The sequence below is a fragment of the Chelonia mydas genome, chromosome 24 (genome assembly GCF_015237465.2).
Source record: "Chelonia mydas isolate rCheMyd1 chromosome 24, rCheMyd1.pri.v2, whole genome shotgun sequence".
Lineage (NCBI taxonomy): Eukaryota > Metazoa > Chordata > Testudines > Cheloniidae > Chelonia > Chelonia mydas.
In genome coordinates this window covers 10,270,244-10,394,879 of record NC_051264.2, presented here as the reverse complement: position 1 = coordinate 10,394,879, position 124,636 = coordinate 10,270,244, and the positions used below count along the sequence as shown (strand labels likewise).

Sequence of the window (124,636 nt, the reverse complement as noted above, 5' to 3'; positions counted from 1 at the left end):
GATGAGTTGTCCCATGGCCTGCCAGCATCACGCTCATTACTACTCTTGTGACATCATATACAAAGCTGGTAATCAATACCACTGAACCGTGTTGTTGCTTTTTGCCGATGATGGCAAATCAACTTTAGCACTCCTTCCACTTATAGTAATCTGTACCATTACAAAAATTATGCTGGTGTCATGTTCAGAGCATTAACTGGTAACACGATGTTGTCAGGCAAGGGCCGCAATTTACCTTTGGGAGGGTGGCAGGTTTGACACACGTTAAGGTATAATTTAAAAAACTCTTGATTTCTAAACATTTTCTTGGATGTGTTTTTGCATAGTTGTTCTAGGTTTCTCATGTTTGGTACCACTGTGTTCATGGGAGAAAGGGGTTTCGAATGATTCCCAACTCGACCCATTTCCAGCGACAGTGCATTATCAAAATTTCCCCTTACCTGGGGTCCTGGAGCTAAGAATAGGGGCAGAGTGGGCAGTGAGTGCCCCGGCCATGCCACAGAGGGTGACACTGTGAAATTATGATTGTGTAGAGTTTTATGAATCAACTGACACCCTCCTTCCCTTCCGATCATTAACTTGCCCACGGAATTACACATGCTGCCATGACATGACCACCAGCAGTCAGGACAAAAGATTCTACCTCTGGCAACACAGTGCCCCCTAGAGATGCTCTGGGGCATGCATTGGCCTGAAAATGGGCTGTTCGATACTCTCCCCTCCAGGTTCGGACCATGCCAAGGTTGTGAAATCAGATAGAATTGCCAGCTCTGCCTGGCCTCTTCTGCTGCAAGAGAGGCCGTGTTTTCCACCATTGTTGGCCCAGCCACCTTTTTGAGTCAGCCTGTAAAGCACCTCAGCACTGACCTCTCTTGGTGAGCAGCACGAGCCAGGCAGCACGGTTACTGCAGGGAGCAGGGGATGAGAGAGCCAGGTTCCACTTGTTCCACCACCTGAGAGGCCAAGCCCCCACAGCTGCTGCTGAAGTGGATGGGAGCAGCAGGTGCCTCACTCCCCTTACTCTCTCTTCCCTCAGTAACAGTAGAGCTAATAAGCTTCACATCCTGCCTGGGAGGGAGGGAATTAATTCACAAATGACTGGAAATCATTTTGGGTAAAGAACTTCTCCCAAGTGGTGCCAAGTATCAGCAAAATGCTTAAAGAATCTCATAAATATCCTTTAAGTGAGTGCCAACATCCTGGTTGGGTTTTTCAGAACAGCTGAAGGGTTATACAGGTGGTCAGTCTGATGATTGCAACGATCCCTTTTGGCCTTGGAATCTATAAAGGTGAATTTCCTTTAAAGGCACCACTTCATTGTTCCCTGCCTTTATGAACATTACCCTGGCCCTGCCACAGCCTGGGAGTGGAGCTTTCACGCCGGCTGGAGGCTTGGCCAAAATGTGCAGCGTGCGAAGGCAAAGGGCTTTCAAAACCATTGTGAGCCAGAAGCACACCTCCCCAGCTTCCCTTCTTGCAACTTGGGAAAGTCTTCCCACTCTCTGTCTGGCCATGCTATTGACACTCAGTCCCTGGAAAAATCATGGAGCAGGTCCTCAAGGAATCAATTCTGAAGCACTTAGAGGAGAGGAAAGTGATCAGGAACAGTCAGCATGGATTCAGCAAGGGCAAGTCATGCCTCACTAATCTAATTGCCTTCTATGACGAGATAACTGGCTCTGTGGATGAGGGGAAAGCAGTGGACGTGTTGTTCCTTGACTTTAGTAAAGCTTTTGACACGGTCTCCCACAGTATTCTTGCCAGCAAGTTAAAGAAGTATGGGCTGGATGAATGGATGATAAGGTGGATAGAGAGTTGGCTAGATTGTCGGGCTCAACGGGTAGTGATCAATGGCTCCATGTCTAGTTGGCAGCCGGTATCAAGTAGAGTGCCCCAAGGGTTGGTCCTTGGGCCGGTTTCGTTCAATATCTTCATAAATGATCTGGAGGATGGTGTGGATTGCACCCTCAGCAAGTTTGCAGATGATACTAACCTGGGAGGAGAGGTAGATACGCTGGAGGGTAGGGATAGGATACAGAGGGACCTAGACAAATTGGAGGATGGGGCCAAAAGAAATCTGATGAGGTTCAACAAGGACAAGTGCAGAGTCCTGCACTTCGGACGAAGAATCCCATGCACCGCTACAGACTAGGGACCGAATGGCTCGGCAGCAGTTCTGCAGAACCTAGGGGTTACAGTGGACGGGAAGCTGGATATGAGTCAACAGTGTGCCCTTGTTGCCAAGAAGGCCAATGGTATTTTGGGATGTATAAGTAGGGGCATTGCCAGCAGAGGGACGTGATCGTTCCCCTCTGTTCGACATTGGTGAGGCCTTATCTGAAGTACTGTGTCCAGTTTTGGGCCCCACACTACAAGAAGGATGTGGAAAAATTGGAAAGAGTCCAGCAGAGGGCAACAAAAATGATTAGGGGACTGGAACACATGACATATGAGGAGACGCTGAGGGAACTGGGATTGTTTAGTCTGCGGAAGAGAAGAATGAGGGGGGATTTGATAGCTGCTTTCAACAACCTGAAAGGGGGTTCCAAAGAGGATGGATCTAGACTGTTCTCAGTGGTAGCAGATGACAGAACAAGGAGTAATGGTCTCAAGTTGCAGTGGATTTAGGTTGCATATTAGGAAAAACTTTTTCACTAGGAGGGTGGTGAAACACTGGAATGCGTTACCTAGGGAGGTGGTGGAATCTCCTTCCTTAGAAGTTTTTAAGGTCAGGCTTGACAAAACCCTGGCTGGGATGATTTAGTTGGGGATTGGTCCTGCTTTGAGCAGGGGGTTGGACTAGATGACCTGCTGAGGACCCTTCCAACCCTGATATTCTATGATTCTATGATTCTATGACACTGGAACAGGACGCCAATGACTCTAACTAAATGAGCAATGCTTTATACTGTTGGGATTCCCTGTGAGATCTTTTCATGCACGACACATCCTCCATATACAAGGTGATTTTACTCTTTGGGATGAGAGGCAGGAATTAGATGGTCACACCCTCACCACGGGAGTGTTCTTGAGAGCATAAACCTGGAATAACAAGAGGGTGACTGTTTCCTAGCACGCAGTGGAGAAGCATTGTCTAACCCCCTCGCCTGCACTGACAGTGAAGAGGTGAAAGAACAGGCAGTGAGGGATGCTGCTGCACTCCAAGGGTAAGGCACAGCAGAGCCAAAAGTGAGCCATCTGTGCTGCTCTTGACCCATGCGCATGCTAGGCCAATCTGCCCTGAAATCTATACACTTCTCTTGTGCTGTTTGCAGTTGACCACTCGCCAGCGGTGCAAATGGCACTGGGAAGTGGTGTCACAGGCAAAGCAGGCAGGACTCTCGGCACTTCCCTGCTGAATGGGTGAAATGGCCCATATCCACAGGGCACGGCTAGTCTCATGGCTCATCATTTGTTATTTGTTAAAAATCCTCCTTGGAAACAGCTTTATTTCCTAGTACATTTAACAATCACAACCGGAAGTGAAAAGCAAACTCTGTGTGCGTTCGACTAAAACCTGCCCTGCTGCTGGGTTGTGTCTGTGAAGTCTTTCAGTGATTGAAAGAGTCTATTTGCCCAGCCTCCCGGCAAAGGGTCATATGCTTAGCAATTGTAACTCTATTGAACTGAGCAGAGCAGGGCTAGTTTTTGACCAGCTGAGGATCTAGCCTAACGTCTTCACTGCTGTTTTATCGCTGTCCCTAAAATCAAAGTCGTTTCAGGACTTGCAGGGATTTAAAAGCCAAACCCTCTTGTGCCAGACTCCGGGGTTACTGGTGTCATGCCCTTTTCAAAAAGGAAAAGAGTGCCCATGCACCTTGCAAGTGTCGCAGCACGTGGACCAGCAGCAAAGTGGAAGATCATAGAATCATAGAATATTAGGGTTGGACGAGACCTCAGGAGTCATCTTGTCCAATCCCCGGCTCAAAGCAGGACCAACACCAACACCAAGGCTTTGTCAAGCTGGGACTTAAAAACCTCTAAGGATGGAGATTCCACCACCTCCCTAGGTAACCCATTCCAGTGCTTCACCACCCTCCTAGTGAAATAGTGTTTTTGAATATCCAACCTAGACCTCCCCCACTGCAACTTGAGACCATTGCTCCTTGTTCTGTCATCTGCCACCACTCAGAACAGCCGAGCTCCATCCTCTTTGGAACCCTCCTTCAGGTAGTTGAAGGTTGCTATCAAATCCCCCCTCACTTTTCTCTTCTGCAGACTAAATAACCCCAGTTCCCTCAGCCTCTCCTCGTCAGTCATGTGCCCCAGCCCCCAAATAATGTTCATTGCCTTCCATTGGACTCTCTCCAATTTGTCCACATCCCTTCTGTAGCGGGGGGACCAAAACTGGACACAATACTCCAGGTGTGGCCTCACCAGTGCCGAACAGATCCAAAGTTTAGATCTGGATTGCAAATGTATGTGGCCCAGTGCATGTTAATATTTGTCAAATCAGGTTAAGGGGTTGAAAGAGGGTACCACATAATGAGTGTGTGTTCTTGGAAAGATGTTATGACTTATTTACATGACTTTTCCCCTGCTTGACTTTTCCTTGAAGGACATCGAGTCTGTTCTTCCCTGTGTATTTGTAGGAGGAGGTTTCCTTAGAGCAGCAAAAGAGCTTTCTCTGCCCCTCAGTGAAAGGCGAGATATGTTGGAATACCGATTTCGAAGTCCTAGCGTTTGGGGGAGAGGGAGCAGGCATTGTGTTGCAGAGGTCAAAGCCATGGGGAGATCTCTCTGATCACAAGACTCCTGAGACTACAGTTGGCGCTAGGCCCCATTGGGCACGGCCACTTGAAGATCACAGCCATGGAAGCAGCAGAGGCCACAGCCCAACAAGTGACTGAATCAAATTAAAACACGTTATTATTTGGTGATAACACCTAGCTCTTATCTAGCACTTTTCACCAGGAGATCTCAAAGTGCTTTAGAGAGGAGGTCAGTCTCACTATCCCCATTTTCCAGAGGAGGCAGCTGAGTCACAGAGAGGAGAAGTGATGTGCCCAGCATTACCCAGCAGCATCAGTGGCAGAGTGGGGAACAGAACACAGGTTTCCTGAGTCCCAGCCCAGTGCTCTAGCCCCTAGATCACACTACCTCCCCAAGAATCTCTTGTTCTTGGCTCCAAGATTGTGGCCCTGTGGCGGAGTGGGAATTTTTCATAATATTTTGGATGAGTATTGTGTGCCTCAGTTTCCCCGATGAGCTACATGTTTAACTAGATGGGGGGGGGGAAAGATTGTTTACTCATTGCAGAGATACAGGTGTGACTGACACCCAGCTATCTGGGGCCCAGGACCATGGAGAGTCCCGGAAGACAATTGTCTGGACGTTTGGTACCCTAGCAACTGATGACCGTGGATGGCCCATCCTCTGCAGGAAGCCACTCGATTGTGACTAGCTGGAGAACAAAGGGCTTGGAGGAGGTTCAGGTGGAGTGGTTAAGTGTGGGCTGCTGAAAGCAGGAAGCTTCTGAACAGAGACTAAGAAAGGTTCAGAGGAGAGCTCTGGGTTGTGAACTAACCCAGATGGACTATGCTGTAACTTTCTGTTCTCTGTGCTAACCAAGGGCTTTCTACACTGTGTTCCAGACATCTAATAAATCCTTCTGCTTTTACAATGCTGGATAAGAGTCACTCCATATTAAGGAAACTGGGAGGGGTGGGGGATTGCTCCCTTTAAGTGTGTAAATCTCCCTCTGGGGTCCAGTGCAGGTGGACTTGCTGCAGGGAGCTCACAGCAGTGAAGCAGGGGTGCTGAAGTCTCTGATGTTCATTCCCAGGAAGCAGTGAAACCAAGGGGCTTACTCCAGTGAGAGAGTGTGACCCTAAGGGGGCTGACGCCCTGAAGGCGTTCTCCCAGGACTGTTCCAGAGCCGTATGAGAGCATTGGACCTGTGGATCCATGACAGGCGCCTCCCCTCTAGCCCACCAGCCAAGACCGCCCCAAGCTCCTTCCAGATGGGGCTGTCATGCGGGGAAGTCCGACGCTAGAGGGTCAGGGATCCCATCCTGGGGAAAAGAGAGTAGAAAGGGAAAGGATCAGGTCGAAGGGGCTGATCCATCCCTTCTGGGATCCCAGTGCAGACGGTGCAGCCCTATGGCGTGTACCTGGCTTCCTGGTGGGAGTCTGTTTGGGGGAGGCCTGGCCTGTGATTGACCCAATCAGCAGCTGTTTGGGGCCAAAGCACGGGAGGCGGCAGGGAGGGCAGCCACCCTGCTGCTTACCGCATTGGCCATGCCAGGGGTGGAGGGAGTCAGTGAAAACACAGGCCCTGCTCCCCGCACCAACATACAGAAATAGAAACTCTGGTGGCGTGAGAAATGACTGCCCTGCCCTCGCGTGAGGCACTTCCCAGTCCCAAAGCAGCGCGGGCAGCCCCAGGGCTTACGGGCAGCCCCATAACAAAGCAGCAGGCCTAGCCCAGCGCTTCAGTCCAAGGCGGAAAGGGGGGTGGCCGACCACCCGTGGGATGGATGGGGACAGGGTGCTGGGTGGCTTGAGCTCCCAAGGGAGCACAGCTGAGGGGGTCTCCCCAGGGAAGAGGCTGAAGTCAGGGAGAGGAGCAATCCCGCCCTGGCCCCGCGGGGTGGGGGGGTATATCCCGGGTTGCAGGGACCCTACAATAACAGAGCGGGGCTCCCCGAGGCAGGCTGCACTGGAAACCTGGGGCTGAGGAGGGAGCGGCCCTACAATGACACTGCAGGCGGAGGTGATGAGACGGGGCAGCTAACGGGAGGGGGGGTCTTTGATACGGGGGGGGGGGGGGGAACGGGACCCGCCAATAGCACAGGGGTCTAATGGGGGAGGGGATTTTACAATCACGGCGGATCTGGCGCGGGCAGACCCTTCCCTCACACGGGCCCCCGCCGGGCCCCACCCCTCGGCCGCGACCCTACAATAACAATCCCCAGGCCCTGAGGGGAGCGGGTGTCGCGAAGCCGCCGCTGCCGTAAAGCGCGGGCGGGAGCCGCAAAGCGTCCCCGGCGGAGGGAGGCGGCGCAGTAAGATGGCGGCTGGGCCCGGAGCCGGTGGCGGGGGAGCGGCCCGGGGAAGCAGGATCCCGGCCTGAGCGGGCCCGGGGCCACCGGGAGTAGGGTCCGTCCACGTCCCCCGGAGCCGCGGCCTGAGCGGGCCCCGCTCCTGGGCCCCCCGGGACAGGCCCGGCCCCGCTCCCCTCCCCTCCCCTCCCCCAGCCCATAACCAGGCCCCGGCCCCGCTCCCCTCCCCCAACCCATAGCCAGGCCCCGCTCCCCTCCCCCAACCGGGCCCCGGCCCCGCTCCCCTCCCCCAGCCCATAGCCAGGCCCCGCTCCCCACCCGGGACAGGCCCGGTCCCCCCTCCCCTCCCCCAACCGGGCCCCGGCCCCGCTCTCCTCCCCCAGCCCATAGCCAGGCCCCGCTCCCCACCCGGGACAGGCCCGGTCCCCCTCCCCTCCCCCAACCGGGCCCCGGCCCGGCCCCCCTCCCCCAACCCATAGCCAGGCCCCGCTCCCCTCCCCCAACCGGGCCCCGGCCCCGCTCTCCTCCCCCAGCCCATAGCCAGGCCCCGCTCCCCACCCGGGACAGGCCCGGTCCCCCTCCCCTCCCCCAACCGGGCCCCGGCCTGGCCCCCCTCCCCCAACCCATAGCCAGGCCCCGATCCCCTCCTGGGACTGGCCCGCTCCCCCTCCCTTCCCCCAACCCATAGCCCGGCCCTGCTCCCCTAACCCTTTGCCAGAGCCCGGTCCCGCTCCTCTCCCCCTCCCAGGACAGGTCCTGCTCCTGCCCTGAACCCACTTCTCCCCTCTCCCGTGCAGGCCCAGGGTTCCCGGCCATTAGAACCAAGGCCTCCCTTACCCCCTGCTCGGGCTCGTCCTCTGTGGTTAGGGGATTGCTCCTAGATCTTCCATCCCCAGTGCAGGTGCCTGGCGATCCAGCCCAGCCTGCACCTGCCCAGCTCTCCTTTCCTGGCCCTTTAGGGTCATGGCCATGCTCTCTCTCCCTCCCCGCTGTCTGAGAAAGGCTGAACCTGCCTGATCCTCCAGGTTTAGCTTTAATGGTGCTTGGCATATGGGGAGACTTGTGAGCTGTATTTGGGGGGCAGGGAGCAGGTGTCTTTTCTGGGGTTCACCCAGGGTGTCTGTGTCAGGCTCTCGCCAACCCACACTCTAGGCTTGCATGAAATACTCTTGCTACATTTAATCTTTAATTAAAACAAACATACATGTACTGGGAGGAATGGGGTGAAAGAAGTCTGGTCTGAGCTATCTTTAGTTCAGAGTAATAAGGTGCAAGAGGGTGAGATCAGTTATAAATGGCACCTCTTGAATTTAAACTTTAATTTTTCTCAGTCTCTCAGCAAATCTACAGAGCCAGTTTCCCAGGTGCTGCTGGGCCTGTGTGGTGGATAGAAGTAGGAAAGGTGAGTGCTTCTAAAACTGTCTTGTGTTCAGTCTAATGTATCCCAGCCTGGAGCCAGCAACTTTCTTTTCTTTTCTTCTCTGGTTTTGTTTGTTTTTTGGACTGGTGAGTAAAATATATGGGGTTTGTTGTTTTTCTAAGGTGAGTGACTAGATAAGCTTGGGCTAGTAAACTGCTGCTCATTTGCTTGAGACAGTGTTCTCTAGGAGTTAAAGGAGCAGACTGGGAATCAGGACCCCTGGATTCTGTTTCTTTTTCTGCCACTGATTCTTCATAAGAACACGGGAATTGCCATACAGACTCATGCCAATGGGCAGGTTAGTTCAGTATCCTGTTTCCAGCATCACCTGTAATAGATGCTTTAGAGAAAGGTGCAAGAAACCTTTTAACGGACAGCCTGGAAGAAACACCCAATGAATGGGTTATACCATAACCCCAGTAATTTGGCTTATGTTCTGCAGCAGCAGGGCTTATATATATATATCCTTTTCTTATCCTGTGTAATGTAACTGGATGTTATCCATGTAAGTGTTTAATCCTATTTATTATCCTACTGAGCTTTTGTCCTCAGTGATTTCTTGTGGCAATGAATTCCGTGTGTTAATTGTGCTGTTTGTTTTTAAGTTTTAAACGTGTTGCCTTTTATCCGAATTGGATATCCCTTTCTTGTAATGACTCTAGAAATGAGAAATAGTATTACCTTATCTCTTTCTGTGCTATTTCTTAGTTTGTGTCTCTGTCGTGTCTCTTCTTATTTATCTTCCTTAAAGTAAGGAGTTGTCAACTTTAGAAAGCTGTACTGCTATAACCATACCGGTAGAGTTAAATAGGTACAACTGCCCTCCTCCTCCAAATGGGCACAGTTATAGCAATAAAGGTACTAATACTAGTATAACTCTCCTTGTATGAGAACAGGGAGTAACATACCGGTATATGCCACCTTTATAGGTGCATATACTGCATTTATGCTAGGTCTTCTACCTGAATAACTAGCTAATAAAAAATCACATCCCTAAGTGACGTAGTTCTGCTAGTAAAGCTTACAAGTATAGACAGACTAGGCTTATGAGTCCCAGTCTTTTCATTCTCCCTTCATATGGAAATCTTTCCATGCCTCTGATCACTCTCACCTATCTTAGAACTTCCTGAAATAAGGTGGCCAGAAATGAGCACAGTAACCCAGGTGAAGGGGGTCCCATTGACTTCTCAATAGCTTTATAATATTTGCTGTCTTGTTGCCTGTACATCAGAACACACTAGGGTTTTTTTTTTTTTTTTTTTTTGACAACATTGCATGTTGAAGTGTCCAAAAATGATGCCCAAGTCTCTTTCCTGAGTGGCTAATTAATTAAGGCCTAGTCTGCACTTGACAGTTTGACCGATCTTTATTTTGGTTAGAGGGGTGAATTTTTTTTTTACTGAAATCACTGTAACCACGCGAGCTCTTTTGCAGGTATAAAAGTGATTTATACAGGTACAAATATATCTCTATGAGAAGGAGAATAGCCATACTGAGGCTATAGCTACATTACTGAGCCTATGCTGACATAGTCCCCTAGTGTAGATGCAGTATACAATGACAGAAGGAGGCGGTCTGCCGGCATAGGAACACCACCTCCCATTAGCTGGGCTGACAGGAGTACACGCTGTTGGCATAGCTTTCCCTACACTGAGGGTTTTGTCACCATTGTTCTGTCGCTATGGTGTGTAGTTTTTTTTCTCTCCCCCCCGACCTAGCTATGCTGGTATAAGTTTTAAGTGTAGACCAGGTGTGGGATAAAGCATCTTTATACTGTGGTTTCAGAGTAACAGCTGTGTTAGTCTGTATTCGCCAAAAGAAAAGGAGGACTTGTGGCACCTTAGAGACTAACCAATTTATTTGAGCATAAGCTTTCGTGAGCTACAGCTCACTTCATCGGATGCTTTATACTGTGATAACTGTGCTCTCGCTTAAGGGGTTGAACTGCTTTGACTATACATGTACAGATAAAGGGGTACAAGCCTTGTTTGTAGATAACCCATAGTATGTGTGAGTAACTCAAGGATTGTTCTTTCCAGTGTACGCTACCTTGTGTTTCACACTGAATTTCATTAGCCATCATGCTGCCCAGTTGCGTGATGTCAGGCAAATCACATCTTCTCTTCTCCTTCCAAATGGAGTCCCTGATCTCTCCAAACAGGGTGTGGGTGAACCTGAATGTGAGGGGTTCTGATTCTCTCTGACAAATGGGGGATCTCTCTTACAGTTTGGCAACACTTGAGACGTTGGTTGTGTCAAAACCTCATTGGGTTGAATTGGGTGCCTTGGATATGGCATGTAAAGTGTTGTTGTTCATTGACCAAGGCTGTTCCATTGTGCTTCAGAACTAGCATATTGTGCAGTAATTTAAAGGTGTCCGGTGTGTGGTGGTTTTATGAGGTGCTTTATCTCTAAAAGGAAAACCTTCATTTAATGGGTTATGTTTCACCCCCCCCTACGATTTTTAAGGAAAAAGATAGCCAAGAGCTGATTTGTGTGCCCCCCAAGAGAGGGTGAATCGAAATTAAAGTGTGTATTTATTACTCGGGACGCTGCCAGGTTTTAAAAAAAAATCATACAGTTTTCCCAATTAAGTGCATCCCAATTAATGGAGATCTGCATGTTTTGTGTGATCTTCAGGACCTGTGTTAGCCTCATAGCTTCCCTAGTATAGGGAGGGCCTTTCTAAAAACATGCCCACTGTTGATACAACTGGTTCTGCTCTCTTGATATTAACTGCATTTGGGGCCCTAAGAGGCAGACCGCTGGTGTTTCTAACACCATCTTGATTCGATCTGCTTGTAGTGTGCTTGTATGATATGCTGTTAAAAATGCTGGCAACCTGTCTACAGGAGAACCTGGTCCTGCACAGAGCACCATGCAAGAGGACATCTGGGCTCCTGCAGTTCTCTCTGCAGAATCGTGTCTTAAGGCTTCCAGCATTGCTAACATTTGGAGATCTTTAGAAAATGTTCCTGTTGTAAATAGGATATTGATAGTGAATGGCAATGACTGATGACTAATCAGTACAGGATTGGCATAACCTTTGCTTAACAGTGAGCTCATTTAGCTAGTGCCACTAGGGTAAGTGGCCTTTATCCAGGTTTTCCATGGGTATGACTTTCTATTGAACCTCTGGCTAGTTAATATAGAGAATGCCAAATAAAGATGTATGTTTGGGAAGGGTGGGGGAAAAGAGGAGATTTGCATAGTGGTAGCACTTAGGGTCCCCAGTCGTAGATCAGGATCCTGTTGTGCTAGGTGCTGGACAAACACATCAAAAAGGTGGTTCCTGCCTTGAAGAGCTGACAAGCTTAAGTAATGTGTATTACTGATGTGTATCAACACAATAACTGATTTCCAGTCTCTTCAGGCTTTTTGATAAAGTCTCATCACTTAACTGAGATCAGACTCTACTGGGAAGGCTCAACTAAGAGAGGTCTTCTGTAGTTTACTGAATTGCTTCTTTTTATGTGTCGGAGGCAGCATTTGTCTAGTGGAAGAGGCCCCAAACTGGTAGTTGGAGGACTTTGTTTCTACTCCCAGTTCTGCCACTGACTTGCTCTGACGTTGGGCAAGTCACTTCCCCTCTCTGTGCGTCTGGTTCCCCGTCTTACAAATGGGCGTAATGATACTCATCCGTCTCTGCAACACACTGACATCTGTGGATGGAAGGTGCCATGGAAGTACGGTTTTTAAAACTAAAAGGATTTCCTAAGCATCAAATGTGCTCTCTCCTCTGGGTAGGCAGTAAAACTAAAATAAACAGCATCCATGGAAGTATTAAGTCTGGTCAGTTTCACTGTCAGGTTCTCATGCACTAGGACAGTATAAATCCCCATCAGTCTAAGGCAAGGCTTAAGACCAATCAAATTATTTTCATTGAAATTAAAATAAAATCATGTAAATATCAGTTGACATCCCCATCCCTCTCATTTCTGAATTATTTTTGTAATACTGAGGGACAGTGTTGTATGAGTTGTAGCTGGGAGAACTTGGGAAAGAGAATGAACAGTAGCTGTCTGGCTGGAATGCCATTAGCTGCTCTGCTGGCTGGCCTAGGAGCTATACCCTAAAAGGAGTGATGGTGGAGAGTTATGGCAGAGAGCTGGCATGGGGTTGGGGCTCCAGCCCTGTGCCTTAACCACAAGACTAATTTTCTCCACGATCCATTTATTAGCATTTGGTAACATGGAAACCCCTCTTCTGGTGAGCATAGCAGTATTCCTTCTGCATGGTGTAAGTGCAGGATGTGGGGAATCCTCGAGTTTTTAATGGATTCACCCTAAACCTGTGGTTTTCATACTATGTTATTGGGCTTCGCATATTTCACGCATCTGAAATGTAACTGAGTGCTCAATAGTAGAATGTGTCCTTTGGAAGGTGGGGGCCCCCGCGGGGCTAGCTGCAGCTATCTACTGAGAGTCCGAGTGCTGCCTTTTTTGACATACTCCTAGAGTGGCATGTTGGGATGAAAGGGTTATTAGGCTGTGTAAGATCTTGATCAAGTTACATTTTGGGCCTAAATCACCTGACAGCCTCTCTTGTGCTTAAAGGAGCACTGTCTTAGGTTGCCATACTCCAGTACTTAGGAGAAAACCCTGCTTAAATATAGGAGCCTCAAGTGAACAAATACAAGGTGGTGAGAGTGTACAGGAGATCCAGTGTATGCCAATACGTAGGGTTGTGTTCACAACAGTGATCTGTCTGCAAAGACGCATGGGGTTTTCGCTGTCTGGTAAAGCAGACTAAAATCAGGATGACCCTGAAGGTAGGGAGTCTTTAGTAGACTAGAGAAATGCCTGACATTTTTCATACTGCTGCCCTATCTCCACAGCCATCGTGCCTGTGCAGCTTGGTCCAAATGTGGCTGCAATACTGTGTGTTCTGGCAAAGCTAGTCCATTAGTGTGTTTATAGCTACATATCCATTATAATAATGGATTGTTCAGTAACTAAGGAGCTATAAATATCAATTCAACACTCTTAAAATGGGTTGGTGTGCAGTATTTTAATCCTGTTGTTGGACTTTGTATTGCGTACAACTGAAGTGTAATTGAGTGACAATCGTCACTTGCAAGGTGGGGGCAGGGGCTAACTGGCTTCCTACTGATGGACACTACTAGACTGTAGACTTCAGAAGAGTGCAAGTATGTCTGATATAAAACAGAACACACGCCAACTTGCACACAATGTCATTTGATTGGAGCTAGGAATCTGTCTTCTGGAAAGAGCTTACAACGTGCCTTGCATCCTGTTTTCTCAATTTTAAAAATATCGGGTAGATGTTGTTCATAGTGGTACTGGGGCCTTCGCCCCACAACTTCTATTCTAGTTAATGGAGCTTGTGGCTAATGCCACTGCACTACTTCAAAAATCTCAACCATCACCTTTCAATGGGGTGATCTCAAAGTGCTTAAGCCTCAACCCTGTGGACTAGGCATCATCCCTGTTTGACACCTGGGGCGCTCAAGGCACAGGGCCAGGAGGTGACTGCAGCAGAGCTAGGAATAAAATCCAGTTCTCACCTCCCAGTCTTGTGCCTTAACCACAAGACTAATTTTCTTTTCCACGATCCATTTATTAGCATTTGGTAACATGGAAACCCCTCTTCTGGTGAGCATAGCAGTATTCCTTCTGCATGGTGTAAGTGCAGGATGTGGGGAATCCTCGAGTTTTTAATGGATTCACCCTAAACTTACAACACTTGACATAGATCTTCTAGAAGCTATCCAATGGTAATGGTTCACTTACTGGGAGCTGGGCTGGAATTGAGGGCATCCCAGAAGTGAAAGACTCCTGCCCATCTTTAACAAGCAGTAGGTTAAGGGAGGAAAGATGATCTCTTGTCTAAAACACAAGTGCTAGATATTCCATGCTCTGGGTCTTTTACTGAGTTTGGGCCGTGTCCCTTCAGCTCTCTTTGCCTCTTTCTCCACCTGTGTACAATGGGGCTAATATGTGCCACACAGGGCAGTTGGGGGGCTAAATTCAGTGACCCTTGTAGAGTGCGTACGCATCTTTGGATGGCAGGTATTGGAGGGTGAATGCTCTTTCACTGAGGGCCTGGTGTGGGAGGGATGTCTAAAAGAGTTTCCCATGTGTTGCAGCATCATGTGCTTTGTTACCTGCCTGTGTAATTACTGTTCCTTCAGCATCAGAGATCTGCATGGGGCTCACCCAGCCAGAGGCTGTTCTAAAGCTGGCAGTGTTTAGGGGAACAAGGTGTGGCACATTAACGTCTTCCTGCACATTGTGGTTTGACCCTTGGCTTCCTTGCATTGGGAGGCTTACTGGCTTTGAATAGAATCTAGGTATTGTGCTGGGCAGCGCCCTGGCATTGCTGCCTGGTAGTGGAATCTAGTGTATGGCAATATATGTGGTATTGGAGCCTGTTGGGGAGACGGCATCTCTTCAGCTTAACAGGAAGAGGAGATTGTCTGTCTGTAATTAAAAGGTAGGTGGTTCAGGTTTAATTGAGGATCCTGGTGTCTGTACATGGGGGCCCAGAGTGTAAGCTCTTTCGGGCAGGAGTTGCATCTTTCTATGCGTTTGTAGGACACCAACTCTGATCTGATGCTCTGGGCACTACTGGAATGCAAATAATACATAGTGGATCTACTGAGACAGTACGCTTAGTCCCTGGCAGGTCAGGGAACAAGTGAGTGCTTTCCCTTAATTACAGTTTCCCCCACCTAATTTCTGGTCTAGCCATGTAATCTGCGGGATCCCAAGCTGTTAGAAGTGTGTGTGCTGGGGTGGGAGGGAGGAGTGGGAGCAGAACAGGAGTTGCTTTCCCTTCTGGCTCCACTAATAGAGAGCAAGACTTGTTTGGGATGCTGGGCCCCAGGTGCCCGCTTACACTCCTGCCTCTAGAGCTGATTTTAGAGTGTTGCATTGGTTGGTTTCCTCGTGTCCAGCCAGTACTCAGCTGGAAGGATCGTGCTGTGTTGCAGGGATCTAGAAGGCTTTGCACGCTGGTGTGAAGGGATATCTTCAAGTCTCTGACAGGGCGATGGGGACATCAGCCCTTGGGCATTTGAAAGCTAGTGTAATTACCACCTTCAGATGTTTAGAATACAAAGTTTTGAGTAGCCTAACGTTTCGGTTCCCCCGACTCTCTAAAGACTGAAGAGTTCCTTAGATCTATAGGTTTCAGAGTAGCAGCCGTGTTAGTCTGTATCCACAAAAAGAAAAGGAGACTTGTGGCACCTTAGAGACTAACAAATTTATTTGAGCATAAGCTTTTGTGAACTACAGCTCACTTCATCGGATGCATTCAGTGGAAAATACAGTGGGGAGATTTATATACATAGAGAACGTGAAACAATGGGTGTTAGCATACACACTGTAATGAGAGTGATCAGGTAAGGTGAGCTATTACCAGCAGGAGAGCCAGCGGGCAGGGGAGGAACCTTTTTGCAGTGATGATCAAGGTGGGCCATTTCCAGCAGTTGACAAGAACATCTGAAACGCCCATTGTTTCATGTTCTCTATGTATATAAATCTCCCCACTGTATTTTCCACTGAATGCATCCGATGAAGTGAGCTGTAGCTCACAAAAGCTTATGCTCAGATAAATTTGTTAGATCTATACTTTACTCCATTGGCCGAGTGAGCATTCTGGGTGTAAGGAGCTGTTGCCGTCATTCCAGTGAGACCTGAGTTGGTGGATAACAAAGATCCCATGATGCTTTTTTCTACAGTCAGGATATTTTCCCAGATTCATGGCCAGTTTCATCACTTAAATTTTTCTAATCCCAGTGTGGCGTTTAAACACCAGAGCCACTAATTGTATTCTCCCTGCAGTTTCAGGTGAATATGACTGCCTCCTTCCCTCAAGCTGTTCTACGGTGTTGCTGTAGATTGGTAAACAGCTGCCGTGTTTTACCCCAGAGGTGGTTCCCATTAGGTAGGGAAGTAATTTCTTTCTCCCCTGGAGGCTTGTTTTCTCTGGATGCCAGTTAACTCAGGGGAGTGAACACCTTTGTAAAGGCCAGTTTGGACATTTCCAAATGTTTGTTCTAGGATACACGGGTGCCTACCCTAAGCCAGTGGTTCTCAACCTGTGGCCCACAGATCCTTGGGGGTCCACGGACTCTGTCTAAGGGATCAGAAGAAGCTTGTCATTACTCCAGAACAGTGGTTTTCAACCTCTAGTCTGTGGACTAATATTTCCAAAGGGGTCTGCACCTCCATTTGAAAATTTTTAGGGGTCCACAGATGAAAAAAGGTTGAGATCCACTGCCCTAAGCTGATCCCTGTGGGCAAACTACAAACGCTGATAGCTGGGGAATATCCAGACTAGCCTTTAGAAATGTTAGCTACCCGGTGGTGTTAATAAAAAGTCTCATGTAGACACACTCTGGATGAAAGAGGCTATTAAATAGGACTAATGGGGAAAAATGGGTTAAAATACCCACCTCCCTCCCAGCTTTTTACTCTGTGCTGCTCCTCTTTTGTATATGGAGAGTTTACAACTTCTTGCCCAATGTGGGAGAACCCCCTGAGGATTAGGGCAGGTCTACACTTAAAATGCTGCTGTAGCACTTAAGTGAAGATGCTCCTACGCTGGCAGGAGAGCTTCTCCTGTCAGCATAGTTAATCCACCTCTCCGAAAGGTGATAGCTATGTTGATGGTAGAAGTTCTCGTGTTGACATTGTACTGTCTACATGGGGGGGTTAGGTCGATATAAATCCATACCTATGAGCGATATAGTTATACCAATATAGGTCTGTAGTGTAGACCTGGCCTTAGTCCTTGGCTGTCTTCTCTCAGGGCCATCTCATTGCATTTATCCCAACTCTCTTCCCCCTGCTGGCTTCTGCTCATCTAGGCCCACACTCTTTCCTCCTGAACCCCTGAGAGGCTACAGCTGTCCTTTGGTGGAGTCAGAGGTAGGAAACAGTGCTCTCTCTAACTGCTTTGTTAGGCCAGGGATCCTGGTAGTCACCTTTGACCTGAGCAGCTTTCCTCCTCTGTCAAGGTTCCTTCCCCACTCTGAACTCTAGGGTACAGATATGGGGACCTGCATGAAAAACCCCCTAAGCTTATTCTTACCAGCTTAGGTTAAAAACTTCCCCAAGGTACAAACTTTGCCTTGGCCTTGAACCCTATGCTGCCACCACCAAGCGTTTTGAACAAAGAACAGGGAAAGAGACCACTTGGAGATGTCTTCCCCCAAGCCCTACACCCCATTTCCTGGGGAAGGCTTGGTAAGAATCCTCACCAATTTGTACAGGTGAACACAGACCCAAACCCTTGGATCTTAAGAACAATGAAAAATCAATCAGGTTCTTAAAAGAGAATTTTAATTAAAGAAAAGGTAAAAGAATCACCTCTGTAAAATCAGGATGGTAAATACCTTACAGGCTAATCAGATTCAAAACATATAGAATCCCTCTAGGCAAAACCTTAAGTTACAAAAAGACACAAAAGCAGGAATCTACATTCCATTCAGCACAGCTTATTTTACCAGCCATTAAACAAAAGGAAATCTAGCTTATTTTCTAGCTAGATTACTTACTAACCTAGCAGGAGTTGTAAGGCTTGCATTTCTGATCAGTTCCTGGCAAAAGCATCCCACAGACAGCCAAATCCTTTGTTACCCCGCTGCCCCCTCCAGATTTGAAAGTATCTTGTTCCCTCATTGGTCATTTTGGGTCAGGTGCCAGCGAGGTTATCTTAGCTTCTTAACCCTGTACAGGTGAAAGGGTTTTGCCTCTGGCCAGGAGGGATTTTATAGCACTGTATGCAGAAAGGTGGTTACCCTTCCCTTTTATATTTGACATCCTCTATCATCCTTCTCTCCATATGGTCACTGGAGCAGGGTCAGGACTTGTTACCTTGGCTGTGTGTCTGCAGAGCTACACTTCGGAACAATCTGTTTCCCTTTCCTGGGAAAAGGCACTTGAATGCTGCACCTTCCCGCTGCTCCGTGGGATTAGTTTGAGGGCGGATTGGCTAGAACAGCGTGAGCATGTAGTATTGGGGCCTTTGGGAACCGGATGGAGCGTCAGAGTGCAAAGGTTCTGCTGTGGTTGGAATGTGCCAGTTGATCGGAGAAGGTGGGAGTAACGGCTCCATAGGGTAATAAAGAGGGGGTTGTGCCTCCAGCCAGGGGCAGCTGGGGTAGGAGACCCCAAGAGAAACCATGAGTCCTGTGAACTGAGGAAGAGCAAGCTTGGGGAGTGCAGGCCGGGCTAGTGCTGTGAGCTTGCAGCTCTAATGACCCACTTGAAGTATGATTCCAAAAAGGGGTCTTACATCAGCCCAGTGCACCCCATGAAACTAGGGAGAGGGAGCCCCATGGCAGATCCTCTGCCCATTGCCTCAGCACAGATATGTCTGAGCCACCAGCTTGCATATGTGAGGGGAGGGATTGTTCTCTAGTAGTTGGAACATAGAAATCCTCCTGATGCCTGACTGGGTTTTATTCCAGCTCTGCTGTCTGGGTGTTGTGGCCTTGAGAGTGATGCCCCCTCTTTATGGGAGGGCACGCGGGAGCTCAGGTGTGAGTGAAGACTGCTTTTTGTAAATTGCTTTCAGGGCCTTGAGTGGAAGGGGCTATACGTGGCCCAGGTGCAACTAACAGAGCTTTGAGTAAAACTTGATTGGTCACCTGGAAGTGACAGTGGAGATTATACCATGTATTGGGACTTAAAAGTGCTTATACCACATATGGAGACAAGAACCATGTGGTAAACTATATTGACCATGCACCGTCAACCGTTTCACCTGTCTGTTTGCCCATCCCCACTGACTCAAGCCACTGATGGGTAGCATTCAGTCCTAAACCTTGAATCTGTCTCTGGTCCTGTATTTCATGAACAGTTATGTCTACTAATGGCCACTTCCCCTTCCTTGCAGTGGTGTAAGGCACTGGTTTATGCCCTCTTCAGGCTGGACTGCACAACGTTACACTGCATACTAAAAAGCTCTTTCAGAGGCTGTTAGAGCTAGAGTGACTGTCTTCTCCCACGAATGCCTCTGGAGCTGGACTCGTGGTCCAAAGGCATCCCTCTCTAGCTTTACAGAGGGGATGTGAAAATGAGTGCTAGTAAAAACTTCCTATAGAATGTGTGGCTTAAATAGAATACATGATAGCATGTGTCTAAGGGTCTGACACTCATTTGGGGTGACCTATGTAGCGCCGTTGTGTCCATCTCAATGTCCGTAGAGCAAACCTTTATTCCACACAATTGTGTACTACAGAGAAGTAAGTAAAGTAGCTGCCATCACTAAATCTTGTCTGTTATGGACAGGTAGCCATCACATTGGAAAAAGTGCCAGCATGTTAAATGAAGAGTAGCAGCCCCCTGATGCTGACAGATGATGTCTTTAGGCATCTGTTAAAGCCATTCCTTTCTGCAGGCTCCACCAAAAATGTGTCCCTGCTAATGATCTACTTTCTGGAATAACTTGGAGTAAAGTCCCTTGTAGACCTGAGAAGACTTTAATCTGCGCTCTTTGTTTATAAGATGTTCACATCTACATATTAAGCACAAGATGTCCGTCCTTCCCAACATGAGCCCAAACTTACCTTCACACCATAAGCAAAAGACCTCTCCTCTCCTCTTTTTGCCATGTCAAAAGATGCAGCAAGCCCTGGCTTTGTCAGACCTGGGGGGAAGGTAGGCTGACATCCAGTGCCCTCCACTGACACTGCCCTGCCACGAGCCCTCAGAGAGTGCCCTATGCTTTAAGCAGCTCACATCTAGTACAGCAGCTCAGGGAAGGAGAAGCATAATTTGGGCAGATAGGGTTCATGCCAGGTGCCTAGGGGTCAGTCGGCCCAGAAGAGGATAGGGATTGCTTCCAAGGAGGACAGTCAAGGAACACGCTAGTGAGGGGATTTGGTAGAACTGGCAAAAGATCTTTAGTTGCCCTTCTCGAGGATTGCAGACTAGGCCCTCTTCTGCAAAAGTTATAGTTTGCTTTCCTACTTGATCTTTGAGTGCTACTATTTAATCTCCATTATTATTATTACTGAGTTGTATATTCAGCTCTGTACACCCAGACCCTGCCCCAAGGAGTTCCTAGTCTAAGTACATTGTAATCTCATTGTCAAGTTAAACTGTGTTTAACTGTGTATGAATCAGATAGCTAATAGCCCATTTTAGACAGGCTGACACAAAGTCTTTCTAGCTGGAGAGAATCCAGCCTGTCTTAAATACAAATCAGTTTAGAGAGCCCTCGCTTTGAACGCCTTCAACTACCTAAATGTAAAAGAGGTGGCTAACAGATACAATCTGTTTTCATCTTCACAGCAGCTGAGTTAATACTGCCAGAGGAAGCGGGAGAGGCAAGAGGGAGCAAATCTTTCCTCCTCAGAAGTTCCTTGCTAGGCAGCAGAGTGTTTTCCGTTTGTGTCCTTATTTCTTAGCTAGGTTTATAATTAGAGCAGATACAAAATAAAACAAAAAACAAAGTTTTAAGTACCCCGCAGTGGCAGCTACTGTGGCTCTAGTCCCATGGGACTAGGCCTGCCTCAGTGCGGTGGGTGTTGTGACCTGGCACACTGGGTTGCAGCACCGCCCAAATTTGGCCCAGCTGCCCCTCCATTGTCTTGCTAAAATTGAGCTGTGATATGCCCTGGTGTGCCAGGTTGCAATGACGGAAGTGGGGAGCTGTCACTACGGGATGAATGCAGGATGGGCTTGTCCCCATTCCCTCTCTCCCCTCTTCCCAGTATGGATAAAACAAAATAACATGAAATTCCTGAAAAATAAAATGAAAATTTATTTAAAAAAATAGAATTTCAATTATAATCCCCTGGGGTGGGTGAGTGAGAGGGAGTCAGATTAATTACCCAGTAATGATTGCCTTTCCTCTTGAAGTAACTTTAACTGCCAGGTTCCATAGTAATGTTCACCAAGTGGAATTGGAGATAAGCTATTAACTGGCTTTCCAATCTGCTCATTGCTTGAGAAATATCATTAACTGTTTCAATGTCGAGTCCCACTCCAAAAAAACTTCTAGCTAAGATTGTTCTGGTAGTTTAACGTAATCCTTGTATGTATCATATATCCAGAAAGTTACAATAAAAGCGACACCGTCAGCTTGAAATCTGGTCAGATTAAAAGTAGTTGTCATACACCTGCCCTGCCAGTTGCTGTCCTCGTGTGTTTGTGTGGTTTTTCTTTTAGTGTGCTTTTCTCCTGCCTGTCCTGTGTGGAACCACCCCATGCAAACAAGGAAAATGGATTAGAAAAAACAGCTGAAACTTTTTGAAAGTGACTAATTTTTTTATGCCCAAATTGAGACTTTTAAAAGGGCCCGATTTTTTTTACAAAGTGCTGAGCACCCACTTCTGAAAATCTGGAGTCTCAAGTTGCGCTACCCAAAATCGAAAGTCACCATTCAGAATGCATAGACAGAAGTGACTTCTAAATTTACTACTCTTTAAAGAGCACATGGGGAAGAAACAGAGCATTGTCTCTCTTTATTTAAAATGACCAGAATCTGTTTATTTTGTTGACATCAGTTTGAAATATTGCCCTTGTGATTCAATCTCATTGAGAGTAATCTGGGTAATACTTCACTGCCATAAAAATCCACTGAGCCAAATTCTGTCCCTTCCTGGCACTCTCTGAAATCTCACTGACTTCATTAAGCTGCAGGGGTATAAATCGGGGCAGAATTTACTGTGGTATAAGAACGGCCACACTAGGTCAGACCAATGGTCCATCTCGCCCAGTATCCTGTCTTCTGACTGTGGCCAATGCCAGGTGCCTCAGAAGGAATGAACAGAACAGGAAATTCTCAAGTGATCCATCCTGTCACCCATTCCCAGCTTCTGGCAAACAGAGGCTAGGGACACCATCCCTGCCCATCCTGGCTAATAACCTTTGATGGACCTATCTTCCATGAATTTATCTAGTTCTTTTTTGAACCCTGTTATAGTCATGGCCTTCACAGCATCCCCTGTCAATGAGTTCCTCAGGTTGACTCTGCATTGTGTGAAGAAACACTTCCTTTTGTTTTTTTAAACGTGCTGCCTATTAATTTCATTTGGTGGCCCCTAGTTCTTGTCTTATGAGAAGGAGTAAATAACACTTCCTTATTTACTTTCTCCACCCCAGTCGTGATTTTACAGACCTCTATCATATCCCCCCTTAGTCGTCTCTTTTCCAAGCTGAAAAGTCAGTGTCATTAATCTCTCCTCGTAGGGAAGCGGCTCCATGCTCCTAATCATTTTTATTGCCCTTTTCCAATTCCAGTATATTTTTTGAGATGGGGCGACCATATGCAGTATTCAAGGTGTGGGCGTACCATGAATTTATATATATAGAGGCAATATGATATTTTCTGTCTTTTCTGTCCCCTTCTTAATGATTCCCAACATTCTGTTAGCTTTTTTGACTGCCGCTGCACATTGAGTGGATGTTTTCAGAGAACTGTCCACAAGGACTCCAAGATTTCTCTTTTGAATGGTAACAGCTAATTTAGACCCCGTCATTTAATATGTACAGTTGGGATTGTTTTCCAGTGTGCATTACTTTGCATATATCAACATTAAATTTCATCTGCCATTTTGTTGCCCAGTCACCCAGTAGTTTAATGAGATCCCTTTGTAGCTCTTCGCAGTCTGCCTGCGACTTAACTGTCTTGAGTAGTTTTGTATCATCTGCAGATTTTTCCACCTCACTGTTTACTTCCTTTTCCAGATCATTTATGAATGTTAAATAGTATTGGTCCCAGTACAGACCCCTGGGGGACACCACCGTTTACCTCTCCCAATTCTGAAAACTGACCATTTATATGTGTATTGATGACATCTAGTAAATGCTTTCACATAGATTAGTCCCAGAATTTGGTACAATGTGTGTTTTGCACTAGTATAAGAAATAATCTGAAGGCCCTAGGGGTGTCTAGTGAAATTCATGCTTGTGAAGGATAATTTATGGAAACTGATGTTGTATGTTTGTTCCAGTGCATGCTGCCCTGACCCTACCCTATCAGTGTGTCTGAGCACTGACCTAGAGGTGTGACCTCGTGGATGTAGGCTGGATGGGGTGGGAGTTTGTTCTCTCTAATCCATCTAATCTTTGCCTTTTCTGCTGAGACTACAGATCAGGCCAACTGAAAACTGATAGCGTGCAAAGATCCACTTGTGTTCCCAAGATCTGGATTGAGATCCATTCACTTTATGTGGGCCACAGAGCCGCCAGCAGGTGGGGGCAATACCCAGGGTGGAACAATTTAAATCCAGGCCATTGAAATCGATGATCCACCTTGGCAATAACATTTGTCACTTCTGACTTTGATTGGAATTGTGACCTAGATCGTTTTTTGTTGGTGGTTGTGGGGGAGTTTATAAACTGAGCAAATAGTGCCACTGTTTTTGCAGGGTGTCCCATTGAACTATATCTGAGCTGCTGCGGAGGAGGAAGCAGGGGCTAACTGACATGATTCCCACGGCATTGTGAAACCATTGCCGAAGCAGAAAATGTGCAATATTTTTTGTGGTGACATATTCAGGCATCGTTGATGCTGATGGACAAAGTAGAGAAGTGCACAGAGCTGCATTAATTACAGGTTCCGTTAACAGCCCTGGAAATGGCCGATAGTAAAGAGAATACTGCCTTTTCTCGATACTTCAGAAAATAAGAGACTCCATGCTATTTTTAAAAAAGTCACTAAAATCCAGTAGGAGGGGGATATCCCTGTGGTGTAGACCAATATGATACAGTCCGCTTTGAAGTTAATGCCTAAAAGCAGTTTTACTAATTGTGGCTCGATGGAAAGATTAATATTGAATAGCTCCTTTGCCTCTAGCAGGCTGCAAACTGAAAATTCTCTGCCATGGGAAGAGCTCTGGGAGCTAGACAAAGTTTTTTTTTGTTTTGTTTTTGTTTTGTTAACGATTTTCCCCTCAGGGAATTAACACTAAAACACTTGGCCGAGACCAGGAGGCTGGAATATTTAATTCAGGAATTGGGGGGGGAGAACCCTGTAGAGTACCTGACAGGATAGCATAGCTACTACCTTGGTAACTTTCCTGTTGGGTTTTGAAGGGATTCTGGAGGTGACTGGGCTTAAGATTTGCTTTAAGGAAACTAAAAGTAGCCGTTGCCAGCATGAGATCCCATGGAATGTCACTGTGGGGCAACTAAAGATCTATTCCACAATGCCCTTGGAATGGAGGGAGCTGGAAACGCTAGAGCACTATTTCTCTTTTGTTTTGGATTGATCATGTGCTCATGTAAAATTAAAATGTTCAATTAATTGAGCAATGGCAGCAAGTGTGAGGGAGCTTCCAACCTCACAGATAAGCTTCCAGTGCACTGGAGTTCCCCTGTGCTCTGGGAAAAGCATGGGAGGATAAATGAGTCCTGAAGGTCAAGTCTTGGATTCCAGACTAGTGAGGGGGCTAAATTCCAGAGCAGTGGGCCTTCCAGTGGGAATACCCAGTCCTCCCACTACATCACTGAGAGCGTTTGAGGTTTGGAAGCACCTCCGTGCATAGGAAGGTGTTTAGAAATCTGTGATTTGAGGTGAAAAAGCTTCTTGACTAGCTTTTGATGCTACAATCTGTGATGTCAGCACTTACTGCACCTCAAAGCTACCCTTCCTCAGCTGTATTTCAGATCTAACATGCTTAATTTTGTGATATGGGCATGTGAAACTGGTCTTTTCAGTTATGGATGGATTTTGTGTAGCTGTTGTTGCAGAGCTAATGTCAATAACTCCTCATTCCTTTGAGTGTAGCTGGGGATCAGGAGTTGGATGGAAAGAGTTTGCCTTGTGACAAGATACAAATGAAAGGGGAGTCAGAGGACCAAGGTGGAGAGACTGGGGAGGGTTCACATAGGGAAATATGGTGGAAGGCTTTAAGAAATTAAGTAGGTGCATTGGGTCATGGGGCCTTCGCTTCCCTGTTGGGTCAAGGCAGTCTTCATGGAAGAATGCAGCTGGAGGACTGTACAGACGTGGAAATGGTTGGATGGGGGCAGAGGGGAAGAATTGTCCCCTGAGAACCAGAGCATTGCAGAAGTTATGCTTGTTAGTTTTGGACTGCAATGGTAGCAGCCATAACTGTACTATGATGTATTTTCCACTGATCTTGTGCACTAAACAGGGTCAGTATTCGAGTGGGAGACATCCCAAGGAATATTTAGGTCATCTAGAAGTAAGTGTAGGTATTCTGAACCCATATCCCGACGTGGTGTAAAGGGCACACTGTGATGCTCCAGTTATCACACATCAGAGGAGAGAGAAAGCTGAGCTCCTGACCACTTGTGGATATTAACAAGTTGTGATAGGACTACCAAAGAGTTTGTATGATGGCCCCAATGTCGTGGCCAAATGCCACCTTGACTGATGGCATTACGTTTCTGAAGTGTCCTCTGTAGACAGTAAACTGCTATCCAATGTTGCCGTTTTTAATAATGCACAGTCACCTTCCATCCCAGAAGTGGCCAGCAAAGTTGTCCCCCTGGATAGCTTGGAGATGAGTTTGGGATTCTTTGAGGTAAAAGGAGCTATGGAATTTGGAGGCATTTACTGGGGAAATGTGGCTTCCTTCCCCCCCCCCCCCCCCCCCCCCCCCCCCCCCCCCCCACTTCCTAGTGTATTTGAAACTAGCACATTGGGTATAGATTCATAGATACTAAGGTCAGAAGGGACCATTATGATCATCTAGTCCGACCTCCTGCACAACGCAGGCCACAGCATCTCACCCACCCACTCCTGCGAAAAACCTCTCACCTATGTCTGAGCCATTGAAGTCCTCAGATCGTGGCTTAAAGACTTCAAGGAGCAGAGAATCCTCCAGCAAGTGACCCGTGCTTCATGCTACAGATGAAGGCGAAAAACATCCAGGGCCTCTTCCAATCTGCCCTGGAGGGAAAATTCCTTCCCGACCCCAAATACGGTGATCAGCTGAACCCTGAGCATATGGGCAAGATTCACCAGCCATATCTTGATCTCTGCTAATCCAACTCTAGCAGCCTTAGAGAAAATGTTAGGGTTCTAGCTGTTTTATGATGGATTTGATAGTACATGTCCTGTGGTAAACAGTCCAGTGTCGTTAAAGCAGCTCTTCCCTGTTTGGGAGGTGGGTACTATTTCTCAGTACACGGGGCCAAGCCGTTGCAGTTTGCTGCGAAGGGGGGCGCTCTTCCTGGACCAAGTCTGTGTTAGAAAGCCGGGGCTTTTACGAAACGGTCTCACGGGATCTCTCCTCTTGCTGTTGCCAACTCTCATTTTTTTTAATCTCTCAATTGCAGGTTCACCCTGAACAAAAACAAGATGTCGGATAAGGGGAGTAGCACGGAGGGAAAAACAGACATAGCCAATGGTAAGGGTAGGGGGTGAAGACCCGTCTGAGTTGTCTGCGCTTAAGGCTAGCGCTCAGTGAACAACAAGAGATTTGGGATCATTTAGTGATTGCTCTGAGCACGTTCACAACCCTCTAAATTTGCCGGTTGTGACCCCTTCTTCAGATGAAGAGCTCTTAGTGTCAATTCTGGTACAAAGCAAATATTGGCTGTGGCACCAAAATGCATTTCATTAAATGAAATGAACACTGTGACCAAACAAATTCCTCTCTGAAGCGTTCCACAATGTGATTCGAGTGCTCACCAGCCCTCCGTTGGCGGGTTTGGTTGTGCAAGATATTGAATAGCTTTGGTTAGTGAACACCACAAAGATGGTCGTCTGCTTATGAGCAGCAGAAGAGGCCACATTTGCCAAACAAATCACTTACCCTGTGAATTGTTCACTTAGCTCTGCATAAGCTGTCTAAAGTGATATGGGGGAAACAAATGTCCTATCTAAGCATCCTGCAGCGGGGGTGGGGGGGACCCTCATTCTGTCCCTATATCCGTGTTTTCTCTTCCATCACTTCACTAACAAAGTTGCATTAGAATAGGATCTCTGGACCAATTCCTGGTTCCACTGAAGTCCGTGACACAACTTCCATTGACTTCTGGAGACCCAGCATTAGGCCCTCTGTTCCTAATATCTGCTCCACTGTTGTCTCCTCCTTCAAAATCCCTGGAATCAGATGATGGCTGGATCATCTTCAGGTGGAGGAGGATCGGCAGAGAAACCCTTAAAAAGCAGAACTGGCCTTCAGATAGCCTTTGTCATGAAGAAGAGGAGTATGTCTGTGTAAGCAGGATTGTTGCCTAATACTGTAGAGAACCCCCCCTCCCCCAGAAGCATGGCAAAGCTAGCTGTTGATTCAAATGCCAGGTAACATCCTACATCTGCCTAAACCCTGCTCCTCTGTACATGGGAGTAGAGATTTGTTAAAACCCTTGTGCAAGGTATTGCAACGTGGGGCAGATTTCATTTGTTGCTAAATGAGTGGAGGTTACAGAATCCTGACCTTGTTTATAGCAGTCTGTGAGCCTGTTAATAAATGGAAGAGGGTTAATTGTATGCTCTGGGGGAGATGGGATCCCTGAATGAAGCTGCAATTAAAAATGTAATGCATGGGAGCGAAACAATTGGCCAGAGGCTTGTTCCTGAGCTAGTGTTGCCCAGAGGGATGTCCCAGTGATTTAAACATCAGGTGTAAAATACAGGGGTTTCCTAGAATAGAACCACTGCTTTGAAAGTTCCATCTTTCAGGGAGCTAGATGCGACATAAATGGTTCTGGGTCTGTGGACCAGACTGTAACTCCACGTCTTGGTCACTCTATGTATACGCTGGCGATCCCATGGCCCTTTGTAAGAGTAGGGATTTGGCTGGAATTTTCTCCCCATTCTGTTGTGCTGGCCTCTACCCTGGAAGTGACTGCATTTCAGCGGTGCTTTTGGGTACATGAGAATCCTTTGATGCTATAGAGATGTGAAGTTATTTACCCTAGAATAAATCACATGGTCTGTCCTGTGCAGGGAGCTTATCCAGCAGCCCCGAAGAAATGTCTGGAGCAGAGGAGGGGCGAGAGACTTCCTCAGGCATCGAAGTAGAGGCCTCTGACCTCAGCCTGAGCCTCACTGGGGACGACGTAGGGCCCAACCGCACCAGCACAGAGAGCCGGGACACGGACACGGAGAGCTCGGGAGAGGAAAAGGACTCTGACAGTATGGATGACACAGGCCACTACTCGATCAATGAGGAGAACCAGGCCCACGACCGGTCCCACTCAGATGAGGAGGAAGAGGAGGAGGAGGAGGAGCAGCGGTCCCGGCGGCGTGCCCAGCGCAAACGTGCCAACCACGATCAAGACTCCTCGGATGATGAGCGGGCGCTGGAGGACTGGGTGTCCTCAGAGACGACTGCTCTTCCTCCGCCCCGCTGGCAGGCTGTGCGTGCCCTCCGGGAGAGGGAGCTGGGCTTCAGCTCACGCTTTGTCTACGAGGCCTGCGGGGCCAGGGTCTTTGTGCAACGTTTCCACCTCCAGCACGGCCTAGAGGGGCATGGCGGCTGTGTCAATACCTTGCACTTTAACCAGCGTGGCACATGGCTGGCCAGCGGCAGCGATGACCTTAAGGTGGTGGTTTGGGACTGGGTCAGGAGGCAGCCGGTGCTGGAGTTTGAGAGCGGCCACAAGAGCAACGTCTTCCAGGTGAGGGGGGTGGGGCTGAGTGTTGGGAGAAGCGGGTAGCTGAAGGGGCTGGTAGGGGCGTCTCCCGCTCCGCTTAGAAAGATGGCAAGAGCTGAGTTATTCTGCTACGTTTGTAAAGGGGTGAAAGTAACTGACCATGTTTGTGTGCTGCGAGAGCAGGTGTCTCGGTGCCAGGACTCCAGGGTCCTATTGCACCTCTGCCATTGATGTGCTGGAAGACTCTACATTAATCGCTGTACCTCAGCTTCTCCCAGATGTTAACTGGGGAGAATGCTAACTTCCCTGCTGTGTTACGAGCCCTCTTGCTCCTCTTTGTAAAGGGTGTAGCTGCTGGAGACTGCAGTAGATACGTTGCATTTTTTTTTTTTTTCTTTTCAAAGCCCCGGCAAGTCAGCCGAGCTTTCCCTGGCGAGTGGGAGAGCCAGTGGCAGCCCAGCTGAGCTTTCATAGCGTCTTGGGCCTGTACAGCTATGAAGAGCCTCCCAAAGGCAAAGCCGGCCAATAGCACCTCAACTGAGTCTGCTCTGAGCTGCTTCCCAGAGGGTTCTGAATGGTAGCAGATACTCTGGCAGTCCAGTCTGCTGCTGCTCCTTAGGGGAAGCTGGGAGCAGTGATGGAGGCCGGAGCTGTTTGTGGAGAAGGGCCTTAGGGGAGCAGCCTCCACGCTTGCAGGAGGCTCTGGAGTGCCAGGGAGAGCAGAGAACTTTGGCTTTCTAGCAGCCAGAGGTTGCTGTGGGGAAGGGACTTCATGTTTTATCCCACCTGCTCACCAGAGGCTAATAGGAAAGACCAAGTCCAGGCGCAAACCTGTGGGCATCCCTGCATCTCCACCTCTCCATACCTGCTTGAGATGGAGGTAATGCTGGGCTTCTCAGCCAGGCCATTGCCACTGCACTGTGCAGGGCATCTCTCTGGCTAGGATAGAATTGCTGGTAGAATTGTTCAAACCCTGTTCAAAGTACTGTATAGACTCCAAGCCAGCCTTTGCAGCCCCCCTTCCCAGGAAGGACGACAGTCCTACTAGTCCTTATCCTACTTGCACATGGAGAAACTGAGGCATGGAACGCCAGTGACCTGCTATCAGAGGTGGCATTACAGCTTGGGCCTCCCTGTTTTTTTGCCTATATGCTCAGTCCATGGATCATGCTGCTGTGTTTGTGGTGGAGGGTGGGTGGGATTCCAGCCCCAAGGAATGTGGGAGGGCAGCTGTTCTCACCCCCAGTGGAACGCAGCATCTCCTTTTGCTCTCCTCCAGGCCAAGTTCCTCCCCAACAGTGGCGACTCGACTCTAGCCATGTGCGCTCGGGATGGCCAAGTCCGGGTAGCCGAACTCTCCGCCACCCAGTGCTGCAGAAACACCAAGCGCGTGGCACAGCACAAGGGAGCCTCACATAAGGTGAGCAAACTAGCTACTGTTTCTGTCTGGTGCCAGGGTGTAGGGACGGCTAGGGCCCGTAGCAGCCAGGCTTCCCATACATTAGGTGTCAAAAGGAATTGCTTATCCCTGTGTGACCATGGAACCAGCCAGTACCCTTCTCCATCCCCTATTTTCAGTGTATATAAACCTCCATCTAAAATAAAGCATGATTTGAAAGGCCTTTGCCTTCTCCTCCTCCCTCGGTATGTAGGTTTCCTCTGAAGCTGATGTGTTCCTTTAACTCAGTTGCGTGTCTCTGAGAACTGGCCCGTCCCTTCTCCAGTCACTGCTAAGGGAACGCCTGCCCAAGGAGATGGGTCTCACGTTGCACTTCAAAGGTGGTAAGATTTGGACTCCCTCATTGTCCAGGGCTTTCCTCTGAAGACGCCTGGCGCTGAGGATTGCCTCTTGGGCTCTCTGTGGAGCACACTATGGCACAGGGTCACAGGTCCTCCCTTTTCACCTACTCTGGCCCCTCCTAAATGCACCTCGAGCATCTTTCTGTCTTGATGGCTCCTGCATGCAAAGTAGATAAGTCCCTGGTGCCGGCTAGGACTCCTAGCTTTAAGGTCAGAACAATGCGGGAAGTACAGGTTGTCCTGGAGCCTTTCAGTTTGCGTTGCCACGCGTTTACCTACATTGAATTTAATCTGTGATTGTACTGCGCAGCATCTAATCTCCTGTGGAGTGCTTCTGAAGTCCTTTGCAATCCTAATTAAAGAGTTGTGCCTTTTCTTTGGTTTCCTCCCCTGCCAGAGGCTGCTCAGTAACAATTCTCTTCTGGATTTTATGAGGCTTCTTGCTACATCGGTTTTTATGGTCCTTGTAGCAGGAGTGTGTTTATCCTGGGGGGGCTGTCAAAGTGTAGGCCAAATGCAGCATTTGGAGTTCTATAGCATGGCCTGCGGCCCATGAAAACTGCATATCCCAGCATGCTCTGTCTCAATCCAAGTTGGGGCTGCTCAGTCACGTGCAGGATATTGACTAATGAGCTATGTCATCGGCACTGAAGGCCGGATGGGCTGCAATCTGCTTGGTCTATAGCACAGGCACCTGTACATTTACCACTGTGTCCTGCAATTGGGCAAGATGTGGAAATGCTGACAGGACGGACCTCAGTGGCTCTTTCAAGAAGCATTTTCATCAAACGTAAAGTGCTGATTACATTTGCACAACTGGTCACAGAGGAGCAAGCAAGCGACTGAGACCTAATCTCAAGTTGTGAACTCCTGAGGACAGCGACGGTGCCTCTGTCTGTGCAGCACCAAGCATATCAATCTGAGCCTCTGGGCACTACTGAAATAACCACCAGCGGCCTCTTAATACAGGAGGGGCAGGCAGTGAAGGGTGTGCATCGTCTTATCGCAGACCCATCGAAGTGATGTGCTAAGAATAAACCTACCCAGCGTGTCTAACTGCGGTAGGAAATTGAAACTGACCTCCTTCCACCTCTCTTCCCTTACAGATATCAAAATGTGACTTAACTGCCCTAACAACCTGATCGAATCCCCCCGCTCTGGCTCTGCTCAGCCTACTGTGTCCCAGAACGCACTGCAGAGTGGGTCCAAGTGGCCAGCTCTGCTTTCTTTGAAGCAGGGGGTGCAGCCTCAGAGCCCTTTTTCCCCCTCTTCAGTCTCAAGGCAGATGCACCTGTCCCAGTCCTACTGACAGACTAAAAATCATACATCAGCCTGTCCCAGGTTTTGTGAGGCTTAGTCATTGAAGTGCTTTCCAATCTCAGGAGGAAGGGAGGGGGGTATACAGAGGGAAGGAGTCTTGTCCCACTTGTTGGTTAAAAAGGGAGCCAATCCCAAAGCATTTATCTTCCAGTTGGCCCTAGAGCCGGATTCTCCATGCACTTTCTTATCAGCTGGCGAAGATGCTGTGGTCTTCACCATTGACCTGAGACAAGACCGCCCTGCTTCGTAAGTATCTTTCCTTGACGCTTGCTGTTGATTGCTATGAGATCCTGGTGAATCAATGAGGTTTTGAACCTCCTAATGGTTCCTGAGGCCTCGGACGTTCTGCTGTATGCCAGAACATTACCTCGGTGAAATGTGTAGTGGATCATTTTAAATTGGCCTGTATGTTTTGCTAGTTGTCTGATGTGCAAGGGTTTTATCAGGCTGACCTAGAGACAGCCAACTTTATTGCTCTCAAGTAAGCCTAAGCAAACTGTTTACTCTGCTGTAGAGAATCTTTTAATGACTAAATCAGTGTGTCCCCTTTGGACTGGAGGGCTCAAGGTGTTTGTTAATGGCCAGGATAGACAGTGTTTACACGAGTGGTCTGAGTCCTCCCTGCTGCTTTCTGATTCTCTGGCAGATGTTTGGTGGCCCACATGACATGAATTTGGCACTTTGTCTGCATTTGTCAGCCTCGCTGAATTTAGGCCACTGGGACTGACCTCCCTTCCCCCCTCAAGGGGCTCCCTCCGTCTGTCATGATAGCTGCAGAAGCACAAACTCACACTGCAGTGTCTTTGCACCTGTACTGTGGCTGCTGTCAAGGCTCAGTCAAGGGCTGAACTGCATGTTTTTGTTTTGTTCAAGACCTACCAATGTGATTGAATATGAAAGAGGCTTCTACGGGTGCGAGATACTCCGTTACCCAGTCTGTTTAGTGAAGGGTCTGAAGTGCAGTAATTAATCAGTCTTGCACTTGAAGCTTTTAGTGTGAGCCTCTTGCTACACTCTGTTGTAGTTAATTGAAAAATCATAATTGAACTAGCAGGTTGTTTAAGGTTTTAACCTCGTATCACATGTTGCACTGTCATTTTTTGACAAATTTCCAAAATACGCAGGTTGCTTTTAAAGCAGGCTTCTAGTTTAGTAATAGTCCTTTTCTGAAGCACTAGAATCTCTTTTTGAAGATCTGATTTAAAATGAAGGGTTTCAAAGTCAACAGCATCTGAGCGTGTCTTCTTACATAGACTGTTCTTAGTTTGTATACGCCACATCTAGATTGCCTACAATTTTAAAACCATCTTCTTTGGTTATGGAGCAAAGATTAAAGGGACATTGTTTAAAACAAAAATCTTAGATCTTAAACCTTTAAAACCTTCTGCTTATTACAACTGAAATAATACTAAAATGGAGCTGCATGGTCAGTGAAGCTAGGTATGGTCAGTTTCACGTTTTGTCTAGTTTTCCTGAAATAGTGTCTATGCTGCTGTTTGGATTTAATATGCCAGGAGATGATTTGAAGTGTCATCACTTAAATATCATGAAAACATTTCCATTCATACTAGCTTCTACAAAACCTAAATATTGGGCCTGTACTTGTGTAGCTTTTTAAAAAAGTTTGAGTCTTATCCTTCTGGCTAGAATAACCTTAGCACAAGTGTTTCAGCTTTTGGATAAAGTCTGGTGCCCTTTAGCTTGCAGTACGTTATTACCAATTGTACAGATGCATCAGCCTCTGGTACAAGTAGCAAAACACTTCACATCCCCTCTGTTAAATTCTGTTTCGAAGGAAAAAAATCAGAAAATGACTTCACTCCACTGTGTGTTGACTAGGAACAGCAGCATAAAATCATAGTCATGTGCTTTCTTCAGTTTGAGCCAGAAATGACTTGTTTCTTACTCACTTTAAGAGTAAAAAAAAAAAAAAGAGAAATCTGTCTGATGAGTGAGCTTAGAGATATGCCTGCAGTTCCCATCTGGACATTGTTAACACATGGATCTTATTTTCCTCCTCTTTAAAGGAAACTGGTTGTGACAAAGGAGAAAGAAAAGAAAGTGGGTCTCTACACCATTTATGTGAATCCCTCTAATACGCACCACTTTGCTGTGGGCGGCAGGGATCAGTTTGTCAGGTAAGTCCATCTCCAGAAGATATGAGAGAGGCAGAGTCACTGCTCCATATTGGGCTAGAGCATTTGGCTTAGGTGTGTGATCAGCGCCCTGGAGAAAGCCGAGCAGCTCTGAAGACTCCTGTAACTACATCCTTTCCATAGTCTTCCAACACACTGTGTGGTGTTTCATGGGCATTGCTGCTTCCACAGGGCATCACTGGGGCCAAGGAGGAGTCAGAAAGGGATTAGAGTCTTTTTTATCTGGATGATATCTACAGTTGTATCTAGGTTATACACCCATGTGCTATGGTGCATAAACCAACCTCTCCTGATGGGTTGAAAGCAAGCTGCCATTACAGGCTGGTTCTTCTATTATTAGTCTGCTGGTGCCTTCCTCGGAAGCATCTGTTTCTAGTCGCTGTCCAACAAGGTGCTGGACTAGGAGGATCACTGATTAGGTCTGGCAGTTCCTATGTTCTTACGCTCAAGTATTTTGAATCTGCTGTATTTAAAACACGAGTTCCTGCCTGTATGACTATTACTCCCTTCATCTAAATCTCTCCAAGAGCTTTCACTGCACATGAGCACAAATCAACCCACCTCCCGCCTCAGCTCAGAACTCCCATTTGCTTTTGTGTGCAACTTCGGTGTCACACTTGAAGCTGCCTGTTTTACATGCAGCCTCACCCTAAGAGCATCAGAACGGCTAAACTGGGTCAGACCAGTGGTCCGTCTAGCCCAGAATCCCATATTCTGATAGTGGCCGGTGCCAGATGCTTCCGAGGGAGTCAACAGAACAGGACATTTTATTGAGTGATCCGTCCCGCGTTGTTCAGTCCCAGTTTCTAGCTGTCAGAGGTTTAGGGACACTCAGAGTACGGGGCTGCATCCCTGACCATCTTGGCTAATAGCTCGTGATGAACCTATCCCCATGAACTTACCTGTTTGTGTGGTGTGTGTGTGTGGTGTGTTTTTTTTTTTTTTTTTTTTTTTTTTGAACCCAGTTATACTTTTTGGCCTTCGCCTCATCCCCCGGCAACAAGTTTTACAGGTTGACTGTGCACTGTGTGAAGAAGTACTTCCTTTTTGTTTTAAATCTTCCATCAATTTCATTGGGTGATCTCTGGTTTGTGTTATGGGATGGAGTAAATAACATTTCCATATTCATTTTTTCTCCGCACCCTTCGTGATTGTATAGACCTCTCTCATATTCCCCCTTCAGTTGTCTTTTCTTAGCTGTATAGTCCTGTCTTTTTAATCTTTGTATGGAAGCTGTTCTGTACTCCTAGTTTTTGTTGCCCTTCTTTGTACTTTTTTGTATTCTAATGTTTCTTTTTTTTGAGATGGGGCATGTAGAACTGCACAGAGTATTCAAGGTGTGGGCATACCATGGATTTATTTAGTGGCACAATATTTTCTGTCTTATCTATCCCTTTCCTATTCATTCATAACACTCTGTTAGGGTTTTTTTGTCTGCTGCTGCACGTTGTTCTCTGAAAACATCTGCTCAGTCTGCAATGACTCCCAGATCTTGCATGGTAACAGCTAGTTTAGATCCCATCTTTTTGTATGTAGAGCTGTGATTGTTTTCTAATGTGCATTGCTTTCATCTGCAAATCTGAATTTAATTTGCCATTTTGTTTCCAGTCTCCCAGTTTTGGGAGATCCCTTTGTAACTCCTCACAGTCTGCTTTGGACTTACCTTGAGTAATTTTATATCGACTGCAAACTTTGCCACCTCACTGTCTACCCCTTTTTCTAGATCATTTATGAATGTCTTGAACTGCACTGGTCCAGTACAGATCCTTGGGGGACCCCACTATTTACCTCTTTCCACTGCAAAATGACCATTTCTTCCTACCTTTTTGTTTAGTATCTTTTAACTAGTTAATGATCCATGAAAGGACCTTCCCCCTTATCCCATGACACCTTACTTTGCATAAGAGCCTTTGGTGAGGGACCTTGTCAAAGCTTTCTGAAAGTCCAAGTACACTGTAAGGATCACCCTTATTCAAATTTGTTGACTCCTCAAAGAATTCTAACAGATTGGTGAGGCATGATTTCCCTTTACAAAAGCTGTGCCTCTTCAACTAATCATGTTCATGTGTGTCTGATTCTGTTCTTCGTATAGTTTCAATCAGTTTGCCTGGTACTTAAGTTAGGCTTGCCAGACTCGCCTCTGGAGCTTTTTTAAAATTCGGCATCACATTAGCTATTCTCCAGTCATCTGGTACAGGTTTCAGAGTAGCAGCCGTGTTAGTCTGTATTCGCAAAAAGAAAAGGAGTACTTGTGGCATCTTAGAGACTAACCAATTTATTTGAGCATAAGCCTTCGTAAGCTACAGCTCACTTCATCGGATGCATTCATCGGAAAGCTTATGCTCAAATAAATTGGTTAGTCTCTAAGATGCCACAAGTACTCCTTTTCTTTCATCTGGTCTAGAGGCTGATGTAAATGACAGGTTACAAACAACAGTTAGTAGTTCTACATTTTCATAGGAGTTCCTTCAGAACTCTTGTGTGATACCAACTGGCCCTGGTGACTTTGTGCTGGTGGTTTTATTAGTGGGTTGGTTGGTTGGTTGGTTGTAAACCTTGTTCCACAATTATACACAGCCTCATCCTGTCCTCCACAGGCTCCCCACTCCTGCTTGCCCCAGACCTACTCCACAACCCAGGGTTTTTCCCTGTTGAATTCCCTTCACCTGCTCAGCTAGCACTAGCCACCTCTGTCCCCCTTTTTTGGGGTAAGAACCGTTTCCCTTTCTGCCAGCTGGCAGGAGACACAATCTTGTCTCTTGCCACATGGTGTCTCTGAGTTGCATCAAATCTCAGCTGAAAACCTATTTTCTCTCTTGCCTATCTTCTCCCTACATTCTCCCTTATCTTGTTGTTTAGCTAAAACTCTCTGGGGTGTAGTTGGTACAAATGTAACTGCTCCAGCATGATGTAAGGAGACAGTAAGCTGCAGGTGTTGCCTTCTATCAGATGAGACTCAGATTTAAGGCCCCAACCTCTCATTGTCATTAAAGATCACGTGGCTGTGCTCACAAGAGCTGGTGTGTCAGCCTCTATCATGGCCAAATCCCAGTTCTAATACTTGCATTTTATCTGCGTTCCCTCTAGAGTTTCAGTTGACTGCAGTCTTAAACAGCTGCCACATTCCATCTCGGAGGTGGTGCATTTAATTCAGGGTGAAGTGACTTGGATACGTCTAATCTGCATAGTTAGAAGCTGTAGGGCACTTGAAAACTCATTTGCAGAAAAGCACTTAATTCGTGCAAGAGTTTTATGTGTGTTTGAATTTGGCATTAATCTTACCGGCTTTCTGTCTTCACCTAGGATTTATGATCAGCGGAAAATAGATGAAAATGAAAACAATGGCGTGCTTAAGAAGTTCTGTCCTCACCACCTGGTAGGAAGCTGCTTTCATGGTGTATTGGAATTCCTTCCCCCAGTTTACGGGGGTGAGGGTTAGAGGGTTATTCCTCAACCATGGCCTGCAGTATCCCGTACACCCTATATGCTGCAGGTGTGGCCTGGGAAGGTGGGTCAGGAGAGGGTATGTACTGTTGGTGTCTAACTCTTCATTTCCTTGTTCTTGTGGGTTTGCCAGGCTTGGGGTGAGTGGGCGTGTAGCAACCCTAATTGCTTTACAGCAAAGCAGCTTGTATATACTGGTCGCCTAGGTTTTTAATGATTGGGGGTTGGGCTTGGAGGGGGCGTGAACATCTGTAGTGGGTAGAGGTGCAGCTGCTGGTGGCTAAAATGTTTTCCACTAGCTGTGCACGAACCCAACTCTGTAGGAGAAAATTGACAGAAAAACACAGCTCCGATGGAGTAGGTATTGTGTGCCAAGCCCTTATCAATGAAGCTTGCATGTTCCCCACCCCAACCAATCAGGTTTGCATGCACAGCACATAACCATTCAGTTATGAGAAGAGCAGCAGAAAAGGGCCCCTAAATCTGACACTTAAATCTATGAAGTGTTGATCCAGATCTACTCAGGATACGCTGTACTGTGGAGTCTTGTGGGGAAAAGTAGGGTTGCCAAGAAAAAGTTACACCCAGAGCCCAGTTTCAGAGACCTCCTATCTGAAAATTATGGAGCAAAACCCAACAAACTGCCTGGCGTGTTTCACCCTTCGAATGTTCTAATGCTGTATGAAATGTTACAAAGATGGGCTGCCTAGGTCTGGAGAGAAACAGGCCCCATTTTGAAATCTGTTGTCGAACACAGCCAGTCACTGTCAGGCACCACCCTAATAGAGTATGGTCAGCATAACTGCATCACTGAATTAGCATTTTGGGAGCAAAGGAAGTCTGACTAGAGCTGTCTGGTCCCTCCCCCTTGCTTTTAGGTAAACAGCGAGTCCAAAGCTAACATCACCTGTCTCGTGTACAGCCATGATGGATCAGGTATGTAGAGCCCTATGTCTTTAGGGCCAGCACTGCCACCACCTCCCTCTGCTCCCGTGGGCTCCTGCTCAGTAAGGCGCTGAGCAGTGGGAATATCATGTCCTTGAGTTGAAGCCTTCCTGTTGGGACTTCTTGTGTGTAGTCCTAAAGGAACAAATGTTGGGAGGGGAGAAACATACCCCACAGCTAGGACTGCACAGCCACAGACGTCTGCTGCATAGGGGCAGGCCCTGTATGCTAGTGACCGCAGTAAGGACCTGGGACTTCTGGGATCTAGGGATCTGTGTGCAGCTGAGTCAGATTCTCTGTGCTCTAGGATGAGTCACTTAACTCTGCCTCATCCCTGAATGTCAAATGGGAAGGACACTGGCCTACCTTCTTTACAAGGCTCTGAGATCAGCCCTGGCTCTTGGGCTGTAGTGGAGTCTGCTTTGGGGGGTCCTGGGAGGTCTGCTGGCATAAGCTGCTGTATCGCTTGCCCATCCTAGCCTTTGTTTCAGGGCAGACTGTCTAGCATGTTAAAATCCGCAGACAGAGGCTAATGATCCTGTGTGCACGTCTCTTGTTCTGTGGCAGACCTCTTGGCTAGCTACAACGATGAAGACATCTATCTTTTCAACTCCTCTCACAGCGACGGAGCAGAGTACATCAAGAGATACAAGGGACATCGCAATAATGCCACAGGTAAGAACAAGCCATTAATGGGCACCCCTGTCTCCTTCCTCCCTGATATTGTTCACTAATGAGCATGCACAAACCCCTTGGCCTCTAAAGTGGCAGGGATGCTTATGCCATTAAAAACCTCTGAGGCTTTTAAACTGAGATCTTTCATGATCACTAAATCTGCAATCTCCACTCTGAAGAGGTTCAGTGGATAGTGCAGTTCAAAACTGCACGGCATCAGTAGAGCTGCGTGAGGAATAAGGTCAGTGCCTGTTACTGCCTTGTTCTTAGTCCCTTATTTCACAAGCACCAAATTCACATGTTAAAATCAACTCTTGGGCTTGTACAGCGTGAGCGTGTATGTTGGGGGGGGGGTGAACAGATCCATGCTGGTAACCTTGGAAACTTGTTGTCAGCCGGGTATAAAGTAAACAAAATCTCACAGGGAGAGCTGTGTGGACTTCGGAGCTGTCCTTGAGCTCTCTGCTTGCAATCTCTCTCTCCTTTCAGTGAAGGGTGTTAATTTCTACGGCCCGAAGAGTGAGTTCGTGGTGAGTGGCAGTGACTGTGGACACATCTTCCTGTGGGAGAAGTCATCCTGCCAGATTGTGCAGTTCATGGAGGGTGATAAAGGAGGAGTGGTGAGTGCCCTCTTCTGTTGTATGTGCCAGACTCCACAGCCGTGCTGCAAAGCCATCTCTTGTCCAAAATCCTTTGAGCTCCCACTGCATTAGATAGAGTTTTTAGATAGCGAGTTGGGAGTTGTGACTCATGGATTCTCTTCTTAGTGGTGAGGGCCGAATGGAAATTAGGAGATCTAGGTTTTATAACTAATTCTGCCACTGATGTACAAGGCATTCCCCTGGGCCCGCAATGGGGTATTTGTCCACTTCTGTGAAGCACTCTAAGATATTTGTAAAAATGCTAATTTTAACAGTAAATGCAGCTTCTTGACCCTCTACATAAGAGTGGCCATACTGGGCAGACTAATGGTCCATCTAGCCCCATATCCTGTCTTCCAACAGAGGCCAATGCCATGTGCCTCAGAAGGAATGAACAGAACAGGTAATCAAGTGATCAATCCCCTATCACCCATTCCCAGCACTGGCAGTCTGAGACTAGGGACACTCAGAGCATGGGGTTGCATCCCTGATTATCTTGGCTAATTGCTATTGATGGACTTATCCTCCGTGAACTTGCCTAATTTTTTGAACTCCATTAGAGTCTTGGCCTTCACAACATCCCCTAGCAACAAGTTCCACAGCTTGATTGTACGTTTGTGTGAAGTACTTTATGTTTGTTTTAAACCTGCTGCCTATTTCATTTGGTGACCCTTGTTCTTGTGTTATGTGAAGGAGTAAATAACACTTCCTTATTCACTTTCTCCTCACGATGTTCTAGCCCTCAGTCCTCTTCCCCCCCCTCCCAGTCATCTCTTTTCCAGTCTGAACAGTCCCAGTCTTTTTAATCTCTCCTCATATGGAAGCTGTTTCATACTGTTAATCGCTTTTGTTGCCCTTCTAATCACCCTTTCTCTTGCTAGAGTCCTGTGAATCATTGAGTAGCATTCCCTCCCCCCAGGCCATGTTGTGCAGAGCATCTGACAGAAGCTCTCCCAAGAGCCCATCAGCACTGCTTCCGAACTGACGTTACATTGTGGCACAATGCATTAGAGCAGCTAGATCGGGAAAGACTCATTCTCTTCCTATGCTCCCAATAAAGGCCAAACAGGTACTCCTGAACTGATCATGGTGGCAGTGTCAAGAAGTCCTCTGAAGCTTGTAAATCACTGGTATAGTATGATTTAAAGTCTTTGGCCCTGATTCCTGCTCCTCCTTTCTCTAGGGACTAGGATGTGAAAGAATTGGTCCCATTCAAACCAGGCACTCAAGCTGTTCTAGGGACATGGAGTAGTTCTGGCTGTGTGGGATAGAACCTGCTGCCCCACACGCTTGACATAGCCCAGAATGTTGACTCTTGGACTAATGTGTTTCCTCCCATCCTCCAGACAAAATCTTATCCCTGCATGCAAGAGCAAGGCCCCACCCCCTATTGTACACGCCCCCGCAGCTAGGTCTTCATCACTGGACACTTTCCCTCTATGGCTCTTAAAATGCTTCAGAAAGTAGAAGTATCATTGTCCCCATTTTACAGACAGGGAAACTAGCGTCCAGAGAGGAAGTGACTTACCTAAGTTCACCCAGCAAGTTAGAGAGCTGGGAATAGAACCTAGGTCTTCTGACTCCCAGTCCATTGTCCTCTTCACTAGACCCCCCCCCCTTACCACAGCCTGTGAAGTCAAATGTCATCAATTTCATTTCCCACACAAGCTTCCTGTCTTGAGGGATGTATTTCAGCTAGCTTGTTGGTGTTGGCAACCCAAAGACAGCTGTGTGGGGCTCGTGCCTGAGGCTCGGTGAGCGAATGTTGAATGGAGTCAAGTGGAGTGACATGCAACTGCATCAATGGGGAAAAATCCAAAATATTTAAAAGTTGCGTATCTGGTAGTAATCGAAGTAACTACGCTTAGAGAGACTTACCTGGACAGTTTCGCCAACCGGGAGTATGAGAAGTTTACCAGCAGTATCTTTCTCAAATGCTATCTCCACCCTATTGCCCAATAGTCAACCTGTGAAGATCTGCCTAAAACCCATGTAACTCCTCTCTGTTAGTGGGTTCTGTTTCAGAGGCGGTTTGGTAGAGCTGCATTTACAGCAACCTTATTAATCCTGTGGTTTAACCATGGGTCACTGGAAACCACTCAAGAAAACATGCAATTTTTGGAGCAAAAGTGTTCCAGGGAGCATTGGAATCCTGGCTGTACCTCACCACAGGCAATGAACATTGTAATTGCATGGCCAGATGGAGAGACGGTGGCATCAGTGAGTAAGGCAGCAGCAGCTATGAGCAAGTTCCTGTTCCCTGGGCCTAGCAAATTGCTGTGGTTGCAGATAAACATTGTGCCCTGTTGGGCTCAGTCATTCAGTCCCAGCTCACTAGACAAGTTTATTAGCATGTCATTGCTGTGATTCAGAGCCGAGGTAGGAAGGGGCCATAACTGTTCCAGTGGAGGACTGAGCCTGGGCGTTCTGGGATTTAGGGCTGATACCAGCCTTTGGAGCTCAAACTGTGCCTTGCTGCGTAGTGCCAGATGTCCTAGCTATGAAGGAGTCTGTAGTCAACACACAGGCTTGTTCCTGCAGGGTTGCCACTACTGCAGTCCTTCCATTTGTGATTCTCTCGAGCCTGATACGGCTTCTGCTGATGGCTAAGGAAACCAGGGGTTCCTACTGGCGACTTTAGATCTATTTTGCTGCATTGTACGTGCAGGAAGCGGGTTGGTAGTGGTACTTGAACAGGAATGGCAACAAGGGCCAGTTAGTGCCAGTCTTAGGGGTGATGCTTAGCCTAGGAGAAGGTCCCTCCCTGTCGCTTTCTGGGAGCTTTAATCTATCACTTTTCATCAGCACTTAATTTTAGCGGTCTGATCAAGCAGAGCACAGCGGATTCTGTGGGCTCTGTATTTTGAAGAGGGCCCCAGAATACTTTCTCAGAACACCTCTAGCAACACCACGTTGCTTTCTAGCAGTAAGGGTGGGCAGGTCACCCCCCAGCCCTGCAAAAACCAAACAAACCCTAAAACCTCCATAACCGTGGTTGGAAGCTCCTGTGATTTTTATTGGTCTGTCCATGTTGAGCCTTAATCTGCTCCTGTCCGGAGCTCTGAACTATTTGCTCCAATGCTGAACCAACTCTGTTTAAAAATGGTCTTTCCTCTGCTACCAGTTAGCACTGTATTGGCCAGTGAATCGATCCAAGCTCCTACCAAGTGGGAGGCTCGTCAGTGCTTTGTTAACCAGCGGGGCAGAAAGTCCTGAGAACCTCTAATCCTCAGTGGAAGTGGCAGCTTTGAGGCTGTAAATCACAAGGAATCTTTCACCTTCTCTCCCTGGAGTGTTGCTTTGACTGTCCCTAACTTTACTGCAAAGACAGAGCACCAGCCTAATTTATCCTAGGTCGTTGGGAATGGTCTTCGCTGCTCGGCTGCTGGTGTGAGACCCACATAGTAATACTCTGCAGTTGTGTAGCAGCTTCTCACTAAGGAACTCTTACAGAGCTGGACAGTCCTCTATTGCTTCCTGTCTTGCAAATATGGAGACTCTCCCTCAACCCTTCACTGCTGTCCATGGGGCAGCACCACCTATATCGACTTCTCTCTAGGTCCTTACGGTGGTCTGGCTGGACATTCCATGTGAGTCCATCTCTGGCACGCTTATTGTGCCATCAAAACGGTGGGTGCCATGTGATTGCAGGCCTTTTTAGTGGCATTCCATGATAAACATGTTTTGGAATTCGTTGACCTTCCATTCTGATACATCCATACCAAGGAAAGGCATGGGAACAGAACAAGTGCTGATGAAGACGGTTTGTGTTTGGCTTTAAATAGCCTCACTTCTGATCTTGTCCTGCCATTTAATATGGAGCAGCTTGCAAAAACGACAAGAATTGAAAATATCAGCCTGGTGTTCTTCACCCTTCCTCAGCACACGTTTCATTTCCATACAGTTACGTTGATATGACCACGGTTCTGTAGATCCACAGCTTCATGGCAAGTTAGGTGTCGCGTCGTCCCCACAGAGGCCTCTGAAAGGCCTAAAACATGGCAGCAGCTGCTGTTCTACAAGTGTCCACATCTTTACACCATCCTCCGAAACTGACACTAACAACGTATCTGAGAGTTGCCATGGACCGTTTGCTACAGAGCTGGTTGGAATCTAGAGCTGGATGCTGCTTGATGGTAAAAGCCAGGGACTTTGTTTTATTTGGATTAATAACCCGAGTAATGCACGCTGCTGCTTGCCCAGTTGGATCAGCCATCGGCTACAGCGATCCACCAGAGCCAACTGGACAATGTCATCAGTGTAGTCAAGACCTTGACATAGAATGGCGTTGAGCAGTCAGTGCTACCAATAGCTGCCTCCTCAAGCTTATCCATCAGCCAATCAATGCTGATATTGAACAAGAATGGTTAAAGAACCGAGCCTTGCGAACTCCCATGGAGATAGGGAACTGTGCCGTGTATCTGCCATTGACTCAAACACAGCTTTCTGTTCTGTGTTAGAGCTCTTCTGTTAATGGCTCTGTCTTCCCAGGGATGCCCAGACGCCTCATCAGATGCCACACGCTTGCTCAATGCACAAAATCATAGGCCTGATGGAGGTCTATTAAAAAGTGCTGCACACGGCTTATTAAATTGAGCCATCATCTCCAAAACCTGCCTTAAGGTGAAGTTCCGGTTAAGAGTGGAACCACCAGGTCTAAAGCTACACTGAGCTTCACGGCCTTTGCCACAAAGTGCACCATTGATTCCAGACCTTAACGTGGAAGTGAAGAATTTCCCTGGGTCCGCAACAGCTTAATACTTCATTGCCCTTTTTCTTTCAGTCATTGGGAATATTAGTGCAGCCAGGTGATCACAAAGAGCCTATGCAGCCACAGTACAATGCTCTTGCAGCCCAGGGATGATATTGAAAACACTTGGTCCCTTCCCACACTTCAGCCTGTGGACTATGATCCGGATCTTTTCTTGGCTGAAGGAAGGAGACCCTACCAGAACTTTCTGCCCTTCAAATTGAAGAGGGACTGCAGGCAGCAGACAATCAAGGAGTATCTTGAAATGATCTTCCTGTCAAAGCAGCTGATTTCTGAAGGCTCGGGCTGATACTTGCATCCCAATCCTTCTGGACAAGCCGGTGCCGCCACCTCCCGCAAAATATCACAATGGTGGCAGCTTGTTCCAAACTGCCTGAGTTGACCACCAGCATTCCTGATCTTTCTGACAGAATGACATGACATTCAAAAGTCAAACCCATTCGGCTTTGCTTTTGTAGCCTTTTTTTGTTCTTAGCTACGGCTGCCTTGAGCATTTCCGCACTGATCCAGGGATGATGTTTGAAGGGCTGAGACCCAAGCACTGAGCAGCAGCAGTCAGCACTGATGATTGAAACAATGCCATTCCTTATCAGACAGAAGGAGTGAGACCTCTGTTTCTAACACTTTGGCGTTAGGCAGTTAAGAACAGAGAGCCATCTGATAGCTTGGTTGCAGTGAGCTTTCAGTTGAATCAGACTAATTTTGGCCTATCTGTTGCTGTCTTTGAAGTCAGAGGCACACTTTTGCCAGCAGAAGTCAATGGTCAGTGTCAAAGTTGCAGCACCTTTGCGAACTCACACATCCATGACCACTGAGCTTGTTAACTGTTGGTGGACATGATCGGGAGCAGTCCTGATGAAACCATCTGGGCTGGAGTAGCTCAACCTGTGAATAGCTGGGTGACAGAAGAGCAAATGAGAGATCCCACTGTCATTGACAGCTGCAGATTCCAGCATCACTGCCTGTTCCTGTTCTTCTGCCCAATACCAAACTTCCTGAGCGTACTTGCCTTTGTGTCATTCTTTCCTAGCTGTGTGCTGAAGTCATGACGAAGTCTCTTCTCAGACTAAAACTTGTATCTCACGCATTGTTGGCCTGGGCGTTCGTGGGACCATACACTGCAGTGATGGTAAGATGCCCACTGTTGGCGCGCAATCGGACACTGGTAAGTTGCTCATGAATCACTTGCCAGTCCTGCAGTGCCCAGTGGGTGACAATACAACAGCCACCCATCGGCCCGCCAACAAAAGCATGTTGTCCTGAACTTTTCATAGTGTCCCATCCAACGTGTTTCAGGTAAGGTGAGGCTATACCTGATCAGGCTGTGCAGCTGCATGGGGAGGGTGGCTTTAGCTGTTTCAGACAGTGTTAGAACGGTCCAGGCACCAGTTTTACATTTGCACTCTGTACCCGGTGTGATACAGCATGGCCAGAGGGCAGCAGGAGAGTGTTAGAAGGGAGCCTTATTCCCTGCAGAGGGAAGAAAGTTTTTGGTATAAATTAAAGCATCTGAAGCCAGTCACCTGATTAACCCCCCCCCCCCCCCCCCCCCCCGCTTCAATCAGACAAGGGAAGCAGTTGAAGCAGAGTGGATTGGTGTTGGAACAGTTTGGAGGGAAGCAGAGGAGAGTTTGGAGAAGTGCTGCGGTGGGCTAAGAAGACCAAGATCCTAGGTAAAGGGACGCCTGGTTTGTGCAGAGGGAGGGCAGGAAGCCCCACAAGCTGAAGGGCAGGAGAGGGAAGTAGTCCAGGGGAAGGAACCGCTAGTTCAAGCGGTTTACCGCTATTCCTAGTGCCCCTGGGCTGGGACCCAGAGTAGAGGGCAGGCCTGGGTCCTTCCCTCTCCACTCTCCTCCTCTAGGACAGTTAATACCCCAGTTCAGGGGCAAGAAATGGTGCCCTGAACCCTCCCCAAGAAGAGAAAGCGCAAGACCCATCAAAGTAGTGCCGGCAATTTGCCACATGTGGTGTCAGGAGTGGGATCTACACGCTGGGGACTTAAGCCAGGATTAGCCAAAACCCTCCCGTCCCTAAGATGGATGATGTGGTCAAGGCCTTAGTACAAGCCACCGCAGCCCAGCAGGAGGCTACCCTGGTTCAAGCAACTGCCCAACAGGAGGCAACTCGGATGCAGCAGGAGACTACTCGTCTGAGTCAGGCTGCCCGGGACCGAGCCCTGCTGCAAGAGCTGATGAACCAGATGAAGGTCCTTATGGAGCTGAACCACAACTGCGACGGGACCCAGACCACACGAGCCAGCCACTGCCTACAGAAAATGACACAGGAGGATGATGTGGAGACATACCTCCTGGCTTTTGAAAGAGCAGCCCTGCGGGAGGCCTGGCCCCGAGATCAGTGGTCTGGTATCCTCACCCCATTCCTGTGTGGGGAGGCCCAGAAGGTGGTCTATGATATGGCTGCAGAGACTGCAGCAGATTACCCCCAGCTGAAGGCAGAGATCCTGGCCAGATCCAGAGTAACGAAGGCGTTGCGAGCCCAGAGCTTCCATGAGTGGCAGTATATCGAGGACAAGACACCCCGATCTCAATTGTTTGAGCTGATCCACCTGACCTGAAATGGCTGCGCCCTGAGGCCCTCCGCTCTGAGAAGATGATGGAGCTCCTGGTACTGGACCAGTATATGAGGGGGCTACCACCAGGCCTCTGGGCTTGGGTTGGCCAGAATGACCCCTCCACCTATGATGAGTTGGTCTCCCTCGTGGAAAGAAAGCTGGCAGCCCGTGAACTGTTCCAGACCCCAGGGGGTGAGACATGGCAAACCAGGAAGCCAGTCCCAAACCCAAGGCCCGGGACTGTCGAGAGCTCCAGGAGAACCATCACTGGGAGGAATGACACCGAGGAACAGCCCAAGGCCAAGAAGGGACCTGGGAGTTTGGGAAGAGAGGGCTGGGGGGGCCAACCAAATAGCCCCAGGCAGAGGGCGGCAACTGGAATAAGGGGGCGGTGTTACGAGTGTGGGGAATTGGGGCATATAGCAGCCCAGTGCCCCAACGGAGAAGAGCCTATGCAATGTAATCTGGGGATCACGGGGAGCAATGTGGCCTAATTGGCCTGGTCGGGGTCGCAGTGACCTCGCATGGGTATACAAGATCAGTAAAAATGAATTGTTGTTGAGACCATAGCATTAGTAGATTCCGGGAGTGCTGTCACGCTGGTCTCGGAAGTTGGTGGGGGCAAGATCAACTAACCCAGGCCAAAAACACAGGGGTAACGCGTGTTCATGGCACCGTAAATTTCTGCCCCACAATCCCAGTACAGATTGAGATCCAGGAGAATACTACCAGGGTGACTGCAGGGGTGGTCCCCAGGCTCCCCTACCCTGTCTTAATTGGTAGGGGCTTCCCCAGGTTTGAGAGCTCTCTCCCCCCAGTAGAGCCAGGGGAGGGTAGCAAGCCCCGGGCTGAGATGGAGGCACCTACAGATAGCCTCACCCCAATGTTTGCCGAATTTGCCCCAGAGGGTTTTCCAGGGGATAAATAACTGAAAGTCTAGGCAGGAAAGGACGACAGATAAAAGATTAGGGACCAGGATTCTAGCAGAGAACCAGAAAACCACCTACCAACAAGGGAGAACATGTTCAGGAGGCCAGGAGATAATTCAGGCCACTGAGGACTCAGAGGCGGTTCTTAGCCCAAGTAGGGGCAACCTAGGGGGTGGAATAGAAACAGGCCCTCTGGAATTAGGTCAGATTGGTACCACACCTAAGAATTTCAGGCAGGACCAAGCCAATGACCCACTATATGCAAATGTGAGGGACGAGGTAGTGGAAGTAAATGGCGTACCCGTGGAAGGAAAGACCAAAGGCCCAAGACCATATTATGTGTTCAAACGCGATCTGTTGTACAGGATAGCGCAAATACGAGGGGAAGAAGTAGAGCAACTCTTAGTCCCACAGAAACATACAAGGGCAGTACTAGAGTTAGCTCACAGCCATCTATTTGGGGGACATCTAGGAGTAGACAAGACACTGGATAGAGTCCTAAGAAGGTTTTATTGGCCAGGAATACGTGCAGAGGTCCAGTGCTATTGTACCTCCTGCCCTGAATGCCAGTTGCATAGCCCCCGACCTCACTTGCAGGCCCCATTAGTACCTTTGCCTATTATTGAAGTCTGTTTCAAGAGGATAGCAATGGACATAGTGGGCCCACTGGAAAGATCGGCACCTGGCCACCAAAACGTACTAGTCATCCTTGACTACGCCACGTGGTATCCAGAAGCTATTCCTTTAAGAAACCCCACATCCAAGGCAATAGCAAAAGAACTACTCCAGGTTTTTGCCAGAGTGGGCATCCCTAAGGAGATCCTGACAGACCAAGGAACGCCGTTCATGTCAAAATTAATGAAGGACTTATGTACCCTACTCCACATCCAGGCCATACGGACCTCAGTCTACCATCCACAAACAGATGGACTGGTTGAGCGGTTTAACCGTACCCTTAAAAGTATGATCTGGAAGGTGGTAGCACAGGACGGAAAAGACTAGGATACCCTTCTGCCGTATCTAATGTTTGCTATATGGGAAGTCCCCCCAGGCATCCACTGGTTTCTCTCCCTTTGAACTACTATACAGACGCCACCCACATGGAATATTAGATATTGTCAGGGAAGATTGGGAAGAACAACCCAACCCAGGAAAGAATGTCATTGAGCACGTGACACAGATGAGAGAGCGAATAACTCAAGTAACCCCTATAGTATGAGAACATTTGGAAAAAGCACAAGAGGCCCAGCGGACATATTACAACTGTCAGGCAAAAGTACGCAGATTTCAGCTGGGGGAACGGGTAATGGTACTAGTACTGACAGCAGAAAGCAAACTCCTAGCCAGCTGGCATGGACCATATGAGATAGTGGAAGCCATTTGGGGAGGTGGACTATAAGGTCAGTTCGCCAAAGTCCAGAGCAAATCTACCACATCAATTTACTGAAGCCCTGGCGTGACTGAGAGACATGCCTGGTCATTCGGGAGCTCTACCCCAGACAGACAACCCACAGGGGCAGGTGAAGATATCTTCTGAATTAACTCCAGAACAACAAACAGAGGTCATAGATATGATCCAACGGAACCAGGACGTGTTTTGTATACAGCCGGGCTGTACAACACTGGTCCAACATCATATTGTACCCAGTCCCGGAGTAAGGGTGACGATAAGACCATACTGAATTCTTGCCTTTCAGCTTCTGGTAATTAGGATAGAAGTGAAGAAGATGGTGGAACTCGGGGTTTTTGAAGAATCCCACAGCCAGTGGTCCAGCCCTATTGTCCTAGTCCCCAAGCCTGATGGCACCCTGAAATTTTGCAGCGACTTCCGGAAGTTGAATGAAGTATCCCAATTCGATGCCTATCCGATACCACACATTGACGAGCTAGTTGATCAGTTAGGCAAGGCCTGATACCTAACCACTCTAGACCTGACCAAAGGATATTGGCAAATTTCCCTGGCCGAGAATGCCAAGGAAAAGACTGCCTTCTCTACACCCGATGGCCTGTTCCAATACACTGTCCTCCCTTTTGGACTTAGTGGGGCCCCTGCAACATTCCAACGACTTATGGACAAATTGCTGCGACCCCATGCCAAGTATGCCGCCACCTATCTAGACGACATAGTCATCCATAGCCCTGACTGGGAAACGCACCTCGGAAAAGTAGAAGCGGCGCTAGATGCCCTGTGGAAGGCTGGCCTCACTGCCAACCTTCTCAAATGCGTGATGGGACTAGCTGAGGACAGATACCTCAGGTATGTAGTAAGGAGAAGTTTGGTGAAACCCCAACGGAACAAAGTGGAGGCAGTACAAGGTTGGCCTCGACCAGTCTGCAAAAAGCAGGTCAGAGCATTTCTAGGGATAGTAGGATACGATCGGAGATTCATCCCTCATTTTGCCACAAGAGCAGGGCCATTGACGGATTTGATAAAGGCTCAAGGCCCCGAGATAGTAAAGTGGACTGATGTGGCAGAAGGAGTATTTGCAGATTTAAGGACCGCGCTCTGCTGCCATCCAGTACTCATAGCCCAGACTTCGAGAAGGAATTCATCCTACAAACAGATGCCTCGGAGGTAGGGCTAGGAGCCGTCCTTTCGCAGATGGTAGGGGAGGAGCAACACTTGATCTTGTACCTCAGCCGGAAACTCCTCCCCAGGGAACAAAAGTGTGCCATCGTTGAAAAGGAATGTCTCGCGGTAAAATGGGCTATGGAGACTCTCTGCTACTACCTACTGGGGCGGTGGTTTACCCTCGTGACAGACCATGACCCACTCCAGTGGATGCACAGAAACAAGGAGAAGAACGCAAGAGTGACGAGGTGGTTCCTATCCCTGCAGCCCTTCCATTTCCAGGTACAGCATAGGGCTGGAAGCCAATACGGCAACGCTGATGGCCTATCACGACAGCACTGCCTCGCGTCCCAAGTAGCCCAACCCCATGGTGTTGAACGGGGGGGGGGAATAGGTGATACAGTATGGCCAGAGGGCAGCAGGAGAGTGTTAGAAGGGAGCCTTATTCCCTGTAGAGGGAAGAAAGTTTGCTATAGATTAAAGCACCTAAAGCCAGTCACCTGATAAAAACCCCCCTGCTTCAGTCAGACAAGGGCAGGAGTTGAATCAGAGTGGATTGGTGTTGGAGTAGAGAGCAGTATGGAGGGAAGCAGAGGAGAGTTTGGAGAAGTACTACAGTGGGCTAAGAAGACCAAGACCCTAGGTAAAGGGACGCCTGGTTTGTGCAGAGGGAGAGCAGGAAGCCCCACAAGCTGAAGGGCAGGAGGGGGAAGTAGTCCAGGGGAAGGAACAGCTAGTTCAAGCAGTTTACTGCCATCCCTAGGGCCCCTGGGCTGGGACCCAGAGTAGAGGGCAGGCCTGGGTCCCTCTTTCTATTCCCCTCTTCTAGGACACTAGTGGGGCAGTTAATACCCCAGTTCAGGGCTGATAAACGGTGCCCTGAACCCTCCCCAAGAAGAGAGAGTGCAAGACCCATCAAAGTAGTGCTGGCTTGCCACACTGGATATGAGACTGGCCCTTTCACAAGGTTTCATTGGTCATTTTTACCCGTGTCAGAGAAACTCTTCGCTGTTTTGGCTACAAGGACAGTTGACCAGATTGTCACAGATGGTGGCTTCAGTATAAACACCCTCATGATGTGAATATACTGACCTTGAAGGGCTGTGCAGCTGCCATCATAATCCTTAAAGAGAAGGGGGTGGAGGCAGGACCAGTCCTGGGGTCCCAAACCCTTTTCGCTCTAGCCTGTGTAGCTTTTGGACAAAGTATTAGGCGGGCTGCCATAACTAGCCTCGTGGGCTTAACGCTGGAGAGTGTGTTCACCCCATGATGTGGTAACTGGTGGTCTACGTGCTTCTTCCCCTTCAGCTCTGAGCCCAAGCAGCCGAACCTAGCACTGAAGAGCAGAATCCAGTGTGGCCATCTCATTGGGAGCACTACTTGCTGCTGTTTAGTGTTGAGTTCCTGGATATTCCTGGTGGGTAGGAAGGGAGTTGGTAGTGGGGGCTGGGTCCTGTTTTCAGCTCTGTCACAGATTTTGCTGTATCCACTTGGATGAGTCAGACATTATCCGCCTCGCAGGCTGCTGAGCCTTGATTTTAGTGTCCTGGCAACTTTCCGCACAAAAGACCCCATATAACTAGAACCTCCGAAAGCAGCTCTTTTAACAAGGCAATTGCTGCCCTTCCCATGAGCTTCGGTGCCACAGCTTACCCTCCTGGCTACTTCGCTGCCCTTACCAGCTGTAGCTTCCTGGGCTGCTGTTTACCACCTCCCTTTGCCTGTGTAACACCCCCTCATCCATCCAGCAGTGTGTTCTGGTGCACTGACCCTGTTAGCACCAGGAGACTGATTTCATGGCTGTCCAGTTCCAAACCAGTGCTGCTCAGGCCCATGTGGTCTCCAGTACCACTGACCTTGTACTGTGCTGGGAGCTGCATCTGGTGGTAGCAATATGAAAGCTGAGGAGTGTTTGTTTTCCTACTTCAAAAACAGACTCCAGCGAGAGACTGCTGAATTGGAATTAATTTGCAAACTGGATACAATTAACTTAAGCTTGAATAAAGACTGGGAGTGGATGGGTCATTACACAAAGTAAAACTATTTCCCCATGTTTATTCCCCCGCCGCACTGTTTCTCAGATGTTCTTGTCAAGTGCTGGAAATGGCCCACCTTGATTATCACTACAAAAGGTTTTTTCCCACCGCTCTCCTTCTGGTAATAGCTCACCTTACCTGATCACTCTCGTTACAGTGTGTATGGTAACACCCATTGTTTCATGTTCTCTGTGTATATAAATCTCCCCACTGCATTTTCCACTGTATGCATCCGATGAAGTGAGCTGTAGCTCACGAAAGCTTATGCTCAAATAAATGTTAGTCTCTAAGGTGCCACAAGTCCTCCTTTTCTTTTTGCAAATACAGACTAACATGGCTGCTACTCTGAAACCTATTTTCCTACTGTATCCTCACAGTGAGCGTAAGATGTGACAGCACCATGCAGGGTCAGATGGCACAGAGATCTAGTTCTGGTGGTACTAGGGGTCTCCTGCTTCCTGCATTCTTTATTCTCCCTGAAATTCCATGGGGATCTGATCCTGGCTTCTACTCGAGCCTGGCCTAGGACACTGCATAGACTCCCATCCAGAGCCAAGAGAGATGCTAATTTCCTGCTGTTGCAGGGCTGGATTATAATGGCAATGAGAACTGGTGCTGAGCAGATACACTGTTGGGCAACACCTCTCCTCTGAAAGGGAGATTTGTTAGTAGATTACATCATAACGGCACTAGAGGATAACAGCCATAGGGCTGTGAGGACACCCAGCAATGGTTCCGAACTGGAGGCTAAAAGCCCGAAAGTACACACCCAACCTTCATAGGTTATGGATGCTTTGCAGTAGATAGCACCTTTCCTCACAACTGTGCATGTTAACCGTATCTCCCAAGGTCTCTTTTGAGGTATATGTTATCCCCATTTTACAAAGGAGAGGAAAAGTGACTTGTCCAGGGTCCCACAGTCAGTAAGTGCCAGAACCAAGCCTAGAACCCAGGCAGCCAGATTCCCAGCTCCGTGATTTTTGCCTCTGCACTAGGCTGCCTGCCTTGTCCTGAGAACCTGTTCAGTCTAGAGCCTTTGGATGGCTCGGCCTTGTGCTGAGTGAGAAGGCCTCAGTATTATGAGGGGAAGTGGTATCCTGACTTCCAGTTGTTTCCTTGGGTCCCAGGTCAGAGTTCAGCTGTAGTCCTTGGCAAAGATTTTGTTTGTTTGTTTTTTAAATTGGCTTTCCATGGGAGGGAGGTGACGTCATGCCATTACATTGTGAAGTGCGATGAGAGAGGCGGGGTGTTGTAGGAGTTTTTTATTACCAGGAGCGGATCAGAACAGCTCGCTCTGTTTGGCAGTGTCCACAAGTAGTCTATTGAGTTAAAGCCAGACCTCCAGAGGTAACTGAGCAATACAGTGGGTTATAGCTAAACTCGTTTTCGTGGTCCGCTTTCTCAGTGCCACACACCTGCCATATTTCTTTGTATTGGCCTCAGACACTTGCTTTGCTACAGATGGGGTTTATTGGCTGGGAATCCAGTCAGCTAGCAAATGGTGCTGTGACATTGGAGCGGCAGCTAGCTGTGGGAGACAGGAGTGTGTCTTGCTTTCCCTTTAGCTCCCTTGTTCATTGTTCTTCCCTCCCCCAATCATTCCTGCTTATGGGCATTCTTGGAAGTAAGTGCAAATGCCAGGGTTTTGAAAACTGATCTCTCTAGCCTTATCCTCTGGATGGCTTAGCCATCTACGTAGCTGGGATGCATTTCAGGGTTTATGGTTAATTGCCAGGCCTCTGTTTTATGTGTCTGACTGGGCCTCCAGCACTGTGTATCCCAAACAATAAATTCTGTGCTCCTCACTGGTTCTCAAAATGCACGAGAGGGGGGAAAAGCGACTTGTCAGGGCCCTCTGTATGTGCTATAACCAACTATTTTCATGTGCGCTAGCTGAGCCAGTCACTTCAGGTTCATTGCCGAGTTCCCATGTCCTAAGTGTTGACCTGTGGGATGCTGGAGAAGGTACAGAACCCATGTAGGGCAAGGCCATGCAGTTGAATCACACCCATTGGCGATGGGTGGATGGGGTGGAGGGCAAGCTCATTTCTCCTCAGTCTGCACAGGATTATTCCCTACAAGGCACTTTATCTTGCATTCTCTAAGTTTGTATTATGCGTCCCAAGTGATGGACCTTCTTCCACTCCCTGTGAACACTGTTCTTTGGAACAGTACATTTTGCTGTCGGGAAGATACTGTGCATTGAACCGTGTATGAAATACTCATAGAAACATTGAATCCTGACTCTGTGTTTGGAACGCTCTCTGACTTATCACGGAAGCTTAATCGAAAAAGTCTTGTCACTGATCAAACTGGCTTGTTCATGTCAGGTGTTTTTTATTACTGGTAATACTAGCGTTGTAATTACAGATGCAGTAAATCATAGGAATGATGTAAAATAAGAGGTGCTTTTTCCTACCTGTAAAGGCCTACTTCAGGTGTCTGATTTCACTGAAACACAAAACCTATGTTTTCAATGGGATGACTGTGAATGAATTTCAGAGATCACCCCTTGTAGTGAATGTGCAGGTGTCCATTTCTAGTTCTTCCTGGTCAATACCAGCTCAGTATTGCACTCGGAGATCTCGGGAGGTGCATGTTGTTAAAACTAGCTTTTACTTGTTTAGAAAGTAGAGCCTTGGTTGTTGCTTTCACCACTTGACCATGCGCAGTGGCAGGTTCCCGGTGAACAGGCTGGATGTGGATTGTATTGTGTTAGAGCCACCATGCATCCTGTAGTCATGCAGGCATGTGTTAAGTGGGTGTGTCGTGGATTCTGAATCCGAATGAAGCTCTTGGGTAAAGCAAATCCTATTGTAGCTGAGCTTTGCCTTTCTTTCTTCTAGCCCTTGCCTTGTACGCCTCAGCTTTTTCCAATATCCCAGCTAGCAACACTAATCTGTGGACAAGCAGGGCCTGTCTGGTCAGCACCGCTATTTAGTGAGCCCTGGTCTACACTGGGGGGGGGGGGCGGGGGTCGTCGAACTAAGATACGCAACTTCAGCTATGCGAATAGCATAGCTGAAGTTGGCATATCTAAGATTGACTTACCTGCCCGTAAGGACGGCGGCGAGTTGACTGCTGCTGCTCCCCCGTCGACTCCGCTTCCACCTCCCGCGAGCTGGAGTTCTGGAGTCGACAGGGAGCGCGTTCAGGGAAAGATTTATCGGGTCTCGTCTAGACGCGATAAATCGATCACTACCCACTGATCCCGGGGTAGTGAAGACCTGCCCTGAGACCCATCTGTCACTTACACTGAATGAGGTGTTATCGCTACACCTCTCCATCTAGACTAAAATGCTGGTTCCGCTTTTTAGTTAGTGTTGGACATATTCTGTATTTAATTCTTAGGGTTAAGCGAGCTATCTAATAAGCAGATGTTTTTTGCTGTCTCCATATAACCTAATTTTGAATCCAGGGATCTGGGCTGAAGACTCGTTTCCAAGCAACTTGCATGAAACTATTAAGCTTTTGCCTTTTACACTTCAATGTGCTATTCAGTGCGTACTTCGCCTCCCCTGTTCTTGAGCTAATTCACTGGCGTGTTGAATATTCTCCTCTGGGTTTTAGCTTTCCCTTCCTTTGTCACCACATTAGACTCACGGAACATGTGATCTTGGATGCCTGCTTGTCTGAATTCAGTCATCTTATGAATTATTTAAGATGTAGCAAACGGTTTGTGTATAACTTAATTGGCGAGCGTTAACTCCCCTTGAGCTCGCTTTCGGTTCTGTCTGCTGCCTACCCTTTTTTTGGATGCACTGTCTGGAAATATGAGTTCATTACACTCAGCTAGAGCAGCTCTTGTAGAAACTAGACTACCGACTTCCCCCCGGAATGGGTCTGAAACAAACAGATCCACAAGTGGTGGCTGCTTCCTCTGAGGGCCCCTCTTCCATGGTGTCATGCGAGAAATAATGTTCACGATGGCACTTGACTAATCCCAGCAGAAAGTCAGAGCAGCCTTTTGCTGCTTCCCACATCAGAGGCAGTTGTTTCAGCACCTCTTTATTGCTAATCAAGTGCGGTGACACCGCCTTGGTACAGCGCACCAAACCTGTGAGTCAGCCATCTACAGCTCTACGCTGCAGCGAGTGAATAACTTGGTTATGCCTGTGTAGGGCTGAGAACTCAGACAGTTTCCTTGTCTTCAGCACTCTATAAACCATTAATGACTCAAGCTTCATGCTGCTGTGAGGTAGGACAGATGGAGAAACTGAGGCACAGAGGTCAGGTGGCTTGGCCAGGGTCATGGGGCAGGATTGTAGCATAGGTGGGAGTAGAATCTAGATCTTAGATTGTAACTGTGGGGCTCATTCTACCGAAGAGTGTGCTCGGAACTGTGCAAAATACTTAGCAGCTTCTCTGTAGATCTCAAAGCACTTTACGTACTGCAGAGTGTTGAGCGGTGCTGTCCCCAGCTTACCGATCGGGAAACCAAGTCAGAGTGGAAGTGATTTGCCCACCATCACCGAGCCAGCGGCAGAGCCAAGAGTAGACCCGGGGGTTCTGTGCCTTGGTGCCATCTCTAATATAGAGGTGTGCTGGGCTGATCTGCGCCTAGACATCTGCCTCCATCCTGTGCTTCACGGGTCTGCCGGGCTGCCTTCGCTGACTTTCCTGTGAGCCTGCTCTCACTGCAAGACTGTTTCCATTGCAGGTAAACTGCCTGGAGCCTCACCCTCACCTCCCTGTCCTGGCCACCAGCGGGCTGGATCACGATGTCAAGATCTGGGCACCGACCGCGGAGGCGCCCACTGAGCTCGCCGGACTGAAGGAGGTGAGAGCTGGCACTAACTAATGCTGTCTATGCCTCTGGGTGCCAGTGTGCTGCTTGCCTGGCTCTTGGGATGAATTGTCATAAGAACGGCCCTACTGGGTCAGACTAATGGTCCATCTAGCCCAGTATCCAGTCTTCCAATAGTGGTCAAAGCCAGGTGCCCCAGAGGGAATGAACAGAATAGGTAATCATCAAGTGATCCATCCCCTGTCACTTTTGTAGTCTCAAGTGATTCCTTTGCTTTCCAAATCACCATCTGCCCCTGGCGCCTGTTACATTAGGAGCTCTCATACTCTAATACTCTTTAGTCAGTATTGAGGGCGACAGCTAAGTAGCTACCAAGTCAGGTACCAGCAGGCAGCAACACCTGGGCAGTGCTTGGATGGGAGATCTCCCAAAACTGCTGAGATGGCCTGAGTGGCTTTGGCGCTCTTCAGCATCCATGTATTGTGGGGGCTTCACTGTGGGAAGTGCAGTCGCTCAGGGGACAGGTAGAACCAAAGGGCCTGACCACGTTTGGTCACAGATCCCATCTTTGAGCTGAGCTCCTGGACTATGCATATCAGACAAGCTCCGTTCTATTCCCTACGTCTCCAGCAGTGTGTTTTCACTGCCAATCTAACCTGCCCTGTGCTGCTGACAACACCAAGGTGGAGCTCCTTGTGTGTCGTTGGTCTAATGCTGTGAAGGGCTTCAGGAGCTCTGACTGGAGAGCACTGTGATAGTATCAGGGCCATGTCTGCTCGGGCCAGACTGCTTTTGCTTTTCAGTTGTTCTTGCCTTGCTGCCCTTATACTCTGCTGGGAGGGGGCTGGAGAAAGGAGCTAGGAAAGGAATTGTCCCGGGATAGCTGCACTTCTCTTGCCTCCCAGCCAAGCTTTGGGTCGAGTTTGGAAGTGGAGTCCTCCGTCCAGCTGGTGCTGCTCTCCTAGCAGCAACCTAGGAGCTGCACATGGATAGCATCCTCCGCCAGGGAGGGAGAGTCCCAGCCATAAGGCACTGCCTACTTGGATCCCAGCCGCAGCTTAGGTGGCACCCAAAGGGCAGAGGCTGCTGGCTGCTCTCCTTCCCTGGTGTTGTCTTTCTGGATCACATTGCTCAAGCTGATGACTCCTGATGTTCTCTTGGTGGGTCGAACTCTATCGCAGAATAAACAGGCTTGACCTGGTGCCAGAGCGATGGCAGGCAGTGACATCTCCGCACTGCAGCTGCTGTCTTGTCACTCTCTGGTGCTCTCGTTTCTAGGTGATCAAGAAGAACAAGCGGGAGCGAGACGAGGACAGCTTGCACCACACTGACCTGTTTGACAGCCACATGCTGTGGTTCCTCATGCACCATCTCCGACAGAGACGTCATCACAGGGTAGGTGTCCGTCCCACTTGCCTGTGCCCCTCCTGCACCCCTTGGCTTTCTGGGGTGTCCTTGACCAACACTAACGAGGAAGGACCTGAGCATTCGCCAGCCCACGTTGCCCTCCTGAGTCACCAGTACTGTCAGTGTCTCGCTCCAGCTAGTGTGGAGCAGAGTCCAGAAGAACCAAGGTGGTTTCTGATATGGCTGAACCTCTCCCTCTCCCCTTTCCAATTAGCGTTCCCAGACTAACGCCCTTTTCTTGTACTCCGCCATGAGTCTAGCCAGGATTCTGTTCCCAGGAGACTGGGTCTGAGCTTCCCAGCGTGTAACAGGTGGATGCCCTTTCTCTTGGAAGGCAGTGTAAGCTATTGCCTAGTGCATAGGGCTGGGACTCCTAGGTTCTGTTCCTGGCTCAGCCATTAACTGTCTGAGGATGGGAAGGCCCAGACAGCTGGGACAGCCTCCTGTCACTCATCTCCCCTGCAAACCTTTCCCCCACTCATCTCCTCCTTGGCTTGTTTACACTTTGGGCTGCCCTCTGTAGGAGTTGCCGCAGGACTTGCTGTTTGCAAAGGGCTCCGAGCTCTAGACTGAAGGGGCGGGGCCTGGTTGAAGGGGCGGGGCTGACATCCTGTTTGTTCTTGACAGCGCCGAAGAGAACCCGGAGCAACAGACGGTGACTCGGACGAGTCCCCCAGCTCCTCTGACACCTCGGACGATGAAGAGGAGGGTCCAGATCGGGTGCAGTGCATGCCTTCATGAGGCCACCGAGGACAGAGAACCCCTTGGAAGGGTGGGGTGAAGGGAGGAGACAAAAAAAAAAAATCTCTACTAACAAACACTTTCAGCTTTTTATTGGAATGTTAAGGAACCCCCAACTCCTCCTCCCCCCATGGTCCCTGGGGTGACCAGCTCAGCAAGATTGCACTTTGGACTTGCCTTTGCTTTAGGGGCTTTAGGAGCCCTTGCCAGGAAGGGGAGGGGGCGGAGTGTCAGAGCAAGTGAGAGACAGAGCATTAGCCCCTGGTCTCCCCATGTGGAACTGCCTGGAGGAAGGGGGCCTGTGGAGAGGCCTGTGTTCTTTTGGTACTAGAAGATTTTTCCAGAGGAGGGCGCGCTTGGCTTCCATGCATGCCTCTTCTCAAGAGCTTCTCTTGAGCCTGCATTGAGTTTTTTTTTTTTTTTTTTTTTTTTTCCTTCCTCTCCTTGAGCTGTTGGTGTGGGCCTGAGAGGCATTCTGCAAGCTTGTGCTTTGAGGGGCACGGTCTCGTGCTTCTCTTGGTTTGGATTTTCCCACACCTGAGAGATCTTTGACTCTGCTTCTCTCAAACTGGGGACTTTCCTCCCTTTCTGTGTTGGGTTCTCCCCCACCCCAGTGGTTCCTATGAAAGGAATACCTGATCTAGAACGTCTCCACAGAGCTTGTGTTTTGGATCACTCATGCAGAACCTGTTGTCATGCCTACTTCCTGCCCCAGCACAGGGGTGTTTGCAAAGAGATGCTTGCCTAGTTTGTACATATCAGTGATTTGCACTTGGTTTTGACCCCTTCTCCAGACCCTCTTGACAAATAAATAGATAGCTAGGGCCCAGATCTTGCTGTCCTTACCCTGGTAAGATTCCAGTGGAGGGGAGTTATTTGCCAGAGGATGGGTGGTAGGATCAGCCTCTTAGTGGAGAGGGGAGTAAAGGAAGGTCCTTTAATTTTCTGTTACTTTTAAGAAAATCTATTGTTTTGGGAGCTGTGGCCAGGAGGTTCCCCATCACTGTTTAGAGGCCTAATTTTATATATATTAAACACCAAACGAACCAAACTGAACTTGGATGTTATCAAGTTAAAATTATTGTAAAAGTTTAAATATATATTATATATAAATGCAATAAAAAATTGAGCGAGAGCCGGAGGGGCCTGAGCTGCAGTGGTGGGGGGATGGGGACTGTCTGTGAGCGTCTCTTCCACACCACACTAGACTCAGCAGCTTGGAGCTTTTCCATGGCTGCCACTCTTGGCTTCAGAGCAGGCTGTGCTCTCCTGTTGAGGTCGATGTTGTGGTCCTAGCTGGAGCAGGATTGGGCCGTTGTGCAATGCTGGGCCCCTGCCCTGTGCTTCCACTTGTCTTGTAGCAGCTTGGAGAGCAGTGTCCCCCTAAGGCCAGTTCCCCACCAGGCTGGGAGCAGAGCAGCCACGCGGCTTCAGTGTCGGGGAGGTGCTTCTAGGCACCCAGCTGCCCTACATCCTCTTAGTTGCATGTCTGTACACACAGACCGGCCCCGGGGAGCTGGGTGGTAGAGGTAAGGTAGGTAGGTAAGGGGAGGAGCGTGTCTGAAGTGCAAGCAGCAGCTGGCTGAGCCCCAAACACTTGCCCAACCTGCGTCCAGCCTGCCCCCTGGTAGAGGGGGGAACTGAGCCCGGAGAGAGGGGAGGGGACTTGGGCGAGATAGGAGTGAACAGGGCCAGCCAGGGTGGTACAAGAGATGCCGAGAGGGGGCTGGGGCCATGGCTGACATTTGGGCACTGAAGAGCAGAGGAGGTTTTGAGGGGCAGACCATGTATTACCCATGCTGCATGCAGACAGAGGATCCAGGAGCTCCAGGGGCCCCATTCCCTGTCAGTGCTAGTGAAGTGTCAAGGGAAGTGGGGACCAGCCTAGGAAAGGGGGTTTCAGGCTGTGATAACAGAGGGGGGCAGGGTCCACTGCCAACCCCAGGAGCCTTTTGCCTGAGAGCAGGGCAGGGTCATGGACAGCTGGAGAGGGGTAGGGGAGAGAAAGAGAAGAGAGAGTGCAGTGGGACATGGAGCCTGCTTTTTGGGGCACTGGGTAGGGTACCAGTCAGGGACACAGGAAACTTGGGGGCTATTTCTGCCTCCCCATGGTCCCCTGCCCTCACACATTATAAAAGCAGAAAATGGTGAGACAGCAGGGAAGGCCTAGGACCTGTGGAGAGGACGTTGCCCACAGTGGAGATGCGTAGTGCTTTCAGAGGGACTGGCAAATGCAGGGCAGAAGGAAAAAGGTGTCTTCTTTCCCTGCCCCCATGCCAGCAGGTAAACAGAGACTCGGCCCCTGCAGGAGCGGACAAAGCCCTTTATCTGGCAGGCAGGTGGAGAGCCTGGCAAAGCCAGAAGGAGGGGAAGGGAAGTGGCAGGGGCAGGAAGCCCAAGGTAGAGTCTGCCCACACCCCTGGTGCACCAGGAGTCCAAAAAAGAAATACGAACACCCAGAATTCTGCCTTCTGGTCAGGGCCAGGGGAGAACCAAGTAGCACACAGTAGCTGGGGTGGAAGGATCCATTGCTCTGGTGGAGGAGAGCTGGGGGGGGGGGGGTTGGGTCTGGCACGTAGCTTCTGCCGTTCCTACCTTCCTGGCTTCTTCCCCACCCCTCTGCAGGGGCAGGGCTGGGTGCTTTACCCTGTCAGTGAATTTAGCCTGGGAGTTGGGGCACATGACTTATGAGGAGAGGCTGAGGAAAATGGGCTTGTTTAGTTTGCAGAAGAGAAGTGAGAGCAGCCCTCAACTACCTGAAGGGGGGTTCCAAAGAGGATGGAGCTCGGCTGTTCTCAGAGGTGGCAGATGACAGAACAAGGAGCAACGGTCTCAAGTTGCAGTGGGGGAGGTCTAGGTTGGATATTAGGAAACACTATTTCACTAGGAGGGTGGGGAAGCACTGGAATGGGTTACCTAAGGAGGTGGTGGAATCTCCATCCTTAGAGGTTTTTAAGGCCTGGCTTGACAAAGTTGGGGTTGGACTATGATTGGAAAGATGGGGAAACTGAGGCACAAGCAGGTGTTGACCTGTGTTATTGCCATGTCCAGTGGTGCTCCAGGGCTCCGCTGCTAGAACCAGCAATTAATTCCTGCTCCCAGCCACCCACTGCCCCAGCTTGAACCTGCAGCCCTGAAACATGTTACTGGGGTGTTATACCGCCCACCGCTGCTCCCCTAAATAACTCTTAGTGCTGGGGGCTGGCTGCTTGGTGCCCCTGAGCTAGGTTCCCAGGTCTGCTCCTGCCTGTGAGTTAATGGGCTGCTGATACTGCTGGAGCTGTGGGCCTGGGGTCCCAGCTGGGGGCATGGTTACATCTATAAACCCTGCCCTTGCCTCTGCTGGGCTGGGGGTGCTGCTTCTTGCCTCGGTCACAGGGGGCTCCCTTTAGCTTGAGCCCACTCTTCTTAGCCTGTAAAAGACAGGCCCTGCCCCCAGAGAGCTCCCCTGGGTCGGGTAGTGCCCGGCCCTGAGCCCTTTTGGGGGCATCCTAATCGTGCTATGAATCCAAGGGCCGTGGGAGCTGTGCGGCTACCGTGCCTTGTTCCAGACACCGCCTCCGCTGCCTTTCCCTTGGCACGTTCCCTGGTGCCTTTCAGCTTTGTCCCTTTGCCTCCTGCTGCAGCCATCCCTCCTCCTTCCTGCTCCGGTTTTGCTTTGGTGGCTGTTTTGTCCTAGTTCCTTTGATTCGCTAAACAGCGGGAGCGTCTCCTGGGAATGCAGCTCTGCTGGGTCATCCTGCGCCAGCACTCCCCTGCCCAAGGAGAGCTCTGGAAGGCAGCCCGGCCTCAGGGGAGGGACAGGGCTGATCCGCTTGCCAGGTGCTGCAGGGACTTGCAAAACCCAAGCACACAACACAGATGGGAAGAGTTACAGACGCTAGAGACGGGGAAAGGCCTGTTTCATGGGAACCTCTGGAACTACCTGCCCCAGGATGCCACAGGGATCCAATGTCCACACAGTGGGTCCCCTGGTTGTCTGGGTAATGAGACCACCTGCATGCACATCAGCCAGGATGCTGGGCTGAGGAGTTCATTAGGCAGCTTGGAGAGGCTCAGCGTTACTGTGTATGGGGCGTAACCTCACTGCCAATTGACTCTCCCCTTTCATTATTGCACCCTGTCCTGGAGGCACCATGTGAGATCCAGGCCCCATTGGGCCTGCACAGACACCCAGAGAGAGAGCCGATCCCTGCCCCAGCTGAGCTCAGGGCCCCCTCAGGCTGGGCCCTGCATGGGCACAGAGTGTGAACGATTACTTGCCCCAAAGAGGACTTGAGAGGGCTGGGAGGAGCCCCAGGGTGAGGCAGTGACTGTCCCAAGATCACCCTGCATCTCAGCAGTATGTCACCACCCGCTCAGGCTTGTGCTCACCCCACTGCCTCAGGGGACAGCGCCATCTGATTAGGGGTCTGGAACGGCTTCTGTCCAGGGAGAGGTTGAAAAGCCTGGGCCTGTCAAGTTGGAAAAGAGACGACCAAGTCGGGGGTATGATAGAGGGCTATAAAATCATGCCTGGTGCCGAGAAAGCGAACAAGGGCGTGTTAGTTACCCCTTCACCTAACACACAAATCAGAGGTCACCCGCTGAAATTAACAGGCCGCAGGTTTAAAACAAAGAAAAGGAAGTATTTCCTCACACAACGCACTGTCAACCTGTGGAACTCCTTGCCAGGGGATAGTGTGAAAAAGTAAAAACGGGGGTCAAAAAAGAATTAGACCACTTCCTGGCTGAGAGGTCCATCAATGGCTGTTAGCCAAGGATGCAACCCCCGCTCTGATTGTCCCTAAACCTCGGACAGCCAGAAGCTGGAACAGAAGGACGGGATGATCACTGGGTAATTGCCCTGATCTGTTCATTCCCTCAGAAGCCTCTGGCAGCAGCACTGTCAGAGACCGGGGCTACATGTCCCATCGGGCTGTAGGGCCGGTGGTATGTTCTGTTAAGTGGGACATGTGAGAGTGGAGTAGCTAGATACATGGGCAGAGCCAGTTTGCAAGCTACCAAATTAACGGGAGCAGCAAAGCCCCCACTCCCCCGGTGAATCCCCTGGCTGGGCCCATGGGAAAGGCAGCAGTGGTCTCACACACACACACACGCACCATGGTCAAGACAAAACATTTTTATTTGATCATTAGCACAATGACTGTTTGTACATCAGATTTGGATGGACAATGCAAAGCGGACTCTGAGTTTCATTCAGCTTTTGAACCGTTGGCTCTAGTTCCTGGCTGTATTTTTGAGCGGTGGCTGCAGTCAGGGGGCGAGGAGCTCTGCTGGAAGGTGGGGGGCACGTTAAAACAATCAGTGCACATAAGGAAGAAAAATCAAAACCACAACCTCACAGACGCATCGTTATTCACTTTTTAGGATGCCCGCCTGCCCCCTGCTGGTCCCAGGGCCAGGCTTCTGCCCTTTGGGCTGCAGCTACCTCCATGCCTGCATGGGCCCATTCAGCTGGCCTAGCTGTAAGGGGGTGGGGGCGCAGCTCCTTGGGGGTCAGATCACTGGGACCACTCCAGCATGGCAGGATCTGCTCTCCTCACCCCCGGCTGCATTCCCACTGTGAAGGATGGGACCGGTCTGTGGAGTAAAGTGCCACTGAGCATGGCAGAATCTGGCCCCAACCTCATGCCAGGGCCACATTTGGTGCTCCCTGCAAGCCTGTCACACCAGCACCTCTGGACAGGAATCTGGCCAGAGAGGAGCTTCTGCAAAAAGAGTTAGTCCCTTAGAAATGCTGGGCCAGCCCATCTCCTTCCTGGGGGGAAAGCAGGGCCAGCCAGCGCCTCCGTGAGCAGCTGTTCTGCTAAGCCCAAAAGTAGCTGGATGGGTTTTGTGGCTGGGTTGCGGGGGGGTGAGGGGGTGTTCCTGGAAATGGCTGTCAGGTGGCTGGCGTTAAGGCAGGTTCCAGGTCTGAACAGTCAGGGTTGGGTGCCTCCTTTAAGAGGCGCAGGTGTCTTTAAGGCAGGTTTGTTGCTGCAACAGGGAGAGGGATGGGTGTGCAGGGGGAGTGGGGCAAATCCAGCATAACGTGCAAGCCCTAGTGAGACTATGCCAGCGTCAGGCCGCTGGGGAATCCAGGCAAACACCCCCCCACCAAGTCCCCCAGCCAGAAATTTCAACAGACATTTTAAAAAACATTTTACAAAAGAGTTCTTATTTTGCGTTAAAGCCAAGACCTGGTTCTAGTAATACTGTTTATTTTAGCAAAAAAAACCCCCAAAACCTTCCTCCTCCTCCATCACTAGTCCTGGTGTGTTTTTTTGATGGCAAAATAAGTTAACACTAAACAACAATAAGGAAACACTCAACATTATAGTTACTATACATATATTTATAATATATATGTACACACAGTTAGCACGGTCTGAGCGTTAGAGGCGGAGGGGGAGAGCTGGCAGAAAGCAATCAATAGCAACCCAACCCCCTTTCCGTGGGCCTTGTCCCCTTAGCCCAGCTGGGCTCCTCTGAGCCTCCTATGCCCAGTCTGAGACGATTCAGTGCCAGGCGGGCAGCGCGGGGTGAAATGCCAGGCCCACTGCAGGACATCTGACCCTGCCCTGACTGCTCAGGGCAGGGCGCCCCCATGGGGTGACGCTGGGCAACACCTTCTGGGAGTAAGAGCCCAAGAGAACACCAGGGTGTGTCTATATTCAGCAGTCTTGATAAAGAATACTAATTACAGCTGAGGTTCAACCAGTAATCAGGCTCCCGGACGAGTGAGGCTCCCTTAGGGAGATCCTTAAAGGGGAAAAGCAAGGCTGGTATTTAGCACCTGCCCCCTGGATGGGGGAGAGGGGAATTAGAAACAGCAGTTGACCGTGTCTTGCGTGATATGAAAGTTTCAAGGCTTCTTCCTAAACACTGCTAGGAAAAGCAGGACACTAGCAGCCCCAAGTTTGTTGCACTCATCAGCTGGTAGGTTTGGGAGCAGCCACTCCATCCTTTTGTTCCCTTTTGTTTTAATTAATACTGGTTAGCAGAGGGCAGGTGTTCGGGCCTGAGTGCTCCTTTATACTGAGGTCCCTTTACAGCATAACTGAGAAGTCAGACCCCCAACAGGGTGGTGCGTTAACACCATTTATTAACCCTCATGCACCCAATCATCCCCATGTCACAGATGGGGAAACTGAGGCACAGAACAGGATTTGCTTGAGCTTAGTGTCAGTGGTTGGACTTGAACCCTCAACCTCTTGACTCCCAGTCTGTTGCCTTGCCATGGAAAGAGTCCACTGCTAAGCTGGGCCCTTCTGCCAGCTCTCTCCCCGCCACATGCCCCATGGGGTGCAGCTCTCCCGCAGCCGGAGACCAGGAATGAGAGGGAACCAACATGGAGTTTGCACTATGGCCATGTCCCCAGCCTCCGAGTCACCATGGCAAAGCCTCCACCAACCAGCCCCGCTTCCTGGGGAGCGGCAAAGTTTTGCCTCGGATGGGCCAGCGCTCTGCCCAGTGCTGTTAAACAGAAAATAAATACCGGCCGGTTTGCCTCTGCAGGGTGACGCCAGCTCAGGCTAAGGGGAAGCAGATGAAGGTGAGAAAGAAAGAAGGCATGGGGAGGCCCTGTGGGGAACAGGCCTTCCTGCAGTGCCGTAAGGAATAGCGATGCAGGCCTATGACACACACACACCAACGCTGGGCAGGGGCGCACTAAGGCAGACACAGATCTGGCTAACAGGCAAGATGCACACTGCAGATTTTAGCTTTTATTAAATAAAATATATTAACATAAATTCTTTTCAATCGGTCGCCCAGAAGACCCTATTGATTTCGCACGTGTCTGGCTCCCTCCTCTCCCGGGGGCTGCTAGTTACCAGCCAGCTGTTAGCATGAATCACGCCTCACCTGGCCACTCGAATCTGAGCTTCCCCTGCACGCTCACCACACTGGGTTTATAAGCCATGGTGCTGAGTGCCTAAGGTGCTGGGTGCCATTAGTGTGTGCTGAGCTAAGGGCATGCAGGCAGCTCAGATGGCAATGGGATCCGATCCAGTTCAGAGGAAGATTCTATGCAAAGATCAACCCCCCCACACTCCACTCCTTATGCCTGATTAAGTGCAGCTGGTGTAAACCAGCAGCAATTTCAATGGGGCTCTGCCAATTTAGCCCAGATGAGGATGTTGCACAGCTGTAGGCATCAGGGAACAGAAACATCCAGAGGGGTCTCCACACACTGAAGGGAGGAGGGAGTCCACACAGAAGAACCTTTTGACTCCGGGATCCATTCCACAACCACTCTCCCCGACCCCTCTAGACACTCAGCGTTTTCCTTGCCCTAGTTTGAAAAGCATCTGGATATTTTGTGCTTTAAATAAAGGGTTTTGTTCTCCCACCCCAAGCAGCTCCTGCCCCCACCACTCAGCCCCCAGCGCAGGCCGGGTGGGGGTGCTGTGCAAGAGCCACCATTTCTCTGATTGGCGGGGAGGGGCAGTTTCCCCTGGGAATTGTCACCATTTTGGGTGCAAATTTTAGCTCCATTTGCAAGGTAACCCGAGTTGGGCTCTGGGAGATTTTTGCGCCCAAATAGGAATCGTGTCTTGTGGCTGAGGCACAAGTCAGATTTGCTGGCAAAACGGGGTCTATTCTATTTTAGAAAGTGGTGCGTTGTCAGGGCCGCTCCCCCTGCTCCTCCCCCCCCCCCACACTTCTGAGACCTTGGCCATGTTTCCTGACTCTAGACTCAGCCTGGAAACCTGAAGAACCTTGACTGCAAACTCTCTGTCAGTTTCAACTAGTCAATTTCAATTGCTATTTGTAATTAAACCCACTGGGGCCTTACCAGCAGCTCAGGCTTCTAGCCACAACCCACTGCCAATGCACAAGGATCCTGGCCTCCCTCCAGCACTGGGGGTGGGAGGCCTGGGGTTGGGGAACAATCTCCAGCTCGGAAGCAGGAAGGAAAGGAAGCTGGTCCCCACTCCCTGCCTCAGGCTGTAGGTTCCCAAGTGCAGCTCCCAAGTGATGGCTCCGCTCCTATGAAGGGGGAGCCCCCAGGGATGTCACTTGGCTTTGCCTTCTCCCTAGCACTAGGGGAGCGTTCGGCACTCCCAGGAGAGGGTGGAACATCATGACGGCTGCCCCAGAGGGCACTGGATCTTGGTGGCTGCCCCCGGCCCCATATCACGACAGCTGATCACAACAGCTGCATGAGCTTGGACTCCCAGTTACGCTGCATGGGCTCACCTGCTAGCCCTACACGCTCAGGGCTTCGTCCCCTGAAGTGCTGAGCACCCTCAACTCCTTCAAGTCCTTAGGAGATAAGGGCAGCTCAGCATCCCAGGCCAGAGTGGGCCCAAAGGGCCACACTAGAGGTACCCAGGGCAGCTCAGCACTTGTCAGGGTCAGCTGGCTAATGGGGAAGGGGGTGTTTGGGGGCAGGTTTAGTGTTGGGGTCCCAAATGGAGAAGGACCCCAAAGCCTGGGAGCCAGGCTGCTCCTTCCTCCAGTGGCCCCTGCTGCCTGGAATCTCCCCCCTGCCCCCGCCCCTGGCCCTGAGCAGCTGCTGCCCCCGGCCATTTGCAAAGTGGAAGGAACTTCGGCTGAACATTCCAGAACCTTCAGGCCACCAAAGTTCCGTCCAGCAAAGGGGTGCGGGGGACGGGCAGTGCCACCCCCACCAGCAGGGGGTGATGAAGAGCAGCCGCCCGGCTGGAAAGGAAGGCCTGGTGGAGTGAGCGGGGAGGGGGTGGTGAGTTTCCATCCATGATATGGAGGAAAGGCACAGAGTCAAGAGCGGATAAACGGGGTCACGGCAAAGGCCCCCTCCCCCCCAACACACACACCCCCGCACCCCCCCTCTCCCTCCCCCCGGCACTCGTAGCTGCTGTGAACAAAATACAGATACAAGCACTGACGCAGGGTGACCCTGAGCAAACAGAGCTGGGGGGGACCCCAATGGAACATCCCCCTCCGAGGGCCCATGTGCTCAGGTCCCGCTGCCTTTTGTTGGCACCCCCAGAAACAAAGCAAACTGGAACCAGCTGAGCTGGGGCATCTCCTGCCCTCCCCCCTTCCCAATTCTTAGGGGACCCCATCCTCTCTCCATCTGGGACCCTGATCTGTCAGCCGTATGGCCGGTACTGACATGGGACTGGCCAGCTCCAGCTCCCTTCGCAGCCTCATTCACAGGGCCCACCTCCCAGCCCTGTGACGAGGGGTGGGGAGAAATAGTGGGGGAGGCGAGGGGCTACATGTGCAAAATTCACAAGCACATGTAGTTGTGGGTAGGTCTGTGTGCGTGCAAAGGCACAAGTGTGTGCATATGTGACTGCACAAGTGTGCAAATGCAAGAGGGTGTGTGCTTGGGTGTGCGAGCACGAGCGTGTGTGCACGAGTGTGTGTGTTCACAAGTGTGCCTGTGGCTGTGGGCACAAAGGGTGCTTTTTTGCCAGCACGTGTGCACAAAGCCCCAGGAGAGTCTGTGGGTGTGCTCTGGGGGAGGACTGACTGGAGAGAGGATGGGGAGCTGACACTGATGGGGCGGGGGCTGGTATTTCTACCCAATACCCCTGCCCCAACCTAGGCCCTGGGCTTTACCCAGGTCTGGATTCCCTACCCTGACCCCAGGCCCGTCCCTCACTCACCGTGGGGACCCTTCCTCAGCTGTGATTGGGAGGGACCTGGCAGCTCCTTCGCATGGTTTCCGGGGGGGTGGCGCCTGCCCCTGCTGGGCTCCTCGGTGCAGGGAGTGGGGAGGGTGCTCAGACGCTGGGCCCAGGCCCCGGGGACTGGACACAACACTTCAGTCCCTTCCCCCCTGCTGCGGCAAGGCCTCCCCGGCTGCTTTTGGGGCTCGGGTCCTGGAACAGTTGAAGGGCCTGATCCTGAGAGGGACTGGAGCTGTGGGGGGAAGGGCTGCTGGGCCAGTGGGACAGCTGCCCCCGGTCACACCAACTGGGTGAGTCTGCTCTCCCCAAGCCCTGACCCCCCAACCCACAGCTCCCATCACACCAGAGCCCTTTAACCGTGCTGGCCCCGCCCTTTGCTTCACAGTGAGTTACCCGCCTGGGGACCCCACTGCCCCCCCGCTCTCCCTCCATTCCTACTTTTCCTGCCGCCCCGCTCTCTCTTTTCCTTCCTCGGCTCGCTCCGGGTTCTCCTCTGGGGGATGTTCCCTTCGGATCCAGCCCCATCTCCCCTAACAAGGGGGCATGCATGAGTCGAGTGCAGACCCGGCCTGGGGGAGTGGGAGGCATGGATCTCTGCTTGCATAGGAATGTCCCCCCCCGCCCCCCATCCCACCCCGACCCAAGCAGCCCAGCCCCTCTGCCGGGGCTCATCGGTATCAGCCCTCCCATCCCAAAGGCCAGACACATGCTGGGGCGGGGGGTATTAAGACTGTGTTAGTGGCCAAAGCTCTCCCCCCACCATTGGGTGGCAGGAGGTGAGGAGTGGTGGGCGAGGGGGGGCGAGCTGGGCTGGCGGGGTGGGGATGACGGTGGCAGAGCGGGGGGGGGGGGAGTGGTGGGTCTGGCAGCCGACCCCTTCTTCCTCCTCCGCCCCCCCACTCAGGCTTTCTTGGGCGGGGGGGGCCAGTTTGATGATCTCTTCTTCCGAGGGCTGCCGGATGATGTCTGCAGAGAGACAGGGGAGGAGAGTGAATGGGGGTGCTGGGGGGGAGGATTTCCTCATTGCCCCCCCCCCAACATTTAACCCATAGGCTGGCCTGCCATGGGCTCTGTAGGACTGTGAGGGACGTAACCCCCTGGTGGCATCCCACGCAGCAGCTAAAGGCCTCCTGCGGCTGCCAGCTAAGAGGCTGCCATGCACGCCGGCAGGGGCGGCAGTCCCAGGAGCGGGGTTCCAGGCCTGGGGCCCTGCTCGGTTCTGGACACGTCCTGGGGTTGAGCGCCAGCAGGTGGCTCCATGCCTCTGAAACAAGTGGGGGCTCAGACTGGGGAACCCCAGGAATGGCCCCTTCCTCCGCCGCCCATAGAGCCACGTGGGGCTCTCCACGGAAATCGCACAGGGAGGAAAGATGCATCCTTGTGACCCCGCTGCAGCCAAGGGGCTAGTGCCAGGCAGGTCCCTTGCTGCCCTGTGGGACTGTTCGGGTCTGTCACACCCGTTGGGACAGCAGCCGCCGCCTGGCTGGGTCACCCAGCCCCAGCGCTGCCTGCCGTGTTTGGGCTCCCAGGTCCAGGGGAAGAGTTAAATCTGGGCAGTGGAAGGGAGGGCCCATCCCCTAGCCCAGCGCTCGGGTTCCCAGGTCCGGGCTAAGTGCCCCTGGGAGAGGGGCGGCCTGGCCGTCTGGATCCTCACTGGGAGGTCTAGTCCCCCTTCAGCAAGGTCACTCAGCCCCCCACCCTCCCCCCCATCACTCAGTCCCTGCAGGGGGGATCCAAGCCCAGAGAGACATTGCTGCTACTTGAATCCCAGGGAGTCAGCACCAGGCAGTACTCCCCCCAGTCCCCAGCCCATCCCTCAGCTCCACTGGCAACTCCAGGCGCCGGGGGTGTCGCAGGAGGATGAGGTGCTGGCCTGGGTACTGTGGTTCTATCCTGCCGGGGCCCAGAGGAGGAGGTGGGGCTATCTCAGCGGGGGCCGGGGAGGGGCGGAGGGGAGACTGTGGCAAAGACCAGCCCTGTCTCCCCAGTGCCTGTTGCCTAGGGTGACCAGGTGTCCGGTTTTTGACCAGTACACCCGGTCGAAAAGGGACCCTGGTGGCTCCGGTCAGCACTGCCGACCGGGCTATTAAAAGTCTGGTCGGCAGTGCTGTGGCGCTAAGGCAGGCTAGTCCCTACTTGTCCTGGCTCCGTGCTGTGCCCCAGAAGTGGCCAGCAGCAGGTTCGGCTCCTAGGCAGGGGAGACCACGGGGCTCCGCGTGCTGCCCCTGCCCCAATCACTGGCTCCGCACTCCCATTGGCCGGTTTCTGGGCAATGGGAGCTGGGGAGGAGGTGCCTGCTGGTGAGAGCAGTGCATGCCACGGAGCCTCCTGTCCCCACCACCACCTAGGAGCCGGACCTGCTGGCTGCTTCCGGGGCGCAGCGCGGTGCCCCAGGACAGGCCGGCAGCCTGCCTTAGCCCTGCTGCGCCGCTGACCAGGAGCTGCCTGAGGTAAGCCCAAGCCCCAACCCCCTGCCCCAGCCCTGAGCCCCCCAAAACCCAGAGTCCCCTCCTGGACCCCAGAGCCCTCACCCCCAGCCCAGAGCCCTAACCCCACCTGCAGCCCGCTCCCACACGCTAAATCCCTCAGCACCAACCCCCAGCCTGGAGCCCCCTCCTGCACCCCAAACCCCTCACCCCCAGCCACACCCCAGAGCTTGAACCCTCCCCCTTCCTGCACCCCAACTCCCTGCTCCAGCCCAAAGCCCCCTCCGGCTCCCTGAACCCCTCATTTCTGGCCCCACCCCAGAGCCCGTACCCCCATTTAGAGCCCTCACCCCCTCCCACATCCCAACCCCCTGCCCCAGCCCAGTGAAAGTGAGTGAGGGTGGAGGAGAGTGAGCCACGGAGGGAGGCGGAATAAAATGAGTGATAGAAAGTTGGCAACCCTGCTGTCACCCTGCACCCCTCCACAAACATCCCGCCCCAAGTCTCTCACACTGCTCCCCCACACCCTGGCTGCTGGGAAACGCCCATCTCCCCAGCATCTGGCCTTTCCCAATAACCCCAGGCAGGGCCCAGCGCCCCACGTCTCCTGCCACCCCTGCAGCAGCACCCAGAAGGGGACGCTGGGGGCATCTCACACCCCAGCCAAGCCCTGAGGGGAGGGGGCCCGGGGTCTCGTGTCCCATGGGTGGGGGATGGTCTTGCCCTAGCGTGTGTAGGGGGGGCTCTGACCTTTGTACTTCTTGGCGCTGGGGATGCGGGTCAGCTTGGTGTCCACCTCGTCCTCCTCGGATATCTTCAGCACCTGGGTGCGGTACGCCACCACCACAGTCAGCAGGTCCGGGCGCCGCGAGATCTCAAAGATGTGCTCGATGTACGAGAGGTTGTCTGTGTGGGCACAGCATGGGGGTGAGAGCCCAGCGGGGATGGGGGAGGGAGGGGGAGAGTCCATCAGGGGCGGGGGAGGGAGCGGGAGAGCCCGGCAGGGGAAGGGTGAGAGCCCGGCAGGGGCGGGGGAGGGAGGGTGAGAGCCCAGCAGGGGCGGGGGAGGGAGGGTGAGAGCCTTCCCCACATGCACACGGGTGCAACTGGCTCCCCTCAAACCCAAAATCGGGGACCGAGACCCAGAGGTGGGGGAGGGAGCCCAACGCCCAGCTGAGCCAGAGAGCAGCTGTGGCAGCCGCTCTCTACTCAGGGTCCTGCACACAGGGAGGACGCAGGTCCCGCACACACGCAGGGACCAGACCAGACGCTGCCTCGAACAGAGCCGGAGCCCCGAGGGCCGGCATGACCGCCCCGGGCTGGGGGGTCAGACCCCAAACAGTGTGTGAGCCCAGCCGGGGGTCATGTTGTCCCGTCCCCTCACACCCAGCGCCTCGGCTCACCGCACTGAACCCGCCCTGTGTCCTGTGCGTGTGGGCACAGGCCGGTCATGTCTCCTCCCGCTCGGGAGGCAGGTTACACTGACCTGAGTTTCCTTTAACAATGAGTCAGGAGATGCCGTGCTTTCCCCGGGAGTGGGAGAGAAAAGCCACAAGCGCTCAGCACGGGCACCGGCGGAGCTGTGGGGGCAGCGGGAGGCCAGGGCTGGGCTAGCAGGGGGCTGCGGGTCGGGATTGAGGGGCACCGGCAGAGCTGTGGGGAGAGCCCAGGGCTGGGCTAGCAGCGGGCTGTGGGTTGGGATTGAGGGGCATCGGCAGAGCTGTGGGAGGAGCCCAGGGCTGGGATAGCAGGGAGCTGCGGGTCGGGATTGAAGAGCATTGGCAAATCCCCTCTTTGACTGGGACTGCAGGGAGCCGGAAAGGAAACGACCCAGAGGGGCTGATATTCTGAGCTCAGCAACAGGGGCCTTGGCAGCTGTTCTCTCTCTCATCTGAAAGACGGCAGCACCTCCTGCAGTGCAGCACCCACCAAGCTGCTATGCCTCAGTTTCCCCATCTGTATAATGGGGACACCATCACCCTTCCCTTGGGAAACTGAAATCACTCAGGTCTGTGCTGCATTTTGCCTCACTGCAAACAATCCCAGCCCTGCCTAGCATTTCACGTCTCTTTCTGGGCTGAGCTCACTTGGAATTTCATGGCTGCCTGGGGAACGGCTCCTCCTGCTCCAAACGCCCAGGCTCCTCTCGCCCGAGCTACAGGAGAATCCCCACTGGCACCTTGTCATACAGAGCCTATGCTCAGCTCTGCATCCAGGCTGCAGTGATAACTAGCCAGCTCCTCACAATGCAAAGCCTGCAGGAAGGGGACCGAGCCCCCTCAGACAGACAGGGAAGGGGCTCAGTCTGTCGGTGCTTGGTGTGCATGCTCTCCTCTGCACCCTGGGGAGCAGAGCCTCCCCCCCTTCAGATACACACACACGCCATGTACCACTTTCACCTCCCCGTAACACATCTCGTGTCTCCTGGCTGGGCCTGCTGAGTCACTGTCTTTCCTGGGAACTGGGACAGGCTGTTCCCAAGGCTGCTGGGCTGGGCTGCTTTCACCTTCAGGTCTCCCTGGGTGGGGAAGGAGGGCTGGTGGAGACCCTGGGGCAGGGGCTGGTAATCTGCTTCCTGGGGTGATGCAGCTGGTATTCTTCCTGCAGCTGCTGCAAAGCGCCGTGTGGATGCAGGGGCCACCTCGCAGACACAGAGCTCCTGAGATCAGCCCATGGCTGGTGTGAATTGGCCATTTCCACCAGGAGCTGATGTGCCGGCCCCCACAAAGGGCTGTCCCAGCATGCACTGGGCTCCATATGGGTTCCCAGGGTGTTGGGTGGGTCATGTCACTTTGCTCGAAAGCCCCAATGAGGAATTGGGTGGGACACCTCCATTAGCCCCCCTTGCACATGGATGGGAGCCCTCCTTCGTCTGCAAGCTGCAGTGTTGGTGATCCTTTGGCAGGTGGGTGATGTCCTATAAAAGATGTCATTAAAGGTCCCATGGCACGGGGGGGAGGAACCCAGGTGTCCTGGCCCCACTCTGAGAGGGGAGAATCAGATTGTGGTTTCAGTTGTTCAGGGAACTATTTTTCACTCCCAGACCTGAACTCTTGTGCTGCGTTGGTGAAACAAACTGCCAGGTCCCACCCCAGAAGTGGCTGCATCTCAGTGCTGAGCCAGGGGATCCCTGCATGTGAGCTACAACCCTTGGACAAAGGAATGAGCTATGGAAATATCCATCCTCACCAGCCATTCGCTGAGGGCGGGCTCCAGCCCCAGGGCATAAAATACCCCCGAGCCGTCCCTCAGAGAGAGAGAGAGAGACACACACAGGGGAGGGGGCATTGATGGAGAGGGACGGATCACTGAGGCATCCATCCATCCATCGGATCTATCTGTCCTTCCATCCCCAACTTCTATCAACAGGGACCCAGCCACTGGGACAAAGCCCTCAAGAGGAGTGGACCAAACAATAACCGTGTTGGGCAGCACGGACACTGGGACAGGGAGTCAAAGCTCACCAAGCAGCCTGCTGGGCGGCCCGTGGTCCAGGAACAGGGGTCAGGCACGAGGGGCGTGAGCAGAACTGTGTCTGGTGGCAGCGCAGGGCTGGGCTAGCGGGACTGAGCGGCGCGAGCCATGCACACGCTCACCTTTGTCCAGCTTGTTGTGCTTCTCCAGGAAGCTGAACCAGTCTTTGCTTGTGGTGATCTCCTCGTGCTTCTCACTGGGGATGTCCTCCTTGCAGGCCGACTTCAGCTGGTCCAGGTCCTCGTTGGTGATGTTCTCCGCCAGCTCCTCCAGCAGGCTGCAATACTCCGCCATCGCTGCAGGGGGAGCACACGGACAGCAGCCCGGTTAGACCCAGTCCCGGCAGGCCAGGGTCTCCACCAGCCCTCCTCCGAGCCAAGAGCCACCTCATCTTGCCAATGCCACCCGGGTGCAGCCAGCTGGGAGGGGTTTCAGCCCAGTGCCCCGGGCAATGAATTTGGGGCGGTCTAGGCCCAGGTCCCACGTGTCCACATCAGAAACGCCGTTGGCCCGGCTAACCCCCGACCCCAGATACATTAACACTGTCACTGGGATCTACCACCTGGAAGTGCCCAGGGGCTGAGACCAGGGCCCCATTGTGCCAGGTGCTGTACAGACTCAGTCCCTGCCCCAGACAATCTGAACAGAGAAGACAGACATAGGGACTTCCCTAGGTCACCCTGGGACACCCAGCCCAGTGCCTCCCTCCCTCTCAACTCCACAGCACTTCTCTGGTGCAGAGGGGACCAAGGACCCACTGGGCCACAGAGACTGAGCCCCCAATTCTGCTCTAGACAGGTTCCTTCTGACAGGCCTGCTGGTGGGGGCAGCATGGGGGGAGGGCAAGTCTCTGGGGACTGGGCCTAGGATCAGGCCCACAGACCATAAGGCTTCTGTCCTCGCGCAGCTACCTTTAAAAATTAAACCCTTGGCGGAAAGATTCAGCAGCTCCGTGCCGGGAGCCGGCAGTGCCAGGGCAGGGAGCGTCCGGGCTGCAATGATGAGGGAGGGCAGGGATAGCAGCCCCCGCCCGCTGACCTGGCCTCCCCCTCCCCCCGAAACCTGCCATGGGGATTGAGACACTCCCCCTGCTACACCCCGTATGGTGCTTTGAGATCAGCGGGGGTGGGGCGGGGGTTCTGGGTAAGGCAACAAACAGGGAGCCCAGCTTGCTCAGTCACTTCACTCCAGCTTTTCAGACACAGCCTCTGACTCCGCGTGCCCCTGCACTGCTGAGTGCTCAACAGGAGCCCCTGCTATAGATGGGGAAACTGAGGCACAAAGGGGGTTGGGATTTCCCCCGACTTGCCTTAAAACAATGGCAGAGCTGGGAACTTACCCCTAAGCCCATCCCCTGTGTGATGCCGGCCCCCTTGCAGACAGTGCTAAGCATACGCAGTGCTAGCCAAGTCCCTGCACTGACCATCTATAGGGCTTCCTCTGAGCCTGCGAGAACCCCAAGGCCTGTCCGTGCCCAACGGCCCCCACACAGAACCCCTCCAGGTTCAATTCCACCTGCTGCAAGCAGGGGGTGCGTGAAGGAGGCTTCCAAGGACCCAGGTACAGACACAGCGAGCAGGAGGAGGGGAGCAGGTGGGCAAAACTGAGCTGCCTAGGGGGCAGGGGAACGGGGCTGGGAGGCAAGGTGTGCTTCACCCAGGAGATGGCACGGCCAAAGCCCTTCTATACTGAGATGTACTCCGTGCCCCACCCCCCCGGCTGACCCCCACTTCTACAACAGCCTTCTACTGCCGTACAGCCGGAGGAGCAACTACAATGGCGGAGGCCTGTGCTTTGGGGGTTTGGTTCCTGCTTGGTGTACTAGGCCTGCAATGCCGGGGGCCCAGACTCTGTGTTGCTAAGGGACCCGCTCTCCAGCAAGGGAACAGACTGGATCCAGTCATGGTGCGGTCTCTGGAAGTTTGCAGTAAACGTCTGATTGGTTGAACCCCTTGGGTTTTGTCTCTGTGTCCAACACCAACTGGGGGATGCTAGGAGCCTGGGGTTACTACTCTGATGGCAGTGAAGAGATCAGGACTGTTCCCCTTAGAGAGGGGATGTGATAAAATCCTGAATGGGATTGAGAAGGGAGATCCAGGGCTGCTGTTCTCCCTGTTTCAAAACAGAGAATGAGAGACAGTCACTGACATAGGAAAGGGGGAAAATTCACAAGTGATCAAAGGAAATGCTTTTTCACAGAACCGGTGATTAGCCTGTTCCTATGGGATGTGCTGAAAGGTGAAAGATCAGACTGGAGGGAGGTTACCAATGGAGTCCCTCAAGCATCAATCTTGGGACCGATCTGAGTCCATATTTTTACGAATGACCTTGCAGGAGCGTGCTAATGAAATCTGCTGATGATTCAAAGAGGGGAGGCATCGCCCATACAGAGGAGGGCCGGAATATTATACAAGAATTGCTAGATGATTCTGGAGACAGGAGTGACACAAATGGGATGAAATTCAATTGTACCAAGTGCAAAGTCATGTACTTTGGGCCTCATGATAATAATTTCTGCTACAAGCTGGCGGCTTATCATTTGGAAGCGACAGAGAAGGAGAGAGAATTAAGTTTAGAATTTAGAGAATGAAAGGAGGGTAATATAATTAATGCCAATCAACATGGGTTTATGAAATATAGATCCTGTCAGACTAACGTGATATCTGTTTTTGATGAGATTACATGTTTTGTTGATAAAGGTAAACAGTGTTGTTGTAATATACTTAGACTTCTGCAAGGTGTTTGACGTGATCCCACATTACATTTTGATTAAAAATCTAGAACGATATAGAATTAACACTGCAGTCAGTAAATGGATTAAAAGCTGGCTAAATGATTACTCTCAAAATGTAACTGTAAATGGGGAATCATCATCAAGTGGGTGTGTTTTCAGAGGGCTCCCTCAGGGAATCAGTTCTTGGCCCTACCCTATTTAATATTTGTATCAATGACCTGGAAGAAAACATAAAATCATGCCTGATAAAGTTTGCAGCTGACACAAAAATTGAAGTGGTAAATAACGAAGAGGACAGATCACTGTCACAGCGCAATCTGGAGCGCTTGATAAACTGGGCGTAAGCAAACAAAATGCATTTAATAAATGCAAGGATACATCTAGGAAGAGTGTAACCGTACTTACAGGATGGGGGACACTACCCTGGGAAGCAGTGCTAAAAAAGATTTGGGGATTGTGGTGGATAATCAGCTGAACGTGAGCTCCCACTGTGATGTTGTGGCCAAAAGAGCTAATGCGATCATTGGATGCATAAACACGGGAATCTCGAGTAGGAGCAGAGCGGTTATTGTATCTCTGTGTCTGGCACTAGTGTGACTGTTGCTGAGATCCTGTGTCCAGTTCTGGTGCCCACAGTTCACAAAGGATGTTGATAAATTGGAGAGGGCTCAGAGAAGAGCCATGGGAACGATTAAAGGATTAGAAAACCTGCCTGAGAGTGACAGATGCAAGGAGCTCGATCTATTTAGCTTAACAAAGAGAAGGTTACGTGGTGATTTGATCACAGCCTGAAAGTACCTACATTGGGAACAAATATTTAATAGCGGGCTTTTCAGTCTAGCAGAGAAAGGTCTAACATGATCCAATGGCTAGAAGATGAAGCGGGACAAATTCAGACTGGAAATATGGCATGCATTTTTAACAGTGGGGGTAATTAACCAGTGGAACAACATAGCAAGGGTTGGTGCATTTTCAGGAGAGAGAGAGAGAGAGAGAGAGAAGTATTAGGGCCAGTGTACAAGGTGCAGGGGAGAACTCCTTTGGAATACTGTGTCCGGTTCTGGCCACCCACATTCAAGAAAGATGAATTTGACCTGGACAGGTGCAGAGCAGAGCTGCTAGGAGGGACAGGGGAATGGAGGCCTGTCTCAGAGAGGAGACTGGAAGAGTTGGGCTTTCTTAGCAAAAAGAAAGCTGAGATGGGCTATGATCGCTCTCTCTAAATACATCAGGGGGGTTAATACCAGGGGAGGAGAAGAGCTTTTAGGCTAAAAGGACAATGTTGGCATAAGAACAAATGAATATAAACTGAGGAACAAATTCAGGCTGGTAATTAAAAGACTGTTTCTAACCCTCAAAAGAGGGAGGTTCTGGAACAGCCTCTCCTAGGAGTTGGGGGCTGGGAGCAAACAATTAATGTTAAGAGAGAGCGGGATAAATTTATGAGTGTGATCATACGATGCGGTTGCTTGCGGTGGTGGGTGGCAGGGCTCAGCAGCCATGGGCCTCACTTCTGGTTCATGTCTTCTATCCCTAAAAGCGCATGCTTCAGGGTTTCAGCTGGCTGCCTGCAGGGGTCAGGAAGGGATTCTCCCATCCCTGCTGCCCCCACAATGTATTCTCTGTTTGTTTTTTATATCTCCTTCCTCTGAAGCATCAGGGATGGCCACAGCTGGGAACAGGACACTGGATGGGGAGAGCCAGGGCTCTGGGATGGCATCCAGCATTCTCTCTCTCAGGTGCTTGGTTGGCTGGTTCTCACTCACCTGCTCAGGGTCTTACTGATCACCATACATGGGGTCAGGAAGGAACTTTCCCTCAGCTCAGATCAGCAGTGACCTTGCAGGGGGGTGTCTAAATTTGGCTGTTGGGTGTGGGTGCTGATGAGGTTGGCAGCCTGTGCTATGGAGGTCCGACTGGATGATCTGGTGGTCTCTTCTGACCTTAAACTCTATGGTGTCAGTAGTGGGATCCATTCAGAGACCAGAGACTTTGTGGCTAACCCCTGTCTCTGTGATTGGACTGATATAAAATTCCCCGCAGCCAGAGCTCTAAAGGCAAGGAATGGTCTCTCATGGGGGGGGGGGGGCGGAGGGGTAAGATGTCCCCTTGGGCACAGGTTGTTGGTGGGCAGCCACTGGGCAGTATTTTCCAGATATTGCCCTTGGTAACAAGCTCAATGCAAGGCAGACACGCTTGGTGTGTAATGAAAAGGAAAACAAGATCCCGAGAGATTTCCGAGCCAGCAGCTGGACCCTCCTTAGCTCTGTCATCTCCCCTTCAGCAATTTCAGCAGACACCAACCGGTCTTTCTTATGCACAAGATTAAAGGGCAGGTTTGACAGGTCTGCCACCCGCCCACGCAGCTCACTCTGAGCGCCATGGCCCTTTGGGTGCAGACTCCAGCAAAGTTTTGAGAGCAGTGGGCTGTCAGGCAGCTCGCACGTAAGCAGTGTATAGTAGGCCTATGTGATAAGCATGTGTATGAGTAGAGATGTCTAGCGCTGTAGGTTTGTCTCTATAGGTGTTTGCCTATGGATACAAGTGCGTGCACCTGTGGATAGCTGCCTGGCAGCTGAGCATGCCCAGAGGGCATAGGAAGATCAGTTTTCTCCAAATCCAATAACAGCCACTCTGGGAGCTTTCTATCCTAAAGCAGGAAGTTCGGGGCTGCTGGATTCCCCATGGTTCTGAACCTATTCCATTGATCTTTCCTTGGCCCCAATGAACTCCCCTAATAACCCCCACCCGAGCTCGGCATTGCTTCCAGGTTGGCACAGACCCCTGAGGGGTCTGTTATCTCCAGCCTGAGGCACAGGTTAGAGATCAGAGTTCAAATCCCGGGGCTTGCTCTGGGATCCGCCCAGAGATGTGGGGCCTGGAGCCCAAACAATCCCCACACATAAATGCGTGCACAATTTTCACTAGTGGGCATGGGGTGTTTTCACCAGTGGCAATGGCTTTCCTGGCAAATGTGGCCAGAGCCCAGGGTTTTACTGCTGCTGAGTTTCGTTCCAGGAGGCAGAAATCTGCCAATTCCATGGGGAAAATGTCACTGGTTTTGTCATCCAGATGAAACTGCCCAGCAGGAGCTGGGGGAGGCGTGGGGGAGGGAGGGTGAGCATGAGTACGTGTGCGTGTGTGCCTATACACACACTGAGGAAGGGTTTGTTCATTTTCAAGAACGGAGGGAAGGGTTGGAATGAACTGCCCCTCCCCTGCATTCTTGCTCTCTCTCATTATACTGCTACCCTGTTATTTCTGCTCCGATCCAGCCATTAATGACCTAGGGATCTGGGGGAATGGCCGGATTTTCAGACAGTTTTGGGCAGATTAAGGCGAGGCACCGAACCAGCGACCTGAATAAGAAAGACGCCCCCGCTGATAAACACGCCATGTGGTGACACTTGTTCCTAGCTGGGAGGCTGCTCAGCAGGGAGGAGATGCCAGGGCTGGTGACCAGACCCAGGCATTCATGTTCCCAAGCAGCAACACACAGAGCCCATAGCAGACACTGGAGCTCTCCCAGCTTGCTCGCACACCCCACCGCACACACTCATGCACACCTACACTGCTATTTTAAGGGATACTCCAAGCCCTGCACACTCACTAACTCCCCCCCACAATCATACCCTTTCCATAGCCCTGTCAAATCACACTCGCACCCCGGCACAATCACACCCATTCCCACAGCCCTGTCAAATCACACTCGCACCCCAGCACAATCACACCCATTCCCACAGCCCTGTCAAATCACACTCGCACCCTGGGACAATCACCCAGTCTCACAGCCCTGTCAAATCACACTCGCACCCCGGCACAATCACACCCATTCCCACAGCCCTGTCAAATCACACTCACACCCTGGGACAATCACACCCAGTCTCACAGCCCTGTCAAATCACACTCGCACCCAACCACAATCACACCCATTCCCACAGCCCTGTTAAATCACACTCGCACCCTGGGACAATCACACTCATACCCCTGCTCACTTACACTCATACCCCCCATCAGTACATGACACACATTCCTACACAATTATTCTCCAGCACACAACTCTGCAAAATTCCACACACTCACACACCCCTACACAATGACATACACACCGTAGACACCATCACTCTGATGCACTCCTCTTCTGAGCTCAGACACAGACCCCCCCCCAATCTCGCTCAAACACACACCCGGCACAATGACACAAAGCCCAAGTGGGCGCACACACAGAGCAAACAGCATCATTCTGCTGTCCCTAGCCCGTCATTCCCCTGCACACACACCCTGACACAGTGACATGCACCCTCCACAGTCACACGCTCATACCACGCCACAGTCACTCAGCGTGTGCGCGCACATATGTCCACGCGCGCACACACAGCGCAGCAAGCCCACTCGGGCTGTGGCATCCGTGGGATCGGGCCTGCTGGGCTGCGACTCAGGTGACGCTCATTGGTTCTGACAGAGATGGGAGCTGCACAGAGCAAAGTGCTGGAGACGCCATGACACACACAATCAGGTCACACTTCACTGCACACTCACCCCTGTCCACAGGCGCCTCCCCTCCCAGAGTGCTGAGCACCCCAGCTGCCTATGCAGAGAGACACAGGGATGAACCGATTCTGCCCAAGCACTCACACCTATCCTGATACCCCCAACACCCCACCGTCTATTGACACCCCCCAAAGGCAACGTATCCTGGCACGCCCAACACACCCACACACAAAACCATCTACCGACAGCCCCCAGGGATATGAGCCCCCAGACAGACAGAGACACGCTCCGTCTAATACCCCCAAAGACATATCCCGACACCCGCAGCACACACAGACATACTGACACTCCCCAGTACACACACATCACATCTGATGCCTCCCCGCAGTAGAATGAGACCAACACCCCCCGCCTCATGACAACCCCACCGCACACAGGTATTTATGGAACTGTATCCGGCTCCTTCCCCTGCACCCAGGCACGCTGCCCCCCAGCCTCATCCCTCTCCCGTTCCAGCCCCTTGGGGCCACAAAGACATCGACCGAGCGAGGGGAGTTCAAAGCAGGGCGGGGGGGGGCAGGAGAGGAGTATGAGTTAGGGGGAGAGATGAAAAGGGTTAAATCCACCCCGCTGGGCAATGGCAGAGGGGGAGAAGAGTCTTCAGAGCCCTGACAGCGAGTCCCCCAGGGGAAGGGTGGGGAGCCCTGTCGCTCCATGACAAGGGAACAGATCTGGCTGCAGGGAACAGACCCCCCGAGGGGGGCCACTGGGAGTTCTGGGCTGCTGGGGTAGTCTGTAGGGGTGACCTCATGCTGGGCTCTGGGCGTGGGAGGAGATGGGACCTAAGGGGGCTTCCCCAGGCCTGAGATCTGGCAACAGGGCACAACATCGCCCCAGAGCCCAGCCCCCCCCCACACTGAGCCACCTCGTTTCCTCTTGGTTGCCCTGGAAACAACTGCCATCCACCATGACGGTAAAGACGGTCGCCATGGCAACCACTATTTCTTTCACTTAATGTTTTCTTCTTTCTCTCCTTCTCCCCCTGGCAGCACCCCCCTCCCCCAATCCCACACACCTGGTGAAACATGTGGGCGGAGGAGAGCGGGGATTGGTTCTGTCAGGGTCCAGCTTGTCTCTGACCTTTCCTGATGGAAAGGGAGCAGGGAGCCCAGCAGCTAGCCAGCCTGGCACGGGGGCAAAGTGGGGCTCCATTCATCCATCCATCCCCAGTATCCATCTGTCTGCCACAGAATCTGTGTGTCAATCCATACGTCTGTCCACGGTATCGATCCATCCATTGTAACCAGCCAGCGATCACCTATCACGGGATGGAATCTATCCATCACGTCTGGCCACCAATATCCAATCCTCCATCTCCAGAAACTACCCCTCCCTTCCTCCATCCCTGCATCGTTCTCTGGGGTCCATCCAACTCCTTCATCTCTCTAACGTCTCCCTCCATCCCCATGTCTCTGGAGCTGGGGTTTCTATAGCACTCTCACCCTGGTCCCAGCCCCACCCATGATACACACACCCTGATTTTGGTAAAGATTTGGGACAGAGACCCCAGGTTTTGCTGCTAACAGCCCAGCTGGGTTTATTTTGTCCCTTTCAAGAGGCATTTCCTGAGCTAAGAACGTCTGTCCTTGGCACAACCACTAGAGGGTGCTGAAAGCTGGATGCCCCTATCTCTACACTGTCCAACAGAGCATCATCCCCTCTGGAATAACCAGATTCACCAAGAACAAACACTGAAGCCAGACGGGTATCCCAGCCCGACTCCCACAGAGGGTCCCTCAGCGTAGAAGAGACCCAAGCCACAAACCTGGAGCCAAACACGCCTGCGCTGAGTGGTGCCTGAAACCCAGGCCTGCACCCACAGCCAATCCCTACAAAGCCCTTTGCCCTGCCATACCCACCCTCACCTTTTGCTGGGAAGAGCTCAGAGCACTCGAGTCTGGGAGGGGGTGGCCGGATGTAGACCAGAAATGTTGGATCCAGGAGCAGGACAGGAATTTTATACACAATTGAGGGCAGTTAGCTAGACAGAGACACCCCCATCCCCAGATAACCCCACTGTCTGCCTGCTCGGTTCAGGATCTCCCTGTTTACTCATTCCAGGCTGTGGTCCAGCCAGGCCCCCTGCCCTTACCCCTCGCTGGATATCTTCTGCCTTCTAGCAACAGCCTCCTCCTTCCTCTCCAGCCACACCCTCTCCCCACTGCAGACATGGAGTCTCCTCCTCTGCAACCCCCACATCCCCCGCATCTCTCCACTGACAAAGCTGTATCTGTTTTACCAGACATCACGTTATCTATCCAAGTGTTGGGCTCAGGGATCCAATCTAACCTCTTTCTAGAGTCTGGGACTGTTGCTACCAGCCCCATCTCACTGCTACTCGAACTGTTCATTTCAAGTGGCCACGACCCCATCTCCTGCATAGGCCGCTCATGCCCCAGCTGTGCACAGGCCATGGGGGAAGGAGGGCATGTGTAGCATGCGCACACAAGTGCATTTCCTGGCCCCATTTTCTCTCCATAGAAACCTCACAGGCCACCCCCTTTCTCCAGGCTGCTTTTCTATTCTCCGGGTTCCACTGGGAAGGGGAAATTCCTGTTGTGTTTCTTTAAAGGGAAACGTTTCCCAGCTGGCCCGTCTTCCTGAAACAATGAATCATTGGCTCGGCTCTTGGCCCGGTCTCCTGGGTTCTTTTTTCCGCTGTTGCAGGCAGAGTTTTTTGCACTCTGTATTCCGGGCTGCCCCTGCAACTTGCTAGTGTGGTGCACAGGGGGATCCTTTCTCTGCTGGTCTCTCCCATTCACGCCATCCCAGGGAAGGTTTCCTCCCCATTCATCCAAGCCTTTCACTTCTGATTCCCTCCCCCCGCATTTCATTCTGACTGTTTTTCTCTCTTCTCCCTTTTCTTCTCCCACTCTTTTTGTTTTGTTTATTCCTTTCTCGCACTTTTGTCACGCCAGGGTAACACAGCCCTTCAGGGATAATAAACTGCCCAGCCTGGCTTCCTGCCCATTTCCCAGGCAAGCTGGGTGGCACAAAGAAAAGAGCATGGTATAGAGCTGGCTGGAAGCGGGGCTTAGTGCTGTTAGAGGAGGGGGCCTGTGGGTTAGAACTCCTGGGTTCTATTCCCAGCTTTGGGAGAGGAGTGGGGTCTAGTAGTTAGAGTGGGGACACGGGGAGTCAGGTTCTCTGCCTGGATCTGGGAGAGGAGCTGTTCCTATCTTTCCTGAGGGTAAACTGCCCCTATGCTAGTGCAGTACATATTCATTAGTGCAAAGAATGCCCAGAAAAGCTCAGCTCAGTTCTCCTAACCCAAGTCAGCCCAGCACAGTCCATGCTGTTCCAGCTCCCATCTGCCTTTCCCAGATCAGTCTGGCCAGGCCTTGACCCTTCTAGTCCCATGCCCCAAACCCTGAATGGCCAGTACCCTCTGAGCCAAACTCCATTGACTTCCATGGGCATTTGGACCCAAAACAACTGCTCCCGGGGTGACATGGCTGTACGTGTCCCACCTGCATCCCAGCTCATGGCACTTCTCTTTCACTTTGTAAGTTCTGCAGAAAATCCTCTGGGGTTAATCTCTACAAGCTCTCAAATAGACTGATAAAGATGACCCTGTCACTCAGCCCCCAAGCCATTGTAGGTTACTGTGGACTTACACAAAATTTACAGCAAACAGACAATAGCCTTGAACCAATAGGAAAGGGGTCCACCAACCAATCTCAAAGCAAGATGCTCCACAGCACCCCCTACTGCCCATTAGTGTCATATGCCCTGCACCTTCTCTGTGACAGCAAACCCACCAAACCAGTGGATAAGCTTTGGCTAAGTCAGGGCACCTGGGTTCTGTTCTCAGCTCTGCCACAGACTCGCTCAATGACCTTGGGTGAGTCTCCGTGCCTCAGTTTCCCCGATCTTCCTTGTAAAGCTCTTTGAGATCCGTGGAGGAAAAATGCTATAGAACGTATTATCCCTGCCTAAAACGGTGGACGAGAAACGGATCCCAGAAATAGCTCCATGGCAGCTTAACTGAAGGCGACCAATAATGTCTGACTGGCAGTTATAGGAAAGCCCCTTCGCAGCACTCTGGTAGGGTAAAGGGGCCTTCCCTTAAATAAGAATCAGGCCCAACAGCCTCCGGCTGCAGGAACTGTGATGCCGGGGTTAACAAGTGACATACTTTGTCAGTGATGGGGGGGCACTTTGGGTCATTTATTGCATGTCAATTGTATGTTATCACATGTGAGATATGTTACAGCATGTTCTGGGGTTACACATGTCAAGTCCATTATTGTACATAAGTTACAACATATGCTTTCAGTTACTGCAGCCCAAATGATATTACTCATGGTAAATTATCGCCTGTCTGTTATGGCATGATAATGTGGTCGTTTATGGAATGATGGTACCACGGTATCACACGTGAGATCAACTATAGCATGTGCTGTTGGAAGTCCCATGTCATTTATGGCATATGCTTTTGGTTCTCCCAGGCCAGTTGCCACGTGTCAGGTCAGTTAGCATTGGATTGTTATGGCACGTGGGGTAATATATGGCACGCCAGCTGTGTATGGTGACATGTGAGCTCAGCTATGTGGTGTAGGACACACACCAATCAGGACAGTGTGGGTCTGCTATGTCATGTGTGATCATGTAGGACATGCCAGTTGCATGCTACTTATGGGATGTGCTGCCGTCACATGTGCAGTCACAGCATGTGGCATCATTGCATGTCAGTTGCAGCACGTGCTCTCCATGATCCCAGTTCAGTTACCATGTGTCAGGCAGGTTATCATGGGGCCATCACGGCACATGAGCTCAGTAACTGCATGTTAGTTAAATGCCAGTGTGTTCCCTGAGGCTAAGCAGCTATAAATCAGGCCCTTCTAACTGCCGCTTAATGCATCTCCAAAGCGATCCTCATCTATCGCTATTTAACGGGATCCCAATAACAGTCTGGCTCAGAGACGACAGCCCCCATGGGGCCCTGGAGGGAAAACAAGCCCACGCTCCCTGCCTCAGCCTACTCACGGGCTCCCCAGGGCCTGTCCGAGCAGCAGCCCCTGCACACCCCATGACTCAGGGCAGTCAGGACAGCGTTGGCTTCTCCAGCCACCAGAAGGGCCTGGAGCAGGCAGACAAGATGCATGGAACATAGAGATCAGGGTCTCCCCATCTCCCAGAGTGCAGGGAGGCCAGGGCCCAAATCACAGAGATGGGGGGAAGGGCTGCTGCTGCTACTCTAACACGTCTCTATGCTCCACACCCGGCCCCATCGCCCCATCCTGCTGCTGGCAGGGGGCAAATCTACAGCGAGTGTTTTTCTTAGAGCCCTGTCCCCTTCTCCTCTCTGTCTCTGCCTGGGGAAGCTCCAGCTCCCCTTTGGGGGCTCAGGAACAGGAGGCCCTCCAGAGCCAGCCCCAGAGGAAGGGAGCTGGGGGGAGGGCACACTCATTCCACTGCAGAGGTGGGTGAAACCTCCAGTGGCAGGAACCCATCTCACCTCTGTGCAACCCGCTGCTGTTTCACATGGTGACAGGATTTTCCTTAAAAAGAAAAGGAGTACTTGTGGCACCTTAGAGACTAACCAGTTTATTTGAGCATGAGCTTTCATGAGCTACAGCTCACTTCATCGGATGCATAGCATATCGTGGAAACTGCAGAAGACATTATATACACACTCCCACCCCACTCTCCTGCTGGTAACAGCTTCAAAGAGGGATGGGCTATTACCAGCAGGAGAGTGAGTTTGTATGTGTGTGTTGGGGGGGGGGGGGGGGGGGGAAGGGTGAGAAAACCTGGATTTGTGCTGGAAATGGCCCTACTTGATGATCACTTTAGATAAGCTGTTACCAGCAGGAGAGTGGGGTGGGAGGAAGTTTTGTTTCATGGTCTCTGTGTGTATATAATGTCTTCTGCAGTTTCCACGATATGCTATGCATCCGATGAAGTGAGCTGTAGCTCACGAAAGCTCATGCTCAAATAAACTGGTTAGTCTCTAAGGTGCCACAAGTACTCCTTTTCTTTTTACGAATACAGACTAACACGGCTGTTACTCTGAAACCAGGATTTTCCTTCACTTCCTGTCCCAAAGTGCCAAGCAGCTGTTACACAGCTGCCCCACCCAACCCCAGAGGTGGCTGCATTTCAGCAAGGAGGGGAAAGTGACACATCTGGGCAATAACACTTAGCAATGGGGGTAGGGGAATGAATTTAGCTGAGGGGAGGGGTGGGTTATGAGAGGCCCGAGGGCCCTAGCAGCAGCAGCAGGGAGGGGCATGGGGTGAGGAAAGCTGATGGTTTCACTTTGCTCCAGACAATCAGGCCTTTCAAGCTCCTGGTAATTGAAGCCATGAGACATCAGCCTGACACTCGGGAAGAGGAGAGAGTGGTGGAGCTGGAAGGAAGGGGGCTGGCTGGGGGATTGTGAGGAGCCGTCTGCAGAGGCTCCGGAACGGCATCCCGGGGATTGTCCCCCCCCCCCCCGGATACTCCCCGCAATTCCAGGGGAGTCCCAGGTACTGACCATATTCAATCAGCGGCTGGGCTCTAGATGATTAAACCATCGCTCCCAGGGAGAGATCACAGTGGTGATGGTGACACATGTGTGGGGCACAGGAACACACAGTGGGACACAGTGACACCACTGACAGACAATCCAACCTCAGCATCACACTGCCCTAGAACCTCAATGGCCCAATCCAACCTCACTGTCACGCTGCTCTAGAACACCCATGGGCCAATCCGACCTCACTGTCACGCTGCTCTAGAACACCCACAGGGCAATCCAAACTCAGCATCACACTGCCCTAGAACCCCAATGGGCCAATCCAACCTTGCTGTCACACTGCTCTAGAACACCCACGGGCCAATCCAGCCTTACTGTCACACTGCTCTAGAACCCCTGTGGGCCAGTCTGACCTCAGCAACACTGCTCTAAAACCCCTGTGGGCCAATCCAACCTTATTGTCACACTGCTCTTGAACACACATGGGGCAATCCAATTTAAGCACCACACTGCCCTAGAACCCCAATGGGCCAGTCCAGCCTTGTTGTCACATTGTGCCAGAACACCTGGCCAGTCCAACTTCAGCATCACATTGCTCTAGAACTCTTGTTGGCCAGTCTGATCTCATTATCAGACAGTTGGGAATTTTCATTATCCAGGCCTTTGTCTACTAATTTAAAGAGCCCATTAGTCAAAAGAGCTAATGTGATCCTGGGATCCATAAACAGGGGAATCTCGGGGAGGAGCAGAGAGGTTAATTTACCTCTATATTTTGCACTGGTGTGACTATTGCTGGAATCCTGGGTCCAGTTCTGGTGTCCACAATTCAAGAAGGATGTTGATAAATTGGTGCGGGATTGGAGAAGAGCAGCAAGAGTGATGAAAGGATTTTTTAAAAAGCCCTACAGTGACAGACTAAAAGCGCTCAATCTCTTTAGTTTCACAAACCGAAGCTGAAAAGGTGAGCTGCTTACATCTTCAAATATCTACATGGGGAACAAGTATTTAATAATGGGCTCTTCAGTCTAGCAGAGAAAAGTCGAACATGATCCAATGGCTGAAAGTTGAAGCTAGACACATTCAAACTGGAAATAAAGGGGTAAATTTGTACCGGTGAGAGCAATTAACTGTTGGAACAATTTACCAAGGGCTGTGGTGGATTTTCCATCACTGACCATTTTAAAATAAAGATGGGATGTTTTTCTAACAGATCTGCTCTTCTATTTTGGGGAAGTTCTCTAGCCCGTGTTATCCAGGAGGTCGGACTAGATGATCCCAGTGGTCCTTTCTGGCCTTGGAATCTAGGCATCTTATCACAGATTTGTTCCCCGAAAAGGTACACATGGGGGGTTTGAACCCATAGTACCACAAGCAGGAGCCACCTATGCCACTCAGCATCTCACTTCTCTGCTCTGTTGCTCAGTTTCTCCATCTATAAAGGACACACCCCACCCCCTGTGCAGGGGCTGGGAGACTTAATACATGTTTATACATAAATTATATGACAAATGGATATGTTACAGTGCTCTCACACCTTCTAAGGATCCTGAAGCATTAATGAATTAAGACTCATTCTCCCCCAGGGAAGACAGGTCAGTAAAGAGGTCAGCAAATAAACAGCATCAATAAATACATTGCTCAGTGAACGAACACATTGGAGATTTAATTGCTATCAGTAGCTAAATGTGTTACAGTCGCGGGCTGAATGGATCCATTCCATCCCAGCTAGTCATAATTCCAGTGACTAATGCGATGTGATTTGTTCCTTTGGGGGTGTGTTTGTAATCTATATTCCAATTCTCAGACTGAACTGAGATAAACTCCAAGCACAAAGCTCCCACGGTAACATTATTTCTAGAACTAGCTGGAAAAGGGAGAGAAATTCTATGATTGGGACTTTGAAAAAAAAAAAAAACACTCTACACCCTGCCCCCCTCCCCTTTTTATTTAATTTTACAAAAATTTGAAATGTGAAACATTTCAACCTGGCTCTGTAGCTGGCAAAAAATGGGGGAGGGAAAATTCTCTCTCTCTCTCACGCACATACACATGGCAGTCCCTTCCCCAAAGCTGTGCACAATGGAGATTTCTCTTGGCCAGGGCATTTTACAGCATAACACAGCACTTGAGTCAGGTGACAATGGTAGTGACTTACCTTCTTCCAACACTGAACAAGGAACTTGATTAGAATGAGGAAAACAGGGTCACAGAATCATAGAATATCAGGGTTGGAAGGGACCTCGGGAGGTCATCTAGTCCAACCCCCTGCTCAAAGCAGGACCAACACCAACTAAATCATCTCAGCCAAGGCTTTGTCAAGCCAGGCCTTAAAAACCTCTAAGGAGGTCATCCCTCCAGATGATCTGCCTCTGCTTCGAATCTTCCCTGGCCCTGCTATTCAGACTGCTGGCTTCCTCCTAGGGACTGGCAGACACAGGACAGGTAGCCTCCCAACCAGCAGCTGGACGCTGCTGGGTGTCTAGCCTGGTTGGTGGCACCTCCGTGGTGCTAGACAGTGCCTCCTCCTGGCCATTCAGGGGCAAAGCCAAGTGGGGCCAAAATCCCTTTGGAGGGTGAGGATGACCCTGGAGAGATAGACGGGAACTCAAGCATCTAGTGGGGGAATAGGGAGTGAGTGGTGGGGGAAGCTGGAGTAGATCACATGGACTAGGGGATGCGGTGGCCTCCCCCATGGGGACACTGGGACCTGCAGCGTCCCTCACAGCACAGGGCTATACTGGACAGACCCTGTGGTTCTTCCTGGCTGTCCAGTTCCCAGCCCACACTGCCCAGTGTCACCACACGGGGGCAGCCTGTGTGCTTAGCTATGGTGGAAAGGACCCAGGATGGCACGCCAGTGGGAGGCATTCAGCTGGCGCTATGGTGAGCAGGGATTACTGGTTCAGTAATAAGACAAGTGGGGGGAGGGGGAGTGGGGGGGCAACCAGACCGTGCAATAGGCAGAGGAAGACCATGAAAGGGCAGAGCCAAGTGACCACCCCCTTCTGCCTCCATTCAAGCCTTACATTCAAAGTGCTTCATGACTATGCATGAAGGGGCATGTCTCAGGGAGCCCCATTCACAAGACAACGTTCGCACACACCAGCTGGATGCTGTGATGAGAGTAATTATGTTTTCTCCCCAGCCAGGCTATTTTCTCAGTGGAGTGACAAGGAAAAAGAAAGAAGGAGTTTGGTTTATGCTTCCTGTTTATCCAGCCGCCTTGGGCACGTCCCCACTAACATCCAAAATTTAAATTTGTTCTCCCTGGCTTAGGCCCTGCCCGCATTCCTGAACTGCTTTGCCACAGCCCCTCCCTCCGGAGAACGGAGCATTGTCTGGGAGCCAGGACTCCTGGGTTCTACAACACACCTCTCAGGCGGGGGAGTGGAGCTGAATGCGTAGCGCAGGAGGCCTCCTGGGTTCTCTAGTCTAGAGGTTAGAGAAGGGAGACAGAGCTAGAACTCCTTTCCCAGCTCTTGGGCCTGTCGCTTCCCCTTCCTGTGCCTTGATTTCCTGCTTCCTGATTTTCAGATAACAAAGGGCTGTGAGATCCTGAGATGAAAGGCACTGTAGAAGCACAGAAGACTTTGGATTTGGGGGCCAGAGCTCAGCAGCAGCTCCACTGGTGAATCTTGGGATATGGGGATGGGGGGGTGTCTGTGGCTGAAATGTCTGATTCTCCCCAGTCAAAACATCTCCGCTTTCTTGGGCCAGCGAGGGTGCAGGGCAGGAGACGGGAGTGCTGGAAACAGCACAGCTGCCCTGAGCCTGCGACGGGGGGAGGAAAGGCCCTAGAACAGGGGGAAGATCATGCCCAGGGCAGGGCAGAGTCCGCAGCTGGTAGGGGAGGGGGATGGATCCCACTGCTGGGCGTACGGGTACACCAGGGATGCCAGGCAGACAGACCATTGTGGTTCCTCTGGGGTGGGGGGCAGTTGATTCCCTGTCAGAGAAGCCGCCCCACACAGACCCCCTGCAGGTCAGTCTCTCCCCAGCATGAGGTGTGTCCCCCCTCAGCCACTTTCCTCCCTGCCCTCCCCCCACCTCTCAAGCTGCTGAAAAAACAGGGGGGCTGGTTTGACAGAGCAAATTAAAGTTTGCGGCCCTGGATGAAATGTGAAATGGGCTGAGCGGCCTGAGGGGAGTGGGACAGGGGTGGGGAGGGGCAGGCATAGGAGGGACCCCCCAGGGGACTGGAAGCAACAGTGGCTGAGTTTCTAGGAGCAAAGAAATCGCCATGGCAACTGCCGAGCCAACATTATTTTAACCCTGTCATTCCCTCCTCACTAGCTAGATAGGATCAGTTCCCTTCTCTTTGCCTGGAGAGATCCTGGTGGCTCCAGGTGCCATCCTTACCCACCTCCCCCCACAGCAGGTGGGTACAAGGCTGGGACACAGGTGCACACACTACCTAGGGCCAGGGTAGTACCCAGCCCAACCTCGGCTGTGCCCTGCTCTGGCAGAGCAGATGGGCTCAAAGATAGAGGGGGTTTGGGGGTGGGGGCAGTCTCTAGGTACCAGTCTAAACTGCATGTGAGAGAGAGAGAAAGAGAGAGAGATCACCACATCCCACTGGATAGAAGCAGAACTGCCCAGCTGTGTGTCAGAGCCCCCACACTGCTGACAGCCAGTGGAGATTCTCCTTTAGTTCAGGTGTCAGGTTTTCAGCATAAAAGGCCCTGGGGTCGCTCCCTGGGAAGCTGTGAGCAGCTGCAGGTCTGCTGCAGTATTTGCCTCTTATAAATTAGCAGACTGGGGTGGGGGTGGGGGGGGTTGAAAGGGGTGCTCTACCTCCCACCCACCCTTTTGCCCCCAGGATGCAGGAGATGGGGGAGGGGAAAGGAGAGAGGAGGTGCTTGGAGTGAGTGGCCAGGGATGCTCTGGGTTCTCAGCAGGAGCTGGGGAGCTTCAGCCAGCCAGCCCTCAGCCAGGTGGGGAGAAATACCCTCCAGCTTTTCAATGCAGTGGTGTAACTGAACCAGCCCCCCTCCCTGGCCCCCCACCCCCTCCTCTATATCCATGGTCCATGCTTCTGCACTGTGTGGCCCTCCCTGCAGCTCCAGCAGGGGTGGGGTGGGGTTCGGGGGTGGTACCTCAGAGCTCGGCAGGCCTGTCCCACCTGAGATTTCCAGGGAATTCAGTCCCCTGGAGTGACCCGCTGTCCTGAACAGCCCAGCAGTGAGCACCACCTCTGTCACAGCTAGAGATTCGCCCGTTGCGTGTTCACAGGTGGATCACAGTGCAGGCCCCAGAGATGGCCTGCCCCAATCCTGCCTCCAGCATAATATGCCTCTCAGCTAGGGCAGGGACGGTCTCTCCCTGGGTGTCCGGACAATGCCCAGCCCAAGGGGGCCCTGATCTCAGCTGAGGCAGGGACGGTCTCTCCCTGGGTGTCTGGACAATGCCCAGCCCAAGGGGGCCCAGATCTCAGCTGGGGCAGGGACGGTCTCTCCCTGCCTGTCTCAGCTGCTGCCATTAGAATGATCTGTGCACTCCCTTAATGCTATCACAGCCCTTGGCCCAGCCCTGCCTGTCAGCTCCGCAAGCACAGAGGAGAGGGGACTTCACCCTCACCTCCTGCCTCCTCCAGCCGGCTGAGCTAATGACCCACCACATTAATGAGTGACCTAGCATCTGCAAGACAAGCCAACCTTCGACCTCGGCCATACCTCACCAGCCACTCATAGCCAGACACCGAGTCTGCCAGCTGGCTGGGGGCCAGGGGCAGGAGATTTGACCCAATTGCTGCTGCAGCCGTCTACAAACACAAACGAAAGACGGGCCAGTGGCTAAAGCACAGGACTGGCATTCGCAGCTCTGGGCCTGGCTCGAACAAGGAGGAAGCAAAGAGCAAAGGACTTCGGGGTTCTGTTCCTGATTTTGCCACGACTGGCTGCGTGACCCTGGACAAGTCATTTCACAGCAGGGACCTTTCTGCTGAGGTGAGATGGGGCTGCCCACTCCAATCACCCCTGAAATTCTGGCCCCACTGACATCATGGGCAAACACTCCCATTGATTCGTAGATTCTCAGGCCAAAAGGGACCACTGTGATCATCCCTCTGACCTGCGTAACTCAGACAATTCCCAGAGCTGAGCTTTTAGACAAATATCCCCTCTTGATTTAAAGATTGTCAGTGATGCAGAATCCCCCACAACACTTGGGAAATTGATCCAGTGGTTAATTACTCTCACTGTTAAAAATTTACACCTTATTTCCAGTCTGAATTGGTCTAGCTTCAACTTCCAGCCGTTGGATCGTGTTTGCCCTCTCTCGGCGAGACCAAAGAGCCCGTTATTAAATATTTGTTCCCCATGTCGTTATTTATAGACTGTGATCAAGTCACCCCTTCACCTTCTCTTTGTTAAACTCAATAGACTGAGCTCTTTGAGTCTCTCGCTCTCAGGCAGGTTTTCTCATCCTTTAATAATTTCTGTGTCTCTTCTCTGACCCCTCTGCAATTTATCAACGTCGATCTTGAAGTGGGGGCTCTAGAACTGGACACAGGATCCGAGCAGCGGTCGCACCAGCGCCAGATACAGAGATAAAAGAACCTCTCTTCTCCTACTCGCAAGTCCCCTGTTTATGCCTCCCCCGCCCAAGATCACATTAGCTCTTTTGGCCACTGCATCCCAGAGAGAGCTCATGTTCAGTGGATTATCCACCACGATCCCCAAGAGCTTTCTCACAGCCCCTGCTTCCCAGGATCGAGTCCCCCATCCTGGAAGTACGGCGACACTCTTTGTTCCTAGCTGTGTACATTTACATGTAGACATATTAAAACATATCGTTTGCTTGATCGTTCTGTCAGCGACCCGCCCTCTTCATTTACCGCTCCCCCAATCTTTGTGTCATCTGTAAACTTTATCAGGGATGATTTTAGGTTTTCTTCCAGGTCATTGATACAAATGTTCAATAGGGTGGGCCCAAGGACTGATCCCCGCAGGACCTTGCTGGAAACCTGCCCACGCAATGACTATTCCCCAGTTACAATTACATTTTGAGACCCGCTTTTAATCCCTTTAATCTGGGCCATGTTCATTTTATATCCTTCTCTGTTTTTTAATCAAACTGTCAGGCTGCGCCAAGCCTGACGCCGGGCAGGAGTCTCAGGATAGTCCATCTATTGGGTTTGCTGGGAGCAGGATGCGCCTGCCCTCACACTTATCTCGGCCCACCCTGAGCGAAGAAAGAAGAGCCCCCAGGGGTGGATGGGGACATTGCCTCCCACACACCCCTGGACTCCCATCCTGGAGATAGTGGGAATCCCAGCTTCATTCCATACCCCCACACCTCTTTATCTCCCCTGGACAATCTGCTTAGTGCAGATCACGTGGCCCCGACCTGCCGTGGTGGGAATTGCTGTGCTACCAGCTGACCCCATTTGGGCAGAAGTAATCTTCCCGCTTGTTGCTCTCCTGTTTGCTGGCACTGCCCTAAATACAGTGGCTTGCGGGGCTGGGAGAAAGATGGCAGCTGGGGTGGGGCCTGGCGCTCTGATAGGATGTAGCACAGGAACGGGGACGCAGGAAGCTGGTTTGTAACCAGTGCAAACAACCCAAATGGGGCTCTCGCTGGTTTCCTTCCTCTCTCCCTCCGCATCTTCCTGTCTTTGTCCCTCGCCATCCACCACTGCACACACAGGTGTGCGAGGAGGGATGGGGAGCGAGTAATTAGAGCAAGGCAGCTGGACTCCTGGGTTCTAGGCCAGCTCTGGGATTGGAGTGGGCTCTAGGGGGTTAGAGCAGGTGACTGGGAGTCAGGACTCCTGGGTTCCGTTACTGATTCTGCCACTGTACACTCACATGCCCAGTCCATGATAAACATCCTCCTAGTTACTCCTCCAGCCACTAACGCGCTGTATGTAGCAATGGCACCTGGCATTCGAGATGCTCCAGGTGCTTTGCAAACATTGTTTTAGGTGTCTGGAGATTTAATTATGCAGCTGCTTGGGGGCTTTTCCTTAAATATCCGGAGGCTGGCTTTCTCCGGACAGTCCCGTGTGATGCAGGTGCTTTCTGCTATGTGTCCGTTTCTTTGGAGAGCATCCAGCACAGAAGACAGATCGGACCTCAGCCCCCAGCGGGCTGTTGATCTCGGAGCTGTTCGGCACAAGTCCCAGTTCGGGGGATCGCATCGGGGAAGTCATTGCTGTCCCCCAGGGGAGCTGAGCCCCCTCGTTCATATCGATCCTGCGCCGGGTGGGTTTGTACGTGGATTTAACCATGGCACATGCCCTGCCACCCTTTCAGTTTTGCAGCGAGTTCCGAGATTGATTCAAAAGGGTTTTTTTAATCTCTGAAGCAGGAAGAGCTCTTCCTCCGGCTGCTTGTTTACAGATTTGCAGATGAGCGTCTGTGTGGCAAAAGCACGGCCAGCCGATTGCGGCCAATGAAGAACCGATTTAGCCTTGGCAGATTCAGTGACTGTTGCTTGGCTATTTGCAGAATTATTTTGGGGGGATGCTAACACAGCTTGCTCTGCCACCTAAGTCCAAAACTTCGGTGCCACTGAGATCCTCAAAACCCTTGTGACACTGGTGCCCAGGGTTCTGCCTCAGTCCCCCTCTACCCTGGCTCCCCCATCTGTGACACGGGAGGGCAGTGCTATTGATCGGTAGCTGCCCCAGTCGTGGAGCAGGGCCCCAGGTGCTGTACAAACACAATCTCTGCCCCAAGGAGTTGACAGTCTAAGGGATAATCCTCCCCTCCTCACAGGGATTTCAGGAGAGCCGACGAGATGCCCAGAGATGGGTGTCCGAGCAAGGAGGGAGAACTGGCCCTTTGGCATGTAAAAGGCCATTAGGGTGCATTCACTTCAACAGCTCAGGCTGGGCACCTACTCAGGGGCACACTGGTCTCAATGAAGCGAGACAAATTCCGACTGGAAATAAGGGTCACGTTTTCAACCACCAAGAGAGCGCTGAGGACCGTGGAGAAGCCGGTGTCTTCCGAATGGCTCTCTCCCGGCACTGGCCTCAGACGTAAACCTTGGTGCACACGAGAGCTTCGGCGGCAAAGACCGGGGACAATCTGACCACGTGGAAGCCAGGGAACAACCCCAGATGGGAACGTTCAGAGCCTGGGAAAACCTGGACTCTCCCTGACCCAGTGACCCCTGCCAGCACCCCGTACTCCTGAAGAGCCAGTCGAGATAAGGGACACCACCTGATCTTGGCTGCGGTGTGGAGTGACCAGGTACGATGGTGATCGAGGGTCACGGTTGATTCTCCATCACTGGCCAGCTTTAAAAATCAAGATTGGATGTTTGCTTAGAAGATCTGCTCTGGTTCCAACAGGAATTAACTCAGGGCCATTCTCTGCCCTGGGTATCCAGGAGGTCAAACTAGATGATCACAGTCGTCCCTTGACATCAGATCTCACGACTCCCAGCTCAGGGTTCTGTGCCCTGCTCCATGCTGTGCCCCCCCTCCACCCCCACTCCCAACTTCCCCCCAGCACCTGCACAGAGCAATTCTCCGAGGAGGAAAACACCTCCAGAAGCAGCAAAGAGCATGTTGAGCCAATTCCTCTGCAGGAAGTGCTGGAAGAGTGCCCAGGCCCTGGTGAAGTGCCATCCCAATGGCAAAGCATCGTTTGTTACACAACCAATCACTCCAGAAGCAATTTTTAAAAACAACAAAAACTTATGCGCTGGAGTTGGCTTATTTTCCATGTAATAAGCTGTAAATGTGTCATGTGGCTGGCTCGCCCACAGGACAGCGTGAGGTGTCTCTGTACAGGCTCCCCCCATGCAGCTCTGTCAGTGCCTCTCAATCCTGACCCACAGCCCCCTGCTATCCCAGCCTGAAGCTCGCCCCATCCCCACAGCTCTGCTGATGCCCCTTAATCCCGACCTGCAGCCCCCTACTATCCCAGCCCTGGGCTTCCCCTCCCCCAGTTCTGCTGGTGCCCCTCAATCCCAACCCATGGAACTTTTCCCATTTTGAATTCTGACAAACAACAGCAAAAACTGTTGCAAGAATGTTGTTTGTTTTGCAAATAACAAGGGAGGCGAAGCAACACCCCTGAGGTCGCACAGCCAGCCCTGGGTAGAACTGGCAGGAGAACCCAGGAGTTCTGAGGCCCCAGCAGCCCCTAACCACTGCTCCACGCTGCCTCCTACATGTCAGCCAGATGTTTGGTGGCCTCTGCAGCCACAGACTATTTGTGCACGCCGCCTGCTGCATCATTCCCGTGTGTCCCGCGAGGCTAGGTCGTAGCAAGGGACATGAAAGCAAGAAGCTCAGTGCATCCTCTTGGACGGGAGAGGACGATGCAACCCATCGCCCAGCCAGGCCCTACTTGGGAGCAGTTTGGCTCCATGGCTCACTGCCTGGCCTGGAAGTCAGGAGATCTGGGTTCCATCTGTGCCACTGCCATGCTGGATGGCCTTGGGCAAGTCCCTTCTCCACTCTGTGCCTCAGTTTCCCCTCCCACCTAGATTCCCTTGGGAGACTTTCCCCAGCTCGGACTAGTTTCCCTCACCCCCTGCTCCTGGTTACAGCACTCAGCGAATCCCTCTCCCTGCCTGCAGACCCTTGTCATGCCCTCTTTCTGTCTTATGGAGCCAGCTCTCATCTCCCCCACTCCACCAGCCCATGATCCTTTCTCTGAATCATTTCTCAGCCCTCTTGAGCACGTCAATATCTTCCTGTTAACAAGGCACCAACCATGACCCCCTGAGAGCTCCCTGGAGTGAAGGCTGGGATTCTAGGGCCTGATTCTCAGTCAGCTCCCTACCTGTGCCAGAGCAGGAGGCTTTAAGCCATCTTTGCACTCTCCATATTCTAGGGCTGTGCAGTGTCAGTTAGAGCAGCCTCAGGGCTGCTCTAAGCTACGCTCTGCTCCCCATAGTGCCTCTATGGCCCCAGCAAGCAGAGAACGGGCAGGGTCCAAGGCATTCCAGCCATACCCTCTGTGCCGAGGTTGGGTGGGTTCAGACCCTTCATGCCACCCCAGGGGGATTCTCAGAGGGCCATTCCCAGCCACCACTTGCAGAGGGGCCTGAGTGTGACTGAGGAGCTGTGGGACCCCCCCCCAAAGCCCCATTACTTGCCCAGCAATGGCCCCCGCTAGCCTCCCTTCTCGCCAGCACAATGTGCTTCCCCTCCGCTCTCTGCACCAGGGGGCTGGCAAGGGACAGGATGCAGCGGAGCTGAGTGACCCTATGGCTCCACCTCCTTCCATGCTGCTTCCTCCTGCCCCCTTCCCTCTCCCACCCCCATCGCAGGCTCTTGGCATACCTAGTCCTCAACCCCCACAGGACCAGAGGCCTCCCAGGGCAGCTGCTTCCTTGTGAGTGTCACAGGGCCCAGAGGAGCAGAGATTTTGGACCCGGGGCTCAGCCACCACCAGGCACGTGACGCTGGGAAGGGCCCTGGGTTTCAGCCCCTTGAGGCTGGGCGGGGGAATCTGGCTCAGTGGAATTCCCACTGTAGCAGATGTGGAATTTTTAACCTGACCCTGGACTGAGATCCCCCGTGTCTGCTGAGAGCATTGGCAGGTTCGAGTTTCCTCCAGACAGCTGGAAATAATATCAAGTTGAACAAGGCAACAGAGCCGATTCCCTCTCTCCCCCCACTTTCCCATTCCTTCGCTTTTTCCCCATCTTTCTTTCCTTCCTCTGATCTCGCTCCGTCGCCCTCAGCTCCAAGAAGCGGCGCCCCTCGTGCTCTTCTCACACCCCTGAATTGTGCTTCCCACCCCCCCAACACCTCTCCCCACACACAGACACTTTGGATCTAACTTGGCCAGTCAAGGCAAATCCTCCAGCAAGCAGGCCCCCCCCCGGAAATGGAATGGAATGTCCGGTCGGCTGCTGGAGCCATGCAGAAAAGCTCAGGGACACAAACAAAAGACGAGCAGAGTGGGGCGGTTGGTGCGCGCCCCAAACAATGGGCCTTTTGTTTGATGATTCCAAGCACCCAACTCCCCGGGACAATGCCAAGTGACTGGCAGCCCTGTACTGCAAGCACAGCACTGACACCCAGAGAGAGAGAGGCCTTTCAGAGACAGGCCTGATGTGTTAACTGTTTCTGGGACAGCAGTTCGTTCCCAGAGGAGGCTAGTCACCATGCTGCATGCTGGGGAAATTCAGAGGAACAGAACTCAGATCCTCCTGCTCCAAAAGCACAGCCCCCTGCCGGGGAATCTCCATCAGCTGTCAGCACTACAGGGCCTATGACACACAGAGGAGCAGCTCTAATTCATCCAGTAGAGGGCAGTGGGAGTGCACTCACACACTAGCCAGCTCACCACAGGACTTTGCAAGGATGCAGTCACTTCTCTCCAAGCACTTTCCAAACATTCCTGAACTGAGCCTGCCAAAGCTGCTGAGCAAGGGGACAAGTATCATCATCCACATGTTGAACAGATAAGGAAACTGAGTCACAGAATGACTCACCCAAGGGTTCTCTGAAAGCCTACAGCAGAATCAGGAATAGAAACCAGTTCTTACCGCTAGCCCCCTGCTCAAGCCACTAGACCCCAGTCCCCTCCTAGAGCCAGTGGGACCCAGACGTCCTGATTCCTGCTCCTTTGATATAATGATGAGACCACTCTCCCTCCCAGAGATGGGAATAGAGCCCAGATGTTCCTGCCCCCCACTTTAAGCCCTAGATCCCACTTCCTTCTGTGAGTCCTGGTCAGAAGAAAATATTTTAAACCAAAGGGGGAACTACACAAAACAGGAAGAGTTTTCCCAGCCCATTTCAGCACAGGTTAAACATGAGCCCGCTGGGCTGGCAAACCCACCCTATTCTGGAACCACTTTACTCTTTTCTCAGCTCTCCATAGAAATGAGCCCTGGCTGGGATGATTTGATTGGAGATTGGTCCTGCTTTGAGCAGGGGTTGGACTAGATGACCTCCTGAGGTCCCTTCCAACCGTGATATTCTATGATTCTATGAATTTTTGGCCAAAACTTGGGAGGTAAATGCCAATTCAACCAAACAAATGTTTCGCTAATTTCGTGTCACTTGCACTGAAATTGTTCCCTTCAGAACAAAACAAATTTGGGGGTTGGGAGGGGAAGGAGAGATCCGTTGGGTTTTTTTTCAATTTAAAAATGACTTTCAAAATTTCCTTCAGTTGCGTTTGGAAAAAATGCAAACCCATCTAACGGTGCTCAAAATCTAAATGAATCACGCGGATCTTTGTCAAAGCAAAAATGTTTTGTTTGACCTAAAATGGCAGGTTGGGGTTGGTTTTTTTACTTCTTGTTTCACCAGTAATTTTGAAAATGTTCATTCCCATCCGAACCAGAACCCCCCCCCCATCCCCGCCCGCCCCCGACTTTTCAAAACAACCAGTGCGTAAGGAGGGGAGGGGGACAAAGCGAACAAAAAAGAAAACAACAATTCAGCCAGCTCTAGTGGTTACTACCCTGTTTTGCACCTGCAGCCAGATAACATCTCCCCAACCTCCCCTTCTTGCCCCCCCACCAAGGAAAAATTGGGACAGGTGGTTCAGATTCTCTCATAGTTTTGATGCCAAAAGAGCCATCTGGGCAGATTTCCCAGCAGAGCGACACTGGTGAAGGGCAAAGAAAACACCTGATGTGATTGGCCAACTCTCTGTAGTGGGGAGATGGTAAGCCCATTGGTGGAATATTTTTGCTATGCAAATCACCAGCAGTGACATGCTTCAGGGCAGAAGCCAAGGGGTCAGGAGGGAACTGACCAGGGTGCAGCAGGTTCTCCCATCACTGCGTGGTCTTGTGCTCCTTCCTCTGAAGCGGCTGGTGCCGGCCATTGCTGGAAGCAGGATACCCAGCTAGATGCGCCCATGGCCACAGCATAGCAGTGCAGGGGTGCAGCAGTAGGGGACACTTTGTGGGGACCATGGCCCTATTCTGAGGCTACATCCGGGAGCTGCTGCTGGGTTAACCTCTTCTGGGATGCCTGCCATGCATGACTTCCTTGGCTAGAGGAGCCAAGTGGCGTTGGGAGCTGTCAGACATTGAGTCTCCACATCCTCCCCTCCACACACGTAATGGTTTCTCCCAGCTGAAAGCCTTGCAATGAAGATAAAAGCCCTACTAGTGACAGCTGTTGGGGGAGCTTCCTTTAGCCCATGTCGTAAGGCTGTGATGCTGGGAAGAGAGGAGCCCTAGTTCAAGCCCTGTCAGGGAGAAATTGTTGCTTGGCAGGCATAGACCAAGCTGTGCCCCAGGAAGACCTGCAATGCCCACGGGGCCAGTACCAGGTCGTACACCAGGTGAGTTGCCAGCTGGGACAAGACACATGGGGAGTGTCATTAGGTCTATACACATAGGGAAGTGGGGTCTCCTGGGTTCCATTCCCAGCTCTGACTAGCTCTGTCACTTTGGGCAAACTCACGGTCTCCCTGTGCCTCAGTTTCTCTCTGTGTAAAATGGAAATAATGGCATTGGCCTCTACCAAAGAGGCCTTAATGACTGTTTCTAAAGCACTGGGAAGTGCTCAGATGACAGACGCTGTGGGAAGCATCGTTCTAATCACAGACGCAGCCCAGCCTGGCTGGCGTCTGATGCTTTCACCTGGGAGACATTAGTTAGAGACTCCAGGTGACCACACCCTGTCCCCAGGAGTCAGGACAATCACCCCAGACGAGTGATACGCAGGGCAGGGTCAGATGACAGCAGCCTTAGCGGCAGGTACGACATACACAGGTCGATCGATAGATCACGTCAAGGAGGTATCTGGGGATAGATAGGTCCATCAGCCACCCCCCCCACCCTGGAGGAAAATCTTGCCTCTTCCCCCACACGACAGTCAGCGCTGCTCTTAGATGGGATTAGAAAACACCATCCCTGATGGATAAACCTGGTACAGTTGCTGCTGGGGGGGCGGGGGGGGGTGAGAATCTGCTGCTAACCCCTCATCTCCGCCAGCCCCCGAGACCTCACTCTGGAAGCACAATACCCGCCACACCATACGGTGACAGTTACAAAGGGCGGGGGGGAAGATTCATTACTGAGGCTGACGGACAGAGACAGATCCTTGGGCTCTCGCTGGCTCCCGGCCTGCCTTACCTATCCCTGGCTGGGTTTAGCAGCCTCCCCAGCGACCACCCAGTGTCCCCAGGGCGAAGAGGGCTGGATTGAGGGGAATGTCTCGTCCATTTCGCAGAGCCTTTGGCACGCTTCTTGGTCCCTGCCCAGACTTGCCCATAAACTGGAGGCACGGCCTGCCCCGTCCTGTGCCAGCAGGGCCCCCAGAGGCTCCTCTCTGCCTGTCCTAGGGAGCCATACTTCAGCTTGGCCAGTTAGCACTTTTGATCATGTGTCATTGCACAGGGGGGATGGGGAGGGCAGTTTCACTAGGGTTTGTCCCACCTCCCCAATCCTCAGTGGCCATTTTGGGGCAAAATCCGTGGCCTGGGGACTGGCAGAGCAGAGGAGCCAATGGCCCCATTCGCTGTTGTGGGAGAGACATTTCAGCCCAGTCAGGACATGGTGGGGGGAACCAAGGTCCCAGCAACTCACAAAGAGAGGAAGGTTCATTTTCTGCTAGGCGAGGGTGTGTGTGCGAGGAGCTTGTCTGTGTAATCAGTGTGGGGGTGGATTGGGAGCAGGCACACAGTGAGAGCGGCAGGTGCGTGATAGCGTGTGGAGTAAGCGTGTGTTGTGTTGGGTGGGTGTGCATGTGAAATGAGCGTGGCGAGCGTGCACTGAGTGTGTAATGAGTGTGACTGGGGAGTGATTGTGGTGAGCGTGTGCTGTGGGGAACAGAGGGATGTGTTGGGTGGGGTGTATCTTGCACATGGGTGTGGCGAGCACAAGTGTGCAAGGTTGTGTGTGCTGCAGGGGTGTGTTGTGCAGGAAGGTGCGTGTGTATGTGTGGTGAATGCAGCGGGTGGGTGGCTGTCTGGATGAGGGTGTCACACTTGTGTGTACAGACACAGTGCGTGTGCAGTCAGTGTGTCGTGGTGTGTGTCTCCATGGAGGTCAGGGAGGGTGCGTCTCAGGGAGCCTGAGTGTGCGACGAGCATGTTGTGTGTTGATGCACTTGAGCGTGTGGGCATGTCTGGCAGCAGAAATCAGGCCCAGTTCTGGGAGGGGGGTGCTATGGATTCAGTGCCCCCTCCCCATCGCCCTGAACAGAGCGAGGCTGCATGGAAGGTCCCCCTCTGCCTTTCATCAGTGACCCACCCGGGTCGTGCCCAGAGCATGGGGCAGAGGGGACGGGCCAGCAGGCAGGGGCATGGGCCATCAGGCACTAGGGTCTGCAGGAAGAGTGGGGAAGGGCTGAGTTTCAGGCAGCAGGGTCAGTGGTCAGGGCAATGGGGATGTTGGCAATGCTCCTTCCTCCTTTCCCAGCCTCTCCCCTCCCTGCTCAGCGAGGTTCAGGGCCCTCTGCCCCTTTCACTCAGTGCTGCCGCGTTTGCCCTGGTGCTGCCAATACGAGTGGGCTGCACGGCAGAGTTATGGACTGAGATAGCCTGGCAAAGCAGCGCTGAGCAACGCCCCGGGCCCTGGGCACCCTTTGCAGCCATGTGCTCTCAGACCCAGCCCCCATGGGTGCCCCAGATTCCTCCCACACACACACACCCGCAAGCCTCCCCCCAGGACAATTCCTTAGCACCCAGACAGCACCAATGTAAAGATCTCCAGCCGACATTTACACCCAAACCAGCTCCAGGGGAGGCAGCTGCCGTTTCAAACACGGGGGAGAAGGGAACCCAGCAGCCGGGCTCCAAACAGGGGCGGGGATCCCAGCATTGGGGCTGCATGGATAGCATTCCTAATGTGATTGGTCAGATTAGTGGTTTTCAGCCTTTTTTCATTGTCAGACCCCTTACAAAATTTTGAATGGCGGGGCGGGCCCCTTTGGAAATCTACAAACCCCCAGGGGTCTGCAGACCACAGGTTGAAAACCACTGGATTAGCTAGAAAAACAACGAGGAGTCCAGTGGCACCTTAAAGACCAACAAATTTATTTGGGCATAAGCTTTTGTGGGTAAAACCCCCCACTTCTTCACAAGCATGCATGCATTTTTTAGCCACGAAAGCTTATGCCCAAAAAAATCTGTTAGTCTTTAAGGTGCCACCGGACTCCTTCTTGTTTTTGTGGATACAGACTAACACGGCTCCTCCCCGATACTGGATTAGCTAGATAACTAGAGGAACATTAAAGGGCTGCGTACGGGGATGGGATATAAGGGGACATACATATATGAAGATGGATAGATACTGTCAATGTGTGGCTAGAGATACAGCCAGCCAAGGATTTACCCCACTAAAGTGAGTGATGGAGGTGCCTGGCTGGGGAATGAGGGACAGCCCTGCTAACAGTCTGGGACAGGGGGAGACGCTGGCTAGGAAGGTGAGCAAATAGCCAGAGCCACCGGTCAGGAGCTGACAGAGACACTGACAGGGAGGCAGCCGAAGGGACCAACTCACAAGAGAAAGCAAATGACAAAGCTACACGGCTTGTGGGGTTGGCTGCCCACGGGCTCCATGGACAGCAGAGAGGTCCAGGGAGTGGGGAGCAGAGCCCAGGGCTCACAGAGATAAGGGGCAGGGCACATGGGCGTGGAGCTTTCGGAAAGGGCAGAGTGATGACACAATGATGGGAAACACGGACATTTTGGGTCCCAGGTTCCTCCACCATTAAACTGGTGAAATTCTCAACTGTTTCCCCTGTGTTTGCAGCTTTGGTGCCCCCTTGACATGTGGATGGCATCAGTGACATGTCTGCCTCTAGTGGCTGGTCAGAGGATGAGGATAAGGCCCTACTGCTGCCGCCTGCTAACAGAGCTGCTCCTTTAGCTCAAGTGGTAGAAGACCGTGTCTTTAATGCCTAAGGTCCTGTCATGGCCCACAGAGAGGGCTGTTATGACAAGTTTGGCACATACAGTGGTACAGTGGGGAGGGCACAGCGCTGGCACTCAGGAGACCTGGGCTCTATGCCTGGCTTGCCTTGGGCAGGTCACTTTCCCTCTCTGGGACTCAGTTTCCCTTCCCATACTTGTCTGTCTGGTTTATTCAGATTCTTGAGAGCAGGGACTGTGTCTGTGCTGTGCCCTTGGGGCCTCTATGTACTGTCAGACACATAGTCAGAACTCCAGCTGGCCTGCAGCAGTTCCTGACGGTGAACACAGACGGTTGGCAACAACAGAAGGAGAAAGGGGTCTACTCCCAGCAGTCAGACTTCCGAGGGAGTGACTCGCATCCCATGGGAGAGGATGGGGCTCCGGGGTTTTAGCCGGCTGATCCGCAGGTCCAAGAATCCAAAACAGCCAACTGCAGGGCTGGGTAAGACTGCACCCCCCGCCCCCTGGCTGCACAAGTACCTGCCCTCCTGGCAAGAGTCACGGCAGTAGCATGCACATGATTGTGAGAGCACTGGGGCACAGCCCTAGCTGTCCGGGTGGGAGAGGAGCTGGTGATCACACTGGGATACAGACGGGGCAGCAGCCGCATGGGGACGGGGAAGGGGTTCTCTGCCATGCCCCACAGCCTGTGTGCTGATGAGATATATGGAGGGGATGTGATGAGAGCCGCGAGCAATTTCTGATGTGATTGTTTAATCACCAAAGGCCCTGAGGGTGTGGGGGGGAAGATGCCTGTGAAAGGAGATTATAGAACCCGTCACATGATGCAGCCTGGCCAACGCCCGCATCACACTCACACTTCCAATCTGTCCCCTTTCCCCTGCACTTCTTCTCCCCATCTCTGCCCCTCTCCCGCTCGGCCTGACAGCTGGGAAATCTCGCCTTAACCTCTCTCCAGTAGCCCACCCTCTGCCCCTTCATTTGGCTCCACGCCAGGACGGGGCATCGCGACCGATCTCTGCACAGAGGCTTGGATGGCTGCTCTCGAGGGGTCTCCGCAGCATTGCCTCATGGTTCGGCTCAGAGACAAGCGGCCCGGATCCCGGCGCTGGAGTTAATCTGCCAGCTCCTGCCCCATTAAAACGTATGGAGCAGGCTCGAGAACACAGGCTTTCTGCGCTGCTGGCTGGAGCGTGACCGATGAGACCCAGTCTCTGCTTCCTTTCGCCCCTTACCCTCAGCAACGCTCCCCTTCCTCCCACGATGGCGGAGCCATGTCCTGCAGGAGGGCTCAGGCTGTCACAGCAGGGGTCATAGCTACCCTAGGAAGGATGCAGCCAGTTTCCACCAGTGCAGGGCTGGGAGATTGGGGAGGGGCTGATGGACGGTGAGCGTTGGGGGAGGGAGGGAACAAGACGACAAGGGCCCTGTAAGCTCTTTTGCTCAGGGTGAGCACACTCAGGCCCGTAGGTTTCCCCAGTGGTGTGGGCTTTAGGAGCCCCAGTTTGGGGTGCCTTAAAGAGCTCAGATTTTCAGGAAGTGCTCCCTGAAAACCTGCATCTCTGTTGACAATCGCAGCCACAGCAACTTTCGCTGGGGGGCAGCAGGACAAGTGACCAGTTCCCCCGCCACAGACAGCCAAAGAGCCACAGGATTAGAGTCTGTGTCAGCTGCCCGGAGAGAGGAGACAGCCCTGGGGGAAGGGCACTGGGCTGGGGGTGGGGACCCAGGATTTTCAGCACACTGGGCACAGAAAAGTCAGTTCGTGTACTTGGATGGGAGCGAGGTCTTTGGAAAGCCCAGCCCTGAGCTCTTGGGAAGGCAGCCTGCCCACTCCTGCAGGGCTCCGGGGCAGAAATCCGGTGCCAGGGCCATGGCCAGGCCGTGGGTAACTGCAGGGCTGGGTTACCTGGCGTCCTGTGTGCACGAGTTTGTCTAGACCAAGAGCTGGAGTCTCATTCTAGAGACAGGCACTTCCACTGCTCTCTGAACAGCTGAGTGTCTGCTGTGGGTGTGTGTGCCGGGAGACGGTGGGTGCATTGGGGGGGGGGGGGGCGCATCTCTAGGTCTAGATACACAGGGCCCTGGATTCTCCTTCACAGAACAGAGGGGGGTTGTCAATCATAGTTCCTGGCAGAGGGGTCTGCAGGGACCTTGGAGCAAATGAGGACCAGGCCCCAAATCTTTCCCCAAAGTCACAAGTCAGTCACCCAGCACCAGAGATGTTTCCATCTCAGGGGCTCCTGCTTGGCCACTCACATGCAGGTGGCTACAGCCCAGGAATGGCAGATTCGCAGCAATCGGGGGAGTCCCAGAGGATAGACAATAACTACACCTCCCACATCTTTCATCCAAGGGCAAAGGCTCTCTAGAAATAGCTCCCTGCCTCCCAAGGAGAACTCAGGATCATCAGCCTGATGTGATGGGCAGGTAAACAGAGGCACAGAGGAAAGGACATGCCCAAGGCCACACACAGAGTCAGCAGCAGAGGTGGGGATAGAACCCAGGTATCCTGACTCCGCCCTGTGCCCTAGCATCTAGACCCTACTCCCCTCCAGGGCTGGAGATAGAACCTGACTCCCAGCTCCCCCAGATCTAACCCCTGCACCCCACTGCCTCATACTGACCATGTCTCCCAGCAACCCACAGTTGCCTATTAGTGGCCAGAGATTAGGCACAGTTAGGAGCAACACCCCAGGGTACCTACTGCACTCACAGTAAATAGCCTTAAGGGGCAGACAGAACAGCTGGGAAAGTTGGCATGGTGTCCCACGCCCCGATGCTGTGAATGGCACAGCGTCCAGTGCATCCTTTCCCCCTTCTCGCCCCTACACAGCTGGCCTGGAGAGGGTTTTCAGCTGGGAAGATAATGCCGCCACCACCACCTCGCTCTGCGTGAGCACTTTTCATCAGCAGCTCTCAGTTTGCGGAGGGGAGATATTATTCATAACACCGTTGACTACCTGTGTTACGGCAGCCAAGAGCAGGGCCCCATTGTGCCAGGCACTGCCCCAGGACAGAGTCCCTGCCCCAACCAGCTCACAAACGAAACAGACACAGGAGAGACGCTGCCCCCATGTTACAGATGGGGAGCTGAAAGGAGGCAGAGGCAGGGACTGAACCCAAATCTCCCCCAAAACTCGCCCTTTCCACAGTCCCAGGGGTTCCCACGCGGCCTCCCGGGCTCCTGTTTGCCGTGTTGCCCAGAGATTTCCTTTGAAAATGGGTCCCAGGGCAGCCCAAACCTCTGCCCTGAAACAGCCTCCCTTCCCCAGCAGAAAAGAGCCGGATCCAACAGCTTCCCTGGCCAGCCACTGAATCACGCTGGCGGGCGGTGACATGGCTGTTCCCTGGCGTGGGCATTGCCTGCCTCTAGATTTCACCACTTCCCCTTTGGGCAGCCCCAGCCCTGCGATCCCCTCCTCTTCCTCCAGATCTTTGGGGGAAGCCCCCTGCAGCTGGGCTGGGGCACTAGCAAAGGCAGCCACAGAAATGGAAACTGACCATGGGGGGGAGAGGAAGGGGAACCAACAACCCCAGGGAGCTGCCAGAACAGAAGCTCTGGGGTTTGGGTCCGGGGCAGATTTGCAGCTCCAGTGGGGCGGGGAGGGACTGGCTTGGTCCCCAGGGGAGAGACAGCAGAGAGATTTCCCAGGCTCGCCAGCTCTCCGGAATAGGAGCTGTGTTTGTACAGCATCGAGCACAGAGCAGGCGGCGCTCCGCGGGCACTTCCCTAATACCCAACACCCGGGGCGGGGGGCTGCACCAGCTAGGCACAAGGGGGAACGAGGAGCCTGGTGCTTTCGCGGGGTGAGAGAGAGAGAGAGAGAGAGAGAGACACCAATCTTTAACCCTTACAGTGCCGCCTCCAGCGTCTGCTCCCAGCTGTCCCGGGACCCAGCTCAGCGCTGCTCTGAGACCCCCAGAGCCCCTAGGGCGCCAGCGCCGGGCAGGGCTCCTTGGGGGCGGCGGGGACCGAAATCTCGCCCCTGCCCTTGTTCCGCCGGGAGCGGCACGTGCGAGGGTCCCGCCCGGGGCTGAGCTGCGGGCGGGGGCGCGTCGGGGCTCATCTCCCCGGCGCAGGGTGGGTCCCTGCCAGCTGCATGTGGCCGGGCGCTCAGGGGAGTCTGAGCTCCGCGGGGAGCCAGCGGCTGGCCCGGAGCAGGAGCTGGGAGAGGCCCGGCCCTTTGCCGGGGTGCGAGCCGGGAATCAACCCCGGATTCCTCCCGCTCCGGGCGCCGCGCTCCAGGGAGACGGGGCCAAACCTCCCGGGGCCAGGCGTGACTTTGGGAACCCGCCGACGCCCCCCGCCCAGCCCGGCTGCAGCAACTTACCGGCTCCGGGGCTGGCTCTGGCTCCAGGCGCTGGGGGAGACCCGCAGGGGTCGGGGGCGCTGCGCCGGTGCCGGTGCCGGTCCGCTCGGGGCTGGGGCTCGGGGCGGTCCCGCCGCGCCTGGCTGCGGGCCGGGCTCGCCTCCCGGAGCGCCCGGTGATGTCAGCGCCTGAGTGCGAGCGGGGGAGAAGGAGCCTTTGTCTGCATCCTCCTGGCTCGCCGGGCTGCGGAGCGCGGAGCCCAGAGATCTCCGCCAGCGGATTTAACCCTTCGCATCCCACGCCCCTGCCACAGGCCGCCGCCCCTGCGCCCGCCCCCTTCGCGGAGACACCCGAGGCCGGGGCTGGCGTCCCCAGAGCCCCGGGGCGGGGGGCGCGCGGCTGGTTGGCCCGACGGGGAGTTTCGAGGGGAGCACGCGGTGCTTGCTGGGATCAGCCCAGTGCCTTTGGAAATCCCAGCCTCCAGCCTGTCCCCCGCCCAGGGGTTGAGCGACCCAAACACCCCAGGGTGGCCAAGAGCCGGGACTAGCGGCTCCCAACACAAAGTGAGACTGGCCCGTTCTCTGGGGAAGGGGCCGAGGGCTGAGAGGCCAATGGCAGCTGCACCAGCCGGTTGAATGGTGCGTCTCGTTTCACCTCCGCCATCTGGGGCGGGGGGTTCACACCGGGCCGGCTCCTCACCTAGCGTAAATGGGCACTGCTGGCCCCTGATTCTCAGCCTGTCCCTGGGGTCGGGGTTGGCCCCTTTGCCTTCTTTCCAGCAAAGCTGCACCCAGCAAAGGGGCAGCTCCCGCCTCCCCAGCAGGGCCCAGACCCAGTGGGACAGAATTTCTGACTCCAAAGGGTGACCCAGAGGCAAGAACCTGCCAGTGTCCCAGAAGGGCATTCCCACCCATTGGCCACTTGCCATCATCCCTTCACACAGGACAGTTCGTTACCCTGGGCCGCACTCAGGGGTTTGTTATTGTAGGGTCACCCGGCAATGAGAGGCCGCACTCAGGGGTTTGTTACTGTAGGGTCACCCGGCAATGAGAGGCCGCACTCAGGGGTTTGTTACTGTAGGGTCACCGGGCAATGAAAGGCCGCACTCAGGGGTTTGTTACTGTAGGGTCACCCGGCAATGAAAGGCCGCACTCAGGGGTTTGTTACTGTAGGGTCACCCGGCAATGAAAGGCCGCACTCAGGGGTTTGTTACTGTAGGGTCACCGGGCAATGAAAGGCCGCACTCAGGGGTTTGTTACTATAGGGTCACCCGGCAATGAAAGGCCGCACTCAGGGGTTTGTTATTGTAGGGTCACCCGGCAATGAAAGGCCGCACTCAGGGGTTTGTTACTGTATGGTCACCGGGCAATGAAAGGCCGCACTCAGGGGTTTGTTACTATAGGGTCACCGGGCAATGAAAGGCCGCACTCAGGGGTTTGTTATTGTAGGGTCACCCGGCAATGAAAGGCCGCACTCAGGGGTTAGTTACTATAGGGTCACCCGGCAATGAGAGGCCGCACTCAGGGGTTTGTTACTGTAGGGTCACCGGGCAATGAAAGGCCGCACTCAGGGGTTTGTTACTGTAGGGTCACCCGGCAATGAAAGGCCGCACTCAGGGGTTTGTTACTGTAGGGTCACCCGGCAATGAAAGGCCGCACTCAGGGGTTTGTTACTATAGGGTCACCCGGCAATGAAAGGCCGCACTCAGGGGTTTGTTATTGTAGGGTCACCCGGCAATGAAAGGCCGCACTCAGGGGTTTGTTACTGTAGGGTCACCGGGCAATGAAAGGCCGCACTCAGGGGTTTGTTACTATAGGGTCACCGGGCAATGAAAGGCCGCACTCAGGGGTTTGTTATTGTAGGGTCACCCGGCAATGAAAGGCCGCACTCAGGGGTTTGTTACTGTAGGGTCACTCGGCAATGAAAGGCCGCACTCAGGGGTTTGTTACTGTAGGGTCACCCGGCAATGAAAGGCCGCACTCAGGGGTTTGTTACTGTAGGGTCACCCGGCAATGAAAGGCCGCACTCAGGGGTTTGTTACTGTAGGGTCACCGGGCAATGAAAGGCCGCACTCAGGGGTTTGTTACTGTAGGGTCACCGGGCAATGAAAGGCCGCACTCAGGGGTTTGTTATTGTAGGGTCACCGGGCAATGAAAGGCCGCACTCAGGGGTTTGTTATTGTAGGGTCACCCGGCAATGAAAGGCCGCACTCAGGGGTTTGTTACTGTAGGGTCACTCGGCAATGAAAGGCCGCACTCAGGGGTTTGTTATTGTAGGGTCACCTGGCAATGAAAGGCCGCACTCAGGGGTTTGTTATTGTAGGGTCACTTATGAGTTTCTACTGCACTGCCAGCCCTGACCCAGGGAGCTGGGAAGTGAAAAAGATGCATCTAAAGAAGGACACAGACTCTACAACCAGCTGCTAGGAGATGCAGCTCCCAACCTGGCTCCTTCCCCCCTCTTCCACACCCCTGAGTCTGGATCCCCCAAGCCTGGCTCCCCCCGCAAGCCTCACACAGCCCCTTCATGATTGCAGGAGCCACTCCTGTGTTCCCCACGAGATAGCCCATCTCGCCCTCCTCTCTTGCCACGCCATCCCATCGGGAGGGATCAACAAACCGCATCGCAATCTGAGCAGTGTAAGAATGAAATCAAAAGAAGGAACCGGGGCCTTTCGCTTCCCCCCCAAGGAGGGGGGTGGGGGACTGGAGACATGACATCAGGGTTTATTTTAGCAAGCAGCTCAGACCCTGTGGGTTTGCCCATCTGGTTGCTGGTGGGGCCCTTGGGCCCAGGCCTGGGCAGTGTCCCGGGCAAGGGCATGACAGTGGGGCCCAGGTTTCTGGCTGAGTTTTGGGGCACCAGGGGAAAGGGAGAGGCCTGCCTGCACTTGCTTCTGCTCTGCAGCACAGGGATCTGCTTCCTGCTCCAGCCGGGGGAGGCCAGAATCAGTTCCTATGCGGCTGCCAGCTGCAGTTCCTAGATGATGTGACCCTGGAGCTACAGCTGTTTGGAAGGCTGCCACCGCCGCCCTTGGGAATGGTGTGGGAGGTGCTTGCTATGCGGCACTCCCAGCAGCTCCAGTTCTGGCCTCTCCCAGCAGGGGGCAGGGAGCGGGGCAGGAGGGCTGGCCAGGAAGGGAGCTCCCAGCTACTCCGTCCTGGCCTCTCCCAGCAGGGGGCGCACTGCAGGGAGTGGGGCAGGAGGGCTGGCTGTGGAGGGAGCTCCCAGTTGCCCCAGTCCCAACTTCTCCCAGCAGGGGGTGCTGTGGGGAGTGGGCTAGGAATGCATCCAGGGAGATCCGGTAAGGGCAGATGGAGCAGCTGGAGCAAAGCTATGAAGGGGTTAAACTCGATTAGGGACATTAACAAGATTCTGCCCAAACAGGAAGATCATGTAGTTATCTAGGGTTGGGGGTCTCTCTCTCTGTCCCTGGGGTTTGTCCCTGGGAGAGGGTGGGCAGCCATGCTTGTGTGGGCTGTCACCCCTGGGCGGACACCCTGGGGGAGCTGGGTCTCTCTGGGAGCTGCAGGCAGGCCTGATGCTGGGTGTTGTCTGCTGCCCCTGGCCTCCTGCCGTCTGTGCTCAGGGCTATTCCACTGCGGTGTTGCACAAACACCCTAATCCAGCGGGTCTCAAACTGAGGGTCAGGACCCCAAAGTGGGTTACGACCCCATTTTAACGGGGTCACCAGGTCTGGCTTAGACTTGCTGCGGCCCAAGGCCGAAGTCTGAGGGATTGAGCCCCAGGGCAGCAGGGCTCAGGTTACAGCACCCCTGCCTGGGGCTGAAGCTCTTGGGCTTCAGTTTTGCCCCCCGAAACCACGGAGGCAGGGCTCAGGCTTTGACCCCCCACACCCAAGGCAGCAGGGCTCAGGCGGGCTCAGGCTTCGGTCCCCCCTCCTGGGGCTGGGTAGTAATTTTTGTTGTCAGAAGGGGGTCACAGTGCAATGAAGTTTGAGACTCCCCTGCTTAATCCCATCTCCAAGGTCTTTCATATGAAAGCATAATGAGATTTCAGCAGGGCATCCTCTGGCATTGCCTACTGCCCTGCTATAGCCATCAGCATCACCAGTATCACCCATCCCTGGCCTGGGGACTCTGCTTTCAGCCTAGTTCCAGCTTTACAAACACTGCTAGAGCCTCACTGGGAAGTGGGTAAAATTGGTCATGCCTCCCAATGCTGAAAAAATGCAGCCATCTCTGGGGTGGGGCATGGCAGCTGCTTAACAGCCTCACAACAACTCTGCACCGGGTTCACCCACCCAGCACTGATATGCAGCCACCTCTGGGGCGGGGCATGGCAGCTGCCTAACAGCGCAGAACAATATTACAGTTTAGGACAAGAAGTGAAGAAGAGTCTTGTGTCCAGTGTAAACATCTGAGCGAATTTACTCTGACAGAATGTAATTACCCTGGCTGGAATGCAGCCTAAAATCTCAGTGCTTGTGAAAATGAAGGTGGGAGGGCAGGATCGTGGAATTATGCGTCTGACCCAGCAGACGGCAGGTCCAGCACCACCATTGGGTCAGCAGTGACTCAGGGGAGCGCGCCCCCTATTGAGCTCACACCCCATACCCTGCAGCACAGCACCCCCTAGTGTCACACTGGGACATTGGGATCAGCACTCACTGAAGGAGCGAATCTCCTATGAACCCCTGCTTTGGTCCCTGCAGCACAGCACCCCCCTTGAAAATGCTTCCCCCAGGTTAGAAATTTCCTGCCAGTGCCAGATGCCGTGTGCCAGTTCCTGGGAGCAGGATTTCTCCTTGGCCTCCTTCCCAGCAGCTCTAAGGACCCAAACCCCTCGGGCCCCCTTGTCTCTGTGGCTGTTCTCAGGCTGCCGTGCTCTGGGCTGACACCACAGAAGGGGCATCATGCCCTGTTGGGAATGGGCTTGGGGCTGTGAGCGGCTCCATGGGCCCTCGTACCTGACCGAACCCTCCTTCCCTGTCACACCCAGCCTCTCTCACTCTATCTCCCCCACACTGTCCTCCTGTCCTGGCCCCTTCAACTCAGGACTCATCAGGGCTTGAGAGCCTGTTGTCCCACAGCCCTGGGAAAGGCCCTTCGCCTCCCCCGTCACAGAGACATGGACATTAAGGACCAATCTGATCTAGTCTGGCCTGTGTAAACCAGTCTGGGGACCCTGCCCCCGGGATTCCTGCAGCCAGCTCCAATGGCTTGTGCCTGAGCCAGAGCGGGACATTCAGACCCAGACTCCAGGGAAAGCTCCCACGGGTCAGGGGATCCCTCAGGAACCTGCTCCCATCTGGAAGGGTCAGAGATCAGCCCATCTCTCTGTGGGAGGCTCCCTGAACAGGGGATCTGAGAGAGGCAGGCCTCGCTACTGGCTGGATTGAGGGACTCTCAGATCCCTTCTGGGCCAGCTTGACCCCATGGTGCTGGGGGCTGGTGGGAGCTAGGCCAGACCAGAGCACCTGCTACAGCCATACGGCACGGCCCCTTTGCCTCATCCTGGGGGCCCCTCTCCTCATGCATGGCCCCTCCCAAGGGCCAGGCAGCAGCACAGAGATGATGTCTGGACCCCGGATCTCAGTCCCGAGCCACGGATGAGGCTGGGAAAAGCCTGTAAACAGATTGGGGTGCGGCTCTGCCACTGATCGGATGGTCCATGTGGGGGGCACAGTCCCTGTGCCATGGCTGCCGTCCACTCTCTCCTCTCACTCCCCTCACCACTAGCTACGGGGTTTTTCCCAGCTTCCTCTATCCAACCTCAGGGCTCCCCGTGGCTAGGGCCTGCAGCTGTGTCTCCCTATAGGCTCATGGGAGCCTGGATGCCTTTTTGCCTGCCTGGCGGGACTGACCCAGGCGGGCCTCTGCTGTTCTACCAGGTGATGCTGCTGTCTGGAGAGCAGGCTGTGTCTGGCTGGTGAGAGCCCCGGTGGGATTGTGAGCCCCTGCGGAGGACTCGCTGGTCCCATGTGCAGGGGAAGGAAAACAACAGGGCTGGCATGTCCCCTGGGAGCTGGTGCCAAGCTCAGTGTGTGTGTGAATGGACCTGTGGTGTTGCAGGAAACGCCTCTGACAGCGAGTGCTCCAGCCAGACACGGCCATGTTGGGTTAAACAGCAAAGCAGTGATGGGAATGCAACAGCCTATGCGCCCCAGGGCCTGCGGGGCAGCACCTTGCCACAGCTCTGTCGATACCCCTCAATCGCGACCCCCAGCCCCCTGCTAGCCCAGCCCTTGGTCCCCCCGCCCCCACAGCTCTGCCGATGCCCCTCAATCCCAACCCGCCGCCCCCTGCTAGCTGAGCCCTGAGTTCCCCCAACACCCACAGCTCTTCTGATGCCCCTCAGTCCTGACCTGCAGCCCCCCGTTATTCCATCCCTGAGCTCCGCCCTCATACACAGCTCTGCCATCTCAACTCCATCCCCCAGCCCAGGTTTTGGGTCTGATGGCACCAAAATTTCACATGCTGCTTCATTGCGATCTTTCCTTCCAAGTGAACATCACTGTCACCCGCTTTCCACCACTGTGACTGCTGGAGGATCACGAGATCAGTCACTCTTGTGTGCTGCCATCCGCCTTGCCCACATCCTGCCCCAGGGCAGAGCGAGATCTAGGGCATTTCCTAGTCGCCGATGCACATGCTGTCCTTTTTACCCCGCGCTCCCTGGACGAATGGTTTGCAAGAAGCGGCTTGTGGATGCTGTGGACGCAGACTCCAAGGGGGAGACAGCTGCCAGGGGCTGGGGATCAGCAGCGGGAGACACTAGGAAGCATCACTATTGCGTATCGGCCAAGGCTGTGTGGTTCTCCGGTTGAATTAGCACAGCAGCCACCAGGGGGCAGCAAACAGGGGAGGGGGAAGGGGACCTGTAGCAAATGTGGCCAATAGGAGTTTTCTAAAGGCCCCCCCACTCCCATCAAGGTGCTGAGCCCCATGATTCCTGTTTGGTCCAGTTATGCTCCCCTTGGTCCCAATTCTATACCAACTGGGCCTGATCCTTGGAGTTTGGCCTCAGGCTTCAGTAAAATTCAGGCGTCCTGACTCCCACTCCCCCCACCATTACAACCTGTGGACACCATTCCTCTCCCCTCTTGGGGCCAATCTCATTTACCATTTTCATTCATGACCTTGGCACAACAAGTGGGAGTGTGCTAATAAAGTTTGCAGATGACACAAAGTTGGGCAGTATGGCCAATACGGAGGAGAAGAATTGTTGTTCTTAACCTCTGAGGAGAGGACAAGAGGCAATGGGCTTAAATTGCAGCAAGGGCGGTTTAGGTTGGACATTAGGAATAACTTCCTATTAAGGTGGTTAAGCGTAATCTGCACACCTCCTGGGTATGGTGCTCAGTCCCATCTAGTGGCACCGAGACCAGAGATATAAAATGAGTCTGCTCTACAGCCTTAGCTAACAGCCAGCTGGCTTTTAGGTCATGCAGTAGAGGCTCACGCACTAAGCTCCAGAGGGTCCCCGGTTCAATCCCGTTACATAAGCACTGGAATAAATTGTCTAGGGAGGTTGTGGAATCTCCATCATTGGGGATTTTTAAGAGCATGTTAGACAAACAAGTGAGCTGTAGCTCACGAAAGCTTATCCTCAAATAAATTTGTTCGTCTCTAAAGTGCCACAAGTCCTCCTTTTCTTTTTGCAGATACAGACTAACACGGCTGCTACTCTGAAACCTGTCAGGGATGGGTAATCCTAGATAATACTTAGTCCTGCCGTGAGTGAAGGGGACTGGACTAGATGACCTCTCGAGGTCCCTTCGAGTCCTATGCTTCTATGATCATACAAGAAGATCTGGAGGGTGACCTTGAAAACTGGAGTAATAGAAATGGGATGAAATTTAATAGTGCCAAGTGCAAGGTCATGCACTTAGGGACTAACAACAAGAATTTTTGCTATAAACTGGGGATGTATCTGTTGGGTACAGCAGAGGAGGAGAAGGACCTGGATGTATAGCTTGATCACAGGATGACTAAGACTATGTGAAAAAGGCTAATGTGATCAGGCAAGGTATTTCCAGTAGAGACATGGTAGTGTTAGTACCATTATACAAGGTGCTGGTTAGTGGCCTGCATTGTGCAGGAGGTCAGACTAGATGATCATAATGGTCCCTTCTGACCTAAATATCTATGAATCTATGAATCTCACCTGGAATACTGTGTGCAGTTCTGGTCTCCCGTGTTTAAGAAAGATGAATTCAAACTGGAACAGGGGCAAAGAAGGGCTACTAGGATGATCTGAGGAATGGAAAACTCACCTCATGAGAGGAGACTTAAGGAGCTTGGCTTGTTTAGCCTAACCAAAAGAAGGCTGAGGGGAGATGTGATTGCTCTCTATAAATATATCAGAGGGATAAATACCAGGGCGGGAGAGGCGTTATTTAGGTTAAGCGCCAGTGTGGACACAAGAACAAATGGATATAAATTGGTGATCAACAAGTTTAGGCTTGAAATTAGGCGAAGGTTTCTAGCCGTCCGAGGAGTAAGGTTCTGAAACAGCCTCCTCAGGAGAGCAGTGGGGGTGAAAACCTAGCTGGCTTCAAGTCTGAGCTTGAGATGCTTCTGGAGGGGATGGTGACGCTGCCTACAGTGACATGTAGCCGATCTGCGGGTGCTGGCAGCAGATATCTCCAACAGCCGGTGAAGGGACACTCGATGGGGAGGGCTCTGAGTTACTACAGCGAATGCTTTCCCAGGTGTCTGGCTGGTGGGTCTTGCCCACACACTCAGGGTCTAGCTGATCAGCATATTGGGGTCGGGAAGGAATTTTCCCACAGGTCAGATTGGCAGAGACCCTGGGATTTTTTGCCTTCCTCTGCAGCATGGGGCACGGGTCACTTGCAGGTTTAAACAAGTGTAAATGGTGGATTCTCTGTCACTTGAAGCCTTTAAACCATGATTTGAGGACGTCAGTAACTCAGCCAGGGTTAGGGGTCGATTTCAGGAGTGGATGGGTGAGGTTCTGTGGCCTCAGGTGTGAGTGAGGTCTGACTAGATGATCACAGAATCGTAGACTCATAGAATATCAGAGTTGGAAGGGACCTCAGGAGGCCATCGAGTCCAACCCCCTGCTCAAAGCAGGACAAATCCCCAACTAAATCATCCCAGCCAGGGCTTTGTCAAGCCTGACCTTAAAACTTCAAAGGAAGGAGATTCCACCATCTCCCTAAGTAACACATTCCAGTGCTTTACCACCCTCCTAGTGAAAAAGTTTTTCCTAATATCCAACCTAAACCTCCTCCACTGCAACTTGAGACCATAACTCCTCATTCTGTCATCTGCTACCACTGAGAACAGTCTAGATCCATCCTCTTTGGAACCCCTTTTCAGGTAGTTGAAAGCAGCCATCAAATCCCCCCTCATTCTTCTCTTCCGCAGACTAAACAATCCCAGTTCGCTCAGCCTCTCCTCATAAGTCAAGTGTTCCAGTCCCCTAATCATTTTTGTTGCCCTCCGCTGGACATTTTCCAATTTTTTCACATCCTTCTTGTAGTGTGGGGCCCAAAACTGGACACAGTACTCCAGATGAGGCCTCACCAATGTCAAATAGAGGGGTTTCAGAGTAACAGCCGTGTTAGTCTGTATTCGCAAAAAGAAAAGGAGTACTTGTGGCACCTTAGAGACTGACCAATTTATTTGAGCATAAACTTTCGTGAGCTACAGCTGAGCTGTAGCTCACAAAAGCTTATGCTCAAATAAATTGAATAGAGGGGAACGATCATGTCCCTCGATCTGCTGGCAATGCCCCTACTTATACATCCCAAAATGCCATTGGCCTTCTTGGCAACAAGGGCACACTGTTGACTCATATCCAGCTTCTCGTCCACTGTAACCCCTAGGTCCTTCTCTGCAGAACTGCTGCCTAGCCATTCGGTCCCTAGTCTGTAGCGGTGCATGGGGTTCTTCCGTCCTAAGTGCAGGACTCTGCACTTGTCCTTGTTGAACCTCATCAGATTTCTTTTGGCCCAGTCCTCTAATTTGTCTAGGTCCCTCTGTATCCTAGCCCTACCCTCCAGAGTATCTACCTCTCCTCCCAGTTTAGTGTCATCTGCAAACTTGCTGAGGGTGCAATCCACACCATCCTCCAGATCGTTAATTAAGATATTGAACAAAACTGGCCCCAAGACCGACCCTTGGGGCACTCCACTTGATGCCAACTAGACATGGAGCCATTGATCACTACCCGTTGAGCTCGACGATCTAGCCAGCTTTCTATCCACCTTATCGTCCATTCATCCAATCCATACTTGCTGGAAAGAATACTGTGGGAGACAGTGTCAAAAGCTTTGCTAAAGTGAAGGAACAACACGTCCACTGCTTTCCCCTCATCCACAGAGCCAGTTATCTCTTCCTAGAAGGCAATTAGATTAGTCAGCATGACTTGCCCTTGGTGAATCCATGCTGACTGTTCCTGATTCTTTCCTCTCCTCTAAGTGCTTCAGAATTGATTCCTTGAGGACCTGCTCCATGATCACAATGGTCCCTTCTGACTTTAAAGTCTATGAGAGTCCTGCCCCTGTTCCCCCCTGTCCCCCTTCACTCTAACTACTAGACACCACTCCCCTTCCGAGCTGGGCACAGGACCCACAAATGTCGTCTGCCAGTTCCCTGCTGTAACCAGCAGGCTCAACACCGAAAAGGCTTTACAGAGCCTGAGGTTAATACACCAGAGATGAGTTCATGAATTTTTAATTTTAAAATCCTTTTCTATAATCGAAGCTTTTTATGTATGTATTTATTTATTTAAGTGTAAACCCTGCCTTGGTGCTGGGAAGCCGAGCGCAGCGAGCGCTTTGGGCTGGAGCGGGAGCAATGGAAGGCGAACGAGGCACGGCAGGTGAAATTGTCTAGGCCTAGGACAGACTCCGACTCTGACTCCGACTCCGACCAGGTGCTCTGGGTCTGACAGTGGCCACAGCCAGATGCTTCAGAGGAAGGTGCAGGAGTCCCTGGGGTGGTGGGAGGACCTGCCCATGGAGAAATCCCCTCCTGACCCCGTTGGTGCTCGCCCCTGCCCAGTGCATCTCTGGCGCTGACTGCCCTGGGCCTCCTGCTCACGGATGCAGGGGAGGGAGGAGTCACCCAGGGACGGATGCTCCCATTTGTCCTGCACCAGCCTTGCTGTGGCTTCTGGCGACATGAAGTACATGAAGGGCGGGCCCAGCTCGCAGTTAGCACCAATACAGGTCACCTCGGCCCACAAGATGGGACAACGAAACCCTCCATCGCCCCAGCCTGAGGTCAAGCCAATGCTGGGCTGGCGAGAGAGCCATTGCCCTGCAGCCAGGGGGCGCACAAGGTTTGCCAGCGGGAGGGGCATCATTGGGCCCAGCCCAGCCTGCAGCCCTCGGTCTAGAGGTGAGACGCTGTCGGCATGGGGCACAGCTGGGGCTGTCCGGGACCAAACGCCGCAACCTGAGCAGCCTGCAGCGTCTCCAAGCCGTGTCCTTGAATCGCCCCCAGCAGCGCATGAGAAGCTGCTCAGAGCTTCATGGTAGCGGCCTGAAGACAGAACCTGGATCCTCGTGCTCTAAGAGCCCACGTGCGCGGGAGCAGAATTGCGGTGCCCAGCGCAGGGACTAGGGCGCATGCTGGAGTCGTCCTGATTCCACCCCGAAGCAAGCGGCCATGTGCAGACACGAAGCCAGCATGGGACAAGGCGATTTGGATCCTCTTTCAGGAGAGGGGCTGATGCTACCAATCCTGGTCACCTTTGAGTTGAGGATACAGTTAGGACCTGGGTTCAGTTATTCAAGGCTCCTATGAGTCCCACATTAGCACCACATGTGTCACTTGCCCCTCCTGGCCTCATGCCCCCACACACGTGCACACATGCCCACACACACACCTGTACAGGTACATGCATGGATGCATGCACATGCACGAACATATGTGCAACCCCCCCTCCCCTGGCACAGACAGCCCCCTCCCCGCTTCCCAGGCCCATCGTGCTGGTCTGTCTGAGCTCCCCAGCTGGGCCATCGCTTGCAGCCTGCAGCTAATGTAGCGTGGACCTGGTCTCCTTGGCAACACCAGCCACGTGGGAACAGTGAGGAGTCGCTCAGGTTCTCCCACCCGCCACTTCGCTGGAGCCTTGGCACGGGCAGCCGGGTGCAGTGTGCCCCTCCCCCTCCTCAATGCAGGGGCTGCCAGGGGGCCCAACGAGGCCGAAGGCTCCGGGCCCGAACACGGGACTGGGCAGTGTCAGCGCTGAGCAGGACAAGGGCTGGACCCTAGGCCCAGCCGGCTCAGCAATGCAATGTGCTGGCACCGATGGGTGTTGCTGGCACAATTCCTGTGTTTTATTCCACACCCAGAATCGAGTGGAGCGTTCAGCGGTGGGTTAGAGCCGGTCAAACTTCTTTCACTGACCAGTTGTTTGGGCGGGAAAACGACTTTTTGAATGACGTGAAAACAGAAGCGTGACCTGCTCAGATTGGACATTTTGGTACTGAAACGAAGCAAAATGAAAAATTGTATCATTTAGATTCCAAATAAAAATCCATTCTCTTTTTTGGTTTTTTTTCCTCCTTGTTTTCCCAGGGGTGCAAAGGGGGTGGGAGGGATGGAAACAGGAGATTGAAAATTTTTCATTTTGACTCTGTCAAAACAACCCAAACATTCCCACGAAAAAAATA

At 52.1% G+C, this 124,636-nt stretch overlaps 2 protein-coding genes across 6 annotated transcripts; one reads left to right on the top strand and one right to left on the bottom strand.

Annotated features, from left to right (window-relative positions):
* The first annotated feature begins 6,822 nt into the window (after positions 1-6,822).
* Positions 6,823-60,816, top strand: DCAF8 (DDB1 and CUL4 associated factor 8). Of its 4 annotated transcripts, none has more exons than XM_037883307.2 (14): positions 6,823-7,007; positions 8,336-8,406; positions 26,658-26,728; positions 28,276-28,949; positions 30,205-30,345; positions 32,197-32,291; positions 34,073-34,183; positions 37,505-37,577; positions 38,524-38,581; positions 39,158-39,265; positions 39,755-39,885; positions 57,447-57,566; positions 58,812-58,928; positions 59,568-60,816. In XM_037883307.2, exons 3-14 carry the CDS (start codon positions 26,680-26,682, stop codon positions 59,679-59,681), a joined length of 1,791 nt encoding a protein of 596 aa, XP_037739235.1. In that variant the 5' UTR covers positions 6,823-7,007; positions 8,336-8,406; positions 26,658-26,679; the 3' UTR covers positions 59,682-60,816. The 4 variants fall into 4 exon arrangements, with proteins under 4 accessions (XP_037739235.1, XP_037739234.1, XP_037739236.1 ...); XM_037883306.2 differs by having other exon boundaries at positions 6,932-7,101; XM_037883308.2 differs by lacking the exon at positions 6,823-7,007 and adding an exon at positions 7,684-7,905.
* A 3,971-nt stretch (positions 60,817-64,787) lies between these two features.
* Positions 64,788-112,283, bottom strand: PEA15 (proliferation and apoptosis adaptor protein 15). Of its 2 annotated transcripts, none has more exons than XM_037883042.2 (4): positions 112,039-112,283; positions 76,314-76,487; positions 73,468-73,623; positions 64,788-71,257 (listed from the first exon to the last, which is right to left on the bottom strand). In XM_037883042.2, the coding sequence occupies exons 2-4, from the start codon at positions 76,483-76,485 to the stop codon at positions 71,016-71,018; spliced, it is 570 nt and encodes a 189-aa protein (XP_037738970.1). In that variant the 5' UTR covers positions 76,486-76,487; positions 112,039-112,283; the 3' UTR covers positions 64,788-71,015. The 2 variants fall into 2 exon arrangements, with proteins under 2 accessions (XP_037738970.1, XP_043390945.1); XM_043535010.1 differs by lacking the exon at positions 112,039-112,283 and adding an exon at positions 81,766-81,780 and having other exon boundaries at positions 76,314-76,492.
* Between the last annotated feature and the right edge of the window lie 12,353 nt (positions 112,284-124,636).

Coding starts and splice junctions, on each gene's coding strand:
- DCAF8 (XM_037883307.2), top strand. CDS start 26,680: ATGTCGGATAAGGGGAGTAGCACGGAGGGAAAAACAGACATAGCCAAT. Junction 26,729..28,275: donor AAAAACAGACATAGCCAATG/GTAAGGGTAGGG, acceptor TGTCCTGTGCAG/GGAGCTTATCCAGCAGCCCC. Junction 39,266..39,754: donor ACATCGCAATAATGCCACAG/GTAAGAACAAGC, acceptor CTCTCCTTTCAG/TGAAGGGTGTTAATTTCTAC.
- PEA15 (XM_037883042.2), bottom strand. CDS start 76,485: ATGGCGGAGTATTGCAGCCTGCTGGAGGAGCTGGCGGAGAACATCACC. Junction 73,624..76,313: donor GCACAACAAGCTGGACAAAG/GTGAGCGTGTGC, acceptor GTGCCCACACAG/ACAACCTCTCGTACATCGAG. Junction 71,258..73,467: donor CAGCGCCAAGAAGTACAAAG/GTCAGAGCCCCC, acceptor GTCTCTCTGCAG/ACATCATCCGGCAGCCCTCG.